Source organism: Ovis aries, chromosome 13 (genome assembly GCF_016772045.2).
Source record: "Ovis aries strain OAR_USU_Benz2616 breed Rambouillet chromosome 13, ARS-UI_Ramb_v3.0, whole genome shotgun sequence".
NCBI lineage: Eukaryota > Metazoa > Chordata > Mammalia > Artiodactyla > Bovidae > Ovis > Ovis aries.
Window position 1 is genome coordinate 63,368,391 of NC_056066.1, and position 117,457 is coordinate 63,485,847.

Genomic DNA, 117,457 nt, shown 5'->3' on the forward strand with positions numbered 1-117,457 from the left:
ATGTGTCCATCGAGAGGGAATTGCCACTTCTCACCAGCAGCCATTTATTGCTCCATGGAATGTGAACCCAGTGATGCCAAACTTCCACTATTTCAAGAGGAGCCAGAGATCCAGATTTTTATTGGAAACAATGTTTCTAATATTAAAAAACAAAAACATTATGCATGCTATGTCACTTCAGTTGTGTCCAACTCCTTGTGACCCCATAGACTATAGCCCACCAGGATCCTCCATCCATGAGGATTCTCCAAGCAAGAATACTGGAGTGGGTTGCCATGCCCTCCTCCAGGGGATCTTCCTGACCCAGGGATCGAACCCAAGTCTCTTATGCCTCTTGCATTTGCATGCGGGTTCTTTACCACTGGCACTACCTGGAAAGCACAGGACAAAAACACTATACAGGAAAAATAAAACCACCCCAGGGTCACTATGGGCTGTTGATGCCAGTGTGTGTTCTAAATACAAATCTCTGGGCTCAGTTGAAATTCTCAGGAAGAGAATCTGGTTGGGTTGGGTTTAGTCCACCGACTCCATCAACTATGGCCATGGTCCACTGCTTACCCAGCAGGAAATATGGTGAGAACTCTCTGAGAAGCAGGTGTGGGCAAGCATGTGGTGATGAGTACATTTCAGAGAAGAGAAGCAAGGACTGAGGATGTTCCCTAAGAGCTGCTTCTCTGTGGATGACAGAGACACTGAAGGCAAATGTATCAGAAATGTGATAAACCCCAGTGACTGCAAATAAGTTTGGTAGACTGCAAATAAGATGGTAGCTTATTTATCTTATGTAAAAATGTGTCTGAACGAAGCAGAATAAGGCTGGTAGAAAGGCTCATATACAGCCACATGATTCCAGATTCCTTCCACCTTTCCATACCTCCATCTCAGCTTATAGGCTTTCATTTTGAAGCTTGTTACCTCATGGCTGCAAGATGGCTGCAGCTGTGACCATCATGACTGTGTTCCAGGCAGAGAGAAAAGGGGTCAAGAAGTGAGGGACAGCCCTTATGTAAGGATTTCCCACAAATGCCCAGCATATTTCTTCTTCCGTCTCGTTAGTTCTTGGCCAGAACTAATTCATATACCCATATCTAGCCACAAAGATATGAAGGTGAATATTTTTCGCTTGATACATTGCAGCCCCAAACAATATCAGGGTTCTGTTCATTGGAAACAAGGAGAAAATAGACCTCCAGTAGGCAATCATCAACCTCTGCCACCTCCTCAGAACAGGTGCTATGGACCAGACCTCAGCTGAGCACTGGACACAACAAGCTGATTGCCACAGCCTGCGAGGCAGAAAGCTACAAAAGTGGTTGTGAAACACAGAACAGCTGGGCTGGTTCCAAAGTATGAAAATCAGCCTCTGGTTCCTCATAGCTCCTCCAGGCCTCCCATCCTTCCTGACCCCTCCTTGGCCCCCCTGCTGTCGGTGTGGCCCTGCCAGGGCCCAGGCATGGTGGGAAGAATGTGTGATTAACACCAGTAGCAGTTTCAGGAGGCACCCAAGAGACATTCCAGAGAGAAATATGTAACTGGCGCATCTGGTTTATAATGTATATTAATCCCTGACATGTAATTTGAGTAATATATGTAAAGCAAAAAGTCCAAGTGCTGATTTAGGAGCCTTGTTATTACCCTGTCAGCAGAATTCATGTTCTATTTGCACAGTGCTCTGGGTCCAGCATCTCATCGAGGGCAGCAGGAAGGAGAAGGCTTTCTGATGGATGCCAGCTGATGGCAGAGGCCCCCCGCTGATGGGGCTGGGGCATCAGTCAAGTGCTTGGAGCCCGTAGGAAGGTTGGCAGGAGCTCTTCTTGGCAAGGAGGACTGTGGAACTAGACCAAGTTACAGTAGGAGCTCGGGGCAGATCCATCCCCACCCCTCAAAAAGGAAGAAGCCTAGAAAACTGAGGGGTTTGGGGGTTCATAACCAGCTCTGCCACTACCTCACCATGTGAATTTTCATAAGTGGCTTCAGCTGCTTGAGCCTCAATTTCCCCCTTTGCAAATGGAAATCATAATGGCACTTATTTAATAGGATTGTTGTGAGATTTAAATAAAAACAAAAAATGACAATAAACCAACCAAGTACTGAGCTAATGCTCTGGGCCAGTTAATACTGTGGGACAGTAATATTCCAAGTGTATTACATGTAGGGTCTCGTTGAATCCTCACAGCAACCTCACGAGGTAGATACTATTATGACTTCCAATTTACAGTTGAAGAAAATGAAGCTCAGAGAGGTGAAATAACTTGCTCAAGGCCACACAGCTAGTAGGATTCAAACCCAGGCAGTCTGGCTCCTAAGCACGCCCTTCGAGATGCTTTAACACAGTGCTCTGTTTTGTGTGAAGTACGAAGTAAAGGGTGATTCTTGAGAGTTCCGTGGTAGTCCAAGTGGTTAGGACTTGGCACTTTCCCTGCCGTGGCCATGGGTTCAATCCCTGGCCAGGGAAGTAAGATCCTGCAAGCTGTGTGGCCAAGGGAAAAAAAAAAGAAAAGAAAAGTAGGGGGAGTGTAATTCTCTAGACTGTGACCCTCTGTAGATCGTCCTATGATGATGGAAATATTTTCTAATTCTGTGGTGTTGGATACAGTGGCTACTAGCCTCAGACAGCTGTTGAGCATTTGAAATGTGGCTAGCTTGATTAAAGATCTGAATTTTAATTGATTTAATTTTAATTAGTTTAAATTTACTCATTTGCGGCTAGTGGCTACTGTGTGGGACATGCGGTTCTAGGCTCCCCACCTACTCTCAGTCCTGCTGGAGGGGTTTAACCCTTTACATCTGTTAGAAGCACAGGGAGATTAGTGGCTTGCTAGATAGGGGTCGAATCATAGGCTTGATTGGAGCCTATGAGCCGAACAAGGAGGTGACAGTTCAGTCCTTTCCAGTGCCAATTAGAACATGCTCTGGGCATCACTTTTCAGAATGCTGCTCCTTTAAGAGAATGGGGGCTCAAAGGAGTTCCCTGGAAGTCCAGTGGTTAGCAATGCGTGCTTCCACTGCAGGGGTCACAGGTTTGATCCCTGGTTTGGAAACTAAGATCCCGCATGTCTGGTGGCACAGCTGAAAAAAAAAAAAAAAAAGAGAGAGAGAGAGAAAATGGGGGCTCAAGATCCCAAGCCTTTCCAAGAACCCTTAGCTGTAAGCTCCAGGGTCCTAGACACTGCCTCAGTCAGTAAGATTATTTGCAGACCTGGTCCCTACCCTCCTGGAATTGACAGTCTAGCAGGGGAGAAGGTTATTAAGCAAATGACCACTCAATTAATTATTTAAAAACAATTAATTAAACTCACACTTGAGTGTATGCCAATGTCACAAGGGATAAAATGGCAGTTAGTCAACAAAGAGCAATTGCGTATGGGATTTTAGGAGATGGATGGGTCAGAAAAGCTTCCAAGGGCAGAGAACCTTGAATTTGGTCTTAAGGAGTTGGAGATTGTAAGGATGATGTATACCGGAAGGGCATTCCAGGCAAAAGGAACAGGGTGGGCAAAGGCAGAGGTGTGACAGTACTTCCAGTATTCAGATAAAAAGAACATCATGAGTCAAAGGGTGGCAGAGAGGATGAGCCTGGGAAGATCAGCTGGGAATCACATTGTGAAATGTCTTCAGTGTCATGCTGGGCTGCTGTTCCTAATCCGGTGGGTGAAAAACCTTTCTAAGCGGGGGCCAACAGATTTGTTTTAAAAGGCAGGTTATGGGACTTCCCTGGTGGTCCAGTGGTTAAGACTCCGAGCTTCTAGAGCTTCCAATGCAGAGAGTGTAGGTGCAATCCCTGGTCAGGGAAATAAAATCTCACATGCCATGCTGTGCAGCCAAAAAATTAAAAAAAAAAAAAAAAAGTTAAAAAAAAAAAAAAACCCGTAGGGACTTCCCTGGAGATCTAGCATATAAGACTCTGCCTGTCAATGCAGGGGACATGGGTTCGATCCCTAGCCCGGGAAGATCACGCATACCATGTGGAAACTAAGCCTGTGTGCCACAATTACTGAGCCCAAGTACTGCAGCTACTGAGGCCTTCACACCCCGGAGCCCATGCTCTGCAACAGGAGAAACCACTATAAATAAGAAGCCCGTGGACCACAACGAAGACCCAGCACAACCAAAAATAGATAAATAAATTAAAAAAAGAAAAACCCACAAAAGGCAGATTATGCTGCTTTGAAGAGTGTGCTATTGAAGAACTCTTCTATTCTCTAGCCAGGTGAAGTCTTTTTGGCTTTTTCAAGTCTCCCTGTGGTCCCTCTAAATCTACTCTCCATACGGCAGCTGGAAGAATCTTTTTTTGTTGTTTGTTTTTCTTGGTTTTCACATGGCTCGAAAGCTGAAAAGGCCAACATTATCAAAATGGATATACTTCTCCTACCTGCTCCCTTCCGCGTCCGCCTCGGGGATTCCTCAGGGAATCACTTGAATTAGTTTTGTATGTATCCTCCCAGATTTCTCTATGCAAGCAAACACTCTCTTCTGATCCTTTTTTTCTTTTGCTTAACAAGGAGCTCTTATTACAACAGTAAAGAAAACTTTTCCATTCTCTCTCTCGTTTAACACAAAACATTCATAGATTCACATGCAAATATAAGAAATCATACCGAAAGATTCCATGTACCATTTATCCAGTTTCCCCAAATGGTAACATCTTGCAAAACTGCGGTGTGAAACCACCGCCAGCATATGGACACTGACGCAGTCAGTGTGCAGAACAGCTCCATCTCCACAAGGATCTTGTGTGTTGCCCTTTACAACCATACCACCTCCCCCTCCTCGTCTTTCCTTGCTCCTGGCAACCATTATTCTGTTTCACACATCTATAATTTTGTCATCTGAAGAATGGTATACAAATAGAATCATACAGTATGTAACCTTTTCGGGCTGACCTTTTAACTCAGCCTAATTCCCAGAGGTTCATCCCTGCTGTTGCGTTCATCAACAGTCTTTTCCTTCGCTGACTAGTATGCCTTGACATGGACACACCACAGCTTCTTTTTTTTTGACTATTCACCCACTGAAAGACGTCTGGGCTGTTTCCAGTGTTTGGGGCTCTTCCAAACAGTTTGGATTGTATGATAATTGTATATTTAGTTTTGTAAGCAACTACCAAAATAATTTCAGAGTAGTTGTACCATTTTACATTTCTACCAACAACGTTGATCTGATTTCTCTGCACCCTAACCAGAATTTGCCATTGTCACTTTTCTTTTTTTTTAGTCTTTATTTTTTCAGTTTTTATTTTTGGCTCTGCTGGGTCTTCATCACTATGCGTGAGCTTTTTCTAGCTGCAGTGAGTAGGGACTAGTTTCTAGTCTCAGCGTGCAGACTTCTCATTGCAGTGGCTTCTCTTATAGTGGAGCACAGGCTCTAGGCGCATGGACTTCAGTAGCTGTGGGCTCAGTGGTTGTGACCCGTGGGCTTTGTTGCACTCCAGCATGTGGAATCTTCCCAGACCAAGGAACCTGCATCATTGGCTGGCAGATTCTTACCCACTGGACCACCCAGGGAAGTCCACTGTTTTTCATTTTAGCTGTTCTGATAGGTATGTCTTATTACAGTTTTGACTTACAATTCCCCGTGGCTAATGATGTTGAACATCTTTCATGGACTTATTTGCCGTCTGTTTATCTTCTTCAGTGAAACGTCTATTCATGTCTTTTGCCCATTTCCTAACTGGATTTTTTTTCACTGTTGAGTATTGAAATTCTTCTGTATTCTGCATAGTTCCTTGTCAGATATGTGAATTGCAACAATTTTCTCCCAGTCTGTAGTTTGTGCCTTCATTCTCTTAAGGTCTTTCCCAGAGCAAGTTTTTAATAAGTCCAATTTATCTATTTTACATTTTGTGCATCATGCTGTTAGCGCCACATCTAAGATCTCTTTGCTTTGCTCTAGACTCCTGTATTAGTTTGGTAGGGCTGTCACAACAAAGTATCACAGACTGAGTGGTTTAAACAATAGAAATTTATTCACAATTCCGGAGGCTAAAGGTATGAGATCAAGGTGTTGGTAGGATTCATTCCTTTTGAGGATCCTCTCCTTGGCTCATAGGTGGCCTTCTTGTGTCTTCACATATGTAAGCCTGTGTCCTAATCTCCTCTTCTTGTAAGGACTTCAGTCGTATTGAATTAGGACTCATCTTAATGACCTCTCCTAGCGGTTGCTCTTGAAGCCCTGAGCCACTGTGCAAGATGCCTGACTACCCTGAATCTGCCACTCTGTAAGGAAGCCCAAGCAACGTAGAGGAGCTATGTTAGGTGCTGTGGTCAAGAGTCCTTACTGATTCCAGCCTTTAAATAATCCCAGCCTAACTTAAACATACTTTTAGCCTTGCCTAACCCCGGTGCTAGGAAAGACTGAAGGCAAAAGAAGAAGAGGGTGGCAGAGGATGAGATAGTTATATAACATCACTGGCTCAATGGACATAAATTTTGGCATACTCCAGAAGATAGTGAAGGACAGGGAAGCCTGGTGTGCTGTAGTGCATGGAGTCACAAAGAGTCAGACATGAATTAATGACTGAACAACAACTTATATTTCTGTTAATCTATTTTTCGGAGAAGGCAATGGCACCCCACTCCAGTACTCTTGCCTGGAAAATCCCATGGACGGAGGAGCCTGGTAGGCTGCAGTCCATGGGGTCGCAAAGAGTTGGGCACGACTGAGCGACTTCACTTTGACTTTTCACTTTCATGCATTGGAGAAGGAAATGACAACCCACTCCAGTGTTCTTGCCTGGAGAATTCCAGAGACAGTGGGCCCCAGTCTATGGGGTCGCACAGAGTCGAAGCAACTTAGCAGCAATCTATTTTTTTGTTTAAATATGTCTTTCAAGAGGAATACTTTGAAGTGTTTTTCTTATGCATATTATAAACAAGTGCTTCTGAAATTTAAAATCATGCTCTTTCACATATCTAAAATCATCTCGTGACCCACAAGAGTACATCCCACCTTCTAGAAATCATTGCTCTAAACTTTTCTGCTGATCACAATGGTCCCTTCTAACTTTTACATTTGAGAATTTATAAAGTTCTCTTTCCCAAGTTGGTGCTGAAAAGTTGCCCTGGGTGGGAGGGATCCTGCTCTCTGAAGAAGTTCACAAACTTGATTCCTGGGTAGAGCTTTGGGACAATTAACATTCATGAGAGATGACTCAAGTCAGGAGCCGTGAAGGGTCTGAGAATTTACCCTGCCTACAAGCGGTGAAGCTAGACTGCTTCCTAGGTGCTGGGACTGCTGTACTTACAGGGAAAGTGTAGCCAGACAGTCAGGCTTACTCTGATTCCCCATGTCTCCCAAGGCCCAAGGAAGTGATACAGGTGGGCCTGCACACGCAGATAAGTTCTGTTACAGGGAGACTACTGAGCTTGGAGAATCTACCACTTTTATCGTCAACAGTAATGAGTCAACTCTTTGTCTGGGGAAGATATTATTTCACTCTGTAAGGTTGCTTCCTACAAACACAATCCTGAGAAATGGCCTGGGTAGAGGGCAATCAGCGCCTTGCATTCTTCGCGTATCCAGCAATATGCATGGAGGCATAGGGCCAACGGTGCATTGCCTCTCCCAGCAAACCACAGGCATGGATATGCTGGCTTCAAACTCCATGACCTGGGTCAGATAGGCGAAATTGTGCTCTGAGGTCCCAGGGCTAAAACTCCATCATTCTCTCCCCAACTCCTGATTCCACTTCCATCAGTAATAATAAAAGGTAAAAGGGTCACTCATGTCAGGAGTTTAACTTTTGTTAGTAAAAAACCCAAAAGTTGCCAGTCTTCATTAGTTTTCCATTTCAAGGGAAATCACACTAATGAGTTATATCCATTAGCTATTGCACTGGTAATACCACAAAACTGTCAACCTCAGACTCTAGGCGTGATGTAACAGCATTTGGTTTGGGGTTACGAGTTTCTTGGTGGGTGACTCTGCTCCATGTTTTCCTCATTCTCCTCCTTGAACCAGTGGGCTAACCAGAACAGGATTTTCTCCTGATGATGGCTGAATTGTAAGAGACGGTGTCCAGCTACACAAGTACACCTCAAACCCTTTGGCCACAGAAAGTCTCATGGCCAAGCCCAAAGCCAAAGGGCAAGGAAGTATACTCCATCCATGGAGGTAGAGGGGAAGGGAAGAGATACTCCTGAAAACAAGCTAATCTTTCCATTTATCAAAAGCCCATGGTTTCTCTTCTCAGCATTTTTTACTCATACAAGACCTCAAGCCCTCTTTACAAAGCCTCCTCCATATTTTCCCTTCAATCCCAAAGTATTAAAGAACAATTAAGCCTCAGATGATGACTCTTCACACAATGAACTCCTCCCCTTGCTCCAAGAACAGGGCTTTAGAAAAACTTACACTCATTTTTCTCAATTAACTAACATTTCTTCCCAAGAATAAAGAAGAAATAAAACATGGATCCCAAGTTCATTTTTCTAAGCTCCCTCTTCTTCCCACCAGGCTGAGGCCTACTCTTGGATTGACAAATAACCCCAGTGCTTTATGTTCCAGCTTTTATGTGTACATGAGGCCTTCTGTTTGAGAAGAGATACGAATTGTGCCATTCCTCATACAGAATGGATCTGTTCTAGCTTTTATGGTTATATAAGGTTATAAAAGGTAATAAATTAATTTAGAAATGATTCAGGAAAGAGAGAGAGAGTAAGAGTCAGAATAATAGCTAAAGTGTATATTTTCTTTGCTGCCTTATAGAGTGAGAGAGAATACACTGAGGGGCTGGGCATTACAAGGAGGTTAAATAGTAAGTACCTGAGTCAAGGACTTCCCTGGAGGTTCTGTGGTTAAGAATGTGCCTTCCAAAGCAGGGGATACAGGTTCAATCCCTCTTTGGGGAACTAAGATCCCACATGCCACAGGGCAACTAAGCTCAGCCGTCACAGCTAGAGCATGCTGCAATAAACAGCCTGCACACTGAAACAAAGACCCAACACGACCCCCACCCCCCCAAAAAAAACACAGCTAGAGACAAAAAATGACTGTCATTAGAGAAAATGGATATAGATAAAAAGAAAGAAAACAGTTGAAAAAAAAATGTACCTGACTCAAGAGTGTTGTGTTGTAACTATCTTTTCCTCAGGCTCTTTTCCCCCTTTATTCCTGGTGTGTGTTTATGTGTGTGTGTATGAAAATAATTAAGCAGGGGTATATATATTCCTAGGAGTCCCCAGAAGGTATTTCCTATGTGCAGTCTCTCTGTGGCTCTTCCTCTCTTGCCCCAGCTCCTACTTGTGAACATCTGTTGCCTGGAGGCCTTTTGAAAGCTCCTTCTCTTTGCTATCACTGAGAATATCTGTGTTAGTCAAAGACTATTTGTTTGAAGCGATAGAAACTCAACTCTAACTACTCTGAGCATGAAAAGGGGATGTATTGGCTCACGTAACCAAACCATGGACAGTACAGAATGGAGCTGACCCCAGCAAGGACTGGATTTAGACATGCAAACACTGTCAGGCTTTTCTCTTTCTCTTCTCTTGTGCTCTTTGCTTGCTGGAGTCATTCCTGCCTCTCACAGATGGTCTTTCTCTACTTAGAGGGGAATGTGGCCTCTGGCAACTCCAGCATCATAGCCTTCTAGCTTTAATACCTCCTGGAGTATAGAGAACATCTATTTCTCAGCTCTGATAGAAAAAATTCCAGATATCACTAACTGGCCTGGCTTGAGTCAATAATCATGGCTCTATTTCCAGAATAAAGATGGGGAGCACTAGGAGGGCCATGGGGAAAATCATTAGGAACCATGAAACCACTTTAAGTCATGTGAATTATTGTACTCCTTTGTTTAACCACTAAGCTGGAGAAGGCAATGGCACCCCACTCCAGTACTCTTGCCTGGAAAATCCCATGGATGGAGGAGCCTGGTAGGCTGCAGTCCATGGGGTCGCTGCGAGTTGGACACAACTCAGTGACTTCACTTTCACTTTTCACTTTCATGCATTGGAGAAGGAAATGGCAACCCACTCCAGTGTTCTTGCCTGGAGAATCCCAGGGGCGGCGGAGCCTGGTGGGCTGCCGTCTGTCTATGGGGTTGCACAGAGTCGGACATGACTGAAGCAACTTAACAGTAGCAGCAGCAATCACTAAGTTGTTATTGTTTAGTAGCTAAGTCACGTCTGACTTTGCAGCCCCATGGACTGTAACCTGCCAGGCCCCTATGTCCATGGGATTCTCCAGGCAAGAATACTGGATGGGTTGCCATTTCCTTCTCCAGGGGATCTCCCCATCTCAGGGATTGAACCCACGTCTCCTGCATTGGCAGGCGTATTCTTTACCACTGAACTATCAGGAAAGCCCTTTATGCTCCTTATGAGAAATATAAAATTTGTCCCAAACCTTTTCTCCACTTTGCTGGAGAAAAGTGGAGGTCCATCCATACAATGGCTGGAGGTGGGGCCATCTGACAAAACCTCCCACATAGATGTCCTGTGACCCTACCATAAAGTAACATGCTATTCCAGGAGGCAGCTCCCTCTCACCGCTCTTTGGAAGCCCTCTGAATTTTGTCTCTGTGGGTCAGTGGGTGAGTCAGATTCAATTCCTCCAGAGTAGCTGGCTTGCGATGTGACACTACCCAGCAGTTGCCCACCTCTTTGGAGTAGTGTTGCTGGGAAACATGATCGCCCATTGCCCATGGACTCCTGGAAGGGCTGGTGACCACCCAGTTTCACTGCAATTTTGACTCCATTTAAAGCGTGGGGGCATCCTCCTTTGACATGCCTTGGTCTTACAAGCCTCCAGACTTGAAAGCCTTGAGTTCTAGAACTGGCTGTGCCATGCCACTGATCAATTTCCTTCTGTCAGCTTCTTGCCTTTCCAAGCTCTCCCCAAACATATCTGCATTCACTTCTGCACTCAGAAGCCTTAGTGAGCAATGCAGGATTTTCTGAAGATTAGCTCTGTGTCCAAAAATTGTCACCTAACTGTACATTTACTTATTTTAAATTAGACTAAAGTGTTTTCAACCCTGAATATTCATTGGAAGGACTGATGCTGAAGCTGAAGCTCCAAACCTTGGCCACTTGATGCGAAGAGCTGACTCACTGGAAAAGACACTGATACTGGGAAAGATTGAAGGCAGAAGGAGAAGGGGACGACAGAGGATGAGATAGTTGGACTCAATGGACATGAGTTTAAGCAAACTCTGGGAGATAGTGAAGGACAGGGAAGCCTGGTGTGCTGCAATCCATGATGTCACAAAGCTGGACATGACTTGGCGGCGACCAAACAAGAACAACAAAATGTTTAGGATATGCATGCATCATATGTTATGATTATCACTAGACCACTAGAGAAGTCCCTGAACTAATATTTTTAATGCGCTGATCAAATATTTCTCTTGATAACATGAGATAAAAGAGCTTCTATCATATTTGTTTATTATCTATCATCTCCCAATATATATATAATGAATATGACATTTAAAAAAATATTAAATGGATGATGTCTCAGGGTTCCCTCAGATGCAGATCCTGGGTCCAGATTTGAGACCAATTAGTTTATTTGGTGGGGGGTAGGGGATGATCCCAGGAAGTGCTGATAGTAGAGTGGGGAGTGAGACAGTGAAGGAAAGGCTGCCAATAAAATCATGTGTGGTCAAATAATTACCACTGAGGCAACTGGAGCTTAATTCCACTGGGGAACTCTGGGAGGCAATTAAGAACACCCCTCAGAGTTATTCTATACAATGGGTGAAGATGCTGGCTGGTCATTGGTTGAAGAGTATTTTTGTGGGCATTACATCACCAGTACTACTGCCTTGTCCAGCACGTGTACCAAGCGTGCTCCAGTGGCCAGGTCCTTTGGATTATAGCTGCAGTAATTATCCTTGGAGCATGGCTGGAGTGCTGAGATATGGCTAGGGCTCTGCCAGCTGGCTGCAGCTGGGTTTTCCTTCCCCCAAACCAAGATATCCTAGGGTTTTCCACCCTACTGCTGAATCAATGAGGAGTGTGAAGAGTGGTTCACATGGGTCCATGTGCTGTCCTGTGACCCCTTAGGTCACGGTCCAAGGACAGCACAAGGATACATATGTGTGGACTGGTCAAAACCTATACACTGTCTTGAATAAAGGAAGGGGTAGAGGCACAGAAAGTGGAAACTTTTACTCAAAAAATACTAAGTACTAACTCACCTGAGACTTTTAAACTGGAAGACTAAATTACTATTAATGATCAGGTTCGTATTTTGTCTTATTAATAAATAGATGAGGCACAAGGAAAAAAAACCTGTCACATAAAAAATAAAGAACCTATACTTTTTTTGTGCCTGTGAGTTGTAGAGGGTAGATTTCCATCCTCCCACAAATACCATCTCCATGAGGACAGGGCCTTTCACCTGCTTTGGTTGTGCTCATATTCATAGCTCATAGCACTGTGCCTGGCACATAAAAGATGCTGAACAAATATTTATTGAATGAACATGTGTTCTATATTTTCCTACGAGTGGCCCCCTTCCCTGCAAAGATTCAAGCCATTTAGTTTCAGTTAGTTTATTGCAGCTTCACCCAGAGCCGGGCAGGAGTGCTGGGTGTTTTCTCTCGGACAATTAAGCACTTTAGTAAAGAGCCAGGGAGTGAGGGGCTGCACTATGTGCCCCCCACAAGCCCAGCTGGATTCACAGAGGGTGGTGAGGCTGTCAGAGCACTGGCTGGTAACTGATGGCAGGCATGTGTCCCTTCAATTCAATGTTCTCTTAATGAATATAAGTAATGGTTAGGTTGCCCTTCACTGCTGATATGTTTCTATCTCTAAGGCTTATTGTAATCAGGGATGAACAATGCTCCTCAAACCACTTATGTCCCCACTGTGGTGGAGTAGAGTGGGATTCCTGGCCCATCACTGCCCTCTTTTAGTTGGACAACTTGGGTGAGTTGTGTTTCCTCTCTGAGCCTCAGATTCTTCATCTGGATAAGGCAGCAGCCTTGAGGATAACTCTAGGCTTTTCTCTCTGCAAAGTCTTGCCTCACAGTGGAAACACATGTGACTCTTCAACATGGCAGTCCACAAACTTCTTCACCCACAGGGATTCCCTTCATGATATGGGTCTTGAATTAGCCAGTCCTGGGTACAAATCCTAGGTTCAGTTTCACCACCTCTTTTTGGCTGTATGACTATTTTATTTAACTTTTTTTTTTTAAAGATTTTTTAATGTGGACTTTTTTTTTTTTTTAAGTCTTCATTGAGTTTGTTACAACATGGCTTCTGTTTAATGTTTTTTTTTTTTTGGCCACGGGGCACGTGGGATCTTAGCTCCTAGACCAGGGATCGAACCTCCACTCCCTGTGCTGGAAGGCAAAGTCTTAACCACTGAACCGCCAGGGAAGTCCCTTGGCTGTACGGCTTTACACAAGTCACTACACATCTATGAGCTACACACATTTTTTCTTTGTTTAAAAAACTATTTATTTGGCTGCCTTGGTTGCAGCACGTGGGATCTTTGTTGCATCATGCAGGACCTTCTCTTACAGTGCCTGGAGTCTCTAGATGAGGCACATGGGCTCATAGTTTCAGCTCATAAACTTAGTTATTCCTTGGCATGTGGAATCTTAGTTACCCGACCAGGTATCAAAATTGCATCCTCTGCATTCCTGCTGCTGCTGCTGCTGCTGCAAAGCCGCTTCAGTGGTGTCCGACTCTGTGCAACCCCATAGACGGCAGCCCACCAAGCTCCGCCGTCCCGGGATTCTCCAGGTAAGAACACTGGAGTGGGTTGCCACTTCCTTCTCCAGTGCATGAAAGTGAAAAGTGAAAGTGAAGTCTCTCAGTTGTGTCCGACTCTTCTTGACCCCTAAGACTGCAGCCTACCAGGCTCTTCTGTCCATGGCATTTTCCAGGCAAGAGTACTGGAGTGGGTTGCCATTGCCTGCATTACTAGGCAGATTCTTAAGCCCTGGACTACCAGAGAAGAGCCTCTTGATGAAAAAAAGTGAAAGAGGAGGGTGAAAAAGTTGGTTTACAGCTCAACATTCAGAAAACGAAGATCATGGCATCTGGTCCCATCAATTCATGGGAAATAGATGGGGAAACAGTGGAAACAGTGTCAGACTTCATTTTTCTGGGCTCCAAAATCACTGCAGATGGTGATTGCAGCCATGAAATTAAAAGATGCTTGCTCCTTGGAAGAAAAGCTTTGACCAACCTAGACAGCATATTAAAAAGCAGAGATATTACTTTGTCAACAAAGGTCTGTCTAGTCAAGGCTATGGTCTTTCCAGCGGTCATGTATGGATGTGAGAGTTGGACTATAAAGAAAGCTGAGTGCTGAAGAATTGATGCTTTTGAACTGTGGTGTTGGAGAAGACTCTTGAGAGTCCCTTGGACTGCAAGGAGATCCAACCAGTCCATCCTAAAGGAGATCAGTCCTGGGTGTTCATTGGAAGGACTGATGCTAAAGCTGAAACTCCAATACTTTGGCCACCTGATGGGAAGAGCTGACCCATTTGAAAAGACCCTGATGCTGGGAAGGATTGGGGGCAGAAGGAGCAGGGGACAACAGAGGATGAGATGGTTGGATGGCATCACCGACTCAATGGACATGGGTTTGGGTGGACTCTGGGAGTTGGTGATGGATAGAGAGGCCTGGCGTGCTGCGGTTCATGGGGTCGCAAAGAGTCGGACATGACTGACCAAGAGAACTGAACTGAACCAGAGAAGTTCCTGTAGTCTGTTTTTTTTTTTTTTTTAATTAAACACACATACACATGCCAGACACAGTCCCAAGACTGCAGAGTTCAAGTCCTGAATCTAGAGCTTGCTAGGTATATGACCTTGCAAATCGTTTAACCTCTCTGAATCTGTTTCCTCATCTTTTCAGTGGGAATAAAAGTGTTTTTGTCCAGGGTTGCTGTAAGAAGTAAGTGAGTTAAGATATCTGAAACACTTAGAACTGTGCTAGCAACAAAGCAAACAAGGATAAATGTTTGCTGTTATTATGGCTGCCCATCTTGTTGAAACTTTACAACCCACTCTGGGAAGAAGTTTGACTTCCTCCACTTCTAAACTAAGGGTGATAACACCCACAGCACAACTACCCACTCGTGGTTATGATTACGGAAAGTAACACAGGCAAAAATAACAATAGCTAATATTTATTGAGTATTACAGATATTATATTGTATGAGTCAGAAATGTGCTTGGCAGCAAGTAGCACAGATGAAAATTAACAGTGGCACATACTTTTTATGGAATTTTATTCATCTCACATAAGATCTGGAGGAATCCAGGCTCTTTCTGCTTTAACATTCTTATCAAGTTAATTTCTGTTCCCCAGATTTCAAGAAGGCTGTTGTGCCTCTGTCCATCACATCTGTGTCCCAGGCAGAACATGAAGGTAAGTGCAAAAGGCTGAAGAAGATCAGCTGAGTTTGTCTCTTTAAAAAAAAAAGAGGAACTTTTCTGGTGAGTAACATCAAGAGACTTGCATATTATTGACCAGAACTCTATCACTTGCCAGAGACTGGCAGGCTCTGGTAAGGGAGGCATTGGGAGGGAAGATGTGCAATGATTTGCTCCCTACTTAAAGGCCATATTTTAAAGAGGCCAGCCTGTCTATTGTTTTATTAAAAAAAAAAAAACAAACTAATTTGGGGATTTCCCTGGTGGTCTGGTGACTAAGACTAAGGTCCCACATGCCACAACTAAGACTCAGCACAGCCAAATAAATATTTTTAAAAAACCTAATTTGGAGACCAAGTAGTAAGGTAGAGAGGAGAGACAAGGCTCTGAAGGCTGAGCCAGTGAGAAAGGAGACGCACACAACCTTGTAGTGACCTTCGAGAGCTTCCTCCATAACCTAGAGCTGTCAGGAGCAGGTGTTCCAAACCTGCCGTCTACCATCATGGGAGTCTCCTCATTCTGTCACGTGCACTTCCTTCCCTCCCAGCTAGCATGTCTCAAAGCTGGCGGTCTCACACCAGTGTGAGTGTGACCTGAGCTCAGCAGGGCAGTGGGCTGGAGCAGTCTGGAGCAGAGGAAATAGAGCAAGGTTCAGGGAGAGGCAGAGACAGTCACAGCCTGCCAACTCTTCTTCTTTCTCTTCCTAACAAAAGGATTTCCTGTGTTCCCTTCCAAAGGGAATTTGCTCTGGATAGAGAAGGTATGGAATCATGTCTTCCAAGAGACCAACCTCAGGGATGATTCTCTTCCCTTTGGGAAGAAGGGCTCTTGTTTTTCACCTTCTTTGTCATCAATAACAATCATTAGAAGACATTACCATTTCTTGAGGAACTTCTATGTGTTGGGGACAATATATACATTATTTCTAGTCTTCCCAGCAAGTGTCAAGGTAAATATAACTTATGCCCATTTTATAGAGGTGCAATTTGGGATTTAGCTTCAGGAGCTTGTTCAGTAAGAGACAGGTTTGGGGTTGGAACTGAGTCCTGATTATTCGATTTCTGGCTCTGATGTCAGCAATGACTGAATACTTGGGAGGTCCAGCCTCCTAAGATTTGCCAGCAGGTACATCCAAAATGAGAAACGGCTTCTCTTCAGGTCTCAGACACCCATATGGGCAAGGATTAAATTTATACAGTTTTAACCTGTACTAGAGTAGAAATCAAGGTAAGTGGGTTCCAGCCCTAGTTTGGCAACTTTCCTCCTTTCAGTGTATGTGATGTGTGCATTCCCTTCTCTAGGCCTATTGTCCTATCTGTAAAATGGACAAGTGGGACTAAATGTCTCCAAAGGTCAGTTCAGTCCAACCTAACCTAACAGCACTCACTGGGGGTTCTTGTTTGTGCTGGAAGGGTGCAAAAGTGGACAAGACAGGCCTCCATTCCCTAGCCAAGCAGAACGCATGCTTTAATAGTTATAAATAAAGGGCAACGAATCTTGGAGAGTGAATCATTTCATTTATGCTTAGCAAGTGGCAAGGGTGTCTGGCAAAGGAGATAAGATAGGCTTCTTGGAGGAGAGAAATTCTTCTTCCCTTCTCTGACCAGATGGTTCCAACGGGCATGCTATCTCGTTATTCACGCCACCTCCCTATTCACGATAATTGGTTAAAGAGTAGGCACCTGGCCCAAGGTGGGCCAGTCACAGTACCTGGCCCTGCACCCAGGGCTGCTGCTGCTTCAGTCGTGTCCGACTCTGTGCGTCCCCATAGATAGCAGCCCACCAGGCTCCCCCGTCCCTGGGGTTCTCCAGGCAAGAACACTGGAGTGGGTTGCCATTTCCTTCTCCAATGCAGGAAAGTGAAAAGAGAAAGTGAAGTCGCTCAATCATCTCTGACTCTCAGCGACCCCATGGACTGCAGCCCACCGGGCTCCTCCATCCATAGGATTCTCCAGGCAAGAGTACTGGAGTGGGGTGCCGTTGCCTTCTCCGCCTGCACCCATAGATAACTGGTAAAGGGATGAGCACCCATTCATGTTGGACCAGTCCAAGTCCTTCCCTTAAGGAAGGCTTAAAATCCTGTCAAGAGCAGAAGCAGAAAGCTTTGGTCTCACTAGTGGAGCAGCTGAGAATTCTGAGGGCTGAGAGCTGCTGCAGCCAACTGTCCAGCTTTGAGGAGGAAAGCTTACGCACAGACAAGGACTGAGGAAAGAGTCCTAGTAACATCCAAGTCCCTGATCCCATCATTTCAATTCTCTGAGCTTGGTTGTCCAGCCTTCCCATCAGTTCTGGGAGCTCCCTGACACGCTCTCGATAAATTCCTTTTCTCTTTCTGTTAGCCTGAGAACTGAGAACCCTGGCTATATCCTGGGGCTCTGGGGCAATGCTAGTGGGGCTACTCCTCACCTGAGAGGGTTCATTCTCAAGCAGGTGGACCAGAAGGAGAGTGTCATTCCAGTTGAGAAGTGCATTAGCCTGGGAAGCAGGAATCCCTCTCCGTTACTGAATCTTAGGCAAATCATTGTACCTTTCTGAACTTCAGTTTTCTTATTTGTGAAATGGACCTGGCATAGAATAGGCACGTGTGTGCTAAGTCATTTGTCATGTCTGATGCTATGCAACACTATGGACTGCATCCTGCCAGGTTCCTCTGTCCATGGGATTCTCCAGGCAAGAATACTGGAGTAGGTTGCCATGCCCTCCTCCAGGGGATCTTTCTGACCCAGGGCTCAAACCCATGCCTCTTACGTCTCCTGCATTGGCAAGTTCTTCACCACTAGCACCATCTGGCATAGAATGATGATTCTCAAAGTTGATTCTGCAACACCCTGTGGAGCGACCACTGTTTAAGGAGGATGGTTGGTGATTGGGGTGGGGAAGCCTAGAAGGCAGCACTCTGGGTTCCCTGCCCAAACTTCAAATAAAGCCAACTCCTCTCTCTCATCCATTTATGCGTTGCGTTTCTGTGAAAGGTCTGGCTTAACAGAGGGCTCTGTAGCTTAACAGGTTTAAAGACCCCTGGATAAGATGTCTTTGGAGATCTTTCCTGTTCTAATAGTTTGTGAATTTATGAGTTATAGGAGAAAGAATAACTTTCACATTGATGATAAAACCATTCTGGGTATTTTGCTCTATGTCAGGCACTGAATGCTAAGTGCTCTACATACATTTATCTTGTTAAAAAAAATCAGTATAGCAACCCTATGGTGTGGGGAATTTTAAAAAATTATTTATTTACTTGGCTGCACTGGGTCTTAATTGCAGCATGCAGGATCTTTGATCTTTGTTGCAGCATGCAGGATCTTGTTCCTTGATCAGGCATTGAACCCAGCCCCTCTGCATTGGGAGCTCAGAGCCTTAGCCACTGGACCACCAGGGAAGTCCAGGATGTAGGGAATTAATTATCCCCATTTTGCAGATAAGAACCTGGGACTTATTGGTGTAGCCATTATGAAAAACAGTATGGAGGTTCCTCAAAAAACTAAAAACAGGGTTGCCACATGATCCAGCAATCTCACTCCTGGGCATATATCCAGAGGAAACTACAATTTGAAAAGATACATGCACCCCTGTGTTCACAGTAGCACTATTCACAAGAGCCAAGACCTGGAAAGAAACTTAAATATCCATTAACAGATAGATGGATATAGAAGATGTGAGATTTTATATATATTAAAAAGTAAAGGCATCACTTTGCTGACAAAGGTCTGTCTAGACAAAGTTATGGTTTTCCAGTAGTCATGTATGGATGTGAGTTTGGGACGCAGAGAAGGCTGAGTGCTGAAGAATTGATGCTTTTGAACTGTGGTGTTGGAGAAGACTCTTGAGAGTCCCTTGGACTGCAAGGAGATCCAACCAGTCCATCCTAAAGGAGATCAGTCCTGGGTGTTCACTGGAAGGACTGATGCTAAAGCTGAAACTCCAATACTTTGGCCACCTGATGGGAAGAGCTGACCCATTTGAAAAGACCCTGATGCTGGGAAGGATTGGGGGCAGAAGGAGCAGGGGACAACAGAGGATGAGATGGTTGGATGGCATCACCGACTCAATGGACATGGGTTTGGGTGGACTCTGGGAGTTGGTGATGGATAGAGAGGCCTGGCTGGTCTTTCGGCCAGCACCATGCTTTTTTTCTTTTTAAAATTTGAATTAGTTTCCAGCATTTAAAAACCAAAAGATTTTGTGTAAAAATTTGAATTTAGAGCTTATTTTTCTCCTCACACCTGGCAACTGCCCACACTGGGAGCTTATACTCCCACATGAGTTGTAGGTACCTCCTTTAGAAGGGGCATGAACTCCAGGCTTGCTACAGAACCCATGACTCCCTCTTTGCTTATTTATGGTACTTACCTGGCCCTGTAGGTATCTGATCTGGCAACCCCTGTTCTACACACAAGCCTGTGTCTGCCTTAATTTCTTCCTTCTTACATCCCTCCATCACCATCTGTTCCTTCTCCAGGTCCTGCTGACTCTCATCACTTCTCTGTCATCTGCTCCCTCCTCTTCATTTGCCTGCTTTCCTCATCTGCCTTTGTCTCCTCCCACGAAGGCAGAGTCCCTCTACACTTCCCTCCCCTTGAATCCATCTTCCTAATTCAGATATGGGTAGCTCTACCAATGTCATTGTCAAAATCTCTGAAAAGGGATTCACCCATTCCAGGTGAGCTCAGAGGGCAGAAATTAATCTCCAATGGTGGAGACAGGAGGTCACTGACAGCATGAGTTGGGGCTCAGATTGCCCTGGGTTCAAATCTTTGTTCCTTCACCTACCACCTGTGAGACATCGGCCCGCCACATTTATTCATCTGTGAGATGGGGACAAAAACAGAACCTAGAGTCAAATCAGATTGCTTTCAAAAGGTTCTTCCAACCTTGACACTTCATCATTTTAAAGCAACTTCTGCTCAGGACCTTTCGATTATTCTTAGTTGCGGCCTATAGAATCTTTAGTTGTGGCATGCGGAATCTAGCTCCCTGACCAGGCAGTGAACCCGGGCCCCCTGCATTGGGAGCTCATAGTCTCAGCCACTGGACCACCAGGGAAATCTAACTCAGTTTATACCTTGTGGTGCAGAACCCTCAAGCTCTTACATTCCTGCCTTCATACTTGCTATTCCCTCTGTCTGGAATACCTTCCAGCATTCTGTAAACAAATACTTCATAAAAATGTGAGACATTAATACCTCCACCTGTTGAACCCTACTCATTTGCTTCTGTTAGGAAATCTTTTTCTGTTTAAAAGTTTTAAAAAAATTCCTACTCAAATTATTCAAACTCTAAAGATACATTGGTGCACAGAAAAGTCTAGAGGTAGGTCAAGCTTCAGGTATGTCTTTATCACTCTGGCCCATTTTTTCCAGCAATATTTTCTCCGTCCTGCCCTCTTCCGTGTGATGGGTTTTGTTTTTTATTTGGCTTCTCTCATGGTGGCTGTGACGGTTAATTTTTTAAAAAACTTAAAAAAAAAGTCTTTACTGAATTTGTTATAATATTGCTTCTGTTTTTTGGATGCAAGACACAGTGGGGTCTTATTGGTTCCCTGGCCAGGGATCAAACCCACACCTTCTATATTGGAAGGTGATGTCTTAACCACTGGACCACCAGGGAAGTCCCTGTGATGGTTAATTTTATGTGTTAACTTGATGGGCCAAATTATGCCCAGATAGCTGGTAAAACATTTCTGGGTGTAACTGTGAGGGAGTTTCTGGAAGAGATTAGCATTTGAATTGGTAGTCTAAGTAAAGAAGGGCAATGTGGGTGGGCATCTTACAATCTGTTGAAGCCTGAATAGAACAGAAAGACTTGGAAGGATGAATTCGCTCCTCTGCTTGAGCTGAGACATCCATTTCCTCTTGCCCAGGACACTGGACATTGGTGCTCCAGGCTCTTGGGCTTCTGGACTTGGACTGAATCATACTATTGACTTTCCTGGTTCTCTAGCTTACAGATAGCAGATCATGGGACTTCTCAAGCCCACATAACTGCGAACCAATTCCTGTAATAAATCTCTTCTATATATCTCAACATATCCTATTGGTTCTGTTTTTTTGCAAAACCCTAATACAGTGGCTAAGAAAATATTCTGCCACAACTCTAGGCACCACACTGTTCAGGCACCACACTTCAGGCAAAAGGATATCTCATCTTCATGCTTCACCTTTATTAGACCAATAGTGGTAGATCTTTAATAATCAGAAGGTAGGCAGTATCGTGACTCAGTGTGAAGGTTCTAACGTTGGACTCCACCACTTATTAACTGTGTGACCTTGGGAAAGTTAACCTCTTCGCCAGTTTCTGTACAATAGGGATTATAATAGTAACTACCTCATAGGAAGGACTGATGGTGAAGCTGAAACTCCAATACTTTGGCCACCTGATGTGAAGAACCAACTCTTTGGAAAAGACCCTGATGCTGGGAAAGATTAAAGGTGGGAGAAGGGGCCGACAGAGGATGAGATGGTTGGATGGCATCACTGACGCAATGGACATGAGTTTCAGTAGGCTCTGGGAGGTGGTAATGGACAGGGAAGCCTGGTGTGCTGCAGTCCATGGGGTTGCAAAGAGCCGAGTTGAGCGACTGAACTGAACTGAACTGAACATAGGGCTGTTGTGGGAACAAGCTTGAAAAGCACTTAGCAGATTGCCTGGCAACTAGTAAATGCTCCATGTTAGCTAGTGTTGCCAGTGTATTTCCTCAGAAACATCTCCCTTTATACGCTAATCTTCAGGGATTCTTCTAGATGACGCAGAGTACTCCTAGCATTTCTTTGTTGAATTCATAACCATGCATTCAACTAATATTAAATGAGGACCTACTGTTTTAGGTTCTGGGGAATGAACAAAACAGACAAAATCCTTGTGGAGATCACACTACAGTGAAAGGTTAAGGGGGTGGGAGAGACAATAAATGTAATATTTCATGTTGCGATAACTGCTACAGAGAAAAATTCACTAAGAAAGGGTGTGAGGAAGTGCAGAGGAGTAGAGTGCTATTTTAAATGTGGGTCATTTCCTCGGGCTTCCCTAAGGAAGTGACATTTGAGCAGCGACCTGAAGGAGGAGCCAGCCATGCCAGTATCTGGGAAGAGAGCATTTGAGGCAGACACAAGAGCCAGTGCAAAGGCCCTAAGGTTAGCAGTGTGTTTGGCATGGCCAGAGAACAGGATGGAGGCCAGTGTGGCTGGAGTGAGTGAGATGAGGTGAGAGGAATACCATAGGGGATAAGGACTGAAGAGTAGGAGGAGGCAGATCACACAGGACTTTATAGGCCATTATCATAATCCTCAGTGCCAGCAGGATGCCAGGAGGGAAGATGATGTCACCAGCACAGAGAAGTTTTATAATTGAGACCGTGAACACAAAGTGGTGAGTGCTTCAACCTTCCTGGTGGGGGCTGGTCAGAGAAGACCTCTCAGAGGAGGTCATCCATGAGTTGAGTGTTGAACAGGAGGCATCTAGGCAGAAAGGAAAGAGCAATTCAAGTAGAGAATGAGCTATATCAGAGAGAGCTAAGAGACTGTGGTCTAGTCAAACAACATGGTAAAGCTAGTACACAGAGAGGGAGGTGAGGCACCAGGGGGCAGCCAGAAACAGAGCAGAGATTGGCAGGGACCAGGTTTATTAACTGGTTTTTGATTGACTCATTCATCCCCTCAAGTGTTTTTTGAACACTGGGTTTATGCACTAGATCTAGTGACACAGTGATATACACAACAGTCTGATTCCTGACCTCATGGAACTTACCTTCCAGTGCAGAACATGGGCAAAAACATGTAAACTGATCAATAAATGACAAGACTAAAAATGCCAAGAGAGACATGAACAAGTTTGGCAAAACAGAGGACATCTTTAAGGTGACTATTCAGGGAAGATCTTTCTGAGGTTTTTTTTCCAAACTCTTTTTTGCGGGGGGGGGCTGTGCTGGGTCTTAGTCGCTGTGGGACTTAGTTCCCTGACTAGGGATCAAACTCAAGTCCCTTGCATTGGGAGCACAGAGTCTTAGCCATTGGACCAACAGGGAACTCCCAGGAGGTGATATTTAAGCAGAGACTTGAGGCATAAGAAGAAACTAGAAGTTAGAAGGGGTGGGGGAAGAACACTCTTGGCCTTCGGCTCAGTTGTCACCATCTCTCTAATTTGATTTCTCTTCCTTTTGAAGCAAGATACAGAGGTCATTAAACAACACAAGTGTAGCTTTAACTGCTGGTCTGGCAGAATCAGGCAGGGTTCATTTCAACCTCTGCTCTGTGCTCAGGAATCCAGTCTCTTAGGCAGGTTCTGGGAGGAGTGATGTGAAAAATCAATTCAGTCGCTCAATTGTGTCCAATGCTTTGCAACCCCAGGGACTGCAGCACGCCAGGCTTCCCTGTCCATCACCAATTCCCAGAGCCTACTCAAACGCATATCTATCCCATCGGTGATGCCATCCAACCATCTCATCCTCTGTTGTCTCCTCCTCCTGCCTTCAATCTTTGCCAGCATCAGGGTCTTTTCCAATGAGTGGGTTCTTTGCATCAGGTGGCCAAAGTATTGGAGCTTCAGCATCAGTCCTTCCAATTAATATTCAGGACTGATTTCCTTTAGAATGGACTGTTAGATCTCCTTGCAGTCCAAGAAGACTCTCAAGGGTCTTCTCCAACACCACAGTTCAAAAGCATCAATTCTTCAGCACTCAGCTTTCTTTATAGTCCAACTCTCACATCCATACATGACTACTGGAAACACCATAGCTTTGACTAGACAGACCTTTGTTGGTAAAGTAATATCCCTTTTAATATGATGTCTAGGTTGTCATAGCTTTTCTTTCAAAGAGCAAGTGTTTTTTAACTTCATGGCTGCAGTCACCATCTGCAGTGATTTTGGAGCCCCCCAAAATAAAGTCTCTCACTGGGATGTGAAAAATACAATCACAGAATCATGAGTCGGACGATGCATGGAGAATCTTATCTTCCCAGCCTTCAGGGAAGTCTACAGCTGAAGGGCTTACGGTCCTCGTGTGCTCTGGGAAGCCACCCAGCTGCTCCGTGGAGGTTGCATCATTGATTTAGGTGAGTTTTCGACAGGAGAAATATTCAGGAGGCAGGACAAACATCCAGATCGAGATCCAGTTATAACACTTCCTGCACCCTGGAAAGGTGAAGTTACTCGAATTTAACATTTTTTTTCAGGTGGAAGTGGCACCTCCTCCCGCCCCTCAGGGCGGCGTCTCCGCCCAGTCCCAACCAACAGCGTGGACCCTGGCCCTGTCCGCGCACCAGGCTCCCTTGAAAGTGAAAGGACCTGGCGTTCCTTCCTACCTCATCTCTTCCGCATCCTCCCGGCACCGCCCCACCGGCAACTTGTTTGGGCTCCTTCTCCAGGCTCCGCCCACCTCCAGCCCTACTTTCCTCCTCCTAACCCCCTCCACCCCGCCCACCGCCCTCCTTCCGGCTCCTCCTCGAGCGGCTACCTTCGGGTTCCCTCCTCCTAGTTCGGCTTCCGGGCCCGCCTCCTTCTGTCCCGCTCAATCTCTCCTCCCTTTTAGGCTTTTCTTCAGCCCCCGCCTCCAACACCATCCCCTAAGGGCCCCTACTTCCCCAAGCTCGCCCGGGCCTGCCTCCACTCTTGACCCCTCCTCTGGGTAGGCCCCGCCCCGCCCACTCCTCTTTTTCATGCTCGCCCTTCCCCGGTCTGCGAGGCCTCCACTGCCTTCCATACTTGTCTCCCGCGCCTCTCTTCTCGGCCTTAGCACCCTCTCGGCTCCGCCCCGCCTTACGCTCCGTACTGCTGTAAGAGAGCGTCTCTTCCCGCCCTAGCCCCGCCTCCTCAGGCTCCCACCTCCGGCCTTCCTCCCTGTTAGGCCCCGCCCCGACCCCTCCTTTCTCTTCTCCCCGCCGAAGCTCTGGACCTTTCCAAGGCTAGGTTGAGGGGGTGGGAAGAGCAGCTGCGTCTCGGGAGCCAGGCTGTTAGGGCGGGGCTGCGGACGCCGCGCAAGCGTCGCCGGGCTCTTTTCTGGAGACCAAGGCGAGGGCAAGGGGTGGCTGGGCCCTGGCCGGAGCGGCGAGCCGGGGCGAGTTGAGAGAAGCCGCTCCGGGCACCCCCACCACCGCGCGCCTCAGTGGTCCGGGCCAAGGGAAGGACTCGCGGCTGCTGGGCTCGCACCGCTGTCAGTGCGGCGGGGTGCGCGAGCAGCGCGGGCGCAGGGCGGGCTGAGCTGAGAGAAGCCGAGGGGGCGACGGGGGCGACTCCCGCGCTTGTACTCAGCTCCTCACGCTGCGGCCGGGGCCGCCTTCTTCCTCCCTCCCTCGCTCCCTCCCTTCCGCCCCCGAGTGCGGCGGCACCGCCTCCTTCCGCGCCGCGCGGCTTCCTCCAGACCTCTCAGCGCGGGTGAGTGGGGGCCGCGAGCAGGGGCGTCTCCTTCAAGGTGCGGGGAGGGGGTGCTCCTGGTTCCGTTTTGGTCACCCACCTCTTCGCGCTGGCCCCTGCTTATTTTTAGAAACTCTTTTTCCGGCCCTTCTGGGAGTCTCGGGAGCCGGAGTAACTCCCAGCCCCCTTCTCTCGCACCTTCCCCTCCACTCGGCCCCGCCGCCTTGGGTCGCCGGCCGGGCCCGCCCGCGCCCGCTCCAGCTCCCGCTCCCGGCCGCCCTGGCGTTCCCTGCCCGCCTCTCCGTGGGCCGGGCCTGGGCCAGGAGTTGGCGGGGTGGGCCCGCGCCCGCTCGGAAGTTGGAGTCTTTTGTGCTCGCGCCCCGCCCCGCCCGCCGAGGGGAGGAGGGGGGGAGTGGAGGCCGCGCCGGGGAGGCCTCGGGCGGGCCCGGCCCCGGCTCCGGGCCAGACCTGGGGCATTTTCCGACTCTCCCTCCCGGGCTGGGTCTGCGGGATCCCCGAGGCGCGCAAAACTGGACCCGCTTGGCTCCCTAAGGACCTGAGCGCCTCCTCGGTCCCCGCCTCTCGCGGTCCTGGGCTCGTGGCACACCTTGGGCTTCTTACAGGAACAACAGTAGGCCCTCGAGCTGGGGCCGCGCGCCGCACTTCACGCAGCCTTTTCCCGGCCGAGGCTCAGCTTGCCTTTCAGTGAACCGGGAGAAAGAAAGTCGCCTTGCAGGGTATTTTGTGGATTCAGGGAGGAAACTGATGTGTGAGAGAAGTGTTTAATACCAACAGGTAACATTTAACGGACTTGACGCAGGAACTTCGGCAGCCTGTTTCATAGAATGCTCAAGACGGCCTTCTGAGGTTACCCCTATTTACAAAAACAGAAATCAAGGCTCCGAGATGTTAAAGAATGTGTTCCAAATCACAGTGTGTAGCCACCGAAGTGTAAAGCCGTAGTGCTGGTGTCTGTTATTTATTTCTTAGTGTGAGCTTGTGTAATCTCTTAGTGCAGAACGGATTTTGAGTCCCATCATTAGATGAGAGACCTATCTCCGTCCTCCCTGGTTCACGGGCCAGTGTCCACTATGGATGAAATTCCATTCTGAATCTGTGCGAGGTCGGAGGGAAAGGAAGTAATTACAAATTTCTTGCTAATATTGCCCCTTAGAAGTGGATGGATACAGAGGATTCCAGATTTCCAGCACACTAAAGTTCCCTGGGGTGTTTGGCTCAAGGAAGGCGTAGGTCATTTAAAGCAACGAGGTCCATCTTTTGTTTGTTTATGGCATGTTCCTCCAAATCTTGTCTATTCTGTACTGTTTAAAGGGAGGGGGAGCAGAAAGTGGCTCAAGTCAATTGCTTAGACTCTCCTGCTTTCAACTAGAGATTTATTTCTCTTATTTTCAGATAAGGCCCAGAGGGGTAAAAGTGGACTAAAATTAACTTTGGCAAGTGTTCTAGTTTTCCAGTGTGTTTGATGCCTGGTGTGTAAAGATCAGGCAGGGGTGTTCCTAGGCCAGGTCTTGAGTCTACTGATATTTGCTGTAGTTCTCTGGAGTCTGGAGGATCCCTTTTCCAAGATGGTGGATTTAAGAGTAGTGGTACATAGGACTGCCAGGGGGTCCTCTCTAGTCTTAAATCTTTTCCTGCCTTTTCCCTCTTTCCCCTTAACTGAACCTCTGAAAGGGGAAGTAAGTTGTCTAAATTCACGGACTGCTTTAGTGACAGAATCAGAACTAGGATTTCAGTCTTCTGACTCCCAGTCCAGTAATATTTTTATTTCTACCATAGTTTGCCACCTTTTGAAAGAACACTAAACTAGTTATTCAGGCCTTAAGACCCAGAATCCCAAGTGAAATGAAATCACCAGGAAGTTATTTAGTCCCAGCATTAAAAGGAAGCCAGGTTTTGTGCGCTGTAAAACAAATCATGCAGTATTTGTCCTTTTGTGACTGGCAGAGCAGGCAGTCTCATAAATTACCACTTCTGTTGCATAGTACTTTGTTTATGTTTTATAGTTCTCTTTTGTAACCATTATCTGATTTCATTTCTCATCTAGTTCAGTAAGGTAGCTTGTAGCGTTTGGTTTATATTTCCTTTTTTACAGCTCTAATTGAGAATTGAAACATAGCAAGGTTTAGGGCACTAGCCTTAGATCACCAAATTAACAAGTGGAGAGGACAGGACATGTCTCATGGGCATAGGATTTGATTTGCTGTGGCACCATGAACTTGGCTACTCATTGTGATTCTCTGAGCCTCAGTTTCTTTATCTAAACTCTCACAGGGTTGTGTGGGGCCTATGAGAAATGGCTGTGAAAGTGCATTGTGGCAGTAGGCTAACATTAAGTACTTTCCATGTACCAGTCACTGGATTAAGGATTTTGTGTGGAGTATCTCATTTAGTTCTCAAGAGCTACTGTGTGAATTAGGTACTATTATTAAACCCGTTTTGCAGAAGAAACAGAGTTTATATGATGTGCTCCAGGGTCATGTAATTGATAACTGCAGACAATATAATTTTAAAGCTGGTATGCTTTTTTTTTTTGGTAAAGGTACACATAAGATAAAATTTTACCATTTTAACCACTTTTACATATACAGTTCTGTGGCATTAAATATATTTACATTGTTGTGCAACTATTACCATCTGTGTCTAGAACTTTTTCATCTTCTTCAACTGAAACTACATATAAACACTTACTTCCCATTCCTTTCTCCCTCCTAGCAACTATCATTCTATTTTCTGTCTCTGAATTTGACTGCTGTCGGTGCTTCGTATAAATGGAATCATGCAATATTTGTCCTTTTGTGACTGGCAAAGCAGGCACTCTTAGTGCCTCCCTTAAGCCCAGAGTGCTCTGTAAATGCAAAATGATGATTAGGCCTCATCTGCAGTAGGGTGTGGCTTGCAGTTCCCCAACAAGGACCCAGGCCTGCTTGTACCCCTTTGGTTAACCTTCCCTACCCCCTTCCCCCAACTCTGCAGATTAAAGTTCCTTATCACTGAAGCCTTTTTTGCAGATTTCTGCTTGCCCCATCTATGTCTTCCAAAGGGAATTCCTGCTCTTGAGATAGAACCCAGGGGACTTCCCAGCCTCTCCTTGTTTGCATCTTCCTTTCTGGCCATCCTGGGTTTGGGCGTATGGGGCTGCAGTAATCAAGAATAGCAGTGCTATGACAGCAGCTCAGATCAGAACTGCTCAGGATGATTAAATGGATTACCTTTATGAAATGCTCCCTCTCAGTGCCCTCCTCTTTCCATAAAGGCACACAAGAGGGATTAGTTTTTGGGTTTCTAGAGGGTATTTATGGATCCTTGTTGCTTGCAGGTGGTTAAGATGGAATTAAATGCTGCATTTAGTCTTTCAAAATTCCCTTTGGTTTGACTGCTTCTGTGTCTTTGTGTGCTTTTGGGGGTGTGGTGGTAGCATGTGGTGTTTATGTTTGTGAAGTGTAGTTGGAATTTTGTCTTGAAGCCAACAGAGGGTTGAGTTGGGACATGTTCCAAAGATGGATAAAAGGGCAACAAAAACAGATTTGATCATGTTGCACTTGCCTTAAAAATCTGATGGCCCAATATTGTTTACATATTAAAGGCCAAACTCCTGAGTATGATAATAAAGTCAGAAAGTACTGAATTGTTTATTGGAGAGAATCTTTTATAGTTAAGGGACTTAAAGTCATAGACCAGCTGGCCACCTGGCCAACATTTGAATACGCTACCTGTTGAGATTCTGTTTCATTGGGAACCTCATTACTGGAAAGTTTTCCATTTACAGAACAGTTATTAAGGGTCTGCCACACACAGCACTAAGCTTGGGAATTTGGGTGTCTCGGGGAAGACAGACAAAGAAACAGGCAGTGTGAGAAGTATTGTGACAGGAACAAGCACTGTCAGAGCATGGAGGAAGGAAGCTAACCCATCCATGGATGGTAAGGGTGGGAGTTCCTCGGAGAAATTGTTTAAGCCTAGACTTCAGAGAAAAGACTGAGCCAAGAGGAGAAATCTGGGGAGCTGAGGAGGAGACAGGTAAGACTGTTTTCAGTTCAGTCACTCAGTCGTGTCAGACTCTTTGCAACCCCATGAACTGTAGTATGCCAGGCTTCCCTGGCCATCACCAACTCCCTGAGCTTGCTCAGACTCATGTCCATTGAGCCAGGTGATGCCATCCAACCATCTCATCCTCTGTCATCCCCTACTCCTGCCTTCAATCTTTCCCACCATCAGGGTCTTTTCTAATGAGTCAGTTCTTTGAATCAGATGGCCGAAGTATTGGAGCTTTAGCATCAGTCCTTCCAATGAGTATTTAGGACTGATTTCCTTTAGAATTGACTGATTTGATCTTCTCGTAGACTCTCAACAGTCTTCTGCAACACCACAGTTCAAAAGCATCAGTTCTTTGGTGCTCAGCTTTCTTTATGGTCCAGCTCTCACATCTGTACATGACTATTGGAAAAACCATAGCTTTGACTAGATGGACCTTTGTTGGCAAAGAAATGTCTCTGCTTTTTAATATGCTGTCTAGGTTGGTCATAGCTTTACTTCCAGGGAGCAAGTGTCTTTTAATTTCATGGCTGCAGTCACCATCTGCAGTGATTTTGGAGCCCAAGAAAAATCTCACTTTCCATTGTTTCTCCTCCATATATTTGTCATGATGTGATGGGATTGGATGCCACGATCTTTGTTTTTTTGAATGTTGAATTTTAAGCCAGTCTATCTTTTGGAGAGGTGTTTTCTTTCTTCCTTTCTCTTCCCTCCCTCTTCCCTTACTTCCCCTTTCTTCCTTAGGCAGTAGTAGGGGTGTAGGATTTTCACGTAAGTGACTGAAAACCTAATTTTAATTCAATTTTAGCTTTATGTATAAAATGTACAACTGGAGGGAGGAAGATGGCAGCAGTAACGTTAGCCTGCTGTCCTACAACTGCCCCCTTGGTACTGTAAGGAAAGTTTCAGATCCATGGTGGGATATAGCTCACAGACACTCAGGACGAGAAAGAAGGGGCAGTGGGGTACATGGGAGTCGAGTCGTGGGCCTGAGGATGTTCGGTCTAGTCCTTGGCTGCTCATTCAGTGCATGGGATTGGCCAAGGCTCTTTCCTTCTTACTGCTTCATAAAATAATCAGAGGGCTGAAGGGTGAGGCCTGGTGACAGAAAAAGGATTTGACGTTCTTGTAGTGGGGAGTAACTATCGAATAACCTGAGACAGGCATCTGCTCAAGTATTGTTATCTTTTCTGTTTCTGCAGCCCTTCCATTTTCCTCGTCTTTCTGTCACTTCATAATGGCCTCCATGTGAATAAATGTGCTGTGCCTCCTGGGAGGAGGGGAGGAAGGATTGGATATTATCCCTAGGTTCTAGTCTGCATCTCCAAGAAGCCATTCAAACTGTTTGCTTCTCCTGCTCTCTATGTTGGGGTAGGGGTCGGGAGTTTGTGGTTGAATATTCAGATTTTCTTAGGCTCAGACACATGTATTTGGAGTGTTCCACTGACTGAAGTGCAAATCTGACTATTCTCCCACCATGCCCAGTGCTGTTCCACTGGGGGAGTGGGGATAGCATTCAGTGGGCTTTTGACACTTGCCAAACTCCTGTTAACTGTAATTACCTAATACTCCCTGGATCTTAGTCTTCCTGTCTGTAAAGCACTAGGGTTGGACTGGACAATCTTGAATCATACTTTTACCTCTCAACAGTCTGAATGTCTGGTTTTATGGGAGCAGCTTAAGAATTTATCTCTGAAAGGAGGAAGGGCTTTGTGAGAATATTGAGAGTATCTCACAGGGTTAAATTCTGGGTTCATAGACATCTTTCAGTATATAAACAGATGGATATTGCTTTTTAGAGTGGACAAATTGCTGAAAAATTGCTTGTGAGATGAATTTACCAAATTATCTACTGAGTTCCACTATAAACTTGGAGCTGTTGTCCCATGGGGCAAACTTGGATCCCATGACTAAAAAGGTATATTCAAAAATATAGCAAGCTGTTTAAAATCATAGAATAAAAGGAAAGTTGAAAAAACACTGTAAGATTCCCAAAGACCACTAGGACTGGAAAAAACACTGGACCAGCAATTTACATTTCCTTAGAGCTTTGGCTTTATGAGATAACGTCTGCTGAGGTTACCTGGCCCTTAAAATGCCATCTGTAGAGACTGAATAGTTTTGTTTATTTGTCAAGGTAAGAATCATTGCTTTATTCCAAGTAAGTATTCTCATTTGGAAGGTCAGATTTAGTGTTGGCCAGGTTTTCATTCTAGAGGCATTTCTCTGATATTTAGCTATCTCCTGTTTGTTTGGTTTATGAAGGATTTCACTAAGCCTAGTTAAAGGTAGTGTTTGGTGTCTGTTGATCTGTTTGTCTAGTTTTCCTTTGCAGTTCTTCGTCCTAGCAAATGCAGTAGTAGGTTTAAAAGAATTGTGTCCATAACTCATTATTTCTCTAGGTCTGCTCTACGTCTGGGTTTCCTTTCTGGAAGGTATGATCATGCTGCAGTGAGAAGTCAAATGTTGTTCTGTGCTTAACACAGACCATGTTAAAAGGCTTTGAGACTTTGTTCTTCCAGATAACAGTAAGCTGGCTCTGAGAAATGCTGCTCTCAATATAATAATGATAGCTGTGCCTGAATCAGTTGAACACAAGAATAACTTTTCTTCATACCTTAAAGGCTCATCCTAAATTGATTTTCATACCAATTAAAATTAACTTTACTAAAATTAGGGTCTTGGGTAGAGTTACCATGATAAGTAGGTTACCTAGCTGCTGTAGCAAGGTTATGTCAGCTGCTTTCCATCCCTAAGTCCAACTATTTGTTCCAGAAATTTGGAGTACCAACTATGAGTTCTCCCTATGGAGAACATATAAACCAAACTGGACATGATTGCTGCCTTCAAATTACATTCAGATAAATAAAACAGGTCCTAGTTTATACTTCTGCTGCCTTGGCCTGGATATTTTGGTTGAGGGTTCAAACTGAAAATAGCAGAATTAATGGATGTAGTGTTAGGCCAGGAGGCCTATTTGAATATCTCACTTTCAGTGTTTCAATTTGTTTCTGACCTTCCCTCCTGTTATCTAGATTTTCTCCTCTGTTGCTGAGGTGTCTATCAGCCATTGTGTAAAGTCAAGAACCTTAGGGTAAGAGGCGACATTGTCCTCCAGGCTTGGGGGTGCAGATGCCTGCCTAGTGCTTGCCCTGTTCTCACATCAGTTTTTTGACTGGTTTCCAAAGTTGATAATGTCTAGCTTCCTATTTGAGGGCTTCCCTTGTAGCTCAGTTGGTAAAGAATCTGCCTGCAGTGCAGGAGATCTGGGTTCGATCCCTGGGTTGGGAAGATCCCCTGGAGAGGGAAATGGCAACCCACTCCAGTATCCTTGCCTGAAAAATCTCATGGTCAGAGGAGCCTGGTGGGCTGCAGTCCATGGGGTCGCAAAGAGTCGAACATGACTGGATGAAGCAAATTAAGTTTCAGATTTAATTGTTTTAAGTTTTATATGCAGTTTTAAAATAAGATCGCTCTCTGTTTTGCTTGCAAGTAGAATTGAGGTGTGGTTTCCGGCATTAGTTGTTTTTTGTGTTGATTTTGGCTGCATCATGCAGCTTGTGGGATCTTAGTTCCCTAAGCAGGTATTGAACCCAGGTCTTCAGCAGTGATAGTGCGGAGTCCTCACCACCAGACTGTCAGGGAATTCACATTTGATCGATATTTGACTTGTTAATTATGACTAATGAGTGGTTTTTGAAACCCATTGCTACTGCCTCTGCCAGCCTTCTTTGAACACTTAGCAGCATGGAGCCCTATGAAATGGAGGAAACGTTGAGCTTACCCTGTCTTGAAGGGCTCTTCCTCGTTTCTTGTCCCTTCCCTCAAAAAAGAAATGTTATTTGGGATGCTGTGTTTTGTTCATGATTTCTTCTGACAATTTAACATTGTTCGTGAGGTCTGGAAGAAGAGGAAATATGCCTGTGTTCAGTCTCATAGTTTGGGGACAGTATTGAAATCAATCTGCCAAACTGTATGGCGCTCACTGAGTGCCTCCCTTGGTGCTGTGAGGGATGTAAATATGTAAAACAGTCTCTTGTCTCCAGGGAACCTGTGTTCTCTGGGGAGACAAGGTAATCATGAAGTTGTAGCTGATAAAACAGTTTGGTTTAGAAGACTAAGATCTTTTGTTTCCTGGAACTAATTTGGTCGGAACAAGTCATTGTCTCCTCTGTGGAAGTTCATTTTCTCATCTATTGTTCAGTCGCTAAGTCGTGTCCAGCTCTTTGTGACCCCATGGACTGCTTCATGCCAGGCTTCCCTGTCCTTCACTGTCTCCTGGAGCCTGCTCAAACTCATGTCCATTGAGTTGGTGATGCTGTCCAACCATCTCATTCTCTGTTGCCCCCTTCTCTTCCTGCCCTCAATCTTTCCCAGTATCAAGGTCTTTTCCAATGAGTCAGCTCTTTGCATCAGGTGGCTAAAGTATTCAGCATCAATTGATGAATATTTAGGGTTGATTTCTTTTAGGATTAACTGCTTTGATCTCTTTGCTGTCCGAGGGACTCCCAAGAGCCTTTTCTAGCACCACAATTCAGAAGTATCTATAAAATAGGGTTAATAATTCATATCTTACTTTCCTCACAATGTATTGTGAGAAGCAGATTAGATGTTACACTCAAAACTATATCATAAAACCAGATAATGCAGTTATACATGAAGAACCCAAGTCATTGTCAGAGGTAATAGGTAAATAGCAGAGTTTTCTATAGAAGAGGAGATCTCTTAGGGCTGCAGTGACCAGGAAGAGTGGCCTGGATCAGCCTTGGGTTGGGAGAAAGAATGCTGGAAGCATTTTAGACAGAGACAGTGATGGAGCAAAGCACTCTGGGCAGAACTGTTAAGGGGAAACAGTGAGTGTTCTCTAACCACATAACTCAAGTCCATAGAGTTCAGCTTTAGTGGTTATTGACAGTTTTCAGAGGCATACCAGATCACACTCATCAGTTGTGCATGAGAAAATTCCTTTTGCTCCATATCCTTATCAGCAGTTAGCATTATCTGTCTTTTTCATTTTTTGTTATTCTGGTTGGTGTGTAGTTACACAAGTGAGTTGTAAGAGCCACAGTATGAACTTTTAGCAGTACCATAAAGGAGTAAAGTGATAGGAAAGTTCAGAGGAGGGAGGGATTGCTTCATTTGTGGTGCCTAGGGAACATTTTTGGAGAAGCGAGCATTTATACTGGTCTTTGTAGGACAAAGATAGTGACCATGTATTATCCAGGACCATCTTAAGTTCTAATATTCCTTCTGGTTGTGCTTATAATGTGAAACACTAGTGTTTCTGTGTTTGGACCAGATCTCCTAGATTACCCAGAAGCAGCACCCAGATACCTTTTCTCACGTGGTGCTTCTCTCCTCTTCCCTTTTGTTTCCAGAAAGTATGGACACAGGTGATTTAGGCTCTGGAGATGGAGAGAGGACACTGTGTGCAATGGGAGTGACTTGAGCAGAAATGGAGATGTGTGACTACTCATAGATCAAGTGGCATCCATATTCTTGCTATTGATCAGAGTGGGGAGGACATGTCCCATAATTTGGAGTGGTTGATACCCTCTCATAGTCTCCTAGAGCAGGTGGAAAAGGTAATAATATTCTTAAGCCAATTTGTATTTAAATTGATAGAAGGATTAGAATGAGCTCTTTGTCATTAATTATTTGTCAATAATTTTATCATTTCAAGGAAGCAATTAATCCAGCAAACAGTCATACTTGAATTATGTTGAAAGAGAGTTTGTCTTCTCTTAAAATATAGGGGGTACGAAGGAGAGTGCGAAAAAATTGCCATTTCTTTGTCAGCTCTTATCCTGCGTGCTGTACCCTAGCTGGGTGTGTATTTTCTATGGTTTTACCAAATCACTTTGAAAGCTGATGTGAACATTGATCATGTCCTAGAGCCTTTCTTCTTTGTTCTGTCAGCAGATATTAGGAAATGTACCATAAATTACTTGGTTTTGGCAAACAAGGTGGCCCTGCCTGCTTCCAGAGAAGCATGTTAAACATTAGTCAGCTCCTGATCCTGTATTAGGTTCTCTGGTATTTGTCAGGAGACACCGGGGATGTTAGAGTTGCCAGTGGGTCATTGACCTGGTCTATCAAGGAGATGTGTCAAATACTTGATTTTAAAAATCTGGCCTGGGTTCTAGACCTAACTACCATTTATATTAACAACAGCTGCCATGATTTGGGTCCCCATTGTATTGAGACACCATATTAGTACCTTGTGTTCATGCTAATAGAGCTGATACTTAACTGAAGGTTACTATGTGCTGGGCCCTTTGTGTGTGTGTTAACCTAGCTAATATAAATGTATATGTAATCTTAGAGAATTCATGTATATAATATATTTACATATAAGATTTTAATATATTGTATATACATTTTAGATATAATACGTCTAAATATAAAAAATCATTATCATCTCAATCCTAGAAGTAGGTGCTATGTTCCTCATCATATAGATAAGAAACTGAGACATCAGTAGGTTAAGAAATAAGCCCACAGCCACAGTGCTACTAAATGGAGTTGCCAGGATTTAAACCTAACCAAATCTTCTTTACTTTTAATATGGAAAATTTCAAACATATGCAAAGTAGACAGAGTAGGTTAATGAAGCATGTTGTACCCATCATTCGGTTTCGGGAGTTATCTATTCATGGTCAGTATTATTTCATTTATGCCTTTATCTGCTTTTCCTTATCCTGTGCTTTGAAATTTTGCTATCATCATATTTTGTCCTTAAGTATTTCACAATGTATTCCTTTTAAAAAATTTTTTGAACTTTTTTTTATTGTGGTAAAAAATATATACAATATAAAAGTTTCCACTTTAGCCATACAGTGCAGTGGCATTCTGTATGTTCATATCATTGTGCAGCCATCACCACTCCAGACACTTATAAGTTCACTTTCCCCCCTTTATTATTATTTTAAAAATATTTATTTATCTTTGGCTGTGCTGGGTGTTTGTTACTGCACAGGCTTTTCTCTAGTTGCAGAGAGCGGGGGCCACTTTCCAGTTGCAGCACGCGGGTTTCTCATCGTGGTGGCTTCTCTTGTTGCAGGGCATGGACTCTAGGGCACAGGCTCAATAGTTGAGATGCATGGACTTAGTTGCCCTGCAGCATGTGGGATCTTCCCCAATCAGGGATCGAACTCGTATCTCCTGCATGGGCAGGTATATTCTCTACCACTGAGCCACCTGGGAAGCCCTCCCCCCTTTATTTGTTGAAGGAACTAGATTGTTTTTCCTGTAGAAATTTTGCTCATTGCCTTATCTGTGGTGTGTTTAATATGTCTCTGTACCCTGTGTTTCCTGTAAATTTGTGGTTGTATCTAGAGGGCAGTATCTCTTAGAATCCTCATAGCAGCCCTACAAAAATAGACTGAGAAAGGTTGGGTAATTTGCCCAAGGCCTCATAGCAGCCTTGAATTTGAACAGACCTTCTTGTCTTCAAAGTCTCTGCTCTTTCTTTTCACCGTTCACCCATTCTGTGACCTTGAGCAAATCATTTTCACTTCTATGAGCCTTAGTTTCTTTGTGTGCACTGAGGGCCCTTACAGGAGTAGCATTCTATGTTCCTATGATGATTTTAGTGCCCAGCATTTGACGGCATGATGCTGGATGCTGTGGTTGATACTCATATGAATAACCTGAGCACCATAACCTGTTTCAGACGTAGAGCCAGTTTTGGCCATTGTGGGGCTATAGGATCATTAATACCCCCTAGGGTTCCTAATTAACTTCCCTGCATCCTGTCTTGCCCCTTTCTAAGTCATGTTTCTCTCTGCTGCCAGGTGCCTTTTCCTAAAAAACATCTTTGTTGTGTTCTCCCTCCTCATAAATCCAGCTTGAGGGATCTGATAAATAAGAAACAAAGTTTTTCCAGCAATAAACCTTCCCTCCTTGGATTGAGTTACTATTTCAAGGGCAGTTAGTCTTTTTTCTTTTCTGTTTGGCAAAGATGTGTTATTGCTTTTATGGAAATAGAATCCAGAGATGATAGAATAATGATGGAGTGAAGCTTGGGGAATGCCATCTTGATTCAGAGGCGAGCATACATTGAGCATTGTACTGTTTACTTCCAAGGACACCTGACTGTAATGGGCAATAGTGCTGTTTTGCAAAGAAAAGGAACTTTTAGTTGTGGAGTCCAGAGAGAAGAGTCTAAAAGGTATCCTCTTGAGATTCTTTCATCTCATTGCTGAACCTCCATCTTACTGGCTAACCACGTTTTAAAATGAATGTCGTATATAGGAGTAGAGTACAGCAGAGCAGTGTTTTGGGTCTGTAGTAATTTGGGTGGCAGACAGGTGGAACAGGAGTCCAGTTTGATATACAGCTAATATAGGTAGTAAAGTCAAATTTCAGGAGAAGTATAGTTTAGGGCATTTGTATCACTGGAGTGTCTTGAATATAATAGTTACCCCGGCAAATTTGGCCTTGGAGTACAGAATGAAGCAAGGCAAAGGCTAATAGAGTTTTGGCAAGAGAATGTACTGGTCATAGCAAACACCCTCTTCCAACAGCACAATAGAAGACTCTGCACATGGACATCACCAGATGGTCAATACCGAAATCAGATTGATTATAATCTTTGCAGCCAAAGATGGAGAAGTTCTACACAGTCAGCAAACATAAGACTGGGAGCTGACTGTGGCTCAGATCATGAACTCCTTATTACCAAATTCAGACTCAAACTGAAGAAAGGGAAAATCACTAGACCATTCAGGTATGACCTAAATCAGATCCCTTGTGATTATACAGTGGAAGTGACAAATAGATTCCAGGGATTAGATCTGATAGAGTGCCTGAAGAACGAACTATGGATGGAGGTTCGTGACCTTGTACAGGAGGCAGCGATCAAGACCATCCCCAAGGAAAAGAAATGTAAAAAGGGAAATGGTTTTCTGAGGAGGCCTTACAAATAGCTGTGAATAGAAGAGAAGCGAAAGGCAAGGAGAAAAGGAAAGATATGCCTATCTGTATGCAGAGTTCCAAAGACTAGCAAGGAGAGATAAGATAGCCTTCCTCAGTGATCAATGAGAAGAAATAGAGGAAAACAATAGAATGGGAAAGTTTAGAGATCTCCTTTAGAAAATTAGAGATACCAAGGGAACATTTCATGCAAAGATGGGCTTGATAAAGGACAGAAATGGTATGGACCTAACAGAAGCAGAAGATATTAAGAAGAGGTGGCAAGAATACACAGAAGAACTATACAAAAAAGATCTTCATGACCCAGATAATCACGATGGTGTGATCACTCATGTAGAGCCAGACATCCTGGAATGTGAAGTCAAGTTGGCCTTAGGAAGCATCATTATGAACAAAGTTAGTGGAGGTGATAGACTTACAGTTGAGCTGTTTCAGATTCAAAAAGATGATGCTGTGAAAATGCTGCACTCAGTATGCCAGCAAATTTGGAAAACTCAGCAGTGGCCACAGGACTGGAAAAGGTCAGTTTTCATTCCAATTCCAAAGAAAGATGCAATGCCAAAGAATGCTCAAACTGCTGCACAATTGCACTTGTCTCATACACTAGTAAAATAATGGTCAAAATTATCTAAGCAGGCTTCAACAGTACGTGAACCGTGAACTTCCAGATGTTCAAGCTGGTTTTAGAAAAGGCAGAGGAACCAGAGATCAAATTGCCAACATCTGCTGGATCATGGAAAAAGCAAGAGAGTTCCAGAAAAAACATCTATTTCTGCTTTACTGACTATGCCAAAGCCTTTGACTGTGTGGATCACAATAATCTGTGGAAAATTCTTCAAGAGATGGGAATCCCAGACCACCTGACCTTCCTCTTGAGAAATCTATATGCAGGTCAAGAAGCATCAGTTAGGACTGGACATGGAACAACAGACTGGTTCCAAATAGGGAAAGGAGTACATCAAGACTGTATTGTCACCCTGCTTATTTAACTTTTATGCAGAGTACATCATGAGAAACACCGGGCTGGAGGAAGCACAAGCTGGAATCAAGATTGCCGGGAGAAATATCAATAACCTCAGATATGCAGATGACACCACCCTTATGGCAGAAAGTGAAGAAGAACTAAAGAGCCACTTGATGACAGTGAAAGAGGAGAGTGAAAAAGTTGGCTTAAACCTCAACATTCAGAAAACTAAGATCATGGCATCCGGTCCCATCACTTCATGGCAAATAGATGGGGAAACAATGGAAATAGCAACAGACTTTATTTTGGGGGGCTCTAAAATCACTGCAGATGGTGACTGCAACCATGAAATTAAAAGACTCTTACTCCTTGAAAGGGAAGTTAATGACCAACCTAGACAGCATATTCAAAAGCAGAGACATTATTTTGCCAGCAAAGGTCTGTCTAGTCAAGGCTGTGGTTTTTCCAGTAGTCATGTATGGATGTGAGAGTTGGACTATAAAAGTTGAGCGCGGAAGAATTGATGCTTTTGAACTGTGGTGTTGAAGAAGACTCTTGAAATCAGTCCTGAATGTTCATTGGAAGGACTGAAGTTTTAAGCTGAAGCTCCAATTCTTTGGCCACCTAATGCGAAGAACTGACTCATTTGAAAAGATCCTGATGCTCGGAAGGATTGAGGGCAGGAAGAGAAGGGGACAGCAGAGGATGATGGTTGAACGGCATCACTGACTCAGTGGGTATGAGTTTTACTCCCAGTAAACTCTGGGAGTTGGTGATGGACAGGGTGGCCTGGTGTGCTGCAGTCCATGGGGTCGCAAAGAGTCGGACATGACTGAGTAACTGAACTGAATATATTTTTTAAGTCTTTAAAGAAAATACTTTGACAGTAGATCAAGCCAGAGGAATAAGTGTTAGTCAGTCAGTCATGTCCAACTCTTTGGGACCCCGTGGACTGTAGCCTGCCAGGCTCCTCTGTCCGTGGAATTCTCCAGACAAGCATACTTAGAGGGGGTAGCCATTTCTTTTCCAGGGAATCTTTGCAACCCAGGGATTGAACTCTGGTCTCCTGCATTGCAAACGGATTCTTTTCTCTCTGATCCACCAGGGATGCCGAAGCCAGAGGAGAAGGCTATGAAGTCATGAATTGTAAAGCTCAGGAACCAAGTGATCTAGGACCCTGGATAGCTCCTTGGAAAAACAGAGGAGTCCTAAGTCCTTTCTGTTCTAGAGCTTTTCAAAGGATCTTACCTTTTGGATCAGAGTTTGCAGACTGGCAGCATCTTAGATTGTGTCTAGCCTATAGTGTACTTACTTTGAGTTGGAACCCAGCCTAGGGGTATTAGCGCTTTCATTGGAGATAATATGTATGAGATAGAGGCCCTGGCATGTGACTGGTTTCTCCTGAAGAGGGAGTAGGACTTTGAGGAAGTAGCAGGGGCTGGACCCAGATGCTGACCATGAGCATTTTCCTGTTCACAGGAGTGGTAAGAGTCCTCAGCTATTCTACAGGGCTTCACTCCCTGAGCCTTCCACCAGGGGCTCCTTATATCATAATTGGCCACATACCATTTTGACAGAATGCTTGAGTTTACAGAATCATGTTCTTCATCTCTGTCTCCCTCATTCCACATTCTGCTTCCTTATTGGCTGACTCTCTTAGGTAGAGAATATTAATTCTCAAGTTTGTCAAAGCCCACACCATTTCCTGTTGTTTCTTTGCTATCCAAGCCCGGGGCCGGTTGCTGTTTGTCACCAGGCTAGCACTTTTTTCTTTGAAACACTTGGTCCGCTGTACTTAACTTTTGCTACCTGCTTGGTCCCTCTGGGCCAACTCAGTACTGGATGGAACTCTCTAATTTTGAAGGAACTTCTCCCAGTTACAGTCTTAGTCCATGGGACTAGGTGGATTATCTTCATTTTGCTAGTAACTTTTGGTCCCCCTGATGCCTAGAAAGTCTGTCTCCTGGGTTCTCTTAGGATTTCACAAGGAAAACGAACTAATCAAGGCTCAGTGAACCTTGTCCTTGTAAAATTGGCTTTTTTTTTTTTCATCTTAACTCACAAGCTGAGATGAAATCTGCTGTCTCATGGAAGAAACCACAACACCTAAATACAAAGCAACACTGTTTTACTTATGAATTAGTTCCTGCCCCCTTCACCCCCCCCACCATGCTAGCTTCAGTGAGAGCAGCTCCTATGTGTTGAAAGCAGGTGACTTTCTGAGTAAGTGACTGTTCTTGCTGCCTGTTCCCTTTGGTTTCTTGTGATTACTGTAACATCATCATCCAATATGTGGAGCACTATGTTAATTTCCATGACAACTGATCATGATTTCCCAGATAAAGGGAGAAAGCTAATAAGTGTTAGGAACTTGAAAAGGGTATTGGGCTAAGTTTTTATGATGCTAGTAGAATTTGAAGCTGGAAAGAACTTTGAGCAGCAACTGCCTAATTAAATCTTACCCATTTATAGACAAAGAAACAGGTCTAGAGAAGTTAAACAACTTGCCTTAAGGGGTCCCTTGGTTGTGGAATATACTTGAGATCCTCAGTGTAGTGTTTCTTTGTGCCTCCTATTCTATATGGGTTCATCCCATTATATACCACTGGACCATGAGCTCCACGAAGGGAGGATCCACACCTATCTTGTTAATTAATGTTTTCTCAGACTATGAACAAAGCTAGTGGAGGTGATGGAATTACAGTGGAGCTATTTTAAATCCTTAAAGATGATGCTGTGAAAATGCTGCAGTTAACATGCCAGCAAATTTGGAAAACTCAGCAGTGGCCACAGGAGTGGAAAAGATCAGTTTTCATTCCAATCCCTAAGAAAGGCAGTGTCAAAGAATGCTCAAACTGCTGCACAGTTTTGCTCATCTCACACACTAGTAAAGTAATGCTTAAAATTCTCCAAGCCAGGCTTCAGCAATACAAGAACTGTGAACGTCCAGATGTTCAAGCTGGTTTTAGAAAAGGCAGAGGAATCAGAGATCAAATTGCCAGCATCCACTGGATCATTGAAAAAGCAAGAGAGTTCCAGAAAAACATCTATTTCTGCTTTATTGACTATGCCAAGGCCTTTAACTGTGTGTATCACAATAAACTGTGGAAAATTCTTCAAGAGATGGGTATGCAAGACCACCTGACCTTCCTCTTGAGAGACCTGAATGCAGGTCAGAAAGCAAGAGTTAGAACTGGACATGGACCAACAGACTGGTTCCAAATAGGAAAAGGAGTATGTCAAGACTGTATATTGTCACCCTGCTTATTTAACTTATATGCAGAGTACATCATGAGAAATGCTGGGCTGGATGGAGGAAGCACAAGCTGGAATCAAGATTGCTGGGAGAAATATCAATAACCTCAGATAGGCAGATGACACCACCCTTATGGCAGAAAGTGAAGAGGAACTAAAAGCCTCTTGATGAAAGTGAAAGAGGAGAGGGAAAAAGTTGACTTAAAGCTCAACATTCAGAAAACTAAGATCATGGCATCTGGTCCCATCACTTCATGGCAAATAGATGGGGAAACAGTGTCAGACTTTATTTTTGGGGGCTCCAAAATCCCTGTAGATGGTGATTGCAGCCATGAAATTAAAAGACTCTTACTCCTTGGAAGGAAAGTTATGACCAACCCAGACAGCAGAGACACTACTTTGCCAACAAAGGTCCGTCTAGTCAAGACTATGGTTTTTCCAGTAGTCATGTATGGATGTGAGAGTTGTACTATAAAGAAAGCTGAGCGCCGAAGAATTGATGCTTTTGAACTGTGGTGTTGGAGAAGACTCTTGAGAATCCTTGGACTGCAAGGAGATCAGTCCTGGGTGTTCATTGGAAGGACTGATGTTGAAGCTAAAACTCCAATACTTCAGCTACCTGATAGGAAGAGCTGACTCATTTGAAAAGACCCTCATGCTGGGAAAGATTGAGGGCAGGAGGAGAAGGGAATGACAGAGGATGAGATGGTTGGATGGCATCACTGACTCGGTGGACGTGGGTTTGGGTGAGCTCCACGAATTGGTGATGGACAGGGTGGCCTGGTGTGCTATGGTTCATGGGGTCACAAAGAGTCAAACACGACTGAGCGACTTAACTGAACTGAACTGCAGTACTTAACCACAGGACCTAGGTATTTTTTAAGTGAATGGAGGTACTTTGTTGGAGTTTTCAGACTGGGACACATGAAATCACAGGATAAGTTTTGGTACGATCAAATATTTTTTGTAGTTGGATTAGTTTAAATATTATGCATAGTTTAAAAGTTTATGCTTATGTTGTCATGTTATGAAATGGGTGATTGTTGTTGTTTAGTTGCGAAATAGTGTCCAACACTTTTGCAACCCCATGGACTGTAGCCTGCTGGGCTCCTCTGTTTGTGGGATTTTCCAGGCAAGAATACTGGAGTGGGTTGCCATTTCCTTCTCCAGGGGATCTTCCTGATCCAGGGATTGAACCTGTGTCTCCTGCATTGGCAAGTGGATTCTTTACCACTGAGCCACCAGGGAAGCCCTAAATGAATGATAAGTTAGCATAAATTTTTTAGATTAAGTGAGAAGGCATTAAATAAATTACAGGATTATAATAGGCCCTTTGACCTTCACCACAGAGGGTCTAGTGTTGCTAGATCTTTGGTATTTTTAAGAGAAGCTAGAAATCTAATTGGAAAGAAAGAGATCTGATTTTAAATGTTGGCAGTTAACTTTTTTTGTTGTTGTTGTTGTTTTAACTTTTTTGGGTCAGACAAAACAAATTCTCGGATCTAAGCATCTTTTTGTGACCTACAAGATAAACAGGTCTAGGCAGGAACAAGTCCTTCAGTTCAGTTCAGTCGCGTCCGACTCTTTGTGACCCCATGGACTGCAGTACGCCAAGCCTCCCTGTCCGTCACATCTCCCAGTGTTTACTCTTTGGACAGGGCTAAATGGATGATACTGTCAAGGATTGCTGCCATTCTGAGTCTGGCTTCTTGGCTTCAAACTGGTCATAGCTTGGAGTAGAAAGAATGAAGTTAAGACTATCAAGTTAGGTTGGGAAAATTCCCACATGAAGCATCATCCTCTGTGGGTAACAGCTTCTGTAATATCTTAGCCCTTGGAGAGCATCATGTTTACTCCCCTTGTTTTTCTGATGAGACTAAAATCCAGAGAATGTAACACAGCTTTCTGCTAGGATCCTAAGCAGCAAGGCCCCTGCTTCAAACTGCAGACCTTTGTTTGGTGCTTGCTGCCTCATGCTCTTGAGGGCATGGGCTTGGGGTTTCTGGCATACTTTGGAATCATTGGTAGAGCTGGGTGAACACCACTTCTTAGTACATACAGTACTATCCTAAGCAAAGGGAGGGTTGAGGTGGCAGTTAGTAATATGCTCAGCTGCATCGTGGTGCGGAGGGTCTATTTCTGTCACTAGCATCACGTTGACCTTATTTTTTCTACCTGGAAAGATATAGAGGACAACTCAGCAACAAAGAGCCTCAGTGCCAAGATAGATCTGTGCCTTTGCTGCTGCTTCTCTTCCTCCTCTTTTTCTTCCCTTCCAGCTCTTTCCTCCTTGAGCCCTACTTCATACCCTACTACCTCCCTTCTGCACCCCGTTTCTCTTTCTCCCACTGTTGGCCCTTCTCCATGGGAAGTTCTTATGATCCCACTGCAGTAGGCAGAGCCACAGATTGGGCTTGTTTTCTAGGAGTTTGGGGAGGACTTGCTCTAAAGTAGGGCAACTAAATAAGGGAGATTATATGTATTTAAAGTACCCCCTTTTCTCCACCTCCACTCCAGGTTGGAAAAGATTACTTTTCAACTATGGACATGGCTACAAGGCTCATATAGTCTGGGGCTGCCTCATGCTGCTGCCTTCTGTCAGCAATGTTTTGACACCCACTGTTTCCCTGTGCTCCTGTTCAGTAGAATGACTTTGTTTTGACTGTTCCCTCTGAGTAGAAACTCTTCAGCTCCTTCTCCTCTTTGCCAGACAAATTCCTACTCATTTTTTCATACCAGTTCAAATGCTATCTCCTCAGTGAAGCTTTGCCTGGTCACTCCATAAGCAGAGTTAATTTTGATCTTTTCTGTACTTTGCTTGTACTTCCATAGTTGTCCTTTGGTGCTGTGTGACCCCTGAATCTGCTCTCATTCATAAAATTGAGACCTTGTGGGTCAAGGGACAGTGTGCTATTTATCTCTGTTACCTTTGTGTCTCTGAAGCAGGCCTGGCACAGATAGTACTTGCAGAATGAATGACAGAAATATGTGTGCACAGATTCCTGTGGTATAAGATTGAACGTTAAATGCTATAAGTGCAATATGACAAAGTCTTCTGGCAGTTTATGGGAGTTCTTGAGAGAGAACTTCTGAGAGAAATCTTGGAAGATTTAGAAGCTGGTAACATTTGACTATTTCTTTGAAGATTTAGAAGATCAGTTGGCAAAGATGGTGGGAAGAACATCCCACATGGAGGAAATGGTTAGAGGAAAAGCAATGAGGAATTGCAGAGGTCAGGCCCCACTTACTGATTTACCCATGCCCAAAATTCCAGGCTAGCCTAAAAAGGAGACTCTCTTCTGTCCTCTTCGACCTTTTTTTTCTTTCTATTCTCCTTTCCTTCCCTTCTCCCTCTCTTGAGATGCCCTTGTCTTTTACTTTTGGTTTCTTCTAAGTCCTTTCCCTTTCATCTTCCCAATTGTCCAGTCTTTTGTTTTTTTTCAACTCTGTTACCTTTTTCTACCTGCTTTCTTTTCTTGCCCTCTTCCCCAGGCAGCCCAGGAAATCCAGGCCTTTGGGTTGAGACCTGAATCAACTACACAATGTTTAACTCCAAATAACACCTCCTCTGGTGAAGCTGAGAAGTAATCATGGCATAATTGCATCTCATCTGCCTCTTAATGTTTTATTGGCTTTGATTTTTTTTTAACCTCCCACGATGCTGGGGGTGGTGTTATCATTTTATTTTTTTTTTTAGTAGTTGTCAGAATGTCAGTTTTAATGAAGATTTCTGCAGACAGGCCTGCCCTTAAGTGGTATGAGCCTTCAGGCAAAGCTAGGGCTAGATGAGTCAGAAATGCTCATGGATCTGTTTCTTCATGCATACAGGTGTCTGGGTCACACACACAGACTCCCTTCTATCCCTATAGGTTTATATGCTTTGCAACACATAAACACACAATTGAGTTACAAAAACACACAATTGAGTTACAAAGGTGCACATATTTCTTCTCTTCTGTCCATATCCATGCTTACCTTCCCTTATACCTTATACCTTCTTCCTCCTGCGTACCCACACACTTGTCCTCTCATACCCTTGTCCCACTGTTTTCTACCTAGATACCCAGAATTGTGTGTGCCATGCAAATATCTGCAGACCTGTCTTACAGACACCACTCTGCCCTCTCCCTTATGTATCCACACAAATACTCCCCTGCGTACACACTGACATCTGCCCATGCCCCAGTGCCACATATTCAGCACCACACCATTTCTCACTATTTCTTAAATGTCTTTCAGTAAGTATTTCTAATTTTCATAAGAGACACGTTAGTTTCAGACTAGTTTTGAAAGGAAATGTCTTTGTTGACAGCCACACTGGCAGACCATTAGGAAGTCAGAATCATTTATGACAGATGCTTTGACTAAGGCCTCTAGAGTAACTGTTACTATGGCAGGTTGGGGAGGGCTGGATCAAACAATAGCGGATTGCTTCTAAATGATACTGTTATGTGCCAAGGTGTATTTCAGTCTAGTTCCAAACTGGATCCTGTGATATCAGGGTTCACTTCTGTTGGAAGGTGATCATATACTGGCAGAAGAGCCAGAGCCACTGTAGATGTTCCAGACTAGACTTTCTAGGGTGGGGCTGGGAGAACTGTGTGTTTAACAAGTCCCCAGAGTCCTCCTGTTGTGCAGCCAGGCTGGGAAACTGATAGGGAGGAGGATCTGCATTACCTTTCTGTACCACCTTGGACAAGTTATCTTTTCTGGACATTTGCCTTCTCAACTGTAATACAACAAAGCTCATGCTCATAGAGGATCTTTTCAGCTCTAAAATTTCCTGCTGGTTTATGATAAGTTCAATCTGGGATACTTTTCTACCACAAAAGTGTCCATTCTCTGTCCATTCTGGGCAAGGCATTTTGGGCTTTGGCCAGAGGCCAGCAGAGGCAGCCTAGGTCCTGACCTTCTGTCAGAAGCTCTGACACAGATCCTAATTAGAAATGGATCGATATGGGCCTGCAGCCAGGCCTGCGGAGCCTGGGAGGAAGCTGGAGGAGGGTTCCTAGCTGGGGAGAATCTGATTACTGTGAAGTAGATCTGGTTATGCTTGTCGACACAAAGGTCCTGCTGGTATAGCCCTTTTCTCTAGGGACCAGCAGGCAGGGCTGTCCTGAGCAAATGGGGAAATGGTTAATGTGTGTCCCCCTTTGATATATTTTCCTCACCTTTATAAACTCATGTAATATAGTGCTAGGTATGTAATATAGGCCCCTTCTTCAGATGGAAAAATCATTTAGTGTTAATGTTGATAAAGCCTCTTTGTATGTTCATTTCCCCTAGCAACTCACTGGGATAGGTTGAAAAGGAAAGGAGCTCAGAGAAGTGAAGTGACTTGGCTGCCCTGTGTCACATAGCATGTTCTCTGTTGTACTGCACTACAGTATTTTTGAGCGTCTGTAACACTGATTCCAAGTTGGTGGATTTATTTTTCTAAACCAAGCTGATGGACTTTTTTTTTTAAACCAGGGGTGTCCCTTACCCTTCTGTAGACTGAACTGGAGCTGAGACCTTTTCCCTGAAACCCTTCAATTGTTGTTGTTTAGTCAGTCAGTTGTGTGCGAATCTTTTGCAGTGCCATGGACTGTAGCCTGCCAGGCCTCCTCTGTCCATGGGATATCCCAGGGAAGAATAGTGGAGTGGGTAGCCATTTCCTTCTCCTGGGGATCTTCCGACCCAGGGATTGAACCCAAGTCTCCTGCTTGGCAGGTGGGTTCTTTACCACTGAGCCACCAGGGAAGCCAGAGCCCTTCAAACAGTGGAGGAAATTCCTTAAAACCAGTGGTTGAGGAGGATAAGGGGAGATGCTCTGCTTGCTTTGGCTTTCTCATCGCCTTTCCAAGGTCCCTAAGGAGTGAGTAGGCTCTAATGGGAGAGATCAATCATCATTTGGGATCAGTGGGAGGGCTGAGTCAGGTTTCTGTACTAGCCCTGTGCACAACCCAGGGGCTTAGTATGCTCAGCTGCTAATGTGCTCAGGCCAAATTCCCCCTGGAGTTGGTCATCCAACAAATATTTGTTCAGTATCTCCTGTGTGTCAGGGCTTGTGCTAGTGCTAAGGATTCCTAGATCAAGACCCAGTCCCTACCCTGAAAGACCTCACAGTCTAACATCAGAGTTAGAGAAACCACAGTATTCTTTGTGTGCCTTAATAGAGGCATATCCAAGGTACTCTGGAATCACAGAGGCATGAAGGTAGGTTTTTTTCTGGAGGAGATAACTTTAATCTGGCTCTGAAGGGAGAGTAAGAGTAGGGGCACAAGGAGATCACTCCAGACCAGGGAACTAGCACAGAGGAAACCACAAAGATGGGCCCAGGAACAGTTGATAAGGGGGGTGGGGGTAGGCATTAGAGTAGTGCCCAACATGTAGCCAGTCAGATTGACAGCTCTGCCCCTTGCTAGACTTAGGACTGTTATAGTAGCCACTCAGTGGTAGTAACACGGGAGCAGGTGGGGGAGAAGACGGGTGGGTTTATTAGCAGACGCTGACTGAAACAGTTTTAGAGATGAAACTAGGAAAGAGCTGAAGAGCAGCAGCCTCTGCCCTCTGGGCCAAACCTGCAGAGATGCTGGGGGTTCTTGGCAATGGTTTGAAAGCTCGTCCACCCAGGCAGAGGGCTTTACTTCTTTGATGCCAAAATCCTCTGCATGCCTGCCCCTCCTTCCTGTGTTCTTTTAAAAAAGAAATTAATGGAATCTGTTCAGAATACCCCTGAAATGAAATTACATTTTTAACTCTAATTACCCTAATTAAAACTTGACAGCTGTAATCCTGGAATGGCAGATATGCTAAGTACCCCATGCCTGTGACAAGCTTACTTACCCAGATGGAATGTTCTGTTCTGGGCTTAGGAGAAAAATTCTTCTGTGTATTTGTTTTGTTTTGTTTTGTTTTTCCCTGTCGGCCATTAGTCTTTGACCTCACAGCTTCCTCAAGCTGGGATAGTCTCACTTGTGGGTTACAGGACCCCTGAATCTCCGCAGCGGTCCCTTTGCATTCAGAGGTGTTGCTCCTGATGATTCTTACCACATACCTTTGAGTTCTCGCTTCAGTTGAGGTTGGTCTACATCCTCTGAGCCTGTCCCTGGGTGAAATCCCCTGCCTGTGGGGGACCTGCACTTTTTAGAGGGCTGTCTGCTGATCTAGGGCTACATCTGTGTCTGGGATCAGTTGATGGCTGGTATTAAGGTTACAGTTTGAGGTCAGGGACAAGGAGCTCTGAAAATAGGATTCCTCTTCTCTTCACATGTATCAGCATAGGCTAGAAGCAACTTAGTTAAATGCCTGATCTTGACCCCTGTCTTGACTAGTTACCTGGACAGATAAGGAAACATGTTGGGGAGGGAGGGAGACAGTCCTTGAAACAGCCTGAAGGCTCTGTTGATTCTGTGAGTAATCTCACGGTTCTATTAGGACCAAAGATCCCCATGTTCTAGTTACTTTCTCGTAGCCTGAAAGCCTGTTCAGTCAGTGGGCACTGGGTGTTAAGTACTGCAAAGGATACAGAGTTGAATAAGACACACTCTGTGCCCCCTGAGAAGCTTAGAATTGTGGGGGGGGAGTAGGGAGGCAGTAGTGGATGAAGGACAGCCATATAGTGACTAGTTACATAAGACAGAAAAAAGGTAAGATTCCCCACAGGTGTTAGCATTTGAACTTGCCCCGAATAGGTAATATTGTCAGAGGAATGGAGAGGGGCATTGCAGGGAATGTGTGTGATGGTAGAAAGTTGCCAGGTGATAGTCTGCTGTGATTGGAATACAGTGAGCAGGGAAGGGTATGATAGAGGATGAGATTAGGGTTTAAACTATCCTGTAGGTAAAGGGAGTCCATTGGGGCTGTAGGGCTGTAGGGCTGTGATAGGAGTATGTGTGGTGGATTGAGAGACAGGGTTATTGGAGACAGTAGATTAGTTAGAACAGATGTCAAGTAAACTGTGACCTGTGGGCTGAATCAGTCTGCAGCCTCTTTCCATGAAGTTGTACTGGGACACAGACAGCCACACTGATTTGTTCATCTATGACTGGTTTCATATTACCTTGGCAGAGTCAAATACTACAGAGACTGCTGGTCCTATACAGAAAGTTTGCTGATCTCTGAGTTAGAAAGTAATTATGAAAGTTCTGTAAGAGGAGATAAATGTTAAGAGTAAGCCTGAAATGAATTAGAGGTGTCAAATGAGACTTCAGAAGCTGAGGCAGTATGATTTAACAGAGAACACCTCCCCTACCTACCTCTCACAACTTTGTAAGAGTCAAATTTTCTGAAGGTCACCATGTCACAAAGGACACAGGACATGGGTAAGTCCTGATTTGCCCTTATTAGCTGTGACCTTGGGCAAATCACTTAACTTTCCCAGAAGTTTAGATGAATGTGTTGACTGAAACAAAGAAAAGAACCAATCAGGTTTTTCCTCATGACACAGAACTCTTATTCTGCTACTTATCTATGCTTCACCCCCTAGATTATGTCTAGGAAAGACAGATATCCTAGACAGCTTGAAACATAGTTTATAGTTTGAGTTGTGAAGTTGGGGACAGGTGGGCAGAGGTTGTGGGAGAAGGGCTCATGATAGTTTGAGGGCATACTGTGCCCTTCCCCTTCCCTAACTGCTGGCACTTGTTCTGTCCAGATATTTCTATCCTTCAACTTCCAGAGCATATTAAGTCCCTGCAAAACAAAAGGCTGAGTTGATTTCTTAGTCACCTTTCAAAGCAGGAAACGACATAAGTATCACTTGGCATCTCTTATGTTCTCCCTGCCACTACCTTGAGCCCCCAGTGCCTCACTCCCTTTTTCCTAGGACTATGTGTGTCTACCCTGGAGGACAGGAAAAATCACTAGATGGGAGACTGCAGTGGTGGGTCCCAAACTTCTTTCTCCCTTCAGCTTTCTGTGTGACCTCAGCCAATTTGTTTTGGTCTCTGGCCCTTCAGATGACTTTAGCCAGCTCTTGGGATCTGGACTTTGTTCTGTAAGACTCCACCTTAGGATCACAGTCTTTTCCCTTTTTTTTCCTTTTATCCTGTGTACCCCTCTCCTTTCAGTCTGGAGTATTTGTGTAAGTACACACCTCATTTGCTTCAAATTCACTGCCTTTGAATATGAAGAGAATAGTCATATCGTTAGCTGTTTTTATTGACAAGGTTTCAGTAACTGGCACTCAATCTAATTACTGGAGTGGAACAGACACTGGAGGTCAGGTCCAGCTGACCCTAGGATTCAGCGAGGCATGGTGTCTCCAGGATGGGCCATCTAGTTCAGTACAGGCAAACATTTGGCCCTGACATCCTTGATAGAGTAGAGGAGTAAGGGCCAGGCACTGATCCAGGCAATTTACATTTTTTGTTCTTTCTCATGACTCTGAGATAGGTGATATTATCACAGATAGCATTTTACAGATGTGGGAACTGAGTTTTAGAGGATCATTCAGTAGACAGTGACTGACTCATTGAGGATACAGAGGAATACCAAAGTATTCCCTCTCCCCAAGTAGGGGATAACGGTGGAAAAAACAGACATCAAAACTCAGGAAGGCGGTTAAATAATAACGCCTAAGGATACCCAGTTTAGGTGGCCAGATCCGGGGATCAAACCCAGATCTGTATGCTTGCTATTTCCACTCTGCCATGCTGCCTAGGAGAGCAGGGAGGAAGGGTTGATGTCCAGGCCCTATGGGTAGGGGATGGGAATTAAGTATTTCTTGCCAGGAGTCAGAATTATTTGAGGGCTGAAGCTGAATCCAACCTGAGGTGATAGAGCTAGGATAGAAGTGAGAGAGAAGGGAAGAGGTTTTAGAGGCTGATAGGAGATTGTCTTCAGGTTAAAAAAAAATTAAAAATTTTGTTACGATTCCGCAGATTATTCCAGTTTAAGAACTTGAACCATTTTCTTCTCACCACAGCCTTTGTGAATGGTGGCGTTTTTTCCCGGAGGCCCTGTCTTCCTGATTTTCTGACCGTGGCTAGGCAGGCAGGTCATGGCTAGCTTTGCGCATAGCATCTTTCATTCTGCTGCTTCACCCTGGGTCTTTCTCTGTGATGCCTCCAATAGTGCTAGATTTGATTTCTTCATCTGTCAAATACGAGGATTGGACTAGCTGACCGAGGTCCTAGTGTTCTAAAGTAGTTCTTTATCTATCAGGCCTGAAATTCATTCTTAAAGTTAGTTCTGACCCCACCTTTGGTATCTACAGTCTTCATGTAACTACACTGAATCTCAACTAAAATTCACAGATTGTGTTTTTGCCTGACCATCTACTTGTGGCTTAAAATTTGGGGTAAAATTGGCATTGTCTCTGAGGTCCTGGCCTTCTACCCCAGAGCCCCAGTCCTGGGGCTGAATCCACTTCTGCAGAGCTTTGTCATTGCTTTCTAAATACCTATTTGGAAACTTATATGTGAACTTGAAATGTGCATTTCCAGGTTCCACATTGAGGACACTTCCAAAGTTATCTGTACTATAGGAAGTCTGAATGATGTGGGAAGTGCTCTGGTTAGAAGTAAGGAGACTGATTTGGGCCTTGCCACTGCCTGCCTTCCTTCCACCACTTTGGACAGCTCTCTCGTCATTCTGGTCTTAACACCCCTTCTGTAAAATGGTGGGGCCTCTTCCAGTTCTGGTCTCAGGGACAAAAGGCCATCTTCTGTACCATTCATTTGCAGCGCACTCTCTTGCCCCAGCTTTGGTTTGTTGGTTACAGATTGTAAAGCCTTAGATTCTCGCTTCCAGCTCCGGAGGAGTAAGGGGAACCATCCAACTGTCTCATTAGCATGGAGAAAAGAAAACAGTAATTACTTGTGCCTCCCTTGATGATTCCTGCAGGGTTGGTTTTTTGGGGAAGGAAAAGGGGAAAACTGGAGATAGCTTCAGCTGAGGAGGGAGAAATGCTGTTGGCTGCCCAGAAAAGACAAGAATGATTGTCTTGCATGTCTGTTGTATTCTCTAGACATTCCTCCAGGCAGCCTAGACACTGCCTGGATTGAGTTTCATCTATTTATGGCATGTATAGTGTTCTCATACATGGACATGAATTGGGCTCGAGAGCCCTAATGTCACCTGTCATTAAGAAAGCAGCTGCCCTCCCAGGCCTCTCTTTGTGATATGCTGTGCATCCTGACACCTGTCTTTATTGCGGAGTAGAAGAGGGTTTTACTGAGCCATTTTGTGACTTGGCTGCATTTTTATTATGTTGTGAGGTCATCTTTTTAACCCCCACAGCAACACAGCCAGTTGGTTTATTATGCCGGGGCATAGGCAACACACAGTAGAGCCAATCAGAGTCAAGGTCAGGTATTCTTGTCTTTGGAAGGAGTTTGGAACTGCAAGACCATGGGGTTTGGTCCAGGCTGGGAAGAGCTGACCTCACAAAGATTGAGGCAGTTAGGGTTTTGAGGCCAAGATGTTAGGGGGCAGGCTAAACAGAACTAAAATAGATTGGCAGATGTGGCTCCTGGGACAAAAACTGTTTGCTCTGTGGCCAGTCTCATACTCCCTGCTGTCTGGGCAGTTGCGCACCTTCACATACTGATGGTACAAAGAAATGGGTCTGAGACTCCCTGCAGGAGAGCGCTGCCTGATTGGACCTGGAGCTGTTATGCTATGATTATGTCCTGTGGCTGCTCACTTGTGCCTTGGTTGTCACCCTGGAGGCCTAGAGAACTAGCTTCCATTTTCCTTCCTCTGTCCCGAGGAAGATGTCACTTCAGAAACACCTTTTCAGTCTTCCTGTATTCCCTGGAGTTTCCTCTACTCTAAACAGCAGGGATTCTGTAGGGATGTTGTTGTTCAGTTACTAAGTCGTGTCTGACTCTTTGCAGCCCTGTGGACTGCAGCATGCCAGGCTCCTCTGTCCACTGTATCCCAGAATTTGCTCAGATTCATGTCCATTGAGTCAATGATGCTATCTAACTGTCTCATTCTCTACCCTCCCCTTCTCCTGCCTTTAATCTTTCCCAGCATCAGGGTCTTTTTCAATAAATCAGCTCTTTGCATCAGGTGGCTGAAGTATTGGAGTTTCAGCTTTAGTATCAGTCCTTTCAATGAATATTTAGGGTTGATTTCCTTTAGGATTGACTAGTTTGATCTCCTTGCTGTCCAAGGGACTGTCAAGAATCTTCCCCAGTACCACAGCTTGAAAGCATTAATTCTTTGGCACTCAGCCACCTTTATGGCCCAACTCTCACACCTGTACAAGACTACTGGGCCTGGCATAAGTGACTCAATGATAGGTATTTTTTTTCCATCTAAGTACCACAAAAGATGAATGAAACAATAAAAAAGACTTGAGAGAAAGGAAAAATGTACTTTCGCTATTACTTATGTATCATTGGGGCTTCCCTGGTGGCTTAGAAGGTAAAGAATCTGCTGACAGTGCAAGAGACCAGGGTTTGATACCTGGATCTGGAAGATACCCTGGAGAAGGGAATGGCTGCTCCCTTCAGTATTCTGGCCTGGAGAATTACGCAGAGGAGCCTGGCAGGCTACAGTCCATGGGGTCAGTTCAGTTCAGTTGCTCAGTGTCCGACTCTTTGCGATCCCATGAACCGCAGCATGCCAGGCCTCCTTGTCCATCACCAACTCCTGGAGTCCACCCAAACCCATGCCCATTGAGTTGGTGATGCCATCCAACCATCTCCTCTTCTGTCGTTCCCTTCTCCTCCTGCTCTCAGTCTTTCCCAGAATCGGGGTCTTTTCAAATGAGTTAGCTCCCTGCATCAGGTGGCCAAAGTATTGGAGTTTCAGCTTCAACATCAGTCCTTCCAGTGAACACCCAGGACTGATCTCCATTAGGATGGACTGGTTGGATCTCCTTGTAGTCCAAGGGACTCTCAAGAGTCTTCTCCAACACCACAGTTCAAAAGCATCAATTCTTTGGCGCTCAGCTTTCTTCACAGTCCAACTCTCACATCCATACATGACTACTGGAAAACCATAGCCTTGACTAGACGGACCGTTGTTGACAAAGTAATGTCTCTGCTTTTGAATATGCTATCTATGTTGGTCATAACTTTCCTTCCAAGGAGTAAGCGTCTTTTAATTCCCAGGCTACAGTCCATGGGGTCATGAAGAGTCAAACATGGCTGAATAACTAATGCTTTCACTTTTTCATCATTAAGGCCCAAAGCCTTAGTTATTCTCATTTATTCCTAATAACCTTTTTTTGTTGTTGTTGCTGCTGTTGTGTTTCTTTATTTTTTTAGAAATAGACTTAAATAGTTTAACTGTTTCTTGACAATCTTGCTTGATCCATCAGAAAATCCTGCAGGAAAGTAGATACTATGACCCTTATTTCACAGATACAGAAAAAAGATCCAGAAAGGTGAAATGACTTGACATGGAAAGTCAGAACATGGAGCTCAGAGTCAGAACATGGAGCTTGAGATCTTGGTTGGACCTTCTAGACCTTAGAACAAAGGTAAATGGGGCAGGTGTTTTATTCAGTCACAGGTTCCCAAAGTACTTCATATCTTCTACTTGCCAGACTCTGTCAGATACTTGAGTTGTTACAGTTAAGATCCTCCTCCTGCTGCTGCTGCTGCTGCTAAGTCGCTTCAGTCACAGCAGCAGTAAACATCCTCTTCTCTTCTCCCCTCCCCCTCAGTTCGGTTCAGTCGCTCAGTCGTGGACTCTTTGCAGCCCCATGAAGCGCAGTATGCCAGGCCTCCCTGTCCATCACCAACTCCTGGAGTTTACCCAAACTCATGTCCATTGAGTTGGTGATGCCATCCAACCATCTCATCCTCTGTCGTCCCCTTCTCCTCCTGCCCTCAATCTTTCCCAACATCAGAGTATTTTCCAATGAGTCAGCTCTTCGCATCAGGTGGCCAAAGTATGGGAGTTTCAGCTTCAACATCAGTCCTTCCAATGAACACTCTGGACTGATCTCCTTTAGGATGGACTGGTTAGATCTCCTTGCAGTCCAAGGGACTCTCAAGAGTCTTCTCCAACACCACAGTTCAAAAGCATCAATTCTTCGGCGCTCAGCTTTCTTTATAGTCCAACTCTCACATCCATACATGACTACTGGAAAAACCATAGCCTTGACTAGACGGACCTTTGTTGGCAAAGTAGTGTCTCTGCTGTCTGGGTTGGTCATAACTTTCCTTCCAAGGAGTAAGAACCTTTTAATTTCATGGCTGCAATCACCATCTGCAGTGATTTTGGATCCCAGAAAAATGAAGTCAGCCACTGTTTTCCCATCTGTTTCCCATGAAGTGATGAGACCAGATGCCGTGATCTTAGTTTTCTGAATGTTGAGCTTTAAGCCAACTTTTTACCTCTCCTCTTTGACTTTCATCAAGAGGCTCTTTAGTTCTTCTTCACTTTCTGCCATAAGGGTGGTGTCCTCTGCATATCTCAGGTTATTGATATTTCTCCCAGCAATCTTGATTCCAGCTTGTGCTTCCCCCAGTTCAGCATTTCTCATGATGTACTCTGCATATAAGTTAAATAAGCAGGGTGACAATAAACAGTCTTGACATACTCCTTTCCCTATTTGGAACCAGTCTGTTGGTCCATGTCCAGTCCTAACTGATGCTTCTTGACCTGCATATAGATTTCTCAAGAGGCAGGTCAGGTGGTCTGGTATTCCCATCTGTTTCAGAATTTTCCACAGTTTATTGTGATCCACACAGTCAAAGGCTTTGGCATAGTGAATAAAGCAGAAATGCTTTTTCTGGAACTGTCTCGCTTTTTTGATGATCCAGCGGATGTTGGCAATTTGATCTCTGGTTTCTCTGCCTTTTCTAAAACCAGCTTGAACATCAGGAAGTTCACGGTTCACATATTGCTGAAGCCTGACTTGGAGAATTTTGAGCATTACTTTACTAGCTTATGAGATGAGTGCAATTGTGCGATAGTTTTGAACATTCTTTGGCATTGCCTTTCTTTGGGATTGGAATGAAAACTGACCTTTTCCAGTCCTGTGGCCACTGCTGAGTTTTCCAAATTTGCTTGCATATTGAGTGCAGCACTTTCACAGCATCATCTTTCAGGATTTGAAATAGCTCAACTGGAATTCCATCACCTCCACTAGCTTTGTTCGTAGTGATGCTTCCTAAGGCCCACTTGACTTCACATTCCAGGATGTCTGACTCTAGGTAAGTGATCACACCATCGTGATTATCTGGGTTTTGAAGATCTTTTTGTATAGTTCTTCCCCTCCCCCTACCCCCATTCAAATCATTGGATTTTGAGGTAGAAAGAGCTCCAGAGCTGATGTTGCTACATGAGTAAGGCAGATCATGAAGCAAGCACATAGACTTTGGAGTAAAGTAAAGCAGACCTAGGTTCAAATCCTGGCTCTGCTGCTTACCAGCTCTTTGACTGAACGATACATTTAGCCTCCTCACCCATCTTCAATTTTAGTCACTAAGTCATGTCCAGCTCTTTTGTGACCCCATGGCCTGTAGCCTGCCAGGCCACTCTGTCCATGAGATTTCCCAGCAAGAATACTGGAGTGGGTGCCTTCTCCAGGGGATCTTCCTAACCTAGGGGTTGAACCTGTGTCTCCTGCATTGGCAGGCAGATTCTTTACCACTGAGCCACCAGGGAAGACCCATATTCAGTTACCTTGGCTATAAAGTAGGCATTCCATCACTTGCTTCATAGGGTGTTAGGATTAGGAAGGTTGCCAACATAACAACTAGTCCAGCAGTAGCCCAGGTCTTTCTGTCACCCTGCATCAAGGCCTGGCCTAAGCCATTGCTGAAATGAAGCTTCTGAGGCCACTTCTAGTCAGACTGATTCCCCCTCTTCCCCTACTTTTACAACACATAGCACTCTTAAAACTGTTAGGTTGTGCGTAATATATATTTTTTTTAATATATTTGATTTATAAGGTTGTGTTATTTTGTATTAGTTTCTGGTGTACAACAAAGTGATTCAGTTATATGAATGTGTTTTTTTTGTATTCTCTTCCAATATGATTTATTGTAGGATATTGAATATAGGTTCCTATGCTATACAATAGGACCTTGTTTATTTTATATATAGTTTGTATCTGCTAATCCCAAACTCCTATTCTTCTCACATCCCCCCTTCCCCTTTGGTAACCATAAGTTTGTTTTCTGTGTCTGTGAATCTATTTCTATTTTGTTAATATTCATTTGCATCATATTTTAGATTCTACATATAAGTGGTATCATACAGTTTTGTTTTTTTTTTGGCTTATTTCACTTAGTATGATAATCTGGGTTCATCCATGTTGCTGCAGATTGGCACAGTTTCATTCTTTTTTATGGCTGAGTAATACTGTATTGTGGTTTCATTAATCACTGTAAAGATTCAGTGTTGTCTTGTGCTGACATAGCCATATTTTCAAGAGGTGGCAGAACTCACATAATGAAGACAGGTCTGGAATGAGACCATAGTGGGATGAGATCTTTCCAGTTACCTGAGTACTGCTGTACCAGGCTGTGTGTATATGGAGTTCTTCAACCGAGGCCTTCAAGGCAAGTCAGTTGTGCCATGTTGGGAGGTAGAGCAGTGGAAGCTGGATCAATGGAAAACTCAGCTAGCTATTTATGTTAGATCCAGCTTTTAAGACACAAGTCTTCCAAACTTTCTGAAGTAGGCATACTTTCCTATCTACCCTTTGGCCTTAGGTGTTTTTTGATTCACTGGATAGGAGACTTGGGAGGGTTTGCAGTTGACAGAAAGAGCTGTTGACGATTTGGCTGGGTCTCCCACCTTCACTCTTGACCTTCCCTCTCCTGTTACAGTATCACATTGATTCTGTATCAGTGGGAATTGTATCCCTGTTTTATAATTAAGGAATCTGAGGCTCAGGTTAAAACTCAGGTCTTTTGTTAGGAGATAGCTCCATAGTAAGAGTATTAGAAATTTGAACACAAATCTTAACTGACTAGGTCTTCATTGTCTAGAAGCAGTAGTAATGTTTACATGGAAGAAAAACAGAGGAACTGTTCTGAAGCCTTAGTGGATGGTGAGGACAGAGCTTTGATTGTAGTCACAGCCAGAGGTATTTTGAAGAACACAGCAGAGAGGAGAGGAAGGGTTCAGGATAACTTCACCTAATTGCTAGGCCTTGAAGATTAAGATGAATTTGAATATGAATAAATGAAGAGTCATTCCAGATGAGACAGCAACATGGATAAAAGTATGGTAACTGGAAGGCCCACAGTCGTGAGTGATGACCAGACCCAGGGTATAAGAGTCTAGAGAGCAAGGCTGAGGTGATTTGGAGTCATGCCATTTTTTTTAGCAGGGGAGTGGCATTAGGAACAGGAGTCTGAAAGTGTGGGCTCCAGTAGATTGGAGTGGAAGGGGCGGTGGAAGACTAGTCAAAGAGAGACCAGGGAAGAGGCTACTCTTAACAGCCTGTCCTTGTAATGTCAGTAAATTCTAAGAAATATTCCAGTAGTGCAGGCAGGAGATAATGAGATCTTGAACCAAGAGGAAGTTGACACAGTGGGGAATAAAGATGGTTGGGATGTAGAGCCATTAGGAAGAAAAAAAAAACCCTTCAAGGACTTGGGGATGAGGGAAGAAGGGGTTGAAGAGCCTGAACATTTTGAAGTCTAAATATGTACTTGAGAGAATTGTTACACTGTTTGCTGAACCATGGGGACTGGGAAATGGGAGAAGGGTTCACAGTTTGTTGACATATTATTTAATTGGAGGAGCTGATAGTCCTTTCCTATTACCTCCCACCTCTTAGTGCCTCCGCTTTTGGGCTTGCTTTTGGGCTTTAACCCCAGCCTGCAGAGATCCTTTAGTTCCTTGTGTTTGCTACTTTGTTCATACCTGGAGCCCTGCCCCCAGATCCTTCTACCCAGGTCTTACTGCAGCTGTCATTCCTTCTCGGAAATAAAATAGTACATGTAAAGTGCTTAACCCAGTACTTAGACGATTTCAAAGTGTGCCTTAAATGTTATGGCAGTTAAATGACGGTTGTGGTGGTGGTGATTATCATAGCTTTGTGCTCACGGTATCCTTTGGAACTACCTGGCTGAAGGACTCAGGAGTCAACTGGTGTTTAGTAAAAAGCCTGGACTGCAAGTAAATGGAGAGTATCCCAGCGTTGGATATAAATGAGGGCTCTGAGTCATGTCAGCCAGGACTAGAGCATGCGTTTTCTGTCTTTTTTCCTTCTGTTTTTTGAGAAGTGGTATAATATATGATTAAGAAGGCAAGCCCTGGAGGTTGAACTCAGGTTGAAGCCCCGAGTCTACCATCTATTAGCTGTGTGACTTGGGGCAAATTTACTTAGCATTTCTGTATCTGTTTTCCCTTAGAAAAAGTGAAGAATGTAATACCACACCAACCTTACAAGAGTTCCTAAAGATTTAATGAGTTAATACAAGCAAAGTGTTTACAACGAGGCTTGGCACTGTGCTACTGTTCTCTTTACCCCAGTCATTTCTACCCCACATTCCAAGTAATAATATAGGAGTTTCTCTGTCCCAACAGAGGACGGGGTAAGTGGAGAAAACTGAAGTCAACATCATAGTGCTTAGAAGTTTGTCCCATCTGGGTTCTAGGTTTTGGAAGCCTGGAGGAACTCTTTCTTTCTGTCACTACGTTCTAGTTCTGTAGACTTTCTTGTTCTTAGTGTAACAGACTTCCTCTTGCCCATTATTGCCTCAGGGCTTTTGTGCTTATTTCCCCTCTCTGAAGCTCTCTTCCTCTGATCTTTGCAGATCTCACCCCCTTACTTGGGTCTCTGTCTAGCGACTGCTTCTTGGAGAAGTCTTCCTTGACTTTCATCTAAAATAGACCTCATTTCACTCAGTCGTCCTTTCTTTCCTTGCTTTGTTTTATTTTTCTTTATAGCCCTTAGCACAACCTGAAACTGTTTATTAACCTTTTTTTTTTGCTAGGTTGCAAGACCTGTGAGGGCAGGAACTTCAAATGCATGCATTGACCTAAGCTCAGGCCTGTTTTGAGCAAGACCCTGACTGACTTCTCTCTGTTTTAGGTGAGCCCTCTTCCCTGAGGCAGTTGGTGCTGACCCTGTACCACAAAAGAAGAACTTGCTGGCTGAGCTCAGCCTTGCTGCTGGTGAGTGAGGGTACCTGGGCAAGCTTGGGCCAAGATACAGGGTAACTAGTTTGGGGCTTATTTTTACCCTTAGTACAGGTAACATAGATAATTACTCTCCTACTCCGTGCCTAAGAGACTGTCATAGGCAGACAGTCTGGGATCACTTGCCATGAATAAAGCAAAAGCACGCTCATTTCCTGCTGGCTTCTGCCTGCTACTTTCTGCTGCGTGGTATCCTGGACCTAGCTAAACCCATTCTGCCACAAGCTCTCTTAACATGACTTCATGCTGCTGCTGCTGCTAAGTCGCTTCAGTCGTGTCCGACTCTGTGCGACCCCATAGACGGCAGCCCACCAGGCTCTCCCATCCCTGGGATTCTCCAGGCAAGAACACTGAAGTGGGTTGCCATTTCCTTCTCCAATGCATGAAAGTGAAAAGTGAAAGTGAAGTCACTCAGTCGTGTCTGACTCTTAGTGACCTATGGACTGCAGCCCACCAGGCTCCTCCGTCCATGGGATTTTCCAGCAAGAGTACTGGAGTGGGGTGCCATTGCCTTCATAGCCTTTTCATACCTCCCACAAGCTCTCTTAACATGACTTAATAGCCCTTCATAGACTTTTCTGATTTCAGTCTTGAGTGTGACCTACCAAGCCCAGACTCAGTTTTGGGAAATCCTGTGGTTTTATCAGTCCTGCAGAATATGGATCATCAGTGGAGCTGGGGATGCAGTGTTAGAGTGGGGCTTTGTGAAGGGAAAGTCCAGCAAATTTTAGAAGGAAGACTGCAGATGGTGAAATAGGATGGGAAATCAACATATTAAGAATCAGTTGTGTTATGGATCTCATTTATACTATATAAAAATCCCATTTTATAGATGAGGGAATTGAGGCTTAGGAAACTGAAGTAATATGCCCAGGGTTTACGCCTGGAAATCCATAAAGCTGATCTTAGAATCCAGGTCAGTCTGTGAATACCATTCTCTCTGACTTGGCATGCTTTCTTTGGACTGCTAATCTCCTTGGAATCATGATTTTTATTATAAAATTCAAGAAGACAGACCTTCTTAGGGGTTCAGGAAGGAGGCCTAGTTATTTGAAAGGCACAGCAAGGCAGGCAGGAGTTGGGGGTCCCTTCTGAGCAAGGACATTTTTAGTGAGGTGGGCCAAGAGGCTGGAAGAAAGAACCTCCAAGCAGGCGGAGACCCAGACTTAAATATGAGTGGAAGGAGAAGAAAACATCTATAACACTTGGGACCCCATGAGCACTTGGGCTAGCATGGACAGGGACCTGGTGAGCTGACTTATAGTTGGAAAACCTGGGGCTTTATTGTCTCTCTCAATAGTTTCCTTTGGATAATCTGTTTCCCTATTTTTAAGTTGTTAGAGTGCCTCCATGTACCTTCACATGTTTATTTTGTGTACACCAACCATATAGGATGTTGTAGAGAATCAAATGGGAAATGCAAGTTGGAAAGCTTTGGGAATTGTAAAAACTGAAGTGAGAGAAGAGAGAAGAAAGTGTTATAGGTATCTCTGGCATTCTCAGTCCCTGACCTTTAGCCACCCCACTCCCCAAAGGCAAAAGGGAAGGTTTTGCTTTGGAAATCTACACTGTAAATTTTCTCCCATGCTCTTCTCTTCCTCTCCTCCTGCTGCAGGCCCTACCAGAAAAAAGTTGAAAAGTTCCACAGATTCAGTCTTTCCAGGGCACAGAGACAGAACCAGGCAGCATTGGCAGCCATCATTTGCAGCATGTAGGCTGCGGAGTACAGGTTTAAATGCACTCTCACAGCCTGGCTGCAAGTCCGCGGCCAGTACAGATATTATGGTTGTTTTCAGGAGTCCATCCCCAGCATGTGTCTGTATTCACTGACTGCTTCCACTGGGATGTTGCTTTGTTACCTACTGTTATCTTAGACCAGGAGGGCTGTTCCTATTTTGGCCCTAGGTTCCCTACCTACTGCCACCCCTCACTATTGTTAGTGAAAACTCATGTATACTGTAGCCTCATATCCTATCAGAGGCCGTGATCATTACACTTTTCCCACCATTTCTCTCGCCCTTGGCTGGTGATAGAGGTCTTCATACTCTCTTCGTGTTCTGTAGTAAGGGACATTCTGTTCTTCCCACTGCCCGCCTGAGGGTCCACAGAGGGATCCGTTCCTCCACCTGAGGCTCCTGGAAATCCACTTTGGCCAACCTTCCCTCCTTTTCTAAGTCTCCAGACACTTGGCTGTCATCTCTTTTGTCTTGGTTAATCTAATGTTCTTTAGCTTCTGGCCTTTCCATGGCCTGGGCATCAAGCTTGGATTTTACTGTTCTTATGACAACTGCCCTGCTAAGTAGTTCCATTGTTGATTCTTTTAAAATATGAATGGTTCCATGTAAAAAACTGTATAATATACTGATACTCATATAATAGCTTATTTATCTAACATCCTCAATTTTCCAGAATCCAGCTAAAAAACAAAAGGTAGCAAAGCATTGTTATCCTTAATACCTTGCACAGTGCTAATTTATTCCTGTTTTTATGTTTTGTTGTAACAAGCTTAACAATCTGGTTTCTAAACCCCCAGAAGATTAAGAACAGGGCATATAAAGGGGAGGAGGAGCTGCTATATTAGCAGCAGAGGTGAGAGCTGAAAGCCAACTGTAAGGGAGATATAAAAGAAGAATGATAAGACAGAAAAGTCAAATGGGTATGAAGGCTGTACTTTAAGGGCAACAGCCCTGTAGACATCTGTACACTTCAGTAAGGTAGGGCTAGGTAATTTTTAAGGTAGTTCTTGAAGGCCAGTAGTATCAAAGAATGTTTAATTACTTGCAGTGTCTGCTGTGGTATCAGATGCTATATTGAATGCTCTACATAAATTGATTTTCTTTTCATCACACCTTGAAAGGTAGGTGGTGATATTCTCATTTTATAAATTATAGAGACTTAAGAGAGGGACACACCCGCTCCAGTGTTCTTGCCTGGAGAATCTCAGGGATGGTGGAGCCTGGTGGGCTGCCATCTGTGGGGTCGCAGAGTCGAACACGACTGAAGCGACTTAGCAGCAGCAGCAGCAGAGAGGGACACACAGGCAGTGACTGGAAGAGCTAATAAACTTAGAATTTAAAAGAATCTGGCTCTAAAAAGCCAAGTTTTTTCTATTATTCTACACTAACTCTTCAGCCGAGGCCTAAAACCCCAGTCCTTCTCAGCCTCTTGGGACAGTGGTTCCACCCACCCCACCGGCCCCAACCCTGCCTTTATTCATTCTCTTGAATATGAATGTCTTTTCCTTTTAAAGATATCCATTCATTCAGTGCCTATTTACTGAGTGTCCACTATGTGCCAGGCACAGTTTTAAGTGTTTGAAATGTAGCAGTGAAAATAGTTTTGTCTCCTGTAGCCTAAATTCTAGTGGAATATAAACAAATGAATATGTATGAAGAAAAATAAAGCAGGAAAAGGGAATAGGGAGGGACCATGTGATGAAAGAAGGCCTCCATGAGAAACTAAAATCTGTACAGAAATATGTACAAGATGAAGTAGTATGAGCTGTGTGTATATCTTGGCGAATAACATGCCAGGCATAGAGTTCAGTAACTTTGGAGGCCCTGAAATAGGAGCATGCTTAATGTTTTGAGGAACAAAGGAGACCAGTGTAGCTAGAGATGAATTGAGCAATAGGAGGAGTGGATTATGGAGAAGTCACAAGGGTAGACAAGGACTCGGATCACGTGGGGCTTTATTCTCAGCGAAATAGGAAGCCGCTGGATATTTTTGAGTAGATGAATGACATAATCTAACATCCATTTAAAAAAAATCCCTCTGCATGATTGTATCGGCCAGGACCTCCAATATGTTGAACAGAATTGGTGAAAACAGACACTCTTACCTTGTTCCCAGTTTTAAAGAGAATGGATTCAGTCTTTCTGAGTACTTAAGTGTGATACCAGTAAGTATGATGTTTGCTGCAGGGCTTTTTGGTAGACTTCTATTTATAAGGCTAAGTAAGTTCTCTATTTCTAGTTTATTCAGAGGTTTTATTATGGATGGATGTTGAATTTTGTTTGTTTGTGTGGTTTTTTATCCTCTATTCTACTAACATGGCACTATGATAATTGATTTTGGGATATTAAACCAACATCATTCCTAGAATGAATCCCACTTGGCTATAGTGTATAATCCTTTTTGTATGGTCTTGATTTGGTTTACTAATATTTTGTTGAAGATTTTTGCCTGTATTCATGAGAGATGTCAGTCACTATAGTTTTCTTGTTATATCTTTGGTTTTGGTGTCAGGGTAATACTGGTCTCTTAGGCTGGAGAGTCTTCCCTCTGTTTTCTGGGAGAGTTTGTGAAGGATTGTGATTTCTTTTTTGAATTTTTTAGAAATGTATTTCTTATTTTAATTATTTTTGGCTGCGCTGGGTCTTTGTTGGTGCACTTGGTCTTTGTCTAGTTGTGGTGCACGGGCTTCTTTCTCATTGTGGTGGCTTCTCTCCTTCTGGAGAACGGGCTGTAGGCACCTGGGCTCAATAGTTAAGGCTTATGGGCTTAGTGGCCCTGAGGCATGTGGAATCTTTCTGAACCAGGTACTGAACTCAAGTTTCCTGCATTGACAGGCAGATTCTTAACCGCTGAACAACCAGGGAAGTCTTCATTTTTAAATGTTTGATAGAACAAGCCATGTGGACTTGAACTTTTCTCTGCTGGAAGATTCTTAATTACTAATTCAAAAATTCTCATTGTAGGTCTACTCAGATGTACTGTTTTTTTTTTTTTTCCTTTTGTGTCGTTAATTTGTGTGTGTCTAGGAATTTGTCCCTTTCATCTAAGTTGTTTAATTTTGTGGCTTAAAGTTGTTCATAGTATTGTCCTGTAATCTTTTTTAACTCTAGAAGGTCAGTAGTGATAACCCTTTGAGTAGTGATAACCCTTTTTTCATTCCTGATTTTGGCAATTTGTATTTTCTCTGTTTTTCTCTTGGTCAGCCTTACCGAAGGTTTAATTTTGTTGATTTTTTTCAAAGAACCAGCTTTTGGTTTCATTGTTTTTCTGTTCCACTGATCTCTTACTTTAATATTTGTTTTTCCTAACTTTAGCTTGCTTTGGATTTAGTTTGTTCTTTTTCTAGTTTCTCAAGTCTTCAGTCACTTTTTTAAGGCACTCGCATCCGAAATGAAACTCTTCTTCAGGCATGACTGACCTGCGGACTGTCACATGCTCCTCAGTAGTAGTCTCTGGAGAACTATCTGGAGCTTCAGGGAGGGCCTGACTGAGACACAGTGGAGGAGACAAGTGGTCCACAGTGTTGTGCCACCAGCAGGAAGGGGTCTAGGGCTTGACCCGTGGCACCCTGGATCCTGCCTGCCCCAGGTGCCCCACCACCACCTGAGATTTGTGTGGGTGGGCCTGAGATCCCTTGCCCTCAGACAAAGGGTATGTGCCCCCATGCTGGCTGGGGCAGGCCTAAGATGTGGACAGTTTGGTTGGTGGTGATGTGATACATGGAAAACCAGGCTTTCTCTACTTTCCTAGGAGATTTTGCCTGATACAGAGCTAGAGGAGACCATGGCCCACCTCACAGTCTTCAGAGACAGATGGCTTTGGAGTTCCTGTTAATGACTGAGATTCTAAGCAGAAATTTGATTGCATCAACGATACAAGGCTTAAAGGCAGATACCAAATAAGTACGCTTACAAATAAGGGTACTTATTTGTGCCCTTTAAAAGTTTCCTCAGTGTTCAGTTCAGTTCAGTTGAGTCACTCAGTCCTGTCCAACTCTTTGCGACCCCATGGCCTGCAGCACACCAGGCCTCTCTGTCCATCGCCAACTCCCGGAGTTTACTCAAACTCATGTCCACTGAGTCGGTGATGCCATCCAATCATCTCATCCTCTGTCATCCCCTTCTCCTGCCTTCAGTTTTTCCCAGCATCAGGGTCTTTTCAAATGAGTCAGTTTTTTTTTTCACATCAGATAGCCAAAGTATTGGAGTTTCAGCTTCAACATCAGTCCTTCCAATGAGTACTCAGGACTGATTTCCTTTAGGATTGACTGGTTGGATCTCCTTGCAGTCCAAGGGACTCTCAAGAGTCTTCTCCAACACCACAGTTCAAAAGCATCAATTCTTTGGTGCTCAGCTTTCTTTATAGTCCAACTCTCACATCCATACATGACTACTGGAAAAACCATAGCCTTGACTAGACAGACCTTTGTTGGCAAAGTAATGTCTCTGCTTTTGAATATGCTGTCTAGGTTGGTCATAACTTTCCTTCCAAGGAGTAAGTGTCTTTTAATTTCATGGCTGCAGTCACCATCTGCAGTGATTTTGGAGCCCAGAAAAATAAAGTCAGCCACTGTTTCCCTATCTATTTGCCATGAAGTGATGGGACCAGATGCCATGATCTTAGTTTTCTGAATGTTGAATTTTAAGCCAATTTTTTCACTGTCCTCTTTCACTTTCATCAAGAGGCTCTTTAGTTGTTCTTCACTTTCTGCCATAAGGGTGGTGTCATCTGCATATCTGAGGTTATTGATATTTCTCCTGGCAATCTTGATTCCAGCTTGTGCTTCATCCAGCCCAGCGTTTCTCATGATGTACTCTGCATATACATTAAATAAGCAGGGTGACAATATACAGCCTTGACGTACTCCTTTTCCTATTTGGAACCAGTCTGTTGTGCCATGTCTAGTCCTAACTGTTGCTTCCTGACGTGCATACAGATTTCTCAAGAGGAAGTTCAAGTGGTCTGGGATTCCCATCTCTTGAAGAATTTTCCACAGTTGATTGTGATCCACACAGTCAAAGGCTTTGGCATAGTCAATGAAGCAGAAATAGATGTTTTTCTGGAACTCTCTTGCTTTTTCGATGATCCAGCAGATGTTGGCAATTTGATCTCTGGTTCCTCTGCCTTTTCTAAAACCAGCTTGAACATTTGTAAGTTCACGATTCACGTACTGTTGAAACCTGCTTGGAGAATTTTGAGCGTTACGTTACTAGCGTGTGAGATGAGTACAACTGTGCGGTAGTTTGAGCATTCTTTGGCATTGCATCTTTCTTTGGGATTGGGATAAAAACTGACCTTTTCCAGTCCTGTGGCCACTGCTGAGTTTCCCAAATTTGCTGGCATATTGAGTGCAGCATTTTCACAGCATCACACCATCGTCTTTTAGGATTTGAAACAGCTCAACTGGAATTCCGTCATCTCCACTAGCATTGTTCATAATGATACTTCTTAAGGCTCACTTGATTTCACATTCCAGGATGTCTGACTCTAGGTGAGTTATCATACTATCATGATTATCTGGGTTGGGAAGATGTCTTTTGTACAGTTCTTCTGTGTATTCTTGCCACCTCTTCTTAATATCTTCTGCTTCTGTTAGGTCCTTACTATTACTGTCCTTTATTGAGCCCATCTTTGCATGAAATGTTCCCTTGGTATCGCTAATTTTCTTGAAGAGCTCTCTAGTCTTTTCCATTCTATTGTTTTCTTCTATTTCTTTGCATTGATCACTGAGGAAGGCTTTCTTATCGCTCCTTGCTATTCTTTGGAACATTGCTTTCAAATGGGTATATCTTTCCTTTTCTCCTTTGCTTTTCACTTCTCTTCTTTTCACAGCTATTTGTATGGCCTCTTCAGACAGCCATTTTGTTTTTTTGCATTTCTTTTTCTTGGGGACGGTCTTGATCCCTGTCTCCTGTACAGTGTCACGAACCTCCATCCATAGTTCATCAGGCAGTCTATCAGATCTAATCCCTTGAATCTACTTCTCACGTCCTCATCTGTAGACATGAAATAACAATTTTTATCCAGCAGCTGCAAAAGACGCATTTCAAATAAGTGCTGTATGAAACTGTTAGATACTATATGCATGTAAGGGACTATTAATGTTAGGAATTATGGTCCTAGGGACTGGGACAGCCTGAGAAGAGCAGGAGCCGTGGCAGTACACTATTGCTCTTCAAGGTGTGGGTCATGAACAGCTGACCAAAGTGGATGTTGCAGCTTAATGTAAAGTGGGGGTTCATTGTCTGCCAGTGTTAATCATCCAGTGGCTTCCAGGAGTTTCTGTGGAGAAACTCTGAAGCTTGAGAGCAGTTCAGCTTAGATGCAGCTGTCTCTGTTCTCTCCCCATCCAGGAATTTTGCCCACATTTTATTACTTTGGTTCCAGAGGCAGCTGGCTTTCTTGAGGGTTACTGTCATAGGAAACAGGAAGGTCAAGCTCACTTAGAGGAAAGGAGTAGTATGCAAAAGACTCTGGGTCCCGTTAGGCCCTGTGTCCCCCTCCTTCCCCAATTTTCATTAAGATTAGAGGATCTTTCTGTCTGCTGGAGCAACAAACTTGACAGAGGAGGGACTGGCAGCTCCTAGAGGGAAATTTTAAGGCTGTGGCAGAGAGGTAGGATCTGAGCTTAAAAATAAGGCCAAGAGATCAAAAACTCAAGCTGGGAAATCATACATCAGGAAGCCAAGGTCCATCAGCAGATGTGATGCTGGAATCATGAGATGAGTAGGACATGGAAAAAGGGGACTTACGACTTAATGGGGCAGATGCGGAGAAAAGCCCCCAACGTATTCTACAAAAGATCACATTAACACAAAAGCAGAAATCGCTTCTTTTGAACTACCCATTATTTTGTGTTATCTGAGTCTCTAATGTTACCCTCTACCTTCATCTCCCTCCCCACGCCCCCAGTTAGCATAATATGTCAAGAGTTATTTTACTTAAGTGCGTAGGGCAAGAGACAGTGTTATCTACGTTACAACTGGTCTTCAGGAAATTTAATTAACTGCATCTTTCCCACCGTTGTAAATCTTGAAAATCTCAGGCTACGTGCTGCTGGGGAAAGAGAGGAAGTTATAAAGCCAAAGATTTGAATTTACTGGGACATTCATTTCCTGTGTGACTAACCTCTGAGCTGTAGTTTCCTCTTCTGCAAAATGGGAGGAATGCCTATACAGTTATTGTGGTGCTAATAGGAGATGATGAAAAAAATACCTGGCTAGGATTGGTGTTCAAGCCACTCGTGGTTGATATAAATTCTGATATTATGTGTTCAGTGTCAGATTGTGGTAGAAAGTTGGTATTGTGGTAGAAGTTGGTATTGGTTTTGTTACATTTCTACTAACTCAACCTTGCAGAAGTATTTAATATCTCTGAACCTTAGTTTCCTCAGCTCCAAAAAGAGGGAATGAAGCAGAAAGGTATTCTATAATTGCTGGTGTATCTCTTCCAGTTCTGTGCCTCCAAAGGCAGTTGGTCTGTGGTTCAAAAAAGGAGTCGGGGGTGGGGCAAAAGAGAAGGCTCACCTTCAGTCCTGCTTAAGGCTTCAACAGGGAGGGACAGTTAGAAAGAGTCATTATCTGAGTATAATGAGACGTGTCTGGGAGTTGGCTGCAGGAGCAGTAGCCTATCTCTCAACATTTGGGGTTGGGGGAGGGTGAAGAAAACAATGATAAAATCAGAATAGCCTGGGAGGTTGGAGACTGAGTTGTTATCAAGTATGAGAGAGACCATGAGGCACAGAGCCCAGCTTGTGCTCTGTTACCCGCTTTCTGGGTGTTGCCAGTAAAGCTGTTTCTCTTTTTTTAGCCTCCATATCCCCATCTGTAAAATGAATTAGGCGGTGTATTCTCCAAGGGCCTTTTAGGGCTTCCTAAAATTTCATCATCTGCTCTCTTCTGGCTCTCACATTGGTTTGTATCCAGCTTGTGCCCTTGGTGTTGAGGATTTCATTTACAGAAGGCTTCTTAACTTGCCAGGCTAGCACTAGAGTAATATTTAGAATGCCTTTGAAACCACTGTTTCAAGCCACTGTGAATCATCAAACTTTCAAGTCCAGAAATGCCTTGGTCCACCTGGCCTGACCCCCTCATTTAACACTGAAAGATGATGCAATAGAGTAGAAAGACTACTAAGGGACTTCCCTGACACTTCAGTGGTTGAGATGCCGCATTCGCAATGCAGGGGGCATGAGTTTGATCTCTTGTTGGGCAACTGAGATCCTGCATGCTGGCTTTGACTCCCAGCTTTGACAGCAGACCTTGACTTCAAATTACTGCCAGTAATTAACTTAATCTCTCTGAGCCATAGTATCAGCATCTGAAAATGAGGATAGTGATAAGAGAGTAGGCACATAAAGAATTGTTATTATTTGGAAAAGAAAAAAACTGAGGCCTGAGAGATGATACCACCTGCTCAGAGTCAAGCTCAGGCCAGAATCTCTGTCTCTTGTCTAGGGTTTTCTTGTCCTCTAGAGCCAAGGTCAGCTACGTATGGAGCAGCAATGATTGGAACTGAAAGCATGTCAGCTTTCTTAGCATCTCTGCCAACAGTCTTCTCAATTCCCCTGGGGTGTGTGTCAATAACACAGCCTGCACTTGTTTTAGAAACAAGCTCTTCACAAGCACTCCTGTTTGATTTGCTTTGGCTGATACAGGATCCAGATGCTCTTAGAATAGCACAACAGACTCTCCAAATCAGCCCATTCCCATTCTGAATCACTCACAGCTCTGATCTGCTGCTGGCTGGGGTTTGTTTGGCCCCTAGGTTCCCCCCGACTCCCACCTGTCACGTGAATCTCTCCAGTCATCTTTTGCTATTGGTTCTTTCTCTCTTGAAGGAAGTCATGTGTATTGAGTGTCTACTATGTGCTAGGTATTGTGATAGGTGCTTTAAATTAAAACTATCTTTGTTAATCTTAGTAAGTCCTTAAGTTATTAATAGCTCCAGAAGGAAAATCTGAGGCTCAGTGAAGTAAATGAATTGGTCAGAGGTCATCTACCTAGTATATGAAAGAGCTGGTGTTTGAACTCAGGTTCTCCTGGCTCCATAGACCCCATGCATTTAGCTCTTTCCTGAGTATCATACTGCCTCTGGCCTCTGCCTTTCCAGGAGGGTAAAGTGTTCATGAGTGCCCAGAAAGGGGGATTCGGTGGCTTTAGAAATTGGCAATTGGGAATATCTCCATGCCTTCAGTGCATTTTCCCATTAATTTCTTCTGCTCTACCCTGCCTCTGGAAGAGGCAAGGTACTCTACCAAGTTCTCTAGGATCCAAGTGTGTGGCCCAGAGGTCCAATCACTAAGTGAGAGGCCAGGTTTCAGTCTTCAGCATGGAACGTGGATTCTCTAGTAAGAAGTGTCCTTGTCATTTTCAAAGTGGAATGAGGGGAATACTCAATGAGCCCCTTGTATGCCCAGCTCTGAAATGCATGGGGTGTGAATATCTCAAGTGTGATGAGCTTCCTTCAGGGACCTGGCAAGAGAGGAGGCAGAGGCATACATATATAAAAGAGTTAAGAAGATTGCTCTAATAGGTCTTCAAACCTTTCATCACTTTCAGTTTACAAAGTGCCTTTCTTATAGAGATCCTTCCTTACTTATATAAGGAAACTGAAGGCATCTGCCTTTATTTGGCAGAGTCAGGGGCTAGAGTCCACATCCTTAGTTTTGATAAGGTCAGTGAATCTAAGCCCTCCTGGAAGAGTTCTTCTCTGTGGCCTTGGGTCCCCATCAGTCTTCATTTGCAAAAGGAGGGGGCTTTTAGTCTCTGCCCTTTTCTGAGAGCCCTCCTCTGCCCACTGGTTCCCGTGCCTCACTCCTTCCTGCTCAGCTGCTGCTGCTGCTAAGTTGCTTCAGTCGTGTCCGACTCTGTGCGACCCCATAGACGGCAGCCCACCAGGTACCGCCGTCCCTGGAATTCTCCAGGCAAGAACACTGGAGTAGGTTGCCATTGCCTTGGGCCTTCTTAGTGAGACCCTCTTCTAAATGATATGTTTTAAATGTAGGCTAAGAGGAGATATTTTCCCCAAGATCATTTGCCATAAAATGATGGGATTTCATGGCCAGTAGGAAGAGATCTTAACAGTTACCAATTTTTTTGAGAAGTCCTTTATTTAAACACATAGTTCAATGTCTCAAACAGAGCTGCTCTATTAGAAGTGGCAATGGTGGCCCCAGAGGCCACTGGTCCAGCCTCCCCCTAACCCTCATCAGAAACAGCCTTAGGCATATGACATCAACCTGCAGGGTTGAAATAAAACAACACTGACCTCGGTCAACTTTCCCATTTTATAGTTGTGAAATTGAGGCCCAGCACAGGGCAGTAATAGGCCCAAGGTTACACAGTGAATTAGTGGCAGGTCTGACTCTCAGCCTTGTGCCCTCTTTGCAACACTGAACTTAATGTCATTTCATGACACATGTTCTCCTTCACTAATGTTCTGTGCCTAGATGTCAGGCGTCTTTTGCCTCCTGGTATCTGATTCCTGTGAGGTAGGTGGGTAGGCCTGTGGATGTGTGTACCACGTCAGGGCATAATTCTCATCCACGTGGTGAGCGTGTGTCAAGTTGCATTTAACTCATTGTGGGAACTAGCAGAACGAGCATTGCTGAGAAACGATTTATGTTGGTAGTGGAAAAAGGATTAAAATGAGGTTGCTAAATGAGATCCAAAATTAATGTCCTAATGAAAACGTAACATTTCATGTTGTCTTCTCTACTTAAAAAAAGTGCACTTTCTCAGTTTTCTATACAATAACCTGTAACTTGGCAGAGTTTTAAAATATTTGGGCCCTGTTTGTGAACAGTAAGTCCAACAAAATTCTCTTCTGCAAGAGTATCATGTGACTCTCAGATGCATACTAAAAGAGGTCCTAACATGACTGTAAGGGTCACACAGTTTTCTTTTTGCCTTACTTCCAGTTTTTAAATAATTTTCCTTAACAACACACCACTGAACATGATCAGAGTCTCTGGCATTAAAGCTGATCAGAGCTCTTCCAACTCAGGAAGGCATCTTTCTGCTCAGGGCACAGACCCAACTTCTTTCCTGAAGCTTCTGCAGCTGGCAGCCATCAGCAGGACCTTAACCTGTCTCCCACAACCTTGGTCACTGGCTTGGAGTTTGACCTTTGCTAATCTTAGACTTGCTTCTTCCCCTTCACCCAGTCATGGAGACTTTTTTCCCTGTTTCTGGTTACCCCTGGGACCATCTTGGATGCAAAGAGGTCACAGAGTTCCACCTGGAGGAAGTTTGTTTTGAGCAGAGTTTTACTTGGGCAAAGTAGGCACCTGCTTTCATTATGAGTTTTTGTGTCAGCTGTTTTGCTTTTCTCACCCCCAGTGCTATCATCCAAGGCCAGATTATAATCCTCTCTCACTGACTTTTTAATTGTTAACTAATTTGCCTCCCTGGGTTCCCTTGTGGCTCAGTGGTAAAGAATCCACCTGCCGATGCAGTAGACTTGGTACCTACTGCGTGGGTCAAAAAGATCCTCTGGAGAAGAAAATGGCAACCCACTCCAGTATTCTTGCTTGGAAAATCCCACAGACAGAGAAGCCTGACGGGCTACAGTCCATGTGGTCACAAAAGGGTGGGATACAACTCAACAACAACAAATTTGTCTTTGCTAGTGAAATATAACTTCCTTTTTCTGAGTAAAACTCTGTTCAAAACAAACTTCCTCCAGGTGGAACTCTGTGACCTCTTTGCATCCAAATGGCCCCGGGGGTAACCTACCTCCAGTGTTTGCCCTGAAATATAACTTCCTTTTTCGCTCCATAGGTTTTAAGATACATATTTTATTCCTATCAGTTTCCTGCTCATAAAACCTCTGAAATAAAATCTGGTCTCCTTAGCATGACATTCAAGGCTCTTTAAATACTATTTCTCTTCTTTCTTTTCAGCTTCTTCTCCAGTTCCATAAGAGTTCATATTAGTGGGTAGAAGTATTAGGGAAAGTATTGCACAACTTCAGGACAATATGAAGGAAGACTGACCTGATCCAATCTGCCAGCGAAGGTTAAGAAGTGTTAGTTTTGGTGCCATGTTAGCATTCAATATGATAACCATTTATGCCAGGCACAGGAATAGGTCCTTAGGGATAAGGAGAAGGCAAACACATGGTCAAGACCTTTGGAACCCATAGCTGGTCAAGGAGAACAGGTAGGTAAAGTAAGTAGGTGGCAGTGATGATCACTATAAATGAAAGCATGTGGAGTGCTTTGGGAATATGGGGACTAACTGCCCTGCCCTCCTGATCAAAGAAGGCTTCACGAAAGAGGTGATATTTGAGTTGCATTTCAAAGATGAGATATTTGATAGTCTTGAAAGATGAAGTATTTGGCAGTTGAGAAGGGTAGTCTGTAGCTTCCAAGCGAAGAGACCAGTGAGGGCCGAAGTTATAGAAGCCTCCATGTATGTCTTAGAGAAGAGTAATCAGTCCAGTGTAGCCAGAGCATAGCCTTTCAGGAATGGAGTGTGGTTAGGGTTAAAGTTATCAAAGTAAGTTGAGACTAAACTGTAAGGCCTCATTTTCCACATTAAGGAAATTCTGTGTTTCATACCTAGCATTATTGAATTAAGTGACATATAGTTGTCTATCTGTGCATGAGTGTAGATGTGTGTTAGGATGTGATTGTTACATTTGGAGGTGATTTTTGAAGACCCTGTGAGGCAAAGCAAATATCAAAAATTGGAGCCAAAAGGACAGGTTAAACTTAAGTTCACCCAGGCTTGAATTTCGAGCTTCTGAGTTCTCTAAGCTCATAAGTTAATCATAGCATGCCAGGATTGAAAGAGACCTTAGAGATCAGTAGTTCATACATTGGTCCATTCAACAAGTGCCTGCTACTTTCTTTTTTTTAAGATGGACCATTTTTTAAAGCCTTCATTGAATTTGTTACAATATTGCTTCTGTTTGATGTTTTGGTTTTTGGCCCCTTAGGGCTTAGGTTGGAGAGGGGACAGCTGAGGCCAAATATAGGACTCTGAGGTCCATTTGGCCTATGGGAAAATGAGGCTAATATTCAGGGACATGTAGCAAGTTAGTAGTAAGGCCGGGATGGTAACTCTCCTGGTGCAGCCTCCCTTCTCTTGCCTCCCTGCTTCCGTGCAGCTATTTATCCAAGATTAACTTGGATCCCATTTACTTCCTTTATTCTCCTCTCCCTCATTTAGCTCTTTCTCTCTTGAATAAGTTAGTTGACCTCAGAGAACAATTTTCTTATCTGTAAAATGGGGGTATTATCTTGAAATTAAAAATTAAAAAGCATTTTTAAGCCACTGATCTCATTTTTTTTGGTATTATTCTTGCTCTTTGCAGATACAGATACCACGTTAAGTTTCAGTATATGCCTGTGTTCCAGTTGTTGCTATTTTCTAGCTGTGTAAATTTGGACAAACTGTCTTGACCTCACTCTTAACTGTTTTTCCCACCAGAGTCCTAAAATTCCATTTCATAACCGTTTGGAAACTTGACTTGTTTACTTTCTCACCCTGGAGTGTGCTGCTGTTGATGACTTGCAGTGGCAACTGGGCTGGCCCTGTGTGATTTGAAGAGGACAGTATGAGAGGCAAGACAACTGGGTACCTGGAGGGTATTAAATCAAGGATTGGCAACTCCTCATAAGTCAGACGATTTCTGGGGACTTCCCTGGTGGTCCATTGGTTAAGAATCTGCCTGCCAAAGCACTTAGTTGCCATGGGACAACTAAACCCTTGTGCCACAACTACTCGAGCCTGTGAGCTGTAACTACTGAGCCCAAACGCTCTAAAGCCCCTGCTATGCAACAAGAGAAGCTACCGCAGTGAGAAGCCACTGCACTGCAACTAGAGAGTAAACCCTGCTCATAGCAACTAGAGAAAACCCCCCTGCAGCAAAAACGACCCAGCACAGGAGTCTGGGATTAGTGTCAATGGTGAATTAATTCGGATTATGTTCTGGGAATAAGTGAGGTTGCCAGCTCCACTGAGTGGAAGAACCAGCAGTGCACAGGCACTCTTGCTTATGCCCTGGAAAAAGACAAGTATGTTGGTGGCAAGTGTCCAACATGACCTGACTGGCTGCCCACAGGCCATCTCTGCCATTCAGGACATCAGCCACTGGCCCTGCCAGCCCTCTGGCAAGGTTGCTGTGATTTGATAGAAAGAGCCCAGTCTCTGGATTTGCACAAATGTGAGTTCAAATCCCTGTCTGCCAACTACTGATTTGTGTTCCTTGTTTAGTTTTTCAACTAGTTCTATAGTTCTTTAAAATTCTTAGAGCCAGTGCCTCTGTCTGTAAAATAGTGTTGTTGAGGGAATTCCTTGGTGCCTAGTGGTTAAGATTCTGGGCTTCCACTGCCACAGCCTGGGTTCAATCCCTGGTCAGGGAGCTGAGATCCCATCCTACAAGCCTCATGGCATGGCCAGAAAAAGAAAATAGTGCCTTTGATACCTACTTTGGGGGTTGTTGTGAGGATTCAAAAATACCTTAGACAAATAGGTCTCACACAATAGCTGATCCTGAGTTAGATGAATAGCAAGTTGATCTACTGCTGTTAGCTCTTTGAAGACTAGTATCCTTGGGACGTGACATTCAAGTCAGTGCTGCTCTGATTCTCTCACTATTTCCCTACTCACCCCCAGAAGTCGACCTGACCTCTCCTTTCCTTCCTCAAGTTCAGACCCCAGAAATACGAGACAGTCTGTTTCACCAGGTGGCATATCTATGAGTAAGCAAGATTGTTACACAGCAGACATACAGGGCCAGGGCAAGTAGCTCAGGCAGCAGCTGATGAACAAAAGGCTTCTCTCTGTTCCTAATAAATTGGTCCTTGGGGACCCTAGCTTTGAAATTCTAATTGACACAGGAAGGAAAAGATTCATTAGGCTCTGGACTCATTAAAATGCTCTGCTGCTCACCTACGATTTATTCTTGGCACTTCATCAGGAGGAATTAAGTAAACCAACAGGCTGGGAGGCTGCTGACAGCACAGTTCATATACTTGGCTGGTGCTGCTCATGGGGTGTGGATATGGGGCCTCCCATACTCTGAAGCACACAGCTGGCCTCAGAGGTTTCTCACCCTTAGCATGAGTCTAAGTCTCATCTATTGTCAGTGCTGAGAGGACCTTTTGAGATCATTCATAGATGTTAGCTCATTCATAGATGGTCCACAGAAGAGGGGCTTGCCTGAGATCACTGAACCACAGCAGTGGTAGAGCTAGAATTAGAAACAGTCAGTCCTCCTGACTTCCAGGCCAGGAGTCTCTCCCCTGCATCACCTTTGGATTTCTTGATCCAGTATTTCATTCATTCAGCCATCAACAGATACTTTTGTTGATACATGTTATGTGCCAGGATTCTATGATAAAACAGATGGGGGGTGAGAAGGGGGGTGGAGAGGGAATACCTGAACCAGTATTATGGGTGACTAGAAAGGCCTCCAAATCTGAGGGCTGAATAGGAATTAGCTTGGCTAAGAAGCATATGAAGAGTAATCAAGCCTGAGGGATCACTGCCTACAGAGGCTGGGAGACTCTTCAGTAATGGAAAGTCTTGCTAGGGTGGAGGAATTGAGGAAGGGATGAGAAGATGAGTCAGCCTATGAGGTTGGGGCTACTTTCTCTTAGAGGAACTCTATACCTGGAATTAGGAGTCCTGGATGTTGTAGATGTATTTCTGTTGCCAGTATTTATTTAGTGTCTTTTTGGTGTGCCAGTGTTGGACACTGAGATACAAAAATGCATAAAATATATGTAGCTCTATCCCCTGAGATCTGTTCGTTTAGTGATGCAACAAACTAATAAATAACTCCTATAATAAATGCAAGGAGTAATTGGAGGAAGTCAGAGTTGAGCTGTGTTACTGTCAGGATTTTCTGTGAGTTTGATGATCTCACCTGTCAGTTTAGTGGTAACCACTGTCCTGTGTAGCTAATGACCTGATGGGAAGACAGCTCTGTAATGACTGGTGTTTGTGTGGTATTTGTGAGTTACAAAACACTCTTTCATCATTAATTGAATCTTAACCGTAACCTTATAACTTGGGAAATTTCTCAGCAATTTACAGATGAGAAAACTAAGGCTGAAAGAGGTTGAGGCTTGTTTATGGTTTTATAGCTTTTGATTAAGAAAAGCTAGGGATTAGAAACCCAGATCTTGTGCTCTTTTTTGCAGTACAGTGGCTCTGAAAAGATACTGAAAAGTAGAAAGATGGCAGCTTTTCTGTTCCATACTTGTAAGCCTGGTTTCCCTTTCCCTTCACTTGAAATGCAAAGAATGACTTCACTATGAGAAAAAGCGACTTAAATTGGCTGGGAAGAAAGAAAAAGAGCTTATTTCAAGTCTTACTCAGATTGGGCTCTGAACTTTTAAAATCATGTGTTCCAATGTTCTTGTCAGCTCCCACTATTCCATCTCATGCCATTTACAGAGTGCTGTCTTAGCTACTATGTAATTGGCTACCAAAGGCAATTTGTGGGGTAGACAGAGCCTGCTTTACAGGTGTGTAAGCTGAGGCCCACAGAAACGAAATATTTTGCCCAGAGTCACTGAATTATTCATGGCAGAGTGAAGATGGACACCACAGGTGCTCCTAAGTCATAGAAGAAAGCTCCTCTGATTCATTCATTTCACACAATTCTTGAATATACCCTATGAGCCAGAAATTTTATTTTACGAGAGAACCTCTGGTTAGGCTCAAGCTATCTCGATGCAGTGCCTTCCTCTAAGAGCAGGGACTTTTGCTATTTATTTATCTGTCCTCAGCCAAGGCCTGGTTCCAAGAATGCTTTGCTGTTGTTTTTGGCCTTACTCTGCCAGAAGCTGAAGGGAGCAGATGGCCACAGCATTGTGGATTAGAAGGGTGTGATCCCATTCTGGGCTAGAGGATGAGTGAAGAGCCCTGCACCCATCTACTGCTGTTTCTATGCTCAGGTCCCTGCCAAGGTATTTTCTATCCCAGAACAAGGTGAAGCTGGCTAATCCTGCCCCTTCCTCCCACTATGTGCAACATACTTATGGATCTTCTGGATAGATTTCATGCAAAGGATTTTATGATCTGTCCCAAATGACTCTTTGGACCCATTTCCCAGGCATGTATGACGTTTTAAGGGAAATCTGGGATCTTCTTTATCTGCAGATCTCTCAACACTCCCCACCCTCTCTGCTGTTTTTACTTCCAACTGCTTAAGCAGATTGGCTGCTTAGTGTGACTGACAAATAGCCTAAAGAGTAATCAGTACTGAGAAATTGACATGTTTTCTGTTTATCTGAAATCCTAACTGGAAAAGTCTAAGAAACACTATTTTGAGGGAGCAGGACTAAAGGTGAAGTAAGGACGATTGACTTCATGATGGAAAGCCTGCAAGAACCTCAATTACCTCAAAAAAATCTTGAAAGGAAATATCAACATTTGTTCACAATATTTCACCTGCCCCTTATATATTAATATCTTTATATATTACAGAGTGCTTTCATATCTATTATTGCCTTTGAGTGTTAGAGCAACTCTGAGGGCAGCAATGCAAGGATTCCTTTTCTCACTTGACAGTTTTGACCAGGGAAGGATAGGGAAGATCAGTGGTCAATTGTCTGGTGCTCATGGTGGCAGAGCCCCAAAGAGAACCAAGATTTGGGAGCCAAATAGTCCTAGGTTTGAAATCTGGTGTTCATCACATTCTAACTGAATGATCTTGCGCAAGCTCCTTAATTTCCTCAAGCCTCAGTTTTCTTCTCTGTGATAAAAGGATAACAGTATTTGTCTCCTGTCTAAGAATTAAAAAATATAATGTATATAAAAATGCCAACACAGTATGGAACAAGTATTAGGACCTTAGTAACTGCAGGTTTCCCATCTTAGTGTTTTAAGTGTCTTGTATTCTGAATCGTTGAAAATTAGTACTCTACAGTAAAATGAGCTACATGTAATACATTTCTATAAGCCAGAGTATCATTTAAGTGTCTCACTGGGTTAAGAGAACTGAATTAGTGGGAAGCAGGGGGGCTCCAGGCACTGGCTGAGTACTTCTAATACAAATCACAGTGGGTTAGAGCTGACAGAGACCCTAGAGATCTGTTCTGTTGTGTCTTCCTCAAAAGAGATGTTAATAATCTCGAAAAAGTCAGACTGGATAATGCAAAGTGCATTTCTTTACTTTTGACTTCTCAGAGCCTTAGTGTGCATATGAGTGGGGTGGGTGGGGAGGAAGGGATGGAGGAGGCTAAGTTTCCTGTTTTTATTTGACCTGGGAGCCCTTAACATCTTGAAGAGCACTGGTTTTTCATGAAAGAGTACATGTACCACTACTCTGGTTCAGTTCTCCATTTTTTGTATCAGGCAGTTAAGGTCTCAGCCAGGTTTACAGAGCCAGTCCGCAGTAGAACCAAAACTAGAGTTCAGGGTGCCTGACCCTCTCTTGGGCCACACCACCATTTGTACTCCATTGCTCTTCCTCTTCTAGCCAGCAAATCATAAAATTACAGAGGATTCTGCAAACCGCTAATCAGAGAGCATTGTTAGAGCATCAAGCTTTCTGTTTTGATGTGTTTGTGCCAGTAAGCAGGAAAATGTGGAAACAACAGGCTTAATGGCTGCCAAATGTTTCCAAACAGTTGAAAGACCAGGGATCAGGTAATTTTAGCTCAGTGTCTGGAAAGGTGCCTCTGACCCACAAAATTTTAAGTCTGTTCTTGTTTTATTATGTTTCAGTTGCAACCAAGGGGCTCATCCAAGAGGCTGGTAGTGTTGTTCTTTGTGATGAATACTGACACCAGTGATTATGGGAAAGATCCTGAGAGGAATTTGAAGAGAATGTGTCAAATTTCTGTTCTTTTCATCACCATCTTCCATGGAATTCAGTGGTTAGGAATGTGTTGCTGGTTTCTGTCCAGAACTTGGCAGAGAGAGTTGTCTTTGGCATTTGTTTGGTGAGGGCTGTCCTTGCATTTACTAAGCCTTCTCATAAAAAAATAGCACTCTTACCTTTGCAGAGTTGTGCAGTAAACTTCAAAAACACGTCTGATACTCAGAACAATCCTGACGTAGAAGTTATCTTCCATATGTCTCATGAGGACACTGAGGCTCAGAGAAAGGGGTAGTGACTTGTCCAGGGTCTGACAGCAAATAAGTGATAAACCTTTATTGTATTACAAGTGCTTAGTGCAATTGTGACATATAGTAGATCCTCATATTTATTAATAGAAAAATTAGTACTTTCCCAAGGATTAAACATTAGTAGACTCTTTGCCCAGTAGTCTTTCCATGAAGCCAGCCTACTGGGGCCCAGTGGTTGGGCTCATCTCAGGGTCAGCAGATAGTTTAGAGTGTGGACTGGGTCTCCCTTGCTGTGTTGATTTCTGACAAGGATGGCAGTTTCTAGCTGTTGTTGCTCTCTACTTGGTAAGGACCCTCTGCCTCCTCCCCACCCCAGAGAGCTTCAGTTCAGCAGTTTCTGGCCTGGAGATTCAGCCTCTCTTTTGAGCCTCTATTCCTTGGAGTCTGCTGAACAAAGACACCTTTGGTCCCCAGCTTCTCACTCTGTCCCTCCTTTGTTTTCTCTCTCATCACTATTTTGCCTATCTTCTGCCCTACTGACGGATGAGGGACTTGGGTTCGACCCATGAACATCAAATACACAGTTCACTCTTAAGGAGCTACTTTGTCAGGAACACTGGGAAACCATTAACTGAAGCAGTGCCCACCTAGGATTCTATCACCTGTTAGCAGAAATTCACTGAGCATCTACTGGTTGTCCGGGTAGTGCTGGAGGCTGGGATTGCAAAGATTAATAACAGAGTCTCTGCCTTCTAGGAGTTCAGAGTCTAATGGAGAAAGACAGGTAGGTAAATACAAAGGTGCAGCAAATGTTGCTGCAACAGAGGTCTGTAGAATGTCCTTATCAAGATACAGAAGAGGGGGATGGAAAACAGGCTGCCCTGAAGAGTTTTCATCAAGGGCATGACATCGGTGACTTTGTGTACAGAAAACCCTTCTGGCCCCAGATTCCGTCACCAAATCAGAAATTGGTTCTGGTCCTGCTTTATAGATGAAGTAGTCTCTCTCAATCTCACTGAATGTTAAGAGTGTGATATTTGAAGCCATCTATTAAATGGGACCAGTAGTAACAGTAATTTCATTTAGAAAGTTCCTGAATGCTTCACTTGCAGGTATATTACTTGACCAAATTCTCACAACCTTTTGGGGAAGGTAGTGTAATACTATTTGCATTTTACAAATGAGAAAGCTGAGGCACAGAGGAATTAAAGACATTTACCCAGCATGATACAGCTGATACATGGCAGAGCTGGGGTTTGAACTCAGGAGTTCTAAAAGAATCTCAGAAAGGGCCATTATGACCTTGATATAATTCTTACCTCAAAGAGTTTTTGTAAGAATGAGAAGTATAATACTTAGTAATGCATCTACCACAAAAATAATAAATCATAATGATCATTTATTATATTGTAAAACAGCCTTTCCTAAAGGTTGGAGTGGATTGGGCTTTTGCAAAGATGTCTTTCTGTCTCCCAAGTCTTCTGGCTTCATTATCTGTGCTGCCTGCTTCTTTGTTTCTTAACAAGCATGAATGAGGAAGGGAACGGGGACAGTGGTACATGGAATTCCCATCAGCAGATACTCCCTGAGCAACCACTCTGGGCCAAGGTCTCTGCTGAAAGGCCAGAGGGATGCTGATATTAAATAGATTGTGGTTCATGCCATCTAGGAACTCACAGCCTGGGAGGGAAGATGATGACACAGAAACAGATCATTTAAACACTGCCTCCTCAGGTGGATCTTAGGCAGCACATTAGACCCTCTTGCCCTTGGCTCATGCCACTGTGAGCAGGGCATGAATGAATGGCTATTTTATTAATTGTTGAAATAATCATCCTGTTAATATCCTTGTCAGCATTAAAGCAGATGTTATTAATATAGAAAGTAGTAACACACCTTAGAGAAAGTCACGAACTGTTCAAAGACTTCTAACGCATTCAATTGGAAAAACCTGTTTTATTTTTATGGTGGTGAGGGGGTTGTGGTAGCACACCTGAACTGCCAGGGGGGCTGAGGGAGTCCTTGGCTTGAGGAATGTACTGTGGGGAAGGATTTACGTCCCTCAGAGCTCCCCGATGGCCGCCCAGTATGCTCCTTAGTTATCACATACTGTAGTTTCTTATACTGTGCTTAGTCGCTCAGTCGTGTCTGACTCTTTAAAACGCCACTGAGTAGCTCACCAGGCTCCTCTGTCCATGGGGATTCTCTAGGCGAGAATACTGGAGTGGGTGGCCATGCCCTCCTCCAGGGGATCTTCCCAACCCAGGGATGGAACCCAGGTCTCCTGCATGGTAGGCAGATTCTTTGCCATCTGAGACACCAGGGAAGCCCATAGTTTCTTGTACCCAGGTACATTTTTTTTTATTTAGCAGAATGAGCAAGAAGAGGGGAGATAGCTTTCTGAGGCAGTACATCTGCCAGGAGAGGCAGTACATCTGCCAGGAGAGGCAGTACATCTGCCAGGAGAGGCAGTGACTGAGCTGCTGAGATTGGCAGGTGCTATGCCAGGGCAGTAAGGGTTTGATGAGTATGTATATTATTTCATGAACTACCTCCAGTGAGTGGATCTGTGAGCATTATTGGAGCCTTGCCATGTGCCTAGCAATGTAATGTGCTCAGGTGATGTGAAAAATACCCCAGAAGTTCTGCACTGCTTGGCAAGAGAAGATGAACGTATGAGACAAAAGGAGTTAACACAGATGGGATGCTCTGATTGAGAGTTGACTTGTGTTGTTCAGGTCTCAACACCTGTGGGGACTTAGAGTGCCTTCTTACTGAGCACTCTCCTACACGTGCCATAGGACTGGGTCATGACTACCATGATGTCTAAGCTCCTCAACAGCCCACAACGGCTTTCTGATCTGACCTCTTTAGGTTCTCTGCTGTCACCTCTTGCAACATCCAGTCTTAGATTCTACACTCTAGCCAAACCATGATGCATATTATTATTCACTCCACATGGAAGCACTGTCCAGCTTCTACAACTTTGCTTATGCTATTTCCTCTTTTCTAAATGTTTGCTCTCATCTTCAGTTGAGTCGCTCAGTTGTGTCCGACTCTTTGCCACCCCGTGAATTGCACCACGCTAGGCCTCCCTGTCCATCACCAACTCCTGGAGTTTACCCAAACTTATGTCCATCGAGTTGGTGATGCCATCCAGCCATCTCATCCTCTGTCATCCCCTTTTCCTCCTGCCCGCAATCCCTCCCAGTATCAGGGTCTTTTCCAGTAAGTCAGGTCTTCACACCAGGTGGCCAAAGTATTGGAGTTTCAGCTTCAGCATCTGTCCTTCCAATGAACACCCAGGACTGATCTCCTTTAGGATGGACTGGTTGGGTCTCCTTGCAGTCCAAGGGACTCTCAAGAGTCTTCCCCAACACCACAGTTCAAAAGCATCAATTCTTCGGTGCTCAGCTTTCTTCACAGTTCAACTCTCACATCCATACATGACCACAGGAAAAACCGTAGCCTTGACTAGACGGACTTTTGTTGGCAAAGTAGTGTCTCTGCTTTTTAATATGCTGTCTAGGTTGGTCATAACTTTCCTTCCAAGGAGTAAGTGTCTTTTAATTTCATGGCTGCAATCACCATCTGCAGTGATTTTGGAGACCAAAAAAAAAAAAAAGTCTGACACTGTTTCCAATGTTTCTCCATCTATTTCCCATGAAGTGATGGGACCAGATGCCATGATCTTCGTTTTCTGAATGTTGAGCTTTAAGCCAACTTTTTCACTCTCCTCTTTCACTTTCATCAAGAGGCTTTTAGTTCCTCTTCACTTTCTGCCATAAGGGTGGTGTCACCTGCATATCTGAGGTTATTGATATTTCTCCCGGCAATCTTGATTCCAGCTTGTGCTTCTTCCAGCCCAGCATTTCTCATGATGTACTCTGTATATAAGTTAAATAAGTAGGGTGACAATATATGGCCTTGATGTACTCCTTTTCCTATTTGGAACCAGTCTGTTGTTCCATGCCCAGTTCTAACTGTTGCTTCCTGACCTGCATACACATTTCTCAAGAGGCAGGTCAGGTGGTCTGTATGCCCATCTCTTTCAGAATATTCCACAGTTTATTATGACCACATAGTCAAAGGCTTTGGCATAGTCAGTAAAGCAGAAATAGATGTTTTTCTGGAACACTCTTGCTTTTTTGATGATCCAGCAGATGTTGGCAATTTGATCTCTGGTTACTCTGCCTTTTCTAGAACCAGCTTGAACATCTGGAAGTTCATGGTTCACGTATTGCTGAAGCTTGGCTTGGAGAATTTTGAGCATTACTAGCGTGTGAGATGAGTGCAATTGTGCAGTAGTTTGATTATTCTTTGGCATTGCCTTTCTTTGGAATTGGAATGAAAACTGACCTTTTCCAGTCCTGTGGCCACTGCTGAGTTTTCCAAAATTTGCAGCATCATCTTTGAGGATTTGAAATAGCTCAACTGGAATTCCATCACCTCCACTAGCTTTGTTCGTAGTGATGCTTTCTAAGGCCCACTTGATTTCACATTCCAGGATGTCTGGCTCTAAGTGAGTGATCACACCATCATGATTATCTGGGTCGTGAAGATCTTTTTTGTATTGTTCTGCTGTATATTCTTGCCACCTCTTAATATCTTCTGCTTCTCTTAGGTCCATACGATATCTGTCCTTTATCAGCCCATCTTTGCATGAAATGTTCCCTTGGTATCTCTAATTTTCTTGAAGAGATCTCTAGTCTTTCCCATTCTGTTGTTTTCCTCTATTTCTTTGCACTGATCGCTGAAAAAGGCTTTCTTATCTCTTCTTGCTATTCTTTGGAACTCTGCATTCAGATGCTTGTATCTTTCCTTTTCTCCTTTGCTTTTCACCTCTCTTCTTTTCACAGCTATTTGTAAGGCCTCCCCAGACAGCCATTTTGCTTTTTTGCATTTCTTTTCCATGGGGATGGTCTTGATCCCTGTCTTCTGTACAGTGTCACGAACCTCATTCCATAGTTCATCAGGCACTCTATCAGATCTAGTCCCTTAAATCTATTTCTCACTTCCACTGTATAATCGTAAGGGATTTGATTTAGGTCATACCTGAATGGTCTAGTGCTTTTCCCTACTTTCTTCAATTTAAGTCTGAATTTGGCTATAAGGAGTTCATGATCTGAGCCATAGTCAGCTCCCGGTCTTGTTTTTGCTGACTGCATAGAGCTTCTCTATCTTTGGCTGCAAAGAATATAATCAATCTGATTTTGGTGTTGACCATCTGGTGATGTCCATGTGTAGAGTCTTCTCTTGGGGGCTAACATCAGCTTGACTGTGGACAAGATCAGAACTTCTTGATGACTCCTTTCTCTGACTTCTTTCTTTTCCTTCCGCCCTGTCCCTTTGGTAAGTTACATGCCTCTGAGTTCCCACATGTTCCTGTCATAGCCCTTATGGAGATGAAAGAGATGAAACATAGTTTCTGGTTTTCCTGAGATTCTCACCACTGGACTGTGTGGACTGTGAATTCATTTGGAGGCAGGAATTATACTTTGTTCATTTCTATGCTTTGTACAGTGTCTGACAGAAACAGGTGCTCAATAAATGATTTTTTGATAAATGAGTAACTAAATTTTCAGCATATTATTGCTCTGCTTAAGAACCTACAATAACTTCTTTGGGGCAATCAAAATTCTGTAGATGTACAGCTTGGTGTAATAATCGTGGGAGACTTATTTTTATGTATACATGAAAACAATAATGAAGATTTATGTTCCCTGTTAACTACCACCTGCTCCCCGCCCCTGCCCGCCCTCCCCCCCGCCCCTGCCCGCCCTCCCCCCCGCCCCACTAATACAGTGTATGATTCTGGTGAAGTTGCCGTGAAAGTGGCATTCATTGGTGATAGCAATGTAAATTGGTACAGCAGTTTGGATCATAAAAATGTTTGTATGTTTTGACCTAGTAATTCCAGTTCTGAGACTCTGTCCTAAGGAAATAATCCAATATACAGAATGAACTTTCCCTCAGATGCTGTTATTTATAATAGTGAGAAATTGGAAGAAGCTTACATCATGACCACCTGAACTATGACCAGTCTAAACTATGATAAATCCACTCTTGGGAAAATAGTGGGTTATTAAAAATGATAATATTTTAAAAATTGTGTTTATTGAAAACTATGTGGCAGTAAGACAAATATGTTATAAATAATGTGTGATAATGCTAATTGAAAAAATTATGTTACAGAACTGAATGAATGACCTCACTATGTAATCCAAATATAATACCCAAGAAAAAGCACTGGAAGGAAATATACCAGGATGCTAACAATAGTTATGTTCTATAGAGGAGTTGGGGTTTAGGTGATTTACTTACGATAATTCAAAAAATAATCAAGAACAGACACCAAAATTAATGGCTAGAAATTTTGAAATAATAAAGCAAAACTTTGATTTTAGGCAATGGAATCATGTAGTGATATTGTGACTGTGGAGGATGAATTTGAATGCTAATATGAATGGACAGAGAAGAGCTGCAGGGGGCCAGATCAGCAGGGCTTGGTTTTAGTGTGAGAATCAGGAAGTGATTCAGTATGTGGAGGGAAGAAGTATATGCCAGTATGTGCCTAGTAAAGAATAGAGAACATTGGCTCGAGGAGTTTCATGACTTGTCCAAAGTCACACAATAAGTAAATAAGTGATCCTTGTCTGTCTCTGTCTAGAGCCCCTGCTGTTGATCGTGCAGCTGAGACATCTGCAAAAGTTTTGGGGAAATTTTTTTTTTTAACTAGCTGTTGCAGTGTAGAAACTTGTTTAGTGAGGGAAAAGGGGGCCAGAAAGGGTTAGTGAATTCTAAGAGGGTGATGGAAGGAAAAAAACCATAGACACCACAGCTGCTTCTGTCATCAGTTGAATAAATTAGAAGTTCATTAGGTATTGGCATGTTACGCTTGTTGGTTGCAGGGCTGGCCTCCCCCACCCCCACCCCCAAGATGTTGTGATCCATTGGTTTACTTTTATACTCGTGGCCTCCTGAACTTAGTTATGCAACTGTGTACCATATTACAAGAAAATGAACATAATTTGGTCATTATGCCAAGTTTATCAGTCATGCTGTGAGAGTTCAGATTGGCATTTTCCAAAAAAGGAAGCTGAAATGAAAGGGTTTGCCTGGGCAATAAATGCCCCATCCCCATACTGCATCACATAGACTAGTCCAAGAAAAGATTATTATGAATTTGAGTCTATACTTTGGAATCTGATACCTAGCCCTTAGGGAAGAAGTCAGTTTATACCATCTTGCTCAGTATTTCACCTTGGGCAACTGCTTTTGTCTTTCTGCACTAGGGTTTACTCATCTGTAAAGTGGGTGTGACTTATAACCTCTTAGAGGATTGTTGTGTATGGATTTAGTAACCTTTAACTAGTGAAGGGACTTGTAAACCACGTTGAAGGAGTTGGGCTTGATTCTTGGTGGTGGGAAGCTGCTGAAGAGTCTTAAACAGGAGACAGGGACAGGCTTGCTCAGTGGTTCACTTAAGTGGCAGAGCCTAGTAATACTTACGAAATTAATGTTACCAGAGGGACAGAGTGGCGTAATTCTCAGTGGTCCTTTTAGGGTCAAACATAAAGCACTGTGGGATGGTGCTTAGAGCCCTGAGTTAAAGTTTAGATCAGCACCCTGGAGAGAGGTCAGCTTTCTTTTCCTGTCTGAATGTGGGAAAATAAATATATATATTTATTATGTCAAATGCATATGCTTTTGGCTGGATCAAGCCTTTGTGAGGCTGTGAGGGATGGCATTAGGTGTTCTCAAGAAGAATTGTGGTAATGAGGAAAATACTGATTCCACATGAAAGGATTTTAATCAACTGCCCTTACACCTGAGGGGCACAGTGCTTGGCTGCAGTGCCAAATTGTGCACTATCCACCGTCTGCTTCCAGCCAGCTGGCTCACTGCCAGGATACCTCTGTCTAGGAAGACGTACAGGAACTGTCCATCCCAGGTAATATTCCTGTCCACATTTTTGTAGCAATCTCAGGTAACAGTGTCCTCACATATGTTATCTCCTTTGACCTGCAAAACGGCTTCCGTTGCAGGTGGGCAAGGCAAGAATTTTTATTCTCATTTTACAGACGATTAGCCTTAAAGACCTCAGAGAACTGACAGGCCTTCCCAAGTTCACACAGCTATTGGAAGTGGGTTTGGGGACCTGGGACTCCACAGGCAAGCAGAATTTAAAAACTGATAATACCCTATGACTTTCTTAAAAAGTATACTTCACTGTTTTCTGTCCTGTCTTGTTCCATTTATCTGGCTGCATCGGATCTTAGTTGCAGCGCTCAGGATCTTCATTACATCATGTGGATCTTTTGTTGCAGTGCAAGGCTCAGTAGTTGTGGAGCGCAGGCTAGTTACCCTACACGGATCTTAGTTTCGCAACCGGGGACCGAATCTGCATCCCCTGCATTGCAAGGCAGATTCTTAACCACTGGACCGCCAGGCACATTCCTCCCCTATTACTATTTTTTTTCTTTTTTGAATTACGAATCCCCTGTTACTGTTTTTTAACTTAGGGCAAAACCTTCCTTGGCAGGGGTTAGGATGCCCTTTCTGTGTTCCTCTGATATAGTCTGGAAAGTGGGGATGTATGTACTACCATGGTACAACCTACAGCAGCCTTATTCAGAATAGAGTAGCCACAGAATGTGGGGGTTCCTTCAGAGACACAGAACACTGGGCAAGCAGAGGTCTCTTGCAATATCAGCCCTGGGAACCCTGCTCAGAAGGGGAGTCCAGCCTGCCTTTGGATCCTTGAGGTACAAAGGGGCCTCTCTGAGAACCTTCACTTAGGGGCCTCTTCCCAACCCCCTTCTCAAGTTGTACTCTCTGGGGACTGCTTTATTCTATATACTTATTTCTTTATTCATTTAATGCTTAATGAGTGCCTACTCCTGTGATTCCTTTTGTGTTCAAGGCACATTTCCAGATACTAAAATTTATTGCATCACAGTGATAGTACTCTTTCCTTGATTACAGTTCAGTTCTAGATTAATGTTACAGTAGAACTCACCACCTTTCATACTCTCGAGAAAAAGTTCTTCTGGGTTCCAACAATAACAATATTAATAACAACAGCATACTTTGTAATGTGCCAGATGTTCTAAATGTGAATTAGGTAGTTATATCCTCCAACAACCCATGAGATACGTGTCACTACCCCTATTTTATAGGTGAGATAACTGAAGCATAAAGAACTTCAAATACTTACTGAAAGTCATGTCACACAGCTAGTTCAGTGGCAGGGTGTAGGCGTTTTGGCTTCAGAGATGACTCTCTTGATCATGTTACGTGGCCTCTCACGTGGCACTGAACACGTAGGCTTTGGCTTTGGCCTTGGCTTTGGCTGGACGGCAGGCCCCTGTCCACAGGAGCCAGCCGTGCCTCTACTGCATCATGCGACCTGCTCAGCTCTGGGTTGTGCTGAAAAAATAGCACTACCCAATCAGTTCAGAACACAGCGGAGTTTTGTACACTGAGGAGAATTTAGCCAGGCACCTGGAAGCTTCCCGATACATTGTTATGTCTTGGCACACTGGTGAAAAGCTACTCATCTGCCCCAGCCAGTCTTACTCTTGGGTGTACAGTGGCACTTAGGAGTGAACTGTGAACCTGATATCCATCTTGCTGTCAAGAAACTCCCTAGAAGGAGAGAGAAGCCATGATAAAAGACTGAAAATTAGAAATACCAAAAAGAAGAGTTACAACATGCTTCCCCTTCCTGGCTGGTTTCTTCATGTCTTCTAGTGTGGGGCGAGAGGGTCTTGGAGTACTAGTCTCTTCAAGAATAGACCTGCCTTTCAGATCGCCAGGCTTCAGGAAGGGTGTTAGTCGTCAGTAAACCTAGATCTTCTGGGCTTGCAGGATATAGTATGACCTGGAGCAGATGACCAAGATAAATCACCTCCTAAAATATTTGGTGGCAAATCCTTGAACTCGTCCCTGGTCTGCTTACCCTCTTCTCTCTTGAGAAGAAAGAAAAAAAAAAGATCAGAATAGTTTTTTGTAAATTAGTGTAACACCAAACTTTATAAGAAATCAGCATAAAGGGCTCAAAAAAAATGAAATAAACTATACTTTGTTTTGGTTTGCTTTTTATAGAGTTTGATAGAGCTGGGTGAGCTTCAGTTCAGTTCAGTTCAGTCACTCAGTTGTGTCCGACTCTTTGCAACCCCGTGGACTGCAGAACGTGGCTTAGAGCTGTGCTATTCTGATTGTAGCCCAGTGAATAGATGAATGCTTGTTTGCAAACTTAACTGTTTGTGATGAGTACAGAAATTGAGACTAAGTGCTTAGAGACTTTACAGTAATTTGACATTTTTGTCGTATTTTACAAATGTATTGGTCTGTAATGGATTGGGAGTTTAAAAATCCAGGCAACAAAAAACTGGTTCTTTACCACAAGTAGTTTTGAGAAGTACTGGCTTACTTAGTGTGTCAAAGTTAAATAGAGCTTCAGTCTTGTCTGTAAAATCAGATTAATAATGCCTACCTCAAATTGTTTTGAGCTACTTGACGTTAAATAATGTCTTGGATACTTATTATGTGCCTGCCACTGTGCACTGTACATGTATTATCTTACTTCTCACCACAACACTCAAGTAAGTTTTGTTATCACCCTAATTTTTCTGGGACTTGGATAGGTTGAGGACTTGTCAGAAGTCCAACTCTATAGTAAGTGTGTAGTTGGGATGTGAATGGGAGCTAGCACTCTTGACTGTTCTGCCATGTTCTGTGCAAAGAGCCTGGCACGCAGAAGGGCTCCCTGTCATTCCACTTTCTCGACTTCCCTGGAGACCTGGTTTCTCATTCCATCACTGACGCTCACTTATTTTGTGACCTTGGTCAAGTCACTTCTTTAAACCTTAATTATCTCGTCTACCTTCAGTGGTAGGCAGTATGTCAAGGCTGTATATTGTCACCCTACTTATTTAACTTATATGCAGAGTACATCATGAGAAATGCTGAACTGGAGGAAGCACAAGCTGGAATCAAGATTGCTGGGAGAAATATCAGTAACCTCAGATAGACAGATGACACCACCCTTATGGCAGAAAGTGAAGAAGAACTAAAGAGCCTCTTGATGAAAGTGAAAGAGGAGAGTGAAAAAGTTGGCTTAAAGCTCAACATTCAGAAAACTAAGATCATAGCATCTGGTTCCATCACTTCATGGGAAATCGATGGGGAAACAGTGGCTGACTATTTTTCTGGGCTCCAAAATCACTGCAGATGGTGATTGCAGCCGTGAAATTAAAAGACACTTACTCCTTGGAAGGAAAGTTATGACCAACCTAGACAGCATATTAAAAAGCAGAGACATTACTTTGCCAACAAAGGTCCGTCTAGTCAAGGCTATGGTTTTTCCAGTAGTCATGTATGGATGTGAGAGTTGGACTATAAAGAAAGCTGAGTGCTGAAGAATTGATGCTTTTGAACTGTGGTGTTGGAGAAGACTCTTGAGAGTCCCTTGGACTGCAAGGAGATCCAACCAGTCCATCCTAAAGGAGATCAGTCCTGGGTGTTCATTGGAAGGATTGATGCTGAAGCTGAAACTCCAATACTTTGGCCACCTGATGTGAAGAGCTGACTCATTTGAAAAGACCCTGATGCTGGGAAAGATTGAGAGCAAGAGAAGAAGGGGACAACAGAGGATGAGATAGTTGGATGGCATCGCCGACTCAATGGACGTGGGTTTGGGTGGACTCTGGGAGTTGGTGATGGACAGGGAGGCCTGGCGTGCTGCGATTCATGGGGTTGCAAAGAGTCGGACACGACTGAACTGAACTGAGCTCTCAGTGGTAGGAACTATGTTTTATTCATTTTTGGCTCCCCAGCATTTAGCTGAACAGTACTTAGCATAGAATGGGTATTGAGTACTGAGGCAATTGATTGTACTAGATGATCTCTAAGGTTTTTTTAGTCTCTACTCTGAACATCATAGCTGTTTTATCCCCTTCCCCTTGAGCATCACATTTTCTACCTACTCCACCAGCAGCATGACCTTATTTCCTCGTGTCTGTCTGTCTCAGGCAGTCTTGATTCTAGGTACTTGGAGACAGCCCACATGATTTTTTGAAATGTGTCTAGGAATAACCCACCAGGAGTAACACAAGTATAGAGTAGAGGGGCTGACTCACAAAGTCAGGAACCTGCTCTTCCTCCATTCTTAGCCTGTGAAGTCTGGGCCTAGGGCAGCTCTGCTGGCAGTCCTGCCAGGTCTGAGTAATGGTTGCAGCCTGGAGCAGGGTTTTTCATGGACTTCGTCGGGGTCTCCAGTAATTGGAACATGGCACCTTCCGCCTTGTAATGGATGGCAGAATGAGAGGGGCATTTGTCACTGCCTGGCTTCCCTGCAGGAAAGAGGCTCATAAGTCACAGCTGACAAACCCTTTGATGACTTTTAAACTTCATTTACAGAAAAGAATAGCTATAATCAACCAACAGCAAGCAGTGACTAATCTTGCCACATTATCACTGTGAGGAGTCGGCCCCTTAAGGTGTGAGGAGGGGGAGGAGTCCATCCTCCAGGCTCGCAGTGAGTGCTTATTGGCTTTTGGACTTGAGAGTATGCCCTCAGCAAGGCTTCATGAGTTTCTCCCCAAAGGATCAGATGTTAGAAACTGATGTCTTGGCAGGTACAGTGCACGCTTACCGATAGCCATTCTGGGCCAAGGTTTAGAGCACTAGCTCTTGTCTCATACAGACCAGTCTGAGCTCTGCTGTTTCCTAGCTTGTATAGGGCTAAGCTCCAACCCTTACTCACTTGTGAAATGGACACAATATAAGCCACCACCTACCTCAGCAGAAGATGTAGTACAATACCTGGCATGTGGTAAATGCTCAGCAAATATTGGTAATGATTAACCATGGAAGGGCCCTTTGTGGTCACATGCTCCTGAACTCACGGTCATATGGCACATCAGCCACAAAGGCAGGGCCAGTCTTGCTGTTGAGGGGTGGAGAGAATGACCTCTTTGGCAAAAATAAAGAAGTTGACAATCATTTGTAGCTCCCCAACTCTTAACTCGGAACTGGGGGGCCAAGTTTGTGCCTCCCCACTCTTTGTTGCCTTTCTCTCCATAGCTCTAAGAGCTGCTTGTCACAAATGCCAAACCTCAGCCTAAGGCCATAGGCAGGGGTGGGAGTTAAGAGTGCAAGATGGGGGGGCGTTCATACTCAGACCACACTGTGGGGAGAGATGGTTAAAGCCCCAGCTCTACCTTCTGTTTCTGTTTTGGGGTCTCCCTTCACTGCCTAAGAGATGCTCATACAGAGTGTAAGACTAGAGACCTCATGGTGGGACTCAGAGGTGAGTCAGTGGTTCAGCAAGGCCTGGAACTCCTCCCACCAGTGTTCTTTCCTCTCCCAGGCCTATACAGTCATGGGGAAGGGGGCACTCTTACAAAGTTTCTAGGTTTGGTCTAAGATACTAGGACAGGGGAGAGAGCATGGCCTTTACCTCTGACTATCTTATTCTCAGGTTAAGAGTTGGAGCATTGGGAGACAACGTGGGTATCAGGCTTTAGAGCTGGAATGTGGAGGATCCAGACTGCCAGGCTAGATGCATCTCTGCATAGGACATTGGGCATTTGAATTTCTTATGTAAATATCTCCTGGTCACAGCCATTATACTGGCACTTGCCGCATATTGGACTAATCCTGGGAGATTGGTACAATTCCCATTTTGCAGTTGAGGAATCTGAGGCCCAGGGAGGGTAAAGGACCTCACTAAGTTTATATCTTGTAAGTGGTAGGGCTACATTTGGAAGTCAGTCCTCTCTGATTGCAGAGCCTGTGCTGTTTCTACTGTTTCATGTGCAGTGTTTTGTTTTTAGGAAACGGTCAAGGAACAGGTACCTAGAAGGCTTTCTTAAAAAGCAAGTGGAGGACAAGGCCTGTGGGCACTGTTTCCCAGCACCTAGTGAAGGGGTTAGGAGTTTGGTAATAATAGAAATAAGTGTAATTCCCTATTTGTCTACAGTATGTTACAGAGGCAATAGAGAATTTTCATATCATATGGGATTTGAAAGGTAATCAGGAAAAAGATTATTTCTGTTTTTAGAATAAGGATGACAAGGCTCCGAGAAATCTCATGACTTGTTGCAGGTTACGTGACTGAGCAGCAGAGCCAAGCCTCGTGAACGTGTAACCTAGACCCCTTACACTCCCTCCCACCCCAGGAGCCCTCAGTGTTCAGCTTGATGGGAGCTAGGATTTCTCGTGGGAGTGGGAATGGTCAGGAACTAAAGAGCACTCCTTGGAAAATTAGTCCTGTCTGGCCAGTAATCATCATTTGGGCAGTGATAATGAGCTGAGGCCTGGTGAGTTTAATGAGATTAATAGATGTTCTGTCATCCCTAGCTGCCTGGTAACCAAGGAGGCTCTGGACCAAGGAAGCCCTGGGTACTGATCAGTACAATTGCTTGGCTTTCTCCAGAAATAGTCTCCCCATCACTGATAGCTGCTTTCCTTCAGAGTCACCCAGATGTCTAGAGGTTTATCTAAGGGCAGAGATTCGGCCACAGGCTGGTATGACCACTCATCTCCAGGCTTGGGAATAAGGCTGGAGCTGTCCAGCAGAACTGGCCCAGACAGAGGCTGTAAGTAGCACTGGGTGGGGCGGGGGCGGGGCGGGCATGGTGGAGGTAAGGACCATGAGCAGCGGAGATCCAGTGCTGAGGAGGATTTATAGAGTTGGGGAAGAGACTGTTCCGATGGTTGTGTGCCTCAGAGGTCAGGCTGAAGGCTAGGTTCTGATAGGCAGCATTGAGAGGCTCAGTAAGGCAGAGCCAGAGTGCTTAGGCCAGTGGAGACAGTGGCAGGTGGAGTGTCACAGGAAGCCTGGATTTTCAAGTCTTGAGCTACTCCCTTCACCAACAGGGGGACCTTAAGTCATGTATCTTTGCTGAGCCTCAGCTTTTCTATCTGTAAAGTGGGACTGATGGTGTCAGGACCAAGAATAGAAACTAGCTTTCTTCACTAAAATCCTATGCAGATGGGAGGCCTTGTAGTAGAAAAGGGATGGGGTTAAGGACCAAGGAGAGGGTGTGACCGGCTCAGGGTCTCACCATGGGAATCAGTACCCAAGGCATCTCTGTGCACAGGTTTTTTGGAGTCAGACCTGGGTGCAGGTCTGGTTTTGTTCTGTTAACCAGTTACTTTGTCTCTGTGAGCTTCCTTTCCTTATCTAAGTGACCTCCTCATAGGGCTATTGTGAGAGTTAAGTAAGGTGAGATATGTAAAGTCTCTTGACAGCTTGCAGTCAGTAATTAGAGGCTATTCTTAATGTGATGCCCCTCTGGGTGGCCCAGTTACCCAGAGTTCAGGGGTGCAGGTACTTTTTAGGGCTTTTCTGCCTTTGCAAAGCTCTGGCACTTTACCACCTTTAGGCTTGACTCTTCCACAATACAGCTTCCATCTGAAATGTTTCATCTGGGAAAAATGATTTGTTTTTTGCCAAATTTTGTCTGTTCTTATTAGCCTAGAGGAGCGAGCCCGTCCCTTTGAGCTGTAAATTGCATTTCAAAGCCTGTGTTCCTGGTGGGTTTTAATTAGCTTAAGGGCCCAGCTTTTATGCAGCAGTTGTTTCAGCAGGTAAAGGTGAAGATGTTTATTTGGGAGCCAGTCTGCAGTTTTCTCAAACATAGCATTTCTATATTGTCTCTTCCAAGCTCCTCACTATCCTGGGGGCTTTTCTCTCAGCAGCCCAGAAGGAACAGTGAAATATAAGAATCCAAGACTTAGAGTCAGAGGGATCCATGAGGTTCTTGGCCCTGCTGCTCACTGGCTATGGCATCTTGGTCAAGTCCATTCCCCTCTCTTCCTCAGAATAAGGGCATATAAGCTCCATGCTCACTAAAGTCCCTGCTAATCTGACGTTGCAGAAGTCTCTGGGAACAAGGTGGGTTCTTGAATCCATCCCTACCCCCACCCCCAACCTGACCCTCCCCCACACCTCCAAGAACAATCCCTCTCCCCACCTCTCCTTAGCTCATCGCTAAGCATGGGGCCTCTGGGGCTGCAAACACCTTGCTTTCAATTACACAGCTAATCTGTGAAGCAGAGCTTGGCCCAGGGCGGGGAAATAGCTTATCAAGTCAAGCAGCTTCTGCTGAATAGGATGTCGGTATTTTCTAGGGCTCCCACTCTTAACCTAGTGGGAAGCCTGGAAGAGCCAAGATAGAATTGTGTGGAGAGGATTGAGTTGGGGTTATTGGTGTGTGGACCAGGGTGTTTGTATCCTAGGCTAGAAAAAGGTGCCTGAGAACCTCAGCCTCATGTAGTCTCCCCCTCGTCTTTGCCCCTGTTTAAGGGCCACCGCGAGCCCTTCTCACCACCTTCTGGGATATCATCCTCACTGCTTCCTCCCAACATTCATTGAGCATTTACTGTGCAACTTTGTCAGGCTTGCCTCTCACATTTGCAAGGTAGAACAGGAGTACAAATGGAGATCCACGTACCATGTGTCTAAACATTGAAAGGTTATAACTTATAAATGAGGCTAACAAATTGGTATGTTCATAACACCCTGGAAGACCATATCTGAATTTGGGGTTTTGTACCTGAACCTAGCAGTTCCAGGAGAGCTAGTTTCAGCACACTTCCTTTTCATTTTTGCACCCCCAACTCCATTCCTCTGAATCCCCAAAGGTACCTGTCCCTTGAGATTATGCACAACAGCAGCACAGCCTGCCCTCTGAAGAGTGTGCAGACCTTGAAAGCAGATTGGGAATACAGCCTGGAACAGGCTTCAGGCAGACATTTCTCCTTGACTTTGCAGAGCAGCCACATACGTACATTTCCTAAGTCTCTTCTGTGTGGATCAGAAAACTGACCCCCATTTGATACTGCTTCTGACCTCTTCTCCTTGGTATTGTACAGAATGTGTTCCAGTCTGACCTTGACTCTCACCTAGGATGAGCCCCCAAATGGCTATGTTAGTAGAACAGAGATGTTCCAACTAGTCAGAGTAAATTTTTCATATAAAGAGCTTCAGAGTTTGTAAAGTCCTTTTGTATACATTGTCCCAAACCCTAGGTGACCGGGTAGAGCCAAACCCAGAGGACTTGGCTCACCAGCCAAGGGATGAATGCTGATCCCGCTATAACACCAAGCACAGGTGCGCAACAGTGTTTCCTGTTCAGTAGCGGTAGAGGTCATTAACACTGCTGAACAGGAAGAAGTCCGAGGGGACCCAGTGATGGTCATGTCCCTGCCAGGTAACTGGCAGCAGCAGCAGTCACCAGTAGACCTCTGAACTGTCATCCCCCCTTCTCTTTTTTCTATCTTGGTCCACACACCTGACCTGGTGGGCTCCCTCCAGCCAAAAGCAGGGGCATCTCCCTGGACCAAAACTTCATGACTTTGAGCTGAACCGAAGGGGAGAGTTATCTGATGCTCATGGAGGAGTCCCACAAATTTGTTATATACTCATGGATGTGCAAGGAGTTAACCTTTGAACCTTGAACCTGGCTTGTCATCCAGGTAAGAGAAGGATTGTCAGAGAACTGTGAGGTGGAACCCACATACATTGAGCATTTCCTTCTTCATAAAAACAGTATGTTAAGTGTTTTCATGGGCAATCTGTTTATGTGTCCCTCACTGGTTAGGCTGATAAATATTGATGATTGGATGCAAAGGCAAACTGAGTAACAAAAGAGTCTGTCCTTCCAGGCTAGTTCCGAAGCTGGCACCAGGCTCTTCATCAGTAGCAGTGCCCTTTCAGCCCCTCATCTTTCCCTGTGATGATGCACGCTTGACCCCAGCATATCCTTGCTACTGTAAGAACTACTGTAGGAGCAGATTCTTCTCCAGAATCTCTGGAGCCCAGGTTGTGGTTTCCTTGCAAACAGTGCCATCTACTGGTCAGAAAGTGCCGACTTTTAAGCTGGGAGGATTGAGGAGAAACGGCCTTTTACCCTAGTGGGACAAAAGATAAAGATCTCCCAGCTTATTACTCAGCTCCTCTCTAATTCACTAAAAAGAAGTTCCCTCTTCCCCCCAAATATTAAGTAAATAGGCAGGTGTTTATGGTTAGTTTAAGCTGATTTATGCACACTGGTTGGTGGTTCTTTGGCACTTTATCCAGTAGTTTTAGGGTCAAATTCAAGATAGGAGTGTTCCAAAAGAGAGTTGCACCAACCCATGCCAGTGAGCAGAACACTGGGCCAGGAATATAAATGCCAAGGCCTTTCCTACTGGAACTGAACCTCCTTTTCCCTTTCCCTTTGGAGCCTGTGCCTAGATTCTGACCTGTCCAGAAAGAGGAGTAGGAGAGATTTGTACAACCCTTTGGGGTAAAAAACATTGCCTGAGTGTAGAGAGCAGAGAAAGTATCATCTGTAAGCAAAGAGAACAGAATCTGAATAGTAAGTGTAAAATGGATAACTCCAAAAATTAATTTGTTAAAAACAATTCTCAGATAAATGTGCTGACTGACTGTAGTACAGTCAACCCTTAAGCAATACAGTGTTTAATTTGTGTATAATTAACAAACCTCCGTATCCACAGTTCTTCCACACCTGTGGATTTAACCAACCACGGGAACCATGGGCCATGGGCAGTATTGTAATATTTACTATTGAAAAACATTTACATAAAAATGGACCCATGCAGTTGAAGCCCATAATTGGTTCAACTGTATTTAACTTGGATTTAACACTGGGAAGGAGAGTGATAAATTTGATACAAATGGGCTTTATGGACCAGTGACCTAGGTTTGAATGCCTATTCCTGGCAGGTTAATGAACTTGCTGGAGTCTGTTTTTGTAAAATATGAATGATAATGATACCACTTACGGAGTTTTGTAATTATTCAATATTGCATGCCACCCTTAGTGCTCAGTGAGGTTTAACTCACTTTTTAAATGGCTGATGCCAATAAAGACAGCCATGGTCCATGTCTGGATCAGACTGCACATAATATAATACTGTTTTAGAGCAAACATTACTTGCAATTACCCTGTGACCTCTTTGCTGTGGTTCTACCATTGAAGGAACAGAAGAAAAACTGTGGGAGATCTTCAAATTTAGATCCTGCAAGGGGCAACATTCAAAATTAGCATTAAAGAAGGAGTGGGTTTGAAAGAATTGAAGTCAATATAACATTTTTGTAATGTTATAAACCAACGTGTAACCTTAATTTAAAAAGAAGAATTGAGTCAAGCAGACAGGGTTCAAATTCCTGTCTTGTTATTCACTGGCATTGTGACCTCTGACTGCATTTCCTCCCATGTAAAATGTCCCGGTTCTGCTCATCACGTCAACACCATATAATAGAACATAGGTAAAGCACCTGTATGAGGTCACCAGCCAGTGAAACAAGCACAGATGGGGAGGTTGGGTGTGATAGGGGCATGTGTGTAGGAAGGAACAAAGCCATCCAGTGTAGCCAGGTTGTGGGTCATGAGCAGCCCATGAACCCAACTCAGATCCTAGCCTCACAGTGGCTTGCTTTCTTCAGGTGGCCAACATGTCCTTGAAGATCCAGACGAGCAATGTAACCAACAAGAATGACCCCAAATCCATCAACTCTCGGGTTTTCATTGGAAACCTCAACACAGCTGTGGTGAAGAAGTCAGATGTGGAGACCATCTTCTCCAAGTATGGCCGTGTGGCCGGCTGTTCTGTGCACAAGGGCTATGCCTTTGTCCAATATGCCAACGAGCGCCATGCCCGGGCAGCTGTGGTGGGAGAGAATGGGCGAGTGCTGGCCGGCCAGACCCTGGGTAAGCATCTCTTCATGGCCCTGCCCCAGGATTTTTCCTGGGCAGGTGCTGACCCATGTTCTTTAGCTCCTCTCTTATCCCATTTTCTGTCTTGTCCCCCATAACCCACTACCCCTGTCTGAGATGTTTTAACTTAAATAGTTAATAAGTTAATTATATTTAAGTTATGGCAGTGCCTGTATGGAGAATTTTAGAAGTTTCAGGCGAACACTTCTGCCCCTGCTTTCGCATTGAAAGGGTTCCAGTTAAAATGCAGATCCCTCAGAGAAAGGGGAGAGTGGACTAACACAGCCTCTTACATTGGGCTGCTTTTGGCTTGGGTTAAAACCTGTTCTGAGAGCCAGGAGGAGGGGAGCATGAGATGAAGCTTGGTCTTGGTGTTACATGCGTGTGATGTGGCCACACTGGAAGCATGTATAGCTTTTGTATATGTTCACTTACTTCTGTGTATTTGTGTATGTTTGAGAAGGGATGTGTATATGTGTATTGCTGAATATGTGCTAAGTGGATGCAGCTAGTCACGTGGAGAATATGTGGACACACACCTTACTTTCTGGGTATGTATGTAGTGCCCAGCCAGCTTTTTTCAAGTATCAGAATGTACTTCAGTGTGTGAGCAGATGTATGTATATTCATTTACCAAGTGTTTATTGAGTTCCTGAGATTTGTTGAACTCTACTCTAGGCATAAAGATGTTCAGTGAAAGGTTGGTGTGAATGTGCACTGGCTTATTTGCATATGGGCAGTTACGTATAGGATGCGAGAGCCAAGTGTGAGTGAAGTTGAGTGTGTGATCTTACTTCCCGGATACGTGAACATATGTGTGAGGGTGTGTGTGTGATGTCTATGCTTATGTGAGAGAGCTTGGGAATGCATATGATTTGATGTACATTGTGTGTGTGCATGTATGATTGTAAGCCTGCATGTTTCTGAATGTATATGAACATGTAAAGTTATGTGTATGTAGTAAATGAGTCTATTTGTGAAGACCTCTGTTGTCCATGTTAGGGAGTACAGTCCATGTGCATCTTTTGTAAACACTTAACATTGCTGTACATGTCCGTGGGGGTGATAGGTGTATGGGCTCTGACAGTATATCGGCATCTGACTCTGCCTCTTCTCTCCGTACAGACATAAACATGGCTGGAGAGCCGAAGCCCAACAGACCCAAGGGGCTAAAGAGAGCAGCATCTGCCATATACAGGTGGGGCGCTCTGTCTTGTTTGTCTGTCTCTGTCTAGGTGGGATTGGTCCCTCTTTCCACAGAGGGAGATTTGGTGGTAATGGGTGCCAAGCCTAGAATTTGGGGAGGTGTTTGGAGATGAGGGCCTGTGGAGAGTGGGCTGAGTGGCCATCTCTAAGCCCCGGCCCTCTCCCCTTTGTCTCCCCAGTGGCTACAGCTTTGACTATGATTACTACCGGGACGACTTCTACGACAGGTGAGCGGGGGAGGGGCGTGCCCAGGCATGAAGCAGCCAAGCTGGAAGGGTTCTGAGAGATTGCTGGTGCAGCCCACTCAGTCCTCCAAGTGGGAACTGAGGCCCAGAGTTGTGGATAGTTATCTTCCCAGGGCTGCTCCACAAATTGGTGGCAGAGCTGGGACTAGGGTCCAGTTGTATAGGTGCCCAGGCCGGAGCTCTCCCCAGCCCACACTGTCTTCCTAACCCTCTGACTGCCCCTCCTCCTCCTGATCCTGGGGTGAGACTTGATGGGACTGGACAGCCAAGGGACATATAAATGTAGCAAGTGGGAGTACAGAACCAGGTGCAGGACCAGGTGCAGGGAATCTGAGCCTTCACACTGCTGTGCAGTTTCCTTATTAACTCCCTGAGGGCCCAGCCAGCTGAAGGTACCTCAGAACTCAGCCTGAGCCGGTTAGCCTTGTATTTACACCCAGGAGGCCAGCCCTCCTTGGGAAGTCTGAGTTAGTGCTTGGTAGGCTATGACCTACCCCCAAACCCACCCAGACCCCAACCTCCATGGCACCAGCCACATTCTTGTGGAAATCATGGTGGGGGCTGGCCCAAACTTCACCTTCCACTTCTCTGTCTCCTTCCCACCCTCTCAGCCTTCCCCAGGCTGTCCAGGAAGAACAGAACCTCTCTGAGCCTCAGTTTTCTCACCTGTGAGAAGATTTAGGAGACAGTGCAGTGTGGTAGAAAGTGCCCTTGCCTGGGAGTCAGAAGACCTGGGTGCTAATCTCAGCTCTGCCACTGAATGAATTACATGACTTTCGGTACATCCCCTCCCAGTCTGAAATGGGCTTGCATCAAGTGATCCCTCAGGGCTCTTCCAGCTCTGGGATTCTGTGGTTCAGAGATTCTGACCAAGGCCAGAGCCGCCCCCTCCCCTTAGGGGCAGAAATGCAGGGTCCGGGACTGGATCCATTCCCAGAGACTCTCCATCTCCAGCCATCGTCACCCCAGGGCAGGAGCTCCCTAAACAAAGGCGTTACCCAGGCCTGGGTCATTGCATTGCCTCCTGTCGGCAGGTTGCCTGGCTGTCATCAGGACAGTGATCCTGCAGGGAGGTGGCAGGAGCAGCAGTCGTGGGAGAAAACCCCTACTCAGCCTACGGAGCTTCTGCCTGATAAGGAAAAGAAGCCCTCCTGGAAAGGGCTGTGTGATGGTGTTGGGGGTCAGCATACTGTCTGGCACAGAGGGTCTGACTGAGTTGCTAAACCTTGATACTCCCCTGGGCCTCCAGCCCCTCCATCTCCTAAGTGGAGTGAGGATATGGTGATTGGAAGCCCAGAATGAGGAAAGGGGCTTGGAGTCCAGCCTCATGCCTCTGAGGTCATAGACCCATCGAGTTGAGGGTCTCAGTACCCTGGCCTTTTCACCTATCACATTTTTTAACATGTGTATTTTAAACTAAGTTCTCTCATGTTCTGTCCTCACAGCAGTCTTGTGGGGATGTGGGAGGACAGAATTTGGGGTGGTCATCTTCACTAGGCATGTGGGAAAACTGAGGCTCGGGCAGGCTGAGGAATTGACTCCCACTCCCACACCTCTGTCCAGCTGGGCATTTTTACTGCTTTAGGGAGATTTGCAAACTCTGACCAGAGCTTAGGGTGCAGTTGGCTGAGCAGAAGGCAAGTCAAGTAGTAGAGCAGGCCTGGTTATTAGGGTGATGTAGGAAGTCTGTCTTGGGGGCAGTTCTGTTTGCTCCTCTGTTGAATGGGGCTCTAAACCCCTGTCACCTCCCCTACCCTTACTCAGCCTGGATGGTAGGAAAGGTTGATGTAGTAAGGATTCCAGTAGCTGTTGAGGTCCAGAAGGCCTTCCTCTTCACCCTCAGGACTTAACTGGGAGCAGGCAAAGGTATGCAGTGCAGGCTGCCCAGCCCTTCACGTGTTGGTCTAAGGCCACAGTGCCCCCTGCTGGCCACAGGCCATGCTGCAGCCTCTGGCCCATTTGCTCTCACAGGCTCTTCGACTATCGGGGCCGCCTGTCACCAGTGCCAGTGCCCAGAGCAGTCCCTGTGAAGCGACCCCGGGTCACCGTCCCCTTGGTCCGACGTGTCAAAACCACCATACCTGTCAAGCTCTTTGCCCGCTCCACAGCCATCACCACCGGCACAGCCAAGATCAAGTGTGAGTGACTCTATCTTCTTCCTAAATAATTTTCATTTTGTCATTAGCAAAATAATAGAATCACATTTTTTTACATTGGAAAATAGATAAAGGAACAAATCTCCCACAGTTCTGCTGCTCTAATACAACCAAGTGAGTATTTTCATGCATTTCTAAGAGGAAAAGACTGACATTTATGGAGGTGGGGCCCAGTTGCTGTGACGTGGAGTTCAGTGAGGAAATCGTGTCATCTTTTAGTCAGGACAAGGACAGGTCCACACAGGCTCGCTACTCCACAGTCATTCTGGGGTGTGCATGTGGTCAGGCACTCAGGAAATCTGATTGTAAAGCACTCACATTTATACACCTTGAAAGACAGATACCATCCTATAACATAAGCAGAGAAACATTCTTGCTCAGGTGCACACAGAGGTACATACCACACGCCTCCATTTTATCCATCCCTGTCCCTTTCATGGGGGTGGGGAGGAAATCCAGGCCCGTTACTATAGGAATGGCCTTAAGAAAGTCTCAGGGGGGTGCCACAGGCAGCTCTGGCCTCTCCCTGGCCAGAAAAAGACCATGGACGAGGACTGTTTCTGCCATTGGCCTATCTTCCTGCTTGACAGAATGGGGCTAAGGTCTGGTGTTAGCGTCAAGCTCCCAGCCCTCAGTTGACATCCTTGTACTTCCCTCCACTCTCAGTAAAGAGCAGTGAGCTGCAGACCATCAAGACAGAGCTGACCCAGATCAAGTCCAACATTGATGCCTTGCTGGGGCGCTTGGAGCAGATTGCCGAGGAGCAAAAGGCCAATCCAGGTCAGCTTCCAAGGGTCCTTGCCCAGATCAGTGAGCAGGGGCACAGGGCAGAGCATGGGGAGGATGGTGCATGGGGCAGAGAAGGGGCTGTGGCCTCCAATCCCACCTGGACCCACCTTGCTGAGGCCTTGGCTCTACAAAGGTGCTACCCTGGGCAGGTGCCCCAGGCTGAGTTTTGTTCTCCCTTCCTCACCCCTTCCCCTGAAGATGGCAAAAAAAAGGGCGAGAGTAGCAGCGGTGGTGGCGGCAGCAGCGGCAGCAGTGGTCCTGGCGGCAGCAGCCGGCCCCCGGCCCCCCCGGAGGACACAGCTTCTGAGGCGGGCACGCCCCAGGGAGAAGCACAGGCTCGAGACGATGGTGATGAGGAGGGGCTGCTAACACACAGCGAGGAAGAGCTGGTGAGGGCCTGCCATGGGGGGCGGCTGGGACTGGTGTTTGTGTACCTCTGGTTGCAGGAGGGCTGCAGGGAGTAGAGGGGTACCTCTTGACTACTTGGCCGCCCTGTGAGCTCCCTCCTTCCTTGCCAGGGGTTCTAATCCAGTGAAGAAGAGGGGGTAATGAACAGAGAGTACTTAGCTCTTTCAGCTGTCAGTCAGAAACCCCACAGAGGACTGTGGCGGACCTCTCTCTATCCCAAGGCCCATTCTGGACTCCATCTTCCCCATGAGTTGGAGAAGGGAAGAGTCAAGGGCTCATGGTCTGCAGAATTCCAGGGAACAGGAGAAGGGGGATTGCCTGGGGAAGCCACAAGCAGTGCAGGGGTCTGCTCTACCTGAGGATTTTCTAAAAGCCATTGTTGCCTGAGCTTGACACAGGCTGTCTCAAGACGGGGCGAGCAAGCTTCCTGTTTGGTATTGGAATTCTTCAGATTGAGGCAAGGAGCTCATCTTAAGTGGAAAGGTCGACCAGATTCTGAAGGCGAGGTGTGCCTGCTACTCACCTACCTCATACTTAGTGAGCACCAGGCCCTGTAGTTCACAGTTTGTAACTTCATTTGACCTTAACAGTAGCCCTGAACTGCAAAGTGTTACTCTTGTTACGTTTACCCATGAAGAAACTGAGACTCAGAGGAGTCAAGTAGCTTGTCCCAGGGCTTTGTGCCTAATGAGGGTGGAGCCAGGATTGGAGCCTGGATGTCAGTGGGTCTTCATGTGGCTGGGTCCTGGTATAAGGATAGATGGGTTTGTGGCCATAACAGTGGAGAGAAAGGTCATCTTTGTCCCCAGCCTGTCTCTCCTTATTTGAACCTAGCCAGAGACCCCATTTTACTCTTTTCAGGCATAGTCTCCATAAAGGTCCAAATGAAGGCTTAGATATTCCTAAGATGGGGAGCTCACCAGTCTACTAGGCTTTCAGTCTGCTCCAGTCTGAGAAGGACTTTCTATGGAGAATGTGTCCCCTGCCACACCTAGAACTTCCTTGACTGGTCCTTTCTCTCCTGAGGGGCCCTCAGACTGCCCTGTTGGAATCCCGAGGCAGCTATTCCCTTTGACTGCCCCTCCCCCTTTCCGAATGTGGCCTCCACATATGCTCTGGGCCCCAGGGCAGGACAGACTTGCCGTGAGTGATGTATGGTCCTTGTTGTCTCCTCCTCTCAGGAGCACAGCCAGGACACAGACGTGGAGGATGGGGCCTTGCAGTAAGCAGGTATGGGGGTCCTGGTGGGGAAGGGTGAAGCAGAGGGCCTGCCATGAAGTAGACCTGGCAGGGTAGTACTGTGTCCATCCATAAAGGGTCTCTGGTCCCCCGCCATCCTGCCATGCCCATTTGTGGTGGGGCTTGGTGGTTTGTGGAGCAGGAATCGTGGTTGGGCTAGCCAGGTCTGCCCAACAGGAGTTCCCTCAGCACATGCCCAGCGCATTGCCTGTCCCCACTTGTAAGGAGCTCTGAGTCTAGTGGAGGAAAACAGACCCTTACCACCCAGTGTGAGCAGAATGACAGGGACTGGAGAGGCAGGGGGCAAAAGAGGGGTGCGGTGGAAGAGGTGATGTGTAGATGAGCTTGTTGAGGATGGAGGGAAAAGCATCTGAGGGAACACCTTGAGCAGAGGCAGAACGCCTGCCATCCTTGGTGTGTGGGAAATGGGCCAGTCTCCTGCAACTGCAGTCCCAACTCCGCCCAGTAGGGACAGGGAGCCAGAGTTAGAGGCTGGGGTTGGATCCTGTCGGGAGGAAATGTCCTGTGTGTCCCAGGGTTGTGATTGTGCCAGTGTAATAGATACAGAAACTGACACACTGAAGAGGGCAGGGAGATAAAGCACATATCCCACAAGATCCCAAGGTGATCACTGGTGGAGCCTAGATTCTAACCTATTGCTGTGTGGCCTCAAAGCTCACTCTCTGGTTGGTATTTACCACCCTGCTTTGCCCCACCCTAGAGGGAAGCCTGGCCACACCAGCTCTGCCCAGCCCCATTCCTTTGGGGACCCTTTCCAGGGCATGACAGAATTGGGTGGAGGAAGGTCTCAAACAACAGAGGTATCTTTATGACACACTCGTGCTGTGAGTCTGTATATGCTCCACCGCACCTTTAAGTTTAGGCAGTCTTCGTGGTTTGTTTTACCTGGGAGGCTAAGTTGTACCTGTTCAGCCAGTTTGAAGGAGAGGTGCTGGGGACTCATGTGAGGACATGGAGGCTTAGGGAAGGAGAAGAGTCACCCAAGGTTTCATGGCCAGAAAGTTAGGAAGCCAGAGTGAGGGCACAGGCATGCCTGTGTCTGCAAACAGCAAGCGCCATTGCACTCTCCCATCTTCCCGGACCTTGTTACCTAGAGCACAAAGGGGCTCTTCCTCTCAGCCTTCGTTCTCTCTTGTCTCTCTCAGTCTGACAGGAGCGATGGCCACCAGCAGGAGAAAGGCGTGCACTGTACCAGGCCTCAAGCTGGGCACCCACCCCTGGATAGCACCCCCAGCGGGTCCCAGAGGAGAGCTGGCAGCAGGCACCACCTCCCTCACGTGTATCAGCCAGTGGCGCATTCTCTGCAGGTGGAGTTATCAGCATCCCTTCCTCACGTACCCTCCCTGTTGGTACTGCCCAGGCCAGAGGGCAGAGCACAGTCTCCCTACACTCTGCCTCCCCTCCCCAGGACATTCCCAGGCTTGGGGTTTTTCTATAGGTTTGGAGCGGGGTGGGGCCCACAGGGAGGGGACCTTGACAATAAAGAGATTGGATCCCAACTTGCTCTGAGATGGGATGGTTGTGTTTTTTTGTGAAGGAACCCTGGACCTCCTGTCCAACCAGAAAGCAGGTCTGCTGCACGCCCTTCTGTTCTCCCCTTCACTCCTCCCTGCCAGAGAGCATTGTCCAGGGTGCCAGATACTGATCTTCCTGGGTGGTAGTGTTCTTGGCTAAAATGGGGATTAAAATGACCAGTAGTGTTGTCGGGGAGGGTCAGATGTGTCAGTGCCCACAAGAGCACCTTCATGGTTGAAGTACCAAACGATTTTTGGTCCTCTTGGTCAGGCAGTGGTAGGTTCAGGCCTCAGTCTCAGTAAGTCTGGTCTTTCACAGCTCTGAAATGGTTCTACAGTTCACCACTTTCTCCTCTTCTGTGACCTGGTTTAGGACATTTGTTTGTTCACAAGGATCTTGGGCAGCAAGGGAAGAGAGGCTAGTAGCTGAGGCTGTGAGTCAGAGATCCAGACCTGGACTGAGAAGTAACCCTGAGGAACTGGTCAGTCTGGAGAGATGAAGAGGGTGTCCAGAGGAAAGGGTTGCAGGAAGCGCCTCTACCCTTGAAGGGCCCATGGTGCAGCATAGTACTCCGGTCCCTGAACCTGCAGTCTGTTCTTGCACATGGAAGGTCAAGCCCAGCTCTTGCTCAGCGCCCCCCTGCACATCTCCCTCTGTTCAAGGCAGGGAAGTGCTGCCCTGGACTGGACTTGGCCAGAGTCTAAAGGGGGTTTGGTGCCTGGTGAACATCAGATGAAGACTGACTCCATGTTCCTGTGTCCCCAAAGCTTAGTGCTGTGTGTCCATTGTACTGTATATAACAGTTCTAGATTGCACAGGGCCTCCTCAGTATGCTAGACTGAAGCACTCACTTTTCAGAGCTGGGGGACAGGTAGAACAGCAGGGGCCATGTGCTTGCTTAATATGCCAGGTGTAGAGGCCACAAGAAAAGCAGAGAAAACCTTTGCCAGGGTTGGAAGCATCTGCCCTACCCAGAGGCCCTGTCTAATCACCCTGGGACTTGGAAATACCCTGGACATGAGTAGGAATGGGATTCCCTAACCTGGCACCCCAGAAAAGCCCCAGAACTACTTCAGCCACTAAGAACGCCTAGACTTGGGCCTTTGAGTTGGGAGGTTCACATTCACAAAACCCTGCGCACACAGGCCTGTCTTCCCTGTCTGGACAGGAGACCTCTGTAGATTTCATTTTTCTTTCCAACCTTTGAAAAGCAAAAGATCATGAAGAAACGTGATACCTGATTCTGCCCAAAGGACTGACATTCTCTAGATACTTTCAAGATCTTAAAGTATCAGTTGTGATCCTAGTAGATTCCCATTGCTTGTGGGTTTCCTGGATTGGGAACTAAGACTCTCCCCACTGTACTGCTGCTGGTAAGATTTGTGACCCTAGCATTTGTTTTTCTTTGCTGGGTCTCCGTTTGCTCATCTGTGTGAGGGGTTGGCCTAGACAAGTAAGTGGGCCTTATTTCATTTGTGTAACAAACCACTCTGAAATTTAGCACCTTCAGTTCAGTTCCGTTCAGTTGCTCAGTCGTGTCCGACTCTTTGCAACCCCATGAATCGCAGCACGCCAGGCCTCCCTGTCCATCACCAACTCCCGGAGTTTACCCAAACTCATGTCCATCAAGTCGGTGATTAGTGAACATTAATTTGCTTCTGATTCTGTAGCTTGGCAATTTGGGCTCTGAACCAGCTGGGTGATTGTTCTGCCTATCTCATCTGGGCTCTCATGTGGCTGAAGTGAGTTGGCAGATTACTGGAAATTGATTGGTCCCAGATAACCACCCAGTTGTCAAGTGGTTGTACAGTGGGGGCCACATACTCCTAGTATCTAGACAGCAAGACAGGTAAGCACTGATATGTAGGTGCTCATCAAGCTCCTTGCTTGTGTTATGCTTGTAACATTCCATTGGCTAACACAAATTGTATGGCTGAATTCAAATCCCTCTTTATGACCATAATTTGTTTTTAACCTACCTCAGGCTTCATTTTACTTGTCAATTCAAAACATTCAGTAGCAGCTGCTAGAGTGCTTTATGAGGATTTGGAGCAGTTTTTAAAGACTATTAGGAAATAGTAATATGATAGTTTGGTCATGTTTTTTATGGGCAAGGAATTGAAACATGGGTCTGTGAGTGTCAGGTGTTAGCCAACCCTGGCCAGGTCAGATCTTGTCCCATGTGCTGTGCCTGGTCGCTCAGTCGTGTCCAATTTGCGAACCCACAGGCTGTAGCCCGCCAGGCTGCTCTGTCCATGGGGATCTCCAGGCAAGAATACTGGAGTGGGTTGCCATGCCCTCTTCCAGGGGATCTTCCCAGCCCAGTAATCGAACCCAGGTCTCGCACATTGTAGGCAGACTCTTTACTGTCTGAGCCACCAGGGAAGCCCCATAAGGACACTGTATATGCAGTGGGCCATCTGATGAAACCACAAAAATACAAATAGAACAGCGAAAGATTCTGAGCCAGCTGTTCTGAGTTTGAATCCCCTTTGGACCATTGATTGGCTTTGGGTAAATCAAAATCCCTCTACCTGTGGCCACAGTCTTCATAAATAATTATTACATAACAACAGTAAACCACTTCTGAGGGTCTGTTATTAATCTAAAAGGCACATTTTTACTCTTATCTCCACAGCCACTTTTTAGGTGGATGTAGTGTGAACTTTGAAATTCCTCTCCCGATTCATGTGACAAGCCTCTTCCAGCTCTCCTCCTCTACATACTAAAATTTCCTTTCCTCTTATGCTGGCACCTGTTCATCATTTTTCTGTATGAGTTCCTGGCTCACCAAACCCATGGCTTCAGACTTTACATTCATGCCTCCACCATCTCTGCCTCTAACTCAATCTTCCCCAGGAGTGCCAGGGGACATACACAGAGACCCAGTTGATAGCTGCACTTTAATGTCCACAAGGACCTCAGTTGAGCCCTGCCCTCCCCATCTTTGGGCTTCCCAGGTGGTGTAGTGGTAAAGAATCCACCTGCCAATGAAGGAGACATAAGAGACTCAGGTTTCCATTCTTGGGTTGGGAAGATCCCCTGGAGTAGGAAACGGCAACCAACCCGCTCCAGTATCCTTGCCTGGAAAATTCCATGGACAGAGGAGCCTGGCGGGCTGTATATAGTCCATGGGGTTGCAAAGTTGGACATGACGGAGACACACACACGACGTCTTTCTTTTCATGAATCCTGCATCTTGGAGAATGGTGTATTTGTTTACCCTATTGCTCATGTCAGCATCATGTTAGTTTTTTCCAAGGTATGTCGTAGCTCTAACCTGTTTTTTGTCCCACTCCCTTAGCAGGTTAAGCCTCTTTTCTCTCTTAAAGACTTTTACAATAACGTAACTAGTCTTTTCACTTCCCATCAGTCTGCTCTTTCAGTTCAGTTCAGTCAGTCATGTCTGACTTTCTGTGACCCCATGGACTGCAGCACGCCAGGCTTCCCTATCCGTCACTATCTCCTGGAGTTTGCTTAAATTCATGTCCGTTGTTTCAGCGATGCCATCCAACTATCTCATCCTCTGTCGTTCCCTTCTCCTCCTGCCTTCAACTTTCCCAGTATCAGGGTCTTTTCTAGTAAGTCAGTTCTTCACATCAGGTGGCTAAAGTATTGGAGCTTCAGCATCAACATCAGTCCTTCCAGTAAACACCCAGGACTGATCTTTAGGATGGACTGGTTGGATCTCCTTGCAGTCCAAGGGACTCTCAAGAGTCTTCAACACTATAGTTCAAAAGCACCTAGAACAGGATCTCACACAAATTAGGGATAGTACTTAGGACGTACTATCTATGTATTATATAAATGATTATTTAGGAAGAACACAAAGGGAATTCCCTGGCAATCCAGTGGTTAGGACTTGGCACTTTCACTGCTGAAACCTAGGTTTAGTCCCTGGTCGGGAACTAATCCCACAAGCTGTATAGTGCAGAAGAAGGAAAAAAAAGCCCAGATTTTGGGCCCCATGAGAGATGTCTGTCATAGTGAGCTGGGACTGAAAAGTGAAGCAGTCACTTTCCTGAGGCCAAAACAGTTAATGATAGTGAAGTTGTTTCCCAGCATGTTAGGTTTGGCTAATATCTCATGTAATATTTTGGCTTTAATTTGGTTCCTGGCTCACTTAAAAGTTCATGAAAATCTGTACAATGAATATAATCCTTAAAAAGTGCCCATTAAAATGGTGACGTTCAATAAGAATATCTGTTAATACTTAGCTTTAGAACAGCTGGTTCTCCAGTGGTTTCAAATACTGTGTTGAAAACAGAAGCCACACTTAAAGCAAGGGGCAGTAATTAGAAGGTTCTTGAGTATCTGTTACCAGGGAAGGTTTGCAGGGATAAGGACCCACAGCAATCACAGAAGACCCAGCAAGTGTTTCGTCCTTTCTTCTCTGGAGAGCACCACCATTAATGGGACAAAGCTTGAAGGACTATCCCTCTGTTGTTGCAAACCTTTGGGAGAGTGATGACTGACAGAATGTGGTCCACTGGAGAAGGGAATGGTAAGCCACTTCAGTATTCTTGCCTTGAGAACCCCATGAACAGTATGAAAAGGCAAAATGACAGGATACCAAAAGAGGAACTCCCCAGGTCAGTAGGTGCCCAATATGCTACTGGAGATCAGTGGAGAAATAACTCCAGAAAGAATGAAGGGATGGAGCCAAAGCAAAAACAATACACAGCTGTGGATGTGACTGGTGATAGAAGCAAGGTCCGATGCTGTGAAGAGCAATATTGCATAGGAACCTGGAATGTCAGATCCATGAATCAAGGCAAATTGGAAGTGGTTAAATGAGATGGCAAGAGTGAACGTCAACATTCTAGGAATCAGCGAAATAAAATGGACTGGAATGGGGAATTTAACTCAGATGACCATTATATCTACTACTGCGGGCAGGAATCCCTCAGAAGAAATGGAGTAGCCATCATGGTCAACAAGAGTCCGAAATGCAGTACTTGGATACAAATCTCAAAAGCGACAGAATGATCTCTGTTCGTCTCCAAGGCAAACCATTCAATATCACACTTATCCAAGTCTATGCCCCAACCAGTAACACTGAAGAAACTGAACGGTTTTATGAAGACCTACAAGACCTTTTAGAACTAACACCCAAAAAAGATGTCCTTTTCATTATAGGGGACTGGAATGCAAAAGTAGGAAGCCAAGAAACACCTGGAGTAACAGGCAAATTTGGCCTTGGAATGCGGAATGAAGCAGGGCAAAGACTAATAGAGTTTTGCCAAGAAAATGCACTGGTCATAGCAAACACCCTCTTCCAACAACACAAGAGAAGACTCTACACATGGACATCACCAGATGGTCAACACAGAAATCAGATTGATTATATTCTTTTCAGCCAAAAATGGAGAAGCTCTATACAGTCAACAAAAACAAGACCAGGAGCTGACTGTGGCTCAGATCATGAACTCATTACCAAATTCAGACTCAAATTGAAGAAAATAGGGAAAGCCACTAGACCATTCAGGTATGACCTAAATCAAATCCCTTATGATTATACAGTGGAAGTGAGAAATAGATTTAAGGACCTAGATCTGATAGAGTGCCTGATAACTATGGAATGAGGTTCATGACATTGTACAGGAGACAGGGATCAAGACCATCCCCATGGAAAAGAAATGCAAAAAAGCAAAATGGCTGTCTGGGGAGGCCTTACAAATAGCTGTGAAAAGAAGAGAGGCGAAAAGCAAAGGAGAAAAGGAAAGATATAAGCATCTAAATGCAGAGTTCCAAAGAACAGCAAGAAGAGATAAGAAAGCCTTCTTCAGTGATTAATGCAAAAGAAATAGAGGAAAACAACAGAATGGGAAAGACTAGAGATCTCTTCAAGAAAATTAGAGATACCAAGGGAACATTTCATGCAAAGATGGGCTCAATAAAGGACAGAAATGGTATGGACCTAACAGAAGCAGAAGATACTAAGAAGAGGTGGCAAGAATACACGGAAGAACTGTACAAAAAAGATCTTCACAACCCTGATAGTCATGATGATTTGATCACTAATCTAGAGCCAGACATCTTCGAATGTGAAGTCAAGTGGGCCTTAGAAAGCATCACTACGAACAAAGTTAGTGGAGGTGATGGAATTCCAGTTGAGCTGTTTCAAATCCTGAAAGATGATGCTGTGAAAGTGCTGCACTCAATATGCCAGCAAATTTGGAAAACTCAGCAGTGGCCACAGGACTGGAATAGGTTAGTTTTCATTCCAATTCCAAAGAAAGGCAATGCCAAAGAATGCTCAAACTACTGCACAATTGCACTCATCTCACATGCTAGTAAAGTAATGCTCAAAATTCTCCAAGCCAGGCTTCAGCAATACGTGAACCGTGAATTCCCTGATGTTCAAGCTGGTTTTAGAGAAGGCAGAGGAACCAGAGATCAAATTGCCAGCATCCGCTGGATCATGGAAAAAGCAAGAGAGTTCCAGAAAAACATCTATTTCTGCTTTATTGACTATGCCAAAGCCTTTGACTGTGTGGATCACAATAAACTGTGGAAAATTCTGAAAGAGATGGGAATACCAGACGACCTAATCATGCCTCTTGAGAAATCTGTATGCAGGTCAGGAAGCAACAGTTAGAACTGGACATGGACCAACAGACTGGTTCCAAATAGGAAAAGGAGTACGTCAAGGCTGTATATTGTCACCCTGCTTATTTACCTTATATGCAGAGTACATCATGAGAAACGCTGGACTGGAAGAAACACAAGCTGGAATCTAGATTGCCGGGAGAATGATCAATAACCTCAGATATGCAGATGACACCACCCTTATGGCAGAAAGTGAAGAGAAGCTAAAAAGCCTCTTGATGAAAGTGAAAGAGGAGAGCGAAAAGTTGGCTTAAAGCTCAACATTCAGAAAACGAAGATCATGGCATCCGGTCCCATCACTTCATGGCAATTAGATGGGGAAACAGTGTCAGACTTTATTTTTTGGGGCTCCAAAGTCACTGCAGATGGTGATTGCAGCCATGAAATTAAAAGACGCTTACTCTTGGAAGAAAAGTTATGACCAACCTAGACAGTATATTCAAAAGCAGAGACATTACTTTGCTGACTAAGGTCCGTCTAGTCAAGGCTATGGTTTTTACTGTGGTCGTGTATGGATGTGCGAGTTGGACTGTGAAGGCTGAGCGCCGAAGAATTGATGCGTTTGAACTGTGGTGTTGGAGAAGACTCTTGAGAGTCCCTTGGACTGCAAGGAGATCAACCAGTCCATTCTGAAGATCAACCCTGGGATTTCTTTGGAAGGAATGATGCTAAAGCTGAAGCTCCAGTACTTTGGCCACCTCATGTGAAGAGCTGACTCGTTGGAAAAGACTCTGATGCTGGGAGAGATTGAGGGCAGGAGGAGAAAGGGACGACCGAGGATGAGATGGCTGGAT

At 44.7% G+C, this 117,457-nt stretch overlaps 1 protein-coding gene and 1 long non-coding RNA gene across 14 annotated transcripts; one reads left to right on the plus strand and one right to left on the minus strand.

Moving 5' to 3' along the window:
• Nucleotides 1-23,151: 23,151 nt before the first annotated feature.
• LOC121816258 (uncharacterized) lies at nt 23,152-25,083 on the minus strand. The gene is made up of 2 exons (XR_006055771.2): nt 25,044-25,083; nt 23,152-24,473 (listed from the first exon to the last, which is right to left on the minus strand). It is a non-coding gene; the product is annotated as an uncharacterized LOC121816258 (long non-coding RNA).
• Nucleotides 25,084-25,491: 408 nt separating this feature from the next.
• On the plus strand, nt 25,492-110,045 carry RALY (RALY heterogeneous nuclear ribonucleoprotein). Of its 13 annotated transcripts, none has more exons than XM_027977098.2 (11): nt 25,492-25,712; nt 61,850-61,932; nt 77,133-77,266; nt 102,202-102,466; nt 103,598-103,670; nt 103,858-103,905; nt 105,895-106,061; nt 106,746-106,859; nt 107,067-107,257; nt 108,458-108,506; nt 109,682-110,045. In XM_027977098.2, exons 4-10 carry the CDS (start codon nt 102,211-102,213, stop codon nt 108,500-108,502), a joined length of 894 nt encoding a protein of 297 aa, XP_027832899.1. In that variant the 5' UTR covers nt 25,492-25,712; nt 61,850-61,932; nt 77,133-77,266; nt 102,202-102,210; the 3' UTR covers nt 108,503-108,506; nt 109,682-110,045. The 13 variants fall into 13 exon arrangements, with proteins under 13 accessions (XP_027832899.1, XP_042086272.1, XP_042086271.1 ...); XM_042230338.1 differs by lacking the exon at nt 77,133-77,266 and adding an exon at nt 99,777-99,858; XM_042230337.1 differs by lacking the exon at nt 77,133-77,266 and adding an exon at nt 100,063-100,223.
• The last annotated feature ends 7,412 nt before the right edge of the window (nt 110,046-117,457 follow it).

Coding starts and splice junctions, on each gene's coding strand:
- RALY (XM_060397714.1), top strand. CDS start 65,735: ATGATTGTATCGGCCAGGACCTCCAATATGTTGAACAGAATTGGTGAA. Junction 103,906..105,894: donor CGGGACGACTTCTACGACAG/GTGAGCGGGGGA, acceptor TTGCTCTCACAG/GCTCTTCGACTATCGGGGCC. Junction 106,062..106,745: donor CGGCACAGCCAAGATCAAGT/GTGAGTGACTCT, acceptor CTCCACTCTCAG/TAAAGAGCAGTGAGCTGCAG.